This window comes from Spinacia oleracea, chromosome 4 (genome assembly GCF_020520425.1).
Source record: "Spinacia oleracea cultivar Varoflay chromosome 4, BTI_SOV_V1, whole genome shotgun sequence".
Lineage (NCBI taxonomy): Eukaryota > Viridiplantae > Streptophyta > Magnoliopsida > Caryophyllales > Amaranthaceae > Spinacia > Spinacia oleracea.
Window position 1 is genome coordinate 86,910,066 of NC_079490.1, and position 116,977 is coordinate 87,027,042.

The following is a 116,977-nucleotide window of genomic DNA, read 5'->3' on the forward strand; positions in this document are numbered from 1 at the left end:
GAATACAAGTACAAAATCCAAAATCCCGAATCTTCGGAGTGGCACTTAGAGTCAAAGTCTAGGTCTCATTCATTGTATGCATATCATATCATGTGTCGGGAAGTCCAAGTTCTAAAATCTTCTGGTATGTTCTAACTAGGAGTCCAAAGATCTTGTGGGTTCGCCGAAGAGGAGAAAGGTTGAAAAGAAATCCATCAGCCCTAGCTTCCCTCATAGCCGGCATCGAACGAGCAGCCAGTTCATCTCCTACAAATAAAACTCCCAGTTCCATTCAAGAAACCATCCAAATGTCTGCCTTTGAACTACTTGCTCAACTCCTAACGGCTTTCGCCAGCCTCAGTGCCAATGTGGAGAGCATAAGCAACTGATTGGGTGTCGTGGAACAGGGCGCGCCCTCTGATGACTTAACCAAGAAGATCGAGAGTCTTGTCAGTAAGGTTACCAATCAAGAGAACTACTTTGACACCTCAATGGAGGACAACCTCAAGGGGAGGGCGAATCTGCTAGATAAATTCTCCGCTAATGACATTCCAAAGTTCAAATCGACTGACAATCCCAAGTACCATCTCAAGAATTTCAGAGCTACAATGGCCATCAAGGGGGTCAAACTCGAGCTATACCCAGTAGTATTCCCTATGTCTCTGGAACCTGTCTGCCAGAAGTGGTACTATTCACTCAAGGAACATCAAACAAATACATGGGAGGCAGTCGCTCGAGCATTCATGGAGCAATATCAACCCAACATTCAACTTCAAACCACTCTAAGGGAACTTGAAGTTCTCAGGCAAGGGCCTCAGGAAGGCTTCACTACTTACCTCAACCGGTGGAGAGAAATGGCATCCCAAATGGTGACCCGGCCCTCCGAGGGAGAATTAGTCAAGATTTTCATTGCCGGTCTTCTCCCAAAGTACAATGCTCACATGAAGTACCTAGGCCTGGAAATCTTCAAGAGAACCTACGACATCGGGGTCGACATAGAGGATGACCTGATGAAAGCACCCGCAACCCCAGCTCCACAAACTAACAAGTGGAAGGGAAGAGACCTGAGGCAACACACAAAGTTCATGAGGTTAACGCCCTAGAGGCTCCTCAAGGTCTAAAGTCAAACAACTTCAAAAGCAATGCTAATCAGCGCAACTATCAAGGCAGACCACAAAGAGTCTTCACAAACCTCGGGATGTCTTACAGTGAGGCATTTGATCGGCTGGTCGAAAAACAAGTCATAGCACCAATCGGTCCAACACCCGATCCCCCAGTTGACAAAAGATCTAAAAGTTGGGATCCGGCAGCTCATTGCAAATACCATCAAGGGAAGGGTCATGACATCGAGGACTACTACAAGCTCAAACACACTATCCAGAACATGGTCGACAACAAGACTTTACCTTTACCACCCGGGGCTAAGCAAACCCCCTCTATACAAGCCATCTCCTATGACTGCGAAGATGAAGAAGAGGAGTTTCCATGCAATCTGATCTCCACAATGTGCAAGCCAGGATACGAGCTGATGGTTCCAAGCTTTTGCCATCTACTTCCTAGTGCTTAAAACTGGGTGATCCCCGAACCTACGGTAACCACCGACATTCAAGAGAACATCTGTCCACTCGCCACCGTGAAGGCTTTAGGGTTCTCCGAGTACGATCTCATGATGAGTGTCCAACAAACTGTAAAACTCCAGGGTGTCACATACAAAGTCTTGGGAGTCCTTGAGCTGTTTTTCTCCTTTGACACCTATTACGATAATGCTGAGTTCCTGGTAATCGATGTGCCTACTAACTTCGACCTACTATTCGGAGAGCCTTGGTTCGAGGAAATACTAGATGGCCCTGCCTACCTTACCCTCAAAGGTTCAAGCTTCCGAGACGCTCTCATCAAACAGAAGCCGGCTGTACGTCAGGAAAAGGATGAGTGCATTCAAGAATACTACCACAGATGGGCAATCTCCGCTCGTACAATTCAGCCTGAGCTTCCAGAGGGCCAAATGGTGAGAATGTTCCTCTTAGGGCTCAACACTACATGCAAGGGTAGCTTCGCCGTATTTCCTTACAGCACATGGAATCAAGTCTGGGACCAAGTCCTGAAAGTCTGTGCATGCAGCCCCGTCTTCGATGATTATGACGATTATGGCGTATATGTCTAGGAATACCATGAGAACTATCTTTACGATTAGTGTCTTTGTCCAGGTCCAGAGTCTGTCTTTCAATTTCCGAGTCTAGCAATGAGTCTAAGTGTCTAGAACTAGAGTCTTGCATCAATCAAGAGCCTCTAAAGGCTGAGCTTCAAGTCAAAACAGTCGATGTAATGATTGCAGATTTCAATAACACTTCAATTTCTACTTACTCTTCGAGTCCTAATTCAAAACACAATCCTAATCCAAACAACTTTGCTTTACAAGAAACTGACTTTGAATTTCTAAAAGCTATCAAAAATCATGAAAACAGGACGCCCATAATTGAGGAAACAGAAAAAATCAACCTTTCTAACAACGGTGGCTCAAAACTAGTTCAGATTGGTTTAACTCTTTCTCAAGCAGAGCGGGACGATCTTATCAAGCTACTTTCAGAGTATGTAGACGTCTTCGCATGGTCCTATCATGATATGCCAGGGGTTGACCCAAGCATCGGTCAGCATACAATTCCCCTTATTCCAGGTTCAAAACCCATCAAGCAGAAACTCCGTCGCATGAAATTGGATGTTTCCCTCAAAATTCAAGAAGAGGTCTCCAAGCAGTTAGAGGCCGGGTTTATTAGAGAAGCAAAGTATCCAGAATGGATCGCAAATGTTGTCCCAGTTCCAAAGAAAGATGGCAAAGTACGAATGTGTGTGGACTACAGAGATCTTAACAAGGCCAACCCTAAAGACGGTTTTCCATTGCCTCACATCGACATCTTGGTCGACAACACCGCGAATCACGCCTTACTCTCTTTTATGGACGGGTATGCAGGCTACAATCAGATTCCCATGGCAGAGGAAGACATGGAGAAGACAACCTTCATCACTCAGTGGGGTACAAATTTCTATACAGTTATGCCGTTCGGACTAAAGAACGCAGGAGCAACTTATCAAAGAACAGCCACAGCCATCATGAGCGATATGATTCACAGGGAAATTGAGGTATATGTCGACGACATGATTGTCAAATCCAAAGAACGGCATGAGCATACCTCGGTACTCCGAAAGTTTTTCAACAGGCTCAGACAATACAACATGAGGCTCAATCCTCAAAAGTGCGCATTCGGGGTGACGTCAGGCAAGTTACTCGGATATGTCATCAGCTCTCGAGGCATAGGGGCTGATCCTTCAAAAATCAAAGCAATTCTCGAGATGCAACCACCAACGAATGAAAAGGAAATTCGGGGTTTTCTCGGCAGACTACAATACATCAACAGGTTCATTTCAAGACTCACAATGATATGTGAACCAGTGTTTCGAAAGCTCCGAAAAAGCGAGCCCAAGGTGTGGGATGACGACTGTCAGCATGCATTCGAAAAAATCAAGAGCTACCTTTCCAACCCACCAGTACTAAAGCCAGCCATGCCAGGGATTCCCCTCAGGCTCTACCTCACAAGAACTGATTCAGCAGTGGGGGCTATGCTTGCTCAGGAAATTGAAGGCAAGGAGAACGCCGTATACTACATAAGCAAAAAGATGATCGAGTAGGAGACCAAATACACTCAGCTCGAGAAACTCAGCATCGCCTTGGTTTGGGCCACAAAGAAACTATGGCACTACATGCTCTCCCATACAATACATGTGATCAGCAAAGCGGATCCTCTCAAGTATCTATTCGAAAAACCAGCACTCAACGGGCGGTCGTCCAGATGGTTGGTCATGCTAGCAGAATTCGACCTCAAATACATTCCACAGAAGTCTATCAAGGGTTCAGGAGTCTCAGATTTCCTAGCCGACTGTCCTGTCGAGGCAGAAGAGGAAGATTACGACTTACCCGACGAGCAAATCTTAATGACCAGTGATGACAGTTGGTCAATGCATTTTGACGGTGCTTCCAACCAGAACGGATGTGGTGTTGGAGTAATCTTAGTAGCTCCAGTCGGCACAAACATTCCGATATCAGCAAAACTACAATTCAACGTCACAAACAATGCGGCAGAATATGAAGCATGCATCATGGGCCTGGAAGCCGCCTTAGCATTGGGCGTCCAGAAACTTCGAGTGTACGGGGATTCCTCCCTAATCATCAATCAAATTTCCGGCAAATGGAAAGTAAGAAGCGAGAGCTCAGCTCCATACCAGTCCTATCTCGAACAGATGTCTGAACAAATAGAAGAGCTTCGCTACACCTACCTCCCGAGAGAGGAAAATCAATTCGCCGATGCACTGGCAAAACTAGCTTCAATGATCAAAATTCCAAGCAGCATGGCTGAAATGCCACTTACAATTGAAACACGTCAAGAAGCAGCATATGTCCATGCTATTGACAGCGTCGAGCAAGACGAAGATGAACCTTGGTTTACAGACATTCAAAGGTATCTACAAAATTCAAAGGGCTCTACGATTACAATCACCCAATTTCGTCATAGAAGGCGGCGTTCTATACAAAAGGTCCCTTGCCGGTCCTAACCTCTGATGTATTGACAAGCACGAAGCTCAAATAGTCATGGACAACATACATGCTGGAGTCTGTGGCACCCACATGAATGGGAAGATGCTAGCCCTCAAGATCATTAAGGCACGATACTATTGGACTACCCTCGAACGGGACTGCTACTTCTTTGTCAAGAAATGTCCAACATGTCAGAAGTGTGCGAATCTGAAGCACATTCCTCCATCACTACTATACTCTCAATCATCACCGTGGCCGTTCTCAGCCTGGGGTATCGACGTCATCGGCAAAGTCACTCCAACAGGCACCGGGGGTCATGAGTTCATACTGGTCGCCATCGACAATTTTTCACAAATGGGTCGAGGCCAGATCATTCAAAGTATTGGGTTCCAAGCAAGTGGCCCAGATCATACAAGAAAACATCATATGCAGATACGGTGTTCCTCACGAGTTCATCAGTGACCAAGGAACCCATTTTCAAGGAGAGTGTGAAGATCTATTCACCGAGTACAAGATTCAACATCATCGCTCTTCACCTTATCGCCCTCAGACCAATGGGGCAGTCGAAGCAGCCAACAAGAATGTCAAGGCCATCATCATGAAAATGACTACCAATTACAAGGACTGGCCCCAAAAGCTGCATTTCGCATTGTGGGGATATCGAACTTCAATTCGCACTTCAACTGGTGCAACTCCGTTCTCATTAGTCTATGGAATGGAAGCAGTACAACCTATCGAGCTAGAGATACCTTCTCTAAGGATAGTCCTCGAAAGCACAATCCCAGAAGATGCATGGGTACAAGCCAGATATGACGAGCTAGTTATGCTCGATGAGCGGCGGCTTCAAGCCGCTCACCATGTACAAGTCTATCAGCGCCGAGTGGCCAGACATTTCAACAAAAGGGTCAGAACCCGAAACATCAAGGAAGGCGAGCTCGTCCTGAAAGCCCTTCGCAAAAGCACCATGGACCCAAGGGGAAAATTCAAACCCAACTGGGCAGGCCCATACATTGTCAAGAAAATCCTCTCCGGGGGAGTAGTCGAACTAACAGACATCGACGGAACAGAATTCAGATCTCTGACCAACCTCGATCAACTCAAGAAGTTCTATGTCTAAGTTCCATGTTCAAATTCAAGAATCCAAATTCAGGTCCTGTAAGGTAGTCAGAACTACGTCCGGCCTGATTCCCTAACGGGACACGTAGGCAACCTCATTTCGAGGCCCGACCACTTTAATACAAAAAAAAAATTCAAAATTTCCTCAATTAAGGGCATCCTAAAAATCAAATCAAATCAAATCAAAATTCAAAATTCAAATTGTTGTTGTTTTTATTCCAAATGTGCCAATTCAAAGCAAAGCATGTTCAAGCGGAATTTAACACAATAACTCTTTATTTGGCCCTAAGGCCTTCAAAGCTAATTCAAATACAAAGTCAGGATCGAGTGAAGCAAAGTTCAAAAGCCTTTTCACTTCCTAAACAAATCTTCTAAACACATCATTCCAAACACATTCCAAACACAATTCATTCCAAACACGTTTAGCCTACAAAGATCTAGGGTCGGGCGACTATGCTCTCGAGTCTTGGCACCTTGAGTACTATCCCCTGGCTCCTCCCGCAATCAATCATCAATCTTCCCTTTGCCCAAGCGGCGAGAGAAGGAACTTGCAAGCCTTCCAAGACGGAAGTACGACGAACCTCCTTTGGATTCTGAACGGTCAAGCACCGGATGGGCCACACTCCCGTCACCTTCCTCATAGTCAGTTGATCCAGGACGTCTAGCTCTAGAACCTCGGACTGTAGCTGGTCCGGAGAAAGAAATGTCCCTCTGGCTTAGGCCTCTCATCCATACAATGTACCCCGCAGACAGAGTAACTGACTCAGGTGGGAACTGGATACTCAAGAATGGTTTGGCAACCCAATACCGCCTCCGAACTTCGAGTCGACTCGCATTCAGCACAACAGGTTTCGGGTTCTCTTCAGTACAGTCCGGGATCTCCTGTTTCAAACCATATTATCTCATCACTCGAGCAGGCGAGTAGAAGACTAGCATTGTGAGGCTTGGCACCCTCAAAACACTAGAACCAGGGGCATGTCTCATAGCAGCAACTCCCCACCAAGGAACTACCCACTTTATGCAAGATTCCATCCCAGAGAGTGCACACCGCCACTCATCCAATGAAAGCCGACCATACAATGTGGGTCGCACAGTGAATCCCTTTCTATTATAGCTCGCCATGGTCTACGGTGGTGCCACCAACATGAGCCTATCCATAAGCCAAACCTTGGGGAGTATACAAGAAGCGCATTTCAAAATTCAACATTCAAAATTCAAATACAAGTACAAATTCAACATACAAGAGAGCTCCAGACCCTTACTTGGAGTAACACCGGACTTCCCGATGGCAAGGAAGAGGGGTCCGACTTCAGCATATCAAGGCCCATCAATGTCTCGCCAATCACAAGCTGCATTGGGTCCCGACCATTAGCAAACTGCTCAACAATTTCTATTAGGGAGGCATCACCATTCCCAAACCCCTGTTTCGAAAAGAGAAAGCGAGCGAATATACAAAAACTTAAAGCTCTCAGGCGGAATACTTTGGGAACATCAAGCCCAGCAAAGTAGGTGACAAAGAGGGACAAATCCACCCCTCTGCCATATACAACAGCACTCAAAAGTGGGGGCTTCAAGCCCAAATACCTTTCAAAACTCAAGAAAAAGTGTTCTTCAACACTAGGCATGCATGGCTCCAGCATTAAGCGCCACCCTAATATAGCGCTAAATTCCTCAGGGAGGGGACATACCTCATTATTTCCAAAACGGAAGACATGATGATTTGGATCCCAAGCCTCCAGAGCAGCAAGAATGAAGTGCAAATCCAATTTTACAAACCGGAAAGAGACGAGCACCCCAAGATGCATTCCATCAAGCTCCCTTTTCTCCAATTCTAGCGAACCAAGCCACGAGTTCAAGGCACTCTCAAAGGACACAACCATATTTCCTTTTCTTTTCGAGAGGAAGCAGTATGCAATGATAGCAGGGAAGGATTGATACAAAAAAGAATTCAACAACCTCCCTATTAATACAAGAGTCGGCTTGCACGACAGCCAACAGGCGTCAGGCGCCAAGCCTGCGCCAGGCGCAGGGGCCTGCATCTAAGGACGAGGCCACTGTCCTCTCTTATGGCTCCGAGTACACACTCTTTAGTGCTTCGGACAGCAGAGTACAACCTCCATTATTCAAGTTTCCAAAGCCGCAAACCGCGCAACTTCAAGCAGTCCGGATCAACGCTTCGGGCATTCTAGTCCTAGGTCGGCGTCCTAAGTCGAGTCTGCATATGCATAGCAAGAGTTGAATATAATTTGACTTGCGCTTTTCCTAACCAAAAAACCTCAGTCAAAGTGGGGGCTTATAGTGGGTATATAGACCCGAAAAAATGGGCAAATTTTTTTCAAATTTTTTTGCAAATTTATCATGCATGCATATAGCTACAAAATTTCAAGGCACACACAACGCATATAATTTCAAGCATTCAAACATACAAAGCCAATCTTCAAAAAACTTCAAACCAATTCAAGTTCAAAGCCAATTCAACCATACAAAATTCAAGTGTCAAGCCATACAAATACAATACAATCCAGCCTATACAAAATCAACCCATGCAAGCTGGAACTCGCTACCATGCAGGGTCAGTCTGAATCATCACCAGCAGAGACATCAGTCACGGGTGCCTTGTCCCTGTTACGCCTCCTAAGGCGCTCCAGCTCCCGATCAAGCTCCATCCCAGGGGTACTAGGATCCTCCTCCGAGATACGAAGTGTGCCAGTAGAGGGATGAACTCCCTGCTGAGGAGAGGAATACTGATAAGGCGACGACATCGGCATATACGGGTACGACCCAAACATCTGAGTCTGACGCATCCTCGATCTCCATCTCCGCATAGCTAGCCCATGAACCTGCACCCCAAGGCTGAGGACCACTTCCTCCTAAGTAGTAACCGGAAGGAGGAACAAAGGGCCGTGAACCGCTAGCACCTCCAAATGAATGCCTGGTGGGATCAACATGTACAAAAGGGGAAGCTCCCCGCTCAGCATCAGAATGCCTCTGATGAGCACCAGCACCAGACCCCTGTCCCAGCTCCAAGCTCGGTCCCTCCTGTCCCAAGGACGTCTCCGCCTGAGGCTCTCTGTCAACGGAATCTCTACGGTCTCGACGGCGCTCCTATACAAATACAATTTCAGGAATCAATTTCCCGGTTTGAATTTCCAGTATACAAGTTTCAAGATCAAGTGAGATACCTCTCTGTTCCGGCCAGAAAGTTTCCAGGTCAGCTTGGCACACTGTCTCTTCCAAGAATCAAGCAAGAGCATCCAGCGACGCACTCTCACCCGAGGCGCCTGCATACAAAATTCAAGATCAATTTTCCCGTACAAAGTTACAAACAGTTTCAAAAATGCAACAGTACTTACAGGGGCATAATGCTCAGGTACAGCATCATATGATTTCCGGTGTGGAGGAGAAGCCCAAGGAATGGTCTCCACCACCTCTTCCCCGTCCGAATTCTCATAGCGGAGGATCCTATCAGCGTGAGGAATGTCCTCAGGATCAACCTCCTCCTCCTACATACAATCATACAATCATATAATCATACAATCATACAATCATCCAATCAATACAAGAATACAAGGTTCAAAGCTCACCGGCAGTACGAAGCGTACTGGTGGAGCCAGCCTCCTCAGGAAGTCGTCATAGCTCCCCTTCCTGTGTACAAACTCCCTCCAAGAGCGGCAAACAGCCTCGCCCCTAGCCTCCGCATAGAGCCGGGCAAGATCTTCATCCAGGGCCAGCATGGACTCCGGTGGATCCTTGGGGACAAGCCTATCCCCCGAATGGTGTTGAAGAGACACTCGCTCCCCCAGATCCACATATGGCGGTACACCCCTGGAAGCAAAACCCGCCGCCCAGACAGGAAATGGGCACGAGCAGCCGAGATAGGTACAACCGCGTTGGCAAAAGGACGCCATACCACTTGCAAAGCAAACAACTCAGGCAACAGTACAAATACAAATACAAGAGAGCAAAACAGTACAAAAGATTACATCTTCGGCGGATAGAACTTTCCAAGCTCTGCGAGAAGCCGCCAAAGACGCACCCACGCGCACCGCTCCTATCCAAGAGGCAGCATACGGGTAAGCCGTATCTCTAGTATGCTCCGGCGCCAAAGTCGGAAAATGCTCATAGATCCAAATCTTTCAAGGAACAAGCAAAGCATCAGTCAAGTTCAAAATACAAGCATACAAGTACAAAGTACAAAGTACAAGGAGTCTCAAATACCTCCAGCACGCTCCATAGAGCAGCCATGCTCGGGTCATTCCCCAGTGCAGTCCGGGAGGCCCGCTTCATCTCGTACAAAAGGTGGCTGTATGCCAAGCCACCCCAGTTATAGCTCGAAACAGCTCGCAAGTCCCGCAAAGCGGACAAGAATTTGATGTGCACCCGACTATTCCTACTCGGGGCCATCACTCTGCTCACCAAGGCTAGGAGGAAGAGCCTAACCCTCTGCTCCGCGGACACACCCCCACCACAGATAGCCTCCACAATCACCTTCACGGAAGCTTGAGCATCATCATCAGACAAGTCAACAACAGGGCCGAGCAAGTCCCTGGCAGCGGCCGAGCGCCACGTCAGCTTAAAATCAAAGGTCATATTCCTCTCAGAAAAAGGAAGACCTGTAATCATAGCAAACTCAAAAGGGGTAATAGTGATCTCCCCCCATGCCATGTGGAAAGTGTTGGTAGTATCCCACCACCGCTCTAACAAAGCCCACAAATGATTTTTAATCCCCGTTCTCTTCGAAGAACCTCCCATGGTACGCCAGAAAACGGCCAGGCCCATCTGCGACCAAATCTCCATAGCTTCCAAATCAGCACGAAGAGCTTTAAAGGCCCTCTGAACCTCCACCAAGGACCAGTAGGTACGGAATGGCTTTCCATCGGCCTACAGGTGAACGAGTTAGCTCAAAACCTATACAATTACAAGATACAAATTCAAAGCACAGTACAAGACTCACCATGCCAGCGCGAGACCGCTGAGACAAGTGCCAATCCGGCCGAAACACCAGATCGGAAGGGATCCAACCAGTACCAGGGAAAGCAGGCGCATCTCGGGGAACCATACCCCCACCTGGCGCATTTATTGCAGCCGCTTCATCATCCGAAGCGTCTTCCTCAGCGGCTCGAACCACGGATGATTCAGCGAGCTTCCTCCGAGTGTGACGAGGCATACTAAATCAAGTAGCATACAAAGTGTCAAAATTCTAAATTGGAGGCTATCCTATACTGGCCTATACAAAGCGGAAAATTCAAGACAAATCCCCAGTGGACCTCTAGTTCAAGATACAAGTTCTACACCAACGCCTAGGCTACCCACGCCGAAGCAGGTATTCAAGTTCTACAACAACGCCTAGGCTACCCACGCCGAAACAGGTATACAAGTTCTACATCAACGCCTAGGCTATCCATGCCGAAGCCGGTACAAAAACATACTTTTAAGAAATTTCAAAGGATTCAAATCTACAAGTTCCAACAGTTCAAGTTCAAGTGGCTATCAAACAGTCATCTACAAGATTCAACAAGCTTAAGCATACAAACATCATTTCAATGTACTGGAAAATCAAAACTACATGCAATCCTAGAGTTATTTCGTAAGCAAAAACGTGAAATACTTACATGGACAAGGCAAGAACAAGATCAAGGGAAGAGCCTAATCGACCTTCGAGAGAGAAAAGAGCAAAGAATTCAAGAGAGTGTGCCTCAAAATGGCACGGCAAGGGGAGCTTTTATAGCTCAGCCCCGCGCCAAGCGCCTCACCAGCGCCCAGCGCTGCCCTGCTGCATGCGCGAATCTGCAGCGTGCGCGGTCTCCCGTGCTGATTGCACGTCCTTTGCTGCTACGGTCTTCCGCACCAAGCATCAAAAGTCGCATCGAACCATCCATCGAAAATACGGGTATACACCTGAATCTCCAAGTACAAACAGATGCATATTTCAAGAATACAAAGTCACAAAAAAACAACGACTCAGGCGCCCAACTCCCAACGGACCCAAGCTCCGGGAAAGTCAGTCGAAATTTCAAATTTTAAGGGCCAGTAAAAAGCTTTTATCCACAGCGAAGCACATCCCCAACGGATTAACTCCGGGTATTCAAAAATTCAAGATTCAAAAATTCAAGATTTAAAATTTTCGATGCCAAGCTCCGTCATGAACTGAAGACGGAAAAATACAAGTACAAACCGGAGTCATCACCAACCGCACCGAGGTAGACTCTATCCTTTTTTCTAACGCCTGTTTTATGCAAGTACCGGCGTACAAAGAGTGGTCTCAATTGCAGAACATCTTGATCATTCTCTGTCCCTTTCGAAATACTTTGACTTGCGCTTTCCTAACCGAACGCTCAGTCAAAGTGGGGGCTTCTGTAGACACCTAATTTGTGTCTCCCCTTTGGGATGATGACAATACCATTATCCTTGTTAGGTGATTGGAGTAACTCCAGGCGGAAATCCCAATTGCTAAGAACATTTCCAAATTCAAGATCCAAAATCCAACCCCCGAGACCGTTCCCCTTTCGGTTCTCGGTACAAAATACAACTTTCCAAAATAAATTTCAAAATCCAAGTACAATCTCATCTAGTAGACCATCCCATTGGTTTGACTAGGCCTTTTCCACTCAAAATCATATAAGGCAAGTCAAATTCGGGCGCCGACCCACAAAATCGAGCATGCCGAGCCCCGTCCCGTAAAACCGGAATTCAAAAACCCGAGAAAGGCTTGTTTTTAGACGCTAAACGATGCCTTAACCTCCAAGCAAATACAAAACGCCAAACCTAGTACTATTCGTACAACAGGTACAACACTACAAGACGAAACAAGGACGATTCCCCGTCCTTGCTTTAGCGGCATTCAAGCCACGTCACCAGCGCCCTGCGCTGACGTGTGCTGGTGCCTTGCACCAATTCCTTCTATAAATACCCCTCATTTCCTGCATAATAAGGAGGAGAACAACAATACAACGTCGTAATTTCGACATTACGCCTCAAAATACAACTCAAAAGCTCCTCAAAAACACATACAAAATTCCTAAATTCAAAAAAGCAATTGGGAGCTCTTGCCTAAATCTAACTAGGTAAATCCGAATCCCATTCTAATCAACTATGTTGCTTTGATTTCTAAATGATTAGCAAGTTGGTGTTTTTAATCATTCAAAAACACCACTTGTAACAATCACACATGTTTTCCAAAAATACAAACTTTTCCAAAATACAAAATACAATTTTCAAAGATTCAAGGATGTCCAAGTTGTTTACAATCACCTCTTGGACTAGAATCACCACCAAACATGGGGTAATCAAAGATAACACCGTTTAACATTTAAAGGTTTAGTCTTTTGAGATTCAAAACTCCATTTTCAATATACAAGTTCAAGTTTTCAATTTTCAAGATCTTACCATGTTTAGTAGGGTTATTCATAGTTATTTCCCTAAACTAAGATCATTTCAAGTTCAAGTTTCAATCATTTCAAGTTCAAAACTTCAATATTCAAGCTTTCAAGTTCAAGTTTAACATACAAAATCTAGGACATTTGGGTTGAGCAACCTCTCCCAAGTTGAGATTTTTGGCTTTGAATTCGTGTCGGGCGCACTTGTTTTTAAGGAGTCGCTTGGCGTTCGAATCTCATGTGCCCAAGTACAAATTTCAATTATGCACCTTTCAACATTGCAATTTCAATATCGCACCTTTCAATACCGCAATTTCAATATCGCACTTTCAATATTGCACTTTCAATACCGCAATTTCAATATCGCACTTTCAATTCCGCATCTTTACTTGCCTAGTCCATCTCTAGGCAATGTGGACCTACTCCCTAGTCCTTTTCTAGGGGGTCTTGTATTTACTAATTCCGCACTTTATTTAGTATTGTGATGTTGCTTTATTTGCTTTATCGCTTTCATCACCAACATGCTAAATACAACAAAATACAAAGGTTACATCACGCTTAACAAAGATATTTTTGGATAAACCGGCCTTAGGTTCCTTAAATCAATCTTTAAAGCAAAGTGACCACCATACAATTAGAGATTCAATTTGCTCTTAATGCAAACCCACATAGTCTAATCTAGGGTTTATTTTAGAAAACAATGTTGTGCCAACGTACTTGAATATTTCTAAAGCTCGCCGAATAAGCATTTTGTTCCCGTGCCCGGATCTCACCCATCCGTTTCAAGGATTCAAGGCCTTATCCAACATAGAGTCACTAGCGGTCTTTCCAAACGAGACTTTAAAAAATGTTTGGTGGCGACTCCTTCGAGGTACAAAAATTCTACGATTTTCTAAAGAACCGCCCCTCTTGTAGAACGGGAAACAAGTTTTGACACAAAAAAACCCCCTACACAAAGGTACTTAGGTATTTTGACGAACGAGAGCCGTGAAGTTCTATTACTTGAAAGTGATGAACCTGCGACCTACAAACAAGCTATGACGAGCCCTAGCTCCAAGCAATTGCAAGAAGCCATGCAATCTGAATTAGACTCCATGTCTGAAAACCATGTTTGGGATTTGGTCGATTTGCCAGGTGGCTACCAAGCCATAGGAAGCAAATGGGTTTTCAAACTGAAAAAGGACAAGGATGGGAAACTAGAAGTTTTCAAAGCTAGATTGGTTGCAAAAGGTTACAGGCAAAACCACGGTGTGGATTACGATGAAACCTTTTCACCAGTTGCAATGCTAAAGTCTATTCGGATAATGTTAGCAATCGTTGCATATTACGATTACGAAATATGGCAGATGGATGTCAAAACTGCTTTCTTAAACGGCGTTTTAACAGAAACTGTGTTTATGACACAACCTGGGGGTTTTGAGGATCCAAATAATGCTAAAAAGGTATGCAAGCTTAAGATATCCATCTACGGATTGAAGCAAGCATCAAGGAGCTGGAATATACGTTTTGATGAAGCAGTCAGTGACTTTGGATTCATCAAGAACGCAAACGAATCTTGTGTATACAAGAAGGTCAGTGGGAGCAAAATTGCTTTTCTAGTATTATATGTCGACGACATATTACTTATCGGAAATGACATTCCTATGTTGAACTCTGTCAAGATTTGGCTTGGGAAATATTTTTCGATGAAGGATCTAGGAGAAGCACAGTACATACTGGACATCAAGATTTACAGAGATAGATCTAAAAAGATGATTGGACTTAGTCAAAGCACTTATATCAATAAGGTGCTTGAAAGGTTCAATATGGCAGACTCCAAGCAAGGCTACCTACCCATGTCTCATGGAATGACTCTACGCAAGACTCAGTGCCCAAAAACACTGGATGAGCGTAGACGAATGAGTGGGATTCCATATGCATCATTGATTGGTTCAATAATGTATGCTATGATATGTACACGCTCGGATGTTGCGTACGCACTCAGTGCTACGAGCAGATACCAGTCAGACCCAGGATAGGCACATTGGACTGCTGCCAAGAATATTCTGAAGTACCTGAAAAGGCACAAAGATGATTTCCTGATCTATGGTGGAGATGATGAATTAATTGTTAAAGTCTATACGGACGCAAGTTTCCAAACCGACAAGGATGATTTCAGATCACAGTCTGGGTTTGTCTTCTGCCTCAACGTAGGTGCAGTAAGCTGGAAAAGTGCTAAGCAAAGCACCATTGCGGATTCTACAATTGAAGCGGAGTACATTGCTGCACATGAAGCAGCAAAGGAAGCTATTTGGCTAAGGAAGTTCATAGGTGAACTTGGTGTAGTCCCCTCCATTAAAGGACCAATAGCTCTATATTGTGATAATAACAGAGTTATTGCACAGGCAAAGGAGCCTAGACACCACCAGAGAGTCAAGCATGTACTTCGTAGATTTCACCTTCTACGAGAGTTCGTTGAAAGAAAAGAAGTCGAGATAAGAAAGATTGGAACTGACGACAACATCTCAGATCCATTAACTAAACCTCTGCCGCAAGCGAAGCACAACTCGCACACTGCAGCTATGGGAATCAAGCATGTTGGAGAATGGCTTTGATGTCCTTATTTAATGTTTTAAAGTTTTAGAGTTTAATACTTTGTAAAACTTTATTGGTAAACCATTCATATAAATGAATAGAATTCATTTTTCCATTTAATTTGTGGTTTATTAAATGATGAGTCCCTTCAATTTGACGATATATTCAAGATAGACTGTCAGGACCAGTCCTGTGACTAAAAAATGTCTATCAAGTGAACTTGAATGTCAAAAGTTGAAAATGGTCCCTGGTCGGAGTTTTCTATAAAGATGGACGCATAGAAAACGTTAGACGACTAGAATGCAAGATGACTAGTAGTTCTGTTTCTTGAACTATGTGGACATGGCAATGTCATAATCATTTGCATAGATACTTACTTTGGGAAGACTAGTATCGGACAGACCTATGAAACTTTACTGTAAGAGATGAAAATCTGTCATAAGTAAATTTCATTAAAATTATTAGACACTAAATCCTCAATACCTGAGTGATTTGAGATTTCTTGTTTGAGAACTGGTTGCTTTGACGTTGACCAACCGTCGCACCGTAAAAGGAGGCTATAAAGGCAACGCTCAGGTAATCACCTATCAAACGAAGTCTAATCTCAAGATCACAAGATTGGGATTGTCCTCCCATAAATCGGGATGAGATGCTTAAAAGTTGTACAAGGCCACCCGGAGAGCTAGAAACTGTGAAATGCATGGCCGTGCTCAGATGAATCATAGGCTATGATTATCTGTTTATTTGATCAGTTGAACTCTGAAACCGAGAAACGCCTCTGGACATAATAAGGATGACAACTCTTACCTTATGTTCAAGAGCAAGCATCGAGCGACAAAGGAATTAGGAAATGCACACTTGTCCCTAAGGACAAGTGGGAGACTGAAGGAAATAATGCCCTTGGTCCAAGTATGCATTCAATGTTAAGTCTAATAAATGCGGTTCAGTATTAATTAACAAGTTAATAATTCAGTGAGATCAAGTGAGCTGAATGCCTAGCTAGAGGCCGCTTCAATTCAAGTGGAATTAATGATATTAATCCACAGCTTACTCTTGACTGAACCCGTAGGGTCACACAAATAGTACGTAAACGGATCAAGTATTTAATGGCATTAAATACTCTATCTATGGATATTCGGAATCGACGGATCTTGGTTTCAGTGGGAGCTAAGATCGTCACAAGCAAGAAAGGAATACTCCGGAAACGATGATATTGCCGGAAACGGAAATATGGATCGTATCGGAAATATAAATATTATCCAAGTCGTAGATGTTGCCGGAAACGGAAACATGGTACGTATCGGAAAATATTATCGGAAATGGAAATATTGCCGGAATCGGAAATATTGCCGGAAACGGAAATATTGTCAGAATCGGAAATATTATCGGAATCGGAAAATAATTCCGGAAACGGAAATATTAAATATTTGTTCGAAACGGAAATTAATTCCGGAATCGGAAATATTAAATATTGTTCGTATCGGAAATGAATTCCGGATTCGGGAATTTAATCGGAAGCGTATCGTACGAATTAGCATCGGACGAGGCCCGCTAGACGAAGGCCCATCACGAAGCCAGGCCATCGCCCAGCGAGCCAACACGCACCATCGCACTCCAAGCCTCGACCAGGCCCAGCGCAAGGCCAGGCCCAGCCAAGGCCTGGGGCGCGCGCGCGAGAGCACAGCAGCAGTGGGCCGAGCGCTGTGCGCCTAGCGTGGGCCGCAAGGCTTGCGCGGGTGTACGGTGCTCGTGCAATGCTTGTGCGAGAATCCTAAAGCAATCGGGATTCGAAATATGATTAAATCCTAAAACTATTAGATAATGATTATTTAATAGAGTCCTAGCAGGATTCTAATTAAACTAATTAATATCCAAATAGGGTTATAATTCCTTTTCCATACCTCTATAAATAAGTGCCTAGGGTCATAATTTATAGACACAATTGAAGTATTCAAAGGGTAAGTTTTTGAAAGAAAAATCAGTCATACACTTGCAAACACAATAGCCGAAATTCCTAGTAACCTTAAGGGCGATTCTAGTTGGTCTAACTTGAGGCGGATCTGGACGGACTGTGGACTATCTACGGAGGGACGACATTTGGAGTCCTAAAGACTTGTTCTTGTTCGGTTCCGGCGCAGCTAGGGAGGGCACGCTACAAAGTGTATGCTCCTAAATTATGCTAAATGATTATGTGTAAATAATATGTTTCCTGGCATTAAGGTTTTCCGCATGATTTATGTTTTGTCATATGTATCATAACCTAACAGAAAATGCCTGGGGTCGTTTTATCTCCGGATTCTTTTTGGATTCGTATCTTAAAATCTATCTTTCCACACACCCTTTTCCTATAAATACAGCCTCAAAACCGACGTGAAAATAACACACAATTCCATAACCTGAGTATTGACTTTAGCCTTAAGCCTAAGCCTCACGCTACTAAATTGATCCAGCGTTCTGTCGCAATCGACCCAAAAGTCGAACATAACGCATCCTGCCCCTTGTAGCTTGATGAATTAAGCCTAAATACTGGAACATTGCTTAGAAACCCGAGATTCGTTAAATAAAAGGAGAAATAGCAAAGCCAAGTGGTTAGTTTTCTGAGAACCACAACGCACCTCTCAAGGGTGTGTTTTAATGTGTCCCTCATATGATTTAATCGCTTTCATCACCCTTTTATAAAATTGTCAAACTATTAAATTGGTTGATCTATCACGCCTAATAAGATAATACCTTGGACAATTGAATTATCATGCTAGGTTCCTTAAATCAATCTAAATAAGATAATCACGATCGATTTAGTATTATGTGTTGCATATTGCTAAAATCAATTCAGAATAGTTTAATAGTTTAACGCATGTCCCTTCAATTATTTATGCTGAGCTAGTAAGGATAACCTGCCTCTGGAGTATTATCGATGAGCACTCCTCTTGGTAGCTACAGTCCCCCGAACTCTCAATCTCTGCCCTGCGGGTGTACGTTTAGCGATCCCCACACCAGGGATCACAAGGGAACCTATGGCCGTCGTGGTCGAACATAATTGCACTCCCTTTATGTCACGATAACCGGGTTTTGTCAGTTTTTCTCATTGTCGTTAAAAACTGAATGGCGACTCCTATATTACTAGTCGGTTGGGTGTAAACTCACAGGAAATCCAATTACACTTGAATTGACAACGTCACGCCCACGGGGGACGAGGTCACGCATTAGCCTCGTGCTTTTTCGACCCCCTCACAGTGGCGACTCCACTGGGGATGTTAATGAAATACTCGTGCTCGTAGGTAATCAAAATAGCCGAAGGGTGAAGCGATCCTACCTCGCGTTTATTTCCCTATCAAGTTGGGACGACCTGAAAATCAGCATATTAATGTGAACGGACAGAACCGCATAACGAATCTTGGCTCCCTTGGCATGTTTCATCTCGGGAGTTGGGAATAAGGATACTCATCGCCACCCGGGGGGTGCATACGCTTCGAATGTTGTCCACTCGGCACTTTCGCTAGTAGTACACCTATCCCAAACCCAATCGCTCGCCCACTAGGTCCCTCTCATTGGTGCAAGCCCCCTTGGCTTACATCGTGATTGGCCTCTTGGGACGAAATTCGCTCGTGAATGCACTACCTCGACCGGGGCATGTGTTGGATCGACGATAGAAGAGGTACCAAGCCGGCGCAAATATTACCCATAGAAACCTATCATAAACTACGTGACATATTGTTTTGCTTCATGTTGTAATGTTAGTTACGTGTAGCGAATTATGTGATTGTGTGTGACAAATAATGCTAGAAAACCAACGACCCTAAAAAAAACTGCCCAAACATTCATGAACACCAATTGGCCAAAGAGTTATACCAAAATACGTGTTCCACAGCCCCGGGCGATCGCCACAAAATAAGCGACGCCCAGGACAACCTGTAACAGATCCCACAACGCTGCACAACGCGTAAAGGACGTTACTAGGCGAGCACGCAAAATTAAGTCATATATACGAAAAAGAGGATACGCGAACAGAATACGAGTACCAGTCAGGGACGCATTTTCAGCGCCCCTGGCTGGGCGCCAATCATTTTCCACGCCCAGCCTGGGCGCCGAAGTTGCTGCCTGGCCTTTTGGTCAGGCACAGCAGCCTCGGTACCCGCGCATAAAGTATACGTATCAATAAAAAAAATTCGTAACAAATTTGCTACGAGGACGTATGAAAAAAGGCACTCGATTCTAAGAACAACTTGTAAAATAAACAACTCCTTGTGTCGTCGTTAGGCCTCCTATGACGACAATGTTCGGCACCAAAACCGAGCATGCTAATTAAAATAACTTTGAATGTCACACGGGCAAACGTTTCAAAAATCCAAAGAATGACCAAAAGAAGAGCCAAAAGTGTACCAACAAAAGCGAGAATAGAAAACCAATAGAAAGACTAAGAAGTCTAGACTAAGTAATGCTTAACTTTGGGCCTAAACTTTAGCTTGTCTTATGCATAGGGCTGGTTCTGCCACTTGGCGTCGATCTGAAAATCAAAGGTTAGTGCGTCTCGAAGCTACATCACCAACATAAGGTCTAGTAACTCCAAGCTCCATCCGTCATTCCCCCTTTCAAGGATCTCCGCTTCTCCAACCTCGATTCGCATCCTCAAACACGTCCATGGAAGAATTACGAGACCAAATGGTCCAAATGACTCAACTTATGAATCAATTGAAAATGGAAAACGAATCCTTAGCAGCTTCGCAAGCCAAAAATGACCTCGATAACGAGAAGAAGATCGAAAAAATGGTTCTGCAGCAAACCATGGGGAGCAAGTATTTCTCCCTCGATCCTAAACCTTTTCCCGGCAAACTACTGGAAAAGTTCAGTTCATCTGACTTACGAAAGTTGAAAGCCACGGACAATCCCCGTGATCATCTCTTGAGCTTTGTGAATGCCATGAACTTGAAAGGTGTGGACAAGTCCATGTATTTGCCTGCCTTTCCTTTGTCCTTGGAACCTGTGCCACTCAAATGGTACTACCACCAGGACCCTAAGCTCTTCCTCACTTGGGAGGACTTTGTCAATGTCTTCGTCAAGCAATACTCGTCAAACATGGATTTTCAAGTCACCATGCGCGAGTTGGAAGTCCTCTTCCAAAAGAAAAATGAAGGTTTCACGACCTATTTTGCTAGATGGGGAGACTAAGCGGCCCAACTAATCAATAGGCCTCCTGAAACTGAATTGGTCCAAAAATTCATTGACAACCTAGACCCAGCTTATAAACAACACCTTAGGTACTTGGGCCTTGATACCTTCAAAAGGGTTTATGATGTAGGAATAAAGATCGAGGATGACCTCGCAAAAACAGTACAAAGCAAGCCTACATACAAAAGTAACACCTACCACAGGGGCCACACGCCTCAAGCCCAAGAGGTCCACGCCATAGAAGAAACCCCAACCCGAAAGACCCCTGGAAGGTGGACCCGAGATCGAAAGTTTGCCCCACTCGGGTCGACTCTGGTACAAGCCTTCCAAAGACTAACCAATCAAGGAAAGCTAAGACCCATAGGCCCCACACCCGACCCTTCATTCAAAAATAAATATTGGGTCGAGGGCACCTATTGCAAATTCCATCAGGAAATGGGCACGATACTGAAAACTGCTGGAATCTAAAAAACACGATCCAGGATATGATAGAGGATGAACTAATATCTCTCCCTAACGTTGGCGAACCCAACAACAACAAGACCCCACTCGGTTCTTGTCACATCTCTCTCGATCAACCAGAAAATAAGAACTTTGACCCTACGGTGTATATTACGCCTCAAGGTGCACCACTCGCCATGGTCCCTATGGATCAAATCGAGAGAGAAGTGTGCGGTGTGTGGGATGATGATGCTGAAGATGTCTACCTGTCTCAAGTATCGGGCCAGGACCTCTTTACTGAAACTTGACCCGGGCATGCTCCCATTGACACCACCCCTCAAGAGTCCGAGGTTGACAATCTCACTCGGTCCGGAAAGGTATACCAACAGGATATTCGCCCACCTCCCGGGGACGACATCCCAGTCAGACAGACTTCTGAAAACATACGGCACACCACCGTCGCAGATGTCATCGAAAATCCTCTCTTGAAGCAACTAAAAAGAACTAAAGACGAGATTACCATCTGGGATCTCATGTGCACTTCAAAGGAACATCGTGAAAAACTTATTCCCTCACTTGACCTCATCTCAGTCCCTACGGATACCACACCTGACTCGTTGGTTAACCACGTCACAAGAGATGTTGAGGAAAAAGCAATAGTTTTTACTGACAAAGACTTACCTAAAGAAGGAGGCTCCCACAATAAGGCCCTCTATCTAGTGGTTGGATGCAAAGGACAAAACATCCCCCTAGCACTCGTAGATAACGGTTCAGCGGTAAATGTTTGCCCATTGCGAACCGCCCACTGCTTGGGGCTAGGAAGCGATGACTTCCAAACCTCCACGCAAGGGGTACGAGCTTATGATAACTCTCGAAAGCCTGTGTTGGGAAAAATCAACCTCACGATACAAACCGGGCCCGTGGAACGTACCACGGAGTTTCAAATAATCGACATCAAGCCCACTTTCAACCTCCTCTTAGGACGCCCTTGGCTCCACGACTTAGGAGGTGTGGCTTCTACCTTGCACCAAATGGTTAAACTTAACCATAACGGGGTAATTCTGGAAATACGCGCCCCTCCTCTCGACGTCAGTTGTACTATGGTTGGAACGGCCGAAACTGCAGAAGACCTTTACGGTTTTCAAGTGGATGAAGCCATCCAAGTCATTGAGGACTATAATTTAGCATTTCTAGATCCGCGTGCATCCCGGGTCATCCCTAAAATATTGCTAGCTCAAGGCTATTTCCCGGGAACTCCATTGGGCATAAGGAAGAAGAACTACATGTTCCGTCCCCTACCCAACAAATCTACTCCCTTTGGCCTATGCTATGAGGCGACGGAGGAAGATATTGCTGACCACTTGTCTAGGCTACGCCTTAAGCCAGCCAAGACAAAAAAACCACCCTTCTTCCCCCATATCAAAGAACCCTTAACGGTATGTTTGTCCGGGAAGGAGAAGAACACCCATGCTGTGACTTCCCTGAACCCTTCGTTCAGGATGGCCTGCTAAAACCCGGATTTGAAATTTTCCATGATTGTCATACTTTGGATGAGGCACCCCACCTCACCAAGACTGAAACAGCTGAAATATTGGACAACCAAGCTCTATGGACATTGTTTAACGAATCAAGGCCTATGGAGAACGAGACTGTGATAACTACCCTAGCTCTACAAGATGAAGGTTTCGATCCAACTCGGTTAATCGCTCCTACATCAACACTAGAAGAGGCCGAGAACGGATGGGTGAAGACATGTCAGTGGGTCAACGGAAAGGGAATAGAGTTCAAGATTAGTACAGGCGAAGGACCAAGGTTCTACGAGACTAAACCCAAGGCTAGAGCCGTAGAGAGCACTTTAGCAAAACGCCTAGTAGTTCTTTAGATGATAGAAAGAATAAAGCTCTAGATATGGTCCTAAGAACCCTTAGAATATTGATTAATTTATTTCAGTGTGTTTTCCTTACTTTCCAAATTAATAAAGGCGTAAAATTTCTCCTAAAATATTGTTCTAACACTAAATAAGCACTAATCATACTTGCAAACATAATCAAAAAATGTAAGGAAGCGGCCCACTTTAAACCCAATAGCAAGGCCCACTCGGTCTTGAATCGTGACATCGAAACCAATTCCCGAAAATCCACAAAATAAACCACACCATATTTCCAAGACATAAAGGTCAAACCCGTGCAACCCAAAGAAACCAAAAAAAATCAAACAATGCAAATGTTGCTCAACAAAAAAATTCATAAAACATGAACTCATCATCCCCATCATTAACAACACGCACCTCAACCCACCCAAAAAGCCTACGCAAAGATCTTCATATCTTCTGCACCCTAACTCCATTTTCAAAGCCGTTTCGAGTTACGAATAGAAAAAATTAATCCCGATGAAAATGCGTCTAACGCTAACAGTCCAAAAAGCTTCCGAAATAGTGTCAAAATTGATTTCTGGCGAATAAAAAGTAAAATGAAACAAAGAAAAAGAAATAAATGCAAGAACATGTGAAGGAAAAGAAGCAACGCGCCAAGAAATCTCCCCAGGAATCATTTTCAACGCCCAAAGCTGGGCGCCGAAATCTTCAACGCCCCAGCCTGGGCGCTGATTCTCTCTGCTTGCCAAATTTTGCCCAGAAGTGCTCGTCATTTTATCCGCACATACACGGAAAAATAACGAACACTTGGGGGGGTACAGCACGTATTCAGATATACGTACCACCAAAAAATACATGTACTCAAAATGATAATACATGTACATGTACCCAAAAAATACATGTACATATATGTGCTTTTTGGCTTACGGCAAAGCAGCTGATTAAAATAATAATAAACTTCACTTATTCTACCGTTTCAAATAATATGTTTCCATCTCAGAACATACTTATCGAATTCGGCATCCTAGAATTTATTCTAGCTAGAACTACGCGCGACCTGATTCTAAGTTAAAGTTACTTAACAAGGATACGTAGGCAATCATATTTATGGATTCGGTCCAATCAAATGAAAATATAATGTGCATAAGTGTTGGAAATGAGCAAATAAAAAAAAGGAGAAGCAAAAGGAAAACAAGAAAAATAAAATTACGCCTTTATTAATATTTAAAAATAAATAAGAAGGAAAACAAAAAGTGCTAAGGAATGAAAAACAAACACAACTGAAATAAATAAAGGGCACCTACACCCTAACAAGAACTACACTACTCGAGTTCTTCCGGATCATCAAATAAAGTTTTGTAGAGGGCAATGTTCGCAGAGTCCACATCCACAGGCTTCTGCGCTGCCCCTATATCAATCTCCATAAGAACAGGCTCCTTGACACTAACTTCCAAGGATTCCAAGGCCTCAGAAACATTTTCAGATTGAACAGCTATAGCCCGCTCAGCCTCAAGGGCACAAACAATGGTAGGGGAAGGATTATCAACATCAATTGGATTAGCCACTGGTTCTACTAGGGGCTGAACTTTCCTAACCCATACATTATTCCGGCGACGATCTCCGCGAGAGCTTGCATTTCTTTTGTGAACGGCAGGCCCCTTCGTGTTAGGCACCTTTTTAGGCCTAGAACTGGAACGGGGAGGAACTTCCTTTCGCTTTCGATCAGGACGAGCTTTTACAGTCTTAATACCATGGTCGCGAGGATTAGTAATATCACGACTCTCATACTTAGCCCTACCTCGAGGTATCAAAAGCTCAGCCGGCTCTTCATTTCGAGCCTTAGTTCTCACAGCCTTATCATCGGAACTTATCCACAACTTGTAGTTTTCGGAAAGACCCACAAAGCCATCTCTAGCCACGGTCCAACGCGGGAGGCCACCATAATACTTAGCCCACGCTTGAACCCGTGCTTCGGAAAAGACCGCTACTTTAGGTGGTACCGTATCGGAAAACGGGATAGTCTGCCTTAAGCCGTACTGTCGCATGACTCGGTAAGGAAAGATGTAAACGGGCCGAGATAGCCCCAACAAAGAAACATAAACTAATGCCTCGGAACCCCCCGTCATATTAGTCAAACCCCACCACGGTACCACCCACTTAATAGAGCATATGCCATGAGTAAAATAGGATGCCCACTCGGCCTCGTCCTGGCCTTGGTGCAAATACTTTTGGTTACCCAAGGCTATAGGGCGATAATGTTTAGGATCCGCAGGAGCTTCTAAAAGCCTAAGTCGTTCCATGAGCCAAATCTGCAAAAAACGGGTACGATCAGAAAAATAATAATAAACGAAAGTCCTGCCTGGGGCGCACTTTCAACGCCCAGGACCAGGCACCAGAAATTCCGACGCCCAGCTCTGGGCGCTGAAAATCAGCTCCACGCAGGGGGCTGTCGAGGCAAACGAAAAACGAAAAGAACAAGAAAAAATAGGCGTATTACTTTGCGCGAATAAACGATCGATTACCTGCAGCAATAGGGGGCTCCCCTTAATCCTTTTTCAACTCATCCGCATTCAGTAAGGTCTCGGCAACAACCAACGGCATAATAGAATAACAACTTTCCATCTGGCTGATCAAGGGGATCAACCTTATGTCACCGAACTCGCCATTGTTATTCGACAGTAAATAGTGGTTCAACAGGCAGAATACAAGTGCTCGAATATTCAATTTCTGTTCGGTCATATTTTTACTAGGTCTAAAGTGATGTTTTACAAGCTTTTCCAAATTAACCTTATCACCCACAACGATGTCAGCGAGCATGTTAGCATCTAGTCCTAGGAAAGCCCTTATGGTTGTTTTACCCTCTTCAACAGTGCCAGGGGTAGCAGGATTCACTAGAGGAAAAAAACTTGATAAGTTGCTCTTAAAAGTGGCTTATAAGTTGCCCTTCGTAAGTGCCACCAATGGGGGGGGGGGGTCACTTTTGTAAAATTGTCAAAAGAACTTATAATCTTATAAGGTGCCCTTGTTTGCAACAAGGGCACCTTATGTGAAACTTATAAGTTGCCCTTGTTGCAACAAGGGCACTTATAAGCTGCACATAAGTTGCCCTTGTTGCAAACAAGGGCACCTTATAAGCTGCACATAAGTTGCTCTTGTTGCAAACAAGGGCAACTTTTGAGTTTTTTTTAAAAAAAAATAAAAATAAAAATCTGCAATATAATTCATAATATTCTGCAATATAATTTCTAATTTTGCAATATAATTTCTGTTTCATCAAACATCAGCTTGACATTCTCAAAAATGAAATAAATTTCAAATTTACAATAATATTACCGAATTAATTCAAATGTAATTAATTAAATCGATAAATAACAAAATAATGTAAGAGTCACGAATAACTACAAGTCTGCTCTATTATTTTTATTACACTGAGGGTAGTTCACAATCGTTGAAGTAAATAGCCCACTTGTCTCGACCTTCATCCAACTCCTTTTTGGTCAAGGGCCCCTCCCTTGGAGTTTTGAAAACCTTTAAAAGAACACCATAAATGCAAACCAAAAAATTAAATTAAGTTTCATATGCGAAAACAAAAATTATATTGGTCGCGAAAACAATTATATTGGCAAAAAATGACATTTTTGAACCCAACTACCAACAAACGAACCTCTTTCCTTATTCTAACCCTTTTTCGTGATTTATATGATTAGTCAGATGATTATAAGACTCATTTCAAGTTCGTTATGCGTGCCTATTGGTCATTTGGGTCGATATAGGTCATTTATGGCCAAAAATGGCATTTTCGATCCCAACTACGAACAAACGAACTTATATCCACATTCTAAACTTTTTTCATGATTTAGATGATTAGTTATATGATTATAAGACTCGTTTCAAGTTCGTTATGCACGCCTAAGGTTCATTTGGGTCGATATAAGTCATTTATGGTCAAAAATGGCATTTTCGATCCCAACTACCAACAAACAAACCTATATCCACATTCTAAACCTTTTTAAGGATTCATATTATTAGTTATATGTTTATGAAACTCATTTCAAGTTCGTTATGCACGCCTAAGGGTCATTTGGGTCGATATAGGTCATTTATGGTCAAAAATGGCATTTTCGATCCCAACTACCAACAAATGAACCTATTTCCATATTCTAAACGTTTTTCATGATTCATATGATTAGTTATATGATTATAAGACTCATTTCAAATTCGTTATGCACGTCTATGGTTCATTTGGGTCGATATAGGTCATTTATGATCAAAAATGGCATTTTCGATCCCAATTACCAACAAACAAACCTATATCCATATTCTAAATGTTTTTCATGATTCTTATGATTAATTATATTATTATAAGACTCATTTCAACTTCGTTATGCACGTCTAAGGGTCATTTGGCTCGATATAGGTCATTTATGGCCAAAAATGGCATTTTCGATCCCAACTACCAACAAACGAACTTATATTCAAATTATAAACCTTTTTAATTATTGATATGATTAGTTATATGTTTATGAAACTCATTTCAAGTTCGTTATGAACGCTTAAGGGTCATTTGGGTCGATATGGGTCATTTATGGCCAAAAATAGCATTTTCGATCCCAACTACCAACAAACGAACTTATATCCACATTCTAAACCTTTTTCATGATTTATATGATTAGTTATATGATTATAAGACTCATTTCAAGTTCGTTATGCACATCTATGGGTCATTTGGGTCGATATAGGTCATTTATGGTCAAAATGGCAATTTCGTTCCCAATTACCAACAAACAAACCTATATCCATATTCTAAATGTTTTTCATGATTCTTATGATTAATTATATTATTATAAGACTCATTTCAACTTCGTTATGCACGCCTAAGGGTCATTTGGGTCGATATAGGTCCTTTATGGCCAAAAAAGGCATTTTCGATCCCAACTACCAACAAACGAACCTATTTCCATATTCTAAACGTTTTTCATGATTCATATGATTAGTTATATAATTATAAGATTTATTTCATGTTCTTTATGAATGTCTATGGGTCATTTGGGTCGATATAGGTCATTTTTTGCCAAAAATGGCATTTTCGATCCCAACAACCAACAAACGAACCTATTTCCATATTATAAACCTTTTTAATGATTCATATGATTAGTTATATGTTTATGAAACTCATTTCAAGTTCGTTATGCACGCCTAAGGGTCATTTGGGTCGATATAGGTCATTTATGGCCAAAAATGGATTTTCGATCCCAACTACCAACAAACGAACCTATTTCCATATTCTAAACGTTTTTCATGATTCATATGATTAGTTATATGTTTATAAGACTCATTTCAAGTTCATTATGCACGCTTATGGTTCATTTGGGTCGATATAGGTCATTTATGGTCAAAAATGGCATTTTCGATCCCAATTACCAACAAACAAACCTATATCCATATTCTAAATGTTTTTCATGATTCTTATGATTCATTATATTATTATAAGACTCATTACAACTTCGTTATGCACGCCTAAGGGTCATTTGGGTCGATATAGGTCATTTATGGCCAAAAATGGCATTTTCGATCCCAACTAACAACAAACGAACTTATATTCAAATTATAAACCTTTTTAATTATTAACATGATTAGTTATATGTTTATGAAACTCATTTCAAGTTCGTTATGCACGCCTAATGGTCATTTGGGTCGATATAGGTCATTTATGGCCAAAAATGGCATTTTTGATCCCAACTACCAACAAACGAACTTATATTCAAATTATAAACTTTTTTCATGATTCATATGATTAGTTATATGTTTATAAGACTCATTTCAAGTTCGTTATGCACGCCTAAGGGTCATTTAGGTCGATATAGGTCATTTATGGCCAAAAATGGCATTTTCGATCCCAACTACCAACAAATGAACCTAAGGATACTTTCTAAATCTTTTTTCTGTCTCATATGCTTAATTAGAGGTTACTAAGATTCATTTAAAGTTCTTTATGAACACATAAGGCTCATTTGGGACGATATAGGTCATATTTGGCCCAAAATGGCATTTCGACCGTTCATGCCAATTATAGGCGAATAGTTTTTAACTAATTTCTAGCCTAATAATACATCACAAATATACTATTTTATGTACCTTTTCGATATCTTGAATTTCCTTGCAACTTTTGAATGTGTCATGCTGGAATTTCATCACGTAATAGCCACACTCGACCCCACCCTTTTGTTGGGCGCACTAGATTAAAGAGAACATAAATTAGATAAGGTAATGTATTTGTTTTGGCCGTACAATAAGTAGTGAACAAGTTATTATTTACCTTAACTGATCTTATAACTTTCTTACTCGAGTTTCAGCCTTAAATGATAAACTTTGCAAAATCTCCCTGTCCTGAATATCAAGAATGCAATTTCCTAAATAGAAGTTCAACCACATAGAAATAATAACTCTTAGAAGTTACTTTAAATGTAGGTAAAATCTTACTTGCTTTGTAATAAAATCTGCAAGTGGCTTGGCATAAATCCTTGAATTGGGAAAGCCCTGCATTGTAGTTAAAGAGGTTAAGCTTAAAAAATAATAAAAAAATGAAAAGCTAGTAAAAGAAAATTACAAGGAACTTTACCAAGAAATGCATACCTGTTTGTAGTGGGCTTAAGTGCTCGCTGTTGTATATCAAAATTCAAAGCTTCAAGGCCCCTTGTTGTCTTAAGCAAAGATTTCGCTAGTTTTCTTCTTTCAACCGAAATTAAGCGGCTACAACAAAAAAATTACACATTGACAACAGTAGTTTTAGCTGATTTTCTTCTTTTGCTGTGTTTTACTTGTAAATTACGTAGTATTTAGAATATTTCTAGTATTTCTCCTACACACTTATATGACTTCAGAATCTTACTTCATCTGTGTAGGCAGGAGAGTTACTAAGTTTTCACCCAAGGAAGCATATTACAAAGATCACGTACCCTCGAAGTCCATCCTTAGACCTCACTACTAGATTATCAAATTTGTATATTTGATAGTTTTCAACCAAATGTTTTCAAAAAATAGCAACTTACCACCAATGCTCTTCGCAGCATCCTTGAGGCTTCCTGCAAAATGCTGACAAAGAACTTCCAATGTAATTGTTTTTTCTGCCTTGGCTCTCTTTTCTCCCCCAATTTTTCAGAAGTTGAGAAACTCCCATCACCAATTGCAGAATAATCTAGACTGATCCAGCCTGAATTGCCCTTCATGGGTGTTGCAGATGCTGTCTCAGGTGTTTCCCAGCCAAAACCTCCACTGGTTGATCTTCTTGAGGAACTGGGAGACCGCTAGTTCTCTCTCTGTCCTGGAAAGCAGTCCCACACGACTATTCCTGAGAAGAACCTGACACAGTAACATCTCATTCATCTGTAATGGATCATCTGGAATCACATTCACTTTGTTAGGCTATGTTCTCTTCTACAGTTCTACTCGAACAATAATACTCAGTTTTCACTAACAAACAATATTACAACTGACAATTGGTTGGTAGTAAAGGATCAGTAAAACCCATTTAGAATCAGTAAAGGATCAGTTTTAATCAGTAACAGTCGTTTATTAACCAGTGAGAAATTATCTAATCTGTTATGTAAAAATAAAGTATAAAGAGATGATCACAGTTAAAGGCAATCAAGAGGGGGGAAAGTGGCAAGTTCTAGACTACATATCACAGTTTAAAAGAAGAAGGCAACAGAAGGGGGGAATTAGATCATTAAATACCATCATGGCTTGTCCTGCTGTAGCAATGACGATGTCAGCTTGACGAATAATGATTTCAGGATCAGTTGTACGAGAGTGGACAATACTAACTGTTGCATCTTCTTTCAAGAGGAGGAGTGATACTGGCAATCCAACAATATTACTACGACCTACAACAACTGCCATTTTGCCTTTTACACTAATACCACTTCGAGACAGAAGCTCAAGACATCCCTGTCAAAAAGAAATCTCCATAAGGGTAGCAAAATACAAGTTCGGCATTTAAAAGAAGCAATTAGGATTTGAATCAATCACATAGCTTTGAGAATCCTTCCTGTTCCCCACGATGACTACAGCAAGTCCAGGGACCTGTACACATTGAACATGCATGAAATAATGACTCTCTATAATAGAGGAATGATCAAATGGTAAAATAACAAATACTCTTGGTGTGGGGAAGAAACGGATGGAGGAAGCTGGTATATGAGTATATAAGAAATGAACAACAAGGGAATTATTTTCAAGTTGGTGCAAGATGGACAAATACATAGCCTTATTTTCACATAGATGGGGTTCTGTTGCATAGAGTCTATCTAATATGGTCATCCACAAAGACCCTCTCTCCCCCATTCGCTTATAGCTTTGAGCTTTCACTTCAGCTGTTGTTCACTCCAACAACTGAAGCATAGTTTTATTACACACTTTAAACTTCAAATCATTTCAACTACAACAAACTTCAAAGTAGACAATTAGACAATATGGAAAGCTCAGGCTCTGCCTATCTTTCCTTGCTGCTTGTACTAGTACTCTAGAGGCCATATAAGAAACTGAAAGCTTCTTGATGGTAATGACAATGAAATGAAGACCCAAAATCAAGCACTGATGTTATGACACCACCTCCACAGCTTCACCAGAAACTTTTCAAGTCTCTAATGTTATGACACTAAATCTAACATTTAACTAGTGATCAACAACTATATTCGGTAGAGAGTAACATTTCTTTAAATGCTTCTTGCAGGGCAACAATGATGTGTATAAAGCCACCACATTGTCTATATTTTTACATAATCTCTGGTTCAATGAACCGCACGAAATTCCTCACGAAATTCCTACTAACACAAGTGTTTAACTAACATTTTCCGATTCCGGAGTGGATGTGCTATGTTCTTGACATGAATCTCGAAGTAATTTCCTCTAGAGAATTAAACATAATAACAAGCAAAACAATTTTTATGAAAGGCAACTGACCTAATGAGGGTTGACATCAGTTGATTAACCAATTGAGAGACCTCTAAAATACCAAACAAAATTGTCTTTGCCACAATCAAAAAAGAAAATGTAGTATAATTCCACCAGAAATTAACTTTGACTAAATATATTCTAATCTCACTGTCTGAAATAGAACCATTGCCCAATAACATCATGATCAGAACATCATGAAATCACGAACACAACCAAGTCAAACACCTTCAATAAGTACGGCTACCAAAATTCAAACACTTATCCTAAAGCATGACATTCTGCCATCAAAGCAAGCAATCAACCAAGTCCATATAACTCAAACACACAACTCTCTTCAAACAAGTTGCAAAATTCTAACCCCCATTGTCCAAATATCAAAAATATCATGCAAATTTCATCATTCACAATTCAATTGCATAACCTAACTAATAACTTCCACCTCAAAGGAGGCAAATCAAGACATTAAACTCAAACACATTATTCAATTATTAAAACAAGAAGAAAATTCTAATCCCAATTGCTGAAAAATCACAAAAAAAGAAAATGATCTCAATTGAATTCGGAAAACTTACGTAGTAGTCTCCTGGCTGCCGCCTTGTGTACCAGTACTAACAAAAAATCCTGCAGGTTTCCGGGCCAAAGTCTGCTCCTTTCACAATTTCCCCGTCGAATCAAAAAATACGGCAGCTGAGAAATATTTCCTGAAACCCCCCCACCAATGAGGTAAGTACCTTCGCCATTCGACACCAAGGGTGTAATTGGTTATGTCGGCAAACTCCTCACTTCTGGCTGAGGCTGCACAGTTCAAACAATTAAATGAGCAATTTAATAACTCGAAGATGTTACATTTGAAGTAAATAAATTGAATTGAAATAAGAAGAAGGAGAAAACCTTGTTCCATGACCAGTAATGAATGAGGCCGGAAGAGGAGGACGTGCGAGCTGGTGGAGGGTGTGCGAGCCGGTGGAGAAGGAGGAGGGAGATTAGAGGTCGCCGGTACAAGAAGGAGGAGGGATATTGGGGGTCGCCGGTACGAGAAGGAGCAGAGAGATGACAATGGTGTGCGGTTGTGCGCGAGCTGAACACGGAGCTGAGAAATGAGAGTTTGTGTTTAATTAGATTAAAGGTTGCGCTTGTGAAACTCCAGGGAAATTTTTTGTTTTTTTAATTTTATTTTTTAAATTTTTTTGTCAAAGGTTGCCCTTATTAAACAACGGCCACCTATAAGGAGCTACTTATGAGGATTTTTCCTCTAGTGAGTAGCATTGGTAGGATAACCAAGGATCGCGGCAAATTCATCTGGCAAAGGGCATACTTCATTGCCCCGAAAGACAAAAACATGGTGATCAGAATCCCAAAAGTCTAGGGCCGCATACAGGAAATTATAATCAATATTAATTTGTTGTAAGCCTAAGAATGCCTCTAAATGGTATCCTTTCAACAAAGCCTTTTCTGTGGGATTAATGGCTCTTAGCCAGCGCCTAACAACTCGTTGGAGGGAGAAAGGAGGAATCGACATGGCAAGATCAGGGAAGAATAAAAGCTAAGAAATTGCAAAAGAGAGGAAGATTGAGAGTGGTGAAAAAGAAAGACGTACTTGACCCCTATATATACACGAAAGCATCAAGTGACATCCTGATCCCATTCGGAAACGCGTTAAGAAATTCGGGAACTACCAAAATAGAATTTCCAGCACCCAAGGCTGGGCGCCAAAATTTTAAACGCCTGGCCAGGGGCGCCGGAAATGTAGCCCAAGGCCCGGATCCTTCAAAACACGGAGCAGGAAAGGACTTAAAACCGTGTTAGTAGACACGAGGCCCTGTTGTAATCAAGATCAAGCCCAAAGCACCTTTAGAGCCCGAATAGTGAGAACAAATGTTAAAACTTGACTCATCTCAAGGAAAAAATATGTGTACATTTTTCAAGGCAATATAGAAAAAATAAAAATCAAGGTCATTCTTCGAAACACAAAAACAAAAATTAAGTCGTTGGTTTCTCAAATTAAAAAGCGTTTATTTGTCAAAAGATCAATCCGGGCCAAAGTAAGCTCATGTATTAATTATTGAAAAATGAAGCAAACTTTGTCGCCCGGAAAATGAAGTCGCACTCCACGACTTCATCAAAGTAGCATACCACTACAAAGATCGCTCGCACTTACGAGCACGATCCAAAACACGATCAAGGACATTACAAAATATGTATCCCCAAAGAACCTCTTTGACAAGAACTGACCGTCAAGCATGAGTGCTTGGGGGCTCGAAAGAAAATATATATTTCAAAAGAGAGTATGCAAAGTTAAAAGCAATATTCCCAGACTACGCTGTACGAAGTCCCGTGTTTGGACAATCTCAAAAGATAAAACCGGATTACGACCTCAAGACAAAGGTCACTGTTGATACTTATACATAGTCCCTTAATCAAGGACCCAGGTAGTGGCAAAATTGAGCCGTAAAGACTAGCTCAAAACCATGAAAGATGATGACCACGAGACAATGGTCCGTCTAAGCACGTTGTCAACCCACATTCAGGTTGCAACTAAATCCGAGCATCCCTCGATAGAACTCGCTCTTACAAGAAAAAAGAAATTCTCAAAAGAAATCACAAGAACAAATGAAATAGGGACTTGCCCACCTCAATCGGGCAAGATCGCGGCACGCACCACGCGAGTCCCAAATCTAAAAGACGAATTCAGGTTCGCTCACCTCCAGCGGGCGGGGCGTCCACCCTTAGCGGACAGGGCTCGCCCACCTTCAGCGGGCGGGGTCTGCGTCACTAACCGCGCAGGTCCTCAGTTTTCGAAAATGAAAAGAAAATAAATTCTTCAAAAAACAAAAACAGGCTCGCCATCTTCAGCCGGCGGGGTCTACGTCACAAACCGCGTAGGTCCTTATTTTCAAAACATCAAAACAGATTCGTCCACTTCTATCGGACAGGGCGTCCACCCTCAGCGGACAGGCTCGCCCACCTTCAGCGGGCGGGGTCTGCGCCACTAACCGCGCAGGTCCTTAGTCGCTGCCGCGATAACTTTTCCCGGTTTATCCTTTTCCAAAAATCAAAGGATGGTTTCCCTTTTCCAAAAATCAAAGGATGGTTTCCCTTTTCCAAAAATCAAAGGATTGGTTTTCCGCTTTTCCAAAAAAGAGTGATGTGCTGGATTTTCCTTCGTTTTACGTCCTATAAAAACAAGGGGGTTTTCTCGTTTAGCTAACCCTGAAAATGAGAATCTTTAAAACGTTACCTTGTGATTGGGCTTGGCCAGGCCTAGTTACACTTTATAGCTTTGATTTCGAAAACATCTTTAGACACTTCCAATGACAAAGTGAGGGAGTTTCTATACTATCAGTTAACAAATTCCAATGACACGTGAGGAATGTGTTAACACTTCAAGTGATGACCCTTAAGTCAAATGTTATCACTCGGGGGCTCGTGAGACCCTCGCAAAACAGGTCAAATACAACATGGCTTGTACGACGCACTCCATCTAGTACTTTGACCATCGTCTCATCTCGAGACTCAGTCAAAGTGGGGGCTAACTGTAGACACCTACTTTTGTCCCCATTCCCGAAAGGGAAGGTTCGATGATGAGAACATAAATCTCCACTTGGCAACGCATCTCCTATAAAATAACGAATCTCAATCACCCTTTCATTTCAGCCAAAGCTGCTATTTATAGAAACCTGCTAAGAATGGTAACTGCCGTAAAAGGTAGTTGTTAAAAGTGGCAAAATCATAAAAGATAGAAACATGTCAGAATTAGGTGTTGCACTCCAACATAAATCCTAAAATAGATAGAATTTGCATTCCTGGTATAATTCGAAAATAAGAGTTACGTATTAATTAAATTCCTAACGAACCCAGAGTTCGTAACGGGCCCAGACGCATTCCGTCATAAGTTAATACGCACTAAAAGACTTGGATAAATCTCAAAAGCTCCGTGTTCTAAGAGTCCAAATCTGACAAAGAACTAAGCCCAGATCCCATTTTCAACGCCTGGATCTGGGCGCCGAAATCTTCGGCGCCCAGCCCTGGGCGCTGAAAATGCCTGGGGTCGTTTTATCTCCGGATTCTTTTTGGATTCGTATCTTAAAATCTATCTTTCCACACACCCTTTTCCTAAAAATACAGCCTCAAAACCAACGTGAAAATAACACACAATTCCATAACCTGAGTATTGACTCTAGCCTTAAGCCTAAGCCTCACGCTGCTAAATTGATCCAGCGTTCTGTCGCAATCGACCCAAAAGTCGAACAGAACGCACCTGCCCCTTGTAGGTTGATGAATTAAGCCTAAATACTGGAACATTGCTTAGAAACCCGAGATTCGTTAAATAAAAGGAGACATAGCAAAGCCAAGTGGTTAGTTTTCTGAGAACCACAACGCACCTCTCAAGGGTGTGTTGTAATGTGTTGCTCATATGATTAATGTGTTGCTCATATGATTTAATCGCTTTTATCACCCTTTTATAAAATTGTCAAACTATTAAATTGGTTGATCTATCACGCCTAATAAGATAATACCTTGGACAATTGAATTATCATGCTAGGTACCTTAAATCAATCTAAATAAGATAATCACGATCGATTTAGTATTATGTGTTGCATATTGCTAAAATCAATTCAGAATAGTTTAATAATTTAATAGTTTAACGCATGTCCCTTCAATTATTTATGCTGAGCTAGTAAGGATAACCTTCCTCTGGAGTATTATCGATGAGCACTCCTCTCGGTAGCTACAGTCCCCCGAACTCTCAATCTCTGCCATGCGGGTGTACGTTGAGCGATCCCCACACCAGGGATCACAAGGGAACCTATGGTCGTCGTGGTCGAACATAATTGCACTCCCTTTATGTCACGATAACCGGGTTTTGTCAGTTTTTCTCATTGTCGTTAAAAACTGAATGGCGACTCCTATATTACTAGTCGGTTGGGTGTAAACTCACATGAAATCCAATTACACTTGATCTGACAACGTCACGCCCACGAGGGACGAGGTCACGTATTAGCCTCGTGCTTTTTCGACCCCCTCACACTTCCTAAAATAACTTGTTTCTTGTCATTCGAATACATAAATAATTTCCATAAATAAAAGACGCATCTACGTCTTCTTAAACATTGCCAACAAGAACTTAGTAAGACAATCAAACCTCTTTCGTAAACAGCACAGGATAGCACTTACTATCCTTATCATCCCTTAACATCTCTTCATGCAAGAATGTCCTTCTCCTTTTTGGACTTTGAGCATCTATACTTCATCCTGAATCGAGCAACCGATATCTCTTACAAGTAATCTGCAAGCACTACAGCCAACAGCCCAAGTGAAAGCTTTCGAATCCAATACAATGAAAAATAGACTGTTTGATTTCAGACTATACTAAACCATGTGACCGCACTGTCAAATGACTTCCTTGAATATTCTCAAATGTGTTTTTGAATAAGGACCCTACCTCTTCCTTTCTGTTTTCAAAATCTCCTGTTTTCGAAAACTAGTTGGATATGTCTTCTATCCTAGTCTGTATGTTCATTACCTTGTTAAACAATCGCGTCTGGATGCACCTTCCCACGTCTAGTTCAAAAGAGGCAAAAAACGTTGCTCTGCTTTATACTGGGGGCTAGCTTAGCCAACACGTCAGGTCTCTTCCTTAACAACTGATTGGACATACAAGACTTCCTCATTGCAAGTAATTTGGCACCGAATCTGCATACGTAAAATCGCTAAAGCAGCAAAAAAGACGTTGTTGACCTTAAACCTAAACTGTGCATGCTGTCATTTTATGTCTGTTTCTTCAAGTACAGGTTGGACCCTCACTCTGGCTAAAAAGAGTCACTTGAGCCTTGGTCCGGGAAAACTTCAACTTATTGACCAACTTGACCATGGCTCTGTCGCCTAACACGACACCTCAAAAAATAACGACGAGTAGAAATTACTACTCGTTCTTTGAACATACCTTGCATTAAACGAGTATGCTTCAAACTGTTTATGCACTATTAGTAACCAGATGATTTATGTGCATCCTGAACATCACGAACATGCAAAACATATGCCAAGCGTCATAGCACGAAGCCAATCCCGGAGCTATGCTTAAGGGCTTGGAGAAAACACCTCAAAACTGCTCCGATTGCCGATTTATCACAAATTCTCGATGCTAACGCTACACATATGTCATAGGGAGCGAATCCTTGTGTTCATTCACATAAAATGAACCTTAATTTGCTAATCCCTTATCTTAAATCTAAGCAAGGTTAACTACTTAGAACATAAAAGTTGCTCCAGACTAATAGGGCAATAAACATCGCGAGTTCATGAGAACTTTGGTCATCCAGCTGCATCGAACATGTAAGATAATCACTTTGCACATATCCGTTCGTACAGTTCAACCGTTGCTGCAGAAGACTCTGAAAAACCATAAGAAAATCTCTACCACAAAAGATGAAAGCAAAGGTAAGCACTCGGGCTGAAACCTCTGAATTCCTATACAAAAGCAGGGTACACGCGGTAAATCCTTTCCGCAAACCCCAAGTACCCATGAGGCATAGCCCTCGTGACGCCGCATATTACATACACTCTTCGCATCTACAACATAAACAAAAGACAAAAACAAACAGTTAAAATCTCGCATGAAACGAGACGATACAAAGTAAGCAGACAGCAATAAATAAGGCTGAAAAAGAACAATATACAGATTAGCATTTCTAAAAGTAGAGAGGCATCATACCTCAACCCAACGATTAGCACATACTATGTCTAAAGTATTCAAATTCATAACTAGTTTGTCTTACTTGGCGGAGTCAAAACAATTATGTTCCCTGAGTACGAACATGCTACTAAGTTCAAATTAGTAGCAAAACAAGTACATGCAAGGTGATCAAAATAACTCCAAAGCAAACAATTCATGCATAGACCATGTAAACCGCAAGCACCAAGCCAAGAACACCTACATTGTGTCATTACATCAATTCATAGGCACACTTAGGGGCTAATTTTGAGCAAGCTCAAAAGTACCCAAAATCAACAAACTTGTGAAAATCAACATGCAAGATACTTATACATGTTATAAACACCGCATGCGAGCAAACAATTGCAAGAAATTGGGGCAAAATCAAGAAACCCCAAATCAATTTGAGCATAAACTTCTACACGAATTTTACTCGAAATTACACCAAAGACTCAAGCAAGATCCGAATGACTTACATACTTGGAAACGAATTTAGTAAAGACATCGGTGAAATCCGAGAAAATGGCAGCAAGAGTTAAGAGAAAGTGAGAAATCATGAAGAACAACCACGAAATAGCTGACGAGATCGAGAAGCCTATATTTCAGCTTTTAGTAACTGCCATTTATAGTAGCTGCCATACTTAAATAGCTACCAAAAATAGTAATCGTACAAGAAGAATATTCAAAGTGATTACATTGCACTACAATTAATCATTGAGGAAAGATAAAGGTTGTACTCCAACCGATATCCTTAAAAAGAGATAAAACCATGAATGAGACATAAGATTCGGAATGAAACCGGAAAATTCAGGAAAAGTGGAAAAGCAAAAAAACCAGAGCTAGATATTTCTAGCGCTAGGCATACATGCGGCATTAATATTCCAGCACACCAAAGCCAGCGCCAGGAAGTTCTGGAGCTACAGTTTGGTTCTCACCTAATCACGGCAAAGATAAAGTTTTTAATGGCTCAACACGAATAATGTCTGGCGTCCATCTAGCTAGCGTCGGGAAATAATAAGCGCTCTTGATCAAAGCGCTATAATATTCTGGCACTGCTGGTTGTTTCATGAAAAGCTCAATCTCTTCAAACGTCACTCTTATTCGGCCGGTTACCCCTCAATCCTCGTGTAAATGGCTACTGCTGCTGCCCGTATATAAAGAATGCACGCGCTGGAAAATTCAAGCGCAACCAATGCACGCACCATAAAATTCTGGCGCATAATTATTCTCATTTAGAAAATTGTCAGGCCACCTCGCCCTTCATATACTGCAAATAACCGTCAGCTTTACTCTATTTTCTTCCCGCGGAAAAGTAGCGGTATTTCAAAATTTTATATTCAGTGGCCCAATGACAGGCAACTGTGTCAGGAATCGCCGTAACTCATCCAGGTACGGTTATTTTATTCAAAAGAAAAAAATTCGTATTCTGAAAAATATGATATTCGCCAAAGTTTTAAAGTTTATTCATTCCTTGCTAAAAAATGTCAAAGTTTTAAGGTTTATTCATTCTTTGCTAAAAAGTGTCAAAGTTTAAAGGTTTATTCATTCCTTGATAAAAAAATGTCAAAGTTATAAGGTTTATTCATTCCTTGCTAAAAAATTTCAAAGTTTTAAGGTTTATTCATTCCTTGCTAAAAAATGTCAAAGTCCTAAGGTTTATTCATTCCTTGCTAAAAAAATGTCCTAGTTTTAAGGTTTATTCATTCCTTGCTAATAAATGTCAAAGTTTTAAGGTTTATTCATTCATTGCTAAAAAATGTCAAAGTTTTGTGTTACGTATCCTGATTCCCGTTTTAAGGTTTATTCATTCCTTGCTAAAAAATGTCAAAGTTTTGTGTTCCATATTCCGGTTCCCGTTTAAGGTTTATTCATTCCTTGCTAAAAGATGTCATTATTCATATTCCGTCCTCAAAAAATCAAAGTTAAGTGTCCGTTTTCGAAAAGCTCTATTCTGTCAATTGAACGTCTTCAATGACTTTGTGAGAAGACAGTTCAAGTCAGTAAATTCCCAATGACTCGTGAGGGATCTATTGACATTTCCAGTTATGACCCTTCAGTCAAATGTTATCACTCGGGGGCTCGTGAGACCCTCGTTCGGATTTGGTCTCAACCAGGCTAAGTTCCAGACGCACTTCGTCTACCAATACTTTGATCATCGTCTTGCTCAGACTCAACAAAGTAGGGGCTAACTGTAGACGCCTACATTTGTCCCTAGGCCCGACACGGTGTGTTCAATGATGAAACTATAACCCGCTCGCCAACAATGCACTCTAATTAGCTAAAGAACGACCCTCGACTAACTAAAGAGACCATCCGGAGCAGAACCTGTTAAATATAGTAAACTTCCATAAATAGAAATCTTCCTGAAATAGAATGGACACATATTTAGTCGCATTCGCATTTCGATGCGGCTTAATATATGGTTGCATAGGTAGAAAGATAGAATATGATGGTCCGCATTACAACACACCTGTACGCGCCACAAATGTTCTAGTGCTTTCCTTCAGGATCTAAAATAACATAGTTCAAAGATTAACACTTCTTAAACTCATAATTATTAGGCACAATACATGTAAATGTTAACCCAAGTTACTTAAAATGCTCACGAGTGCCTAGAATACACTCGTCAGCCCATTTAACAAATGATACGTCCTTACGAAGTCAAACTCTATCTTATAAATTATGATTTGGATCATGCACATCATATTATTGTATAAGACATGGAATAAGATTTCCATAGACTTATCATAAGCCCAAATCCGATTTAAAACGAATAAGTTATAAGGCTTTTACTTGGGCTTCGCTGAAACGGACCGACCTCCACTCTTTGGGCTATAACTAGAGGTTTACGAAGCCTATTGATGCGAAATTAGCGGAATTATAAAGTTGGATTCCGTAGCTTTCCAACAAGATATAATTTGCAAGAATCCGGCTTCTTATGAAGAACTTATGAGCTGTTAAAGATTGAGTTATCTGGAAATCCGCAGATCTGCATGCGCTGGAATTTTCTAGCGCTGGCATTTCGTGCGCTAGAAAATTCCAGCGCTCACAATTCAAGCGCTGCTTTTTTCCAACGCTACAGATTGATTCTGACAAAAACTCAAACTCTTCAAAACCTATCTTATGAAGCGCTATAATATTCTAGCGCTACAGTTTTGAGCGTTGGAAATTTTCACCGCTTACAAATTGAGCGCTACTTTTTTCTGGCGCTCGAGCTTTTCAAATATCTATCTTATTTTGACTGCCTATACTATAAATACAGCCCTTTTGCACCCCGTTTTCAATCATCAATTCAGTCTCACTCCTCTGATATTCTGAATTACTCTTGCCTCTCTAGTATACTAAGTTTATGTTGAAGTCTCGCCCCGTATTCGTAATAGTTCTGTCGTATTAACTCTTGTTAAGCAGAACTCTGTCCGTACAAGCATTCGTACCTTCCCAATTACTACCAAAGTTCTAGCCAATTCATAAGCCAAAACCAAGGATCTAAAAGTCAGTATAAAGGTTGTTCTAAAAGCTAAAAGGAGGCTCTGCTAAGGCGAGTGGTAAGTGTTCCTGAGAACCGCAGTAAAGCCTACGCTTTGCTGTAATCTGAATCTATATTTTATTGTTTTCCTCGCCATATAAATCTGCTAACTTTAATCTGTTATATTGCTCACGCCTAAATCAGATAATACTTTGACAAATCGGTTTATTGTTAAGCACCTTAAATCAATCTAAATCAGAGTTTTGACATCTGTTTAGCAATATCTGTGCATTAAAATCAATCAAGAGTAGTAATGTAGCATAACGCATGTCCCATCGTCGTCACAATTGAACTAGTAAGGACCACGCCGCGTGGGCTAATGCTGGACACTCCCCGTATTAATAAACGTCCCCCGAATTCTCAATCTCTGCTCTGCTGGATGTACGTTGAGGGATCTCCACACCAGGGATCACAAGGGAACCTATGGCCGTTGTGAATCACATATGTTTGCACTCCAGCCATATCACGACAACCGGGTTTTGTCAGTTTTCTAAAACTGAATGTCGACTCCTAAAGACTAGTAAAAAGAGGCTAACGTCCACATTTAGTCCCTGTTTACTTAATATGCTTGCCACATCCAGAGCGAAAAAGTCGTGCGGGTCGCATACTCTTCCTAAGAGGCGCCCCATCGTGTTTTTCGACCCCCTCACACAGAGTTGAAGGGTTTCACTGTCAGGAGAAAAAAGGGGGAAATTACGGACACGTTGCACTAAATCATCATTTTGAATTGTGTTTGGATACTATCCATAAATAATGTTGGTAGTATCTATAATAACTTAAGGCATGTAGCTACTAACAATGTTTATGCATACTACCCCTGCAGATGTTAGTAATTTCATAAAGACATAAGGATGGTAACGACCATCAAAGTGTTTGGATACTATTCATACATGATGTTGATAACGTCCATAAGAACATGAGGACATTCCGTAAAATCCTCTGTTCCTTCCTTCTCCCATGGCAGCGGCAAACCTGCAACTTTTGCCAAACAAATTCCAGCCATAACAACCATTCAATCGACGGAAATACCAGATTTAACACTAAACATTATTATTCTTCAACAGATTTAACACTCCCGACGAATTTCCAAACTTCCGTCGTGACTCTATTTTTTCCGTCGGCCACCAAAGTCTGTCGTTTCTCGTTTCTACAGCCATGGCAATCAATAATCGTTGCAAATTCTATGGAACAAGCACTGAAATTTATTTCTCTTTACTTCACAGCACCTCCCTCTTCTTCATCCCATTGATTTCCATATATAACAACTCCAAAACCAAAAATCCAGAATTTCGTAGTAAGGAACAAGGAAGAAACCATTATAATGATTAAAGAACTCCGGCGACACCCATGAACGATGAACGATGGACAATGAAGAAAGAAGAATGACGGGGTCGATCTGCCGGCCATCGAAAATCCGGCGAGAATTAGTGATAGCATTGGATTAGCTTAAGCAAGAGGAGAGAGAAATAAGGTTAATTGTTAATTAACTTTCCTAATTATTTTATTTATTAATTTCAGATAATACAAATAATTTATTTTGGAAAATTCAGAAATTACAAAAAGTATTTTCATAAAATAAATTGTGTATTCAAAATTAATGATAAAATAATTGAATTCATTAAAATATATTATTTTTATTAAATTTAAAGATAAAAGAAAAGAATTTTGTGTGGCCCATATTAATTCTAAGCAATGGTCATTTTTATGATGACCATAGTAGAATGATCATTCCTTTTTGTTTTACAAGTTATTTGTTTTATAATTCATATTTTTTGTTCATGGTTTCTCAAATTATTTTCCAATATTGCGTGTTTAGATTTCTTCTTCCCCTTTTAATAGATACTAGTGATAGGTACGTTCGTTGCACGTGGATGTTTTTAAAAAGCGTAACCATATTAGTTTGCATTCTAGGAACTAATTTATATATATAAAAAAATGATCAAACCTTCTCGGTTGGTCATTCTATTACATTTCGAGCCAATGAAGGCATCATGATCGAACTGGGAGCTTTTAAAGACCTTAAGACGTACGTTCGCCACTCGAGAGTTTTATTCTTAGCTTCTAGAAATTATGAGTCTCCAAAACTTAGCTCATTTGCACCTAATCCATGTCCATATATTCTTTATATTGAACAAAGGAAAAAAAATCAAGGTATAAAACTACTGAAACGCAGGATGCGTCTGGAAGATAAAGCATGTTCAAGATTCAAAAAAGATTATGGTGATAATTTCAAGAGGAAGATAAAGAGAATGAAATGCTTGGTACTCCTCTCCCAATATGACCACATACAAGATAGTCTTTCCCTCCTTTCCCTATACGACCAAATATTCCTAAAATCTAAATGTATTATAGCAATTGTGCAAATACTGAAACACATAAATCGGATAACAAAAACACTGTGTATATTAATTTTTCGAAGATAAAACAATCTCCACATTCAAAACTCAACCCCACAAGCAGCACAAAATGTCACATATTCAGGTCAAATACAAAAAGGACATGAAATTCTAATTCATGGGTTATACCTTCAAGTTAGACTCGACAAGGCTAATAACTCTAGTAGTCTAATGAGCTTCCATGTAATACCTCGTATTTTTATAATATTTATAAGTATATTTTATTATATTTATAAAGCATTTTACGATTTATTATCATTTAAATAATATTTAAATGTATTTTATTTAATGTATTTTAATTAATTAGAATATTTATTATTTAATTAATTACAAAACGAATTTAATTCTTGAGTCGGGAAATTAAGGGTTCGTTCAACATCATTTCCATTTTCCAGTTTTCTGTTTTATAAAAACTGTAAACTGATTTAAGTTTTATTTTTCTAATTTTTCAAAACTAATAAAAAACCAAAACGTTAACCTCGAAATTTTACACCTAATGCTCCACTAAATCGAATTAAAGAAGGGGGGAAAAGTAAAAACCTTCCTTTTCCTCTTTTACCTCATCCAAAAAAAACCTCCTTTTCCTCTTCTACCTCATCCGTCAGTTCATGGTCACTACTACTACTTGAACATCAACCTACAAACCTCCATTTCCCCGTTATTTGTGCTCAAATTGTTTGACAGAGAAACAATATTTGCAATTAAAAGTGGGAAAGATAAACAATTGCAATAGGAAAGAAATTGAAAGACCTCTTATATTATTTCCCTTAATCAATAACTTTATCCGTACTAGTTACACTACTCAATTAGGAGTATATTGAGGTGTGCTCCTGTACCATGTCGGCGACAGCGACGACGACATTGAGAGCCGACTGAAATTTTGTAATCAGATATTCCCATTAAATTAAAATCATTCGAAGGTCCACCATTGCAAAACCAAGAAGCATGACAAAGTATAAAAAATGGTGGGTATCAAGTTTTCATTTTCGAGAAGTGGAAAATTGCATAACTTGTAGATCTGTAAACAAAATAAAGTCAGTGGCTATATTTATTGATCGATGGAGTGAGAGAAGAATTGGGCAGGAATGGAGGTTGACGACGACGCTCGACCAAAATGGTGGAGATGGGGATTAGAGAAGAAGGGGTTGAAGACGAAGAGAGGTAAAAATGAAGATTCATGGAGAGATAGTGTCAGACTTTATGAACATTTAGGCGTGTTTTGCAAAACCAAAACCATAAAACGACAAAAAGTGGTTTACTATTTTCCGTTTCAGTTTTGACAAAAGTGGGCCAAAGTTGTTTTTTACAACACTTTTACCGAACGAGTTTAATTTTATTTTTTTAAGAAACAAAACGAAAACTGGGAAACCGTAATAATCCCGAACAGCCCCTAAATGAGTTGCAAACGATTTTTAAAGGCTTCGGGTTTTAAAGGAAAATTCCAATTCGTTTTATTAAACGAGCCCAATCAAAAGAATTTTATTCAACTCCTAAGCTAGCCCAATCATTTAATCCCCTAAGCCCAATTCTAATTTCCTAAGCCTATCCCATTATCAATAAGGAGCCTATAAATAGGACTCCTCATCATTAAATGACCCCCTATTTTGTCATAAAACCTTTTCTCTCTTTCTTGCCCAACACTCCTCTTTCTCTCTCCTCCTTGCTCGTCTGGCCCTCGTCCCGCACACGAGTGTCCGCTGCTGCTCGTGCCCCTTGCACTGCACAGCGCCCCTCCTCCCTTGTGCGCGTGTGTTGTTGTTGTGTGGTGTTGCCTTCCTTCGCCCAGCCGCACGCCCACACTCCCTCTCGTCTCTATTCTCTTCCCCGCAGCCCGCAGCGAGCACTCGTGCCCTGCGCTGCTGCCGTCCCTTGTTGCTTCTCGTGTGCTCGCGCACACCTTGCTCGTCCCCTTGCTCGTGTGCTCAGCGCACACCCTTGCTCGCCCCTCTCTCTCGCACGATGCGCCAGCCCGCGCGCTGCTGCTGCTCGTCGCCCCTCGATCCCGCGCGCGCACCCGCACCGAGTTGTGCGTGTGTGTGTGTTGTTCATGTTCGTAATCCAATTCTTTTCGCCCAATCACTTTAAATTCGTGGTTGTTCCGTGCTATAGGCCGGATTGGTATAATTCTCTTCTTCCTTACCTATTCTATTTAAATTCCGTATTTTAAATTATTATATTAATATTGTTTTGAGTAATTAAAATGCTGGGAACCGGTTATGAATACCGTGGTTTGAGGATTTGCGTGTTGTGATTCATTAGGTTTGTTTTAATTATTAAAGGATGAATTTTCAGATTTTTTTATTGAATAAAGCATTGATTTTTATGATAATAAACTAGTTTTATTGTGATTTTCAAGTTAGGGTTTTAACCTAGACCTAATGAGTCAATTGATTAGCATAATTAGGTGATGATTTTAATTATGATAATCAATTATATTTTCAGATTTGAATAAAGGCTTAAAGTGTTGATTTTTATTGATTTTAAAGGCGGAAAAAGTATGTTTTTGTAATAGGGATTGAGTTTGCAAATCGAGACTATTTTATTATTGAAAAACGATTGAATTCTAAAGTTTAAAGGAGGTTTTAAATTTTATAAAGTTGCTGGAAATTTAATGAACATGGAAATAATTTAAGTTTCATTATTTGATGATAGGAGGTGATTTCTAGTTGAGTGCTCGTTATTGCAAAGTGGCCCCTACGCTTAGGTATTCAAGGTACGTACAAGTCTAGGGCGACCACACCTTTTGTCAATGACATTACATGATTGTTGATGATGTGAATTATATTACGTGGATTCATATATGCTTTGGTGAACGATCATGTGGATTAATATTATTGGAATTATTGAATTGGTGGTTGAACAAGCATGTTGAGATTATTATGAGTATGGATTTCATTGTCAATCATGTTGTTCAATATTTATGCATGTATGGTTTGTTTCACATGCAATGGATGGATTATTTATTTGTATGCTATTGTACGGGATGTCTAGCATACTTTAAGCCAATTATTCGTACTTCGTTGTACTATTTATTTTACCACATGTGAAGGGTTAGCTCACATAAGCCACCGCACATGTAGAGTTCAGTTGGGAATGTTTTGTATGAAATGAATTAGGATTTGTCGTGCAAGGGCACAACCCTCATGTTAATGTGCATGATGTGGAGTCTCACTTTGGTGAGGAGGAACATGGTAGTAATTTCACAAGTGTCTTGCCTTGTTGATCACAAGTCCTAAAGAATTTAAAATAAGATTGTTTTGGTTGTTGTTAATTAATTGTATGAATGTACATTGTTGAGTCTTGAGTTCACCTTTAATAAAATATTAATAAACGTAAAGTGCAACCAGAACAAGCTTCAAAACTCTTGGAACGTATATACCTTGAGTATGAACAATGGGGGGAGTCTTGCCGGAAAGCTCGTACTCCTACTAATGATACAAGACGTTGTTTCATTTATAATATGCGCAGGAATTCCGTCGGTATGGCCCGACACTCGGTATGGCCCGAATTTATTATTTATTATTTGGTGTATGGTTGGCTCCCATCACCTCTTTCTTTTATGGAATATTTTTTTGGCCCGTTCGAAGCTTATTCTAATTAAATTGTGAGTCAAGAGTCGAGTCAAGAGTCGAGTCTTGTATTCATGATTTGTTTGTTAATTATTATATGGCTTTTGCATGTTGATCAGTACTTAGTGAGTGATGCATGTTTTAGTTTCATTTCACTCTATTCTTGTAAGTACTCAGCTTTTGCTGACTACGTGTTTTGTGTGTTTTGGTCATGGCCTTTGCCTTAATGACCCTATGATGATCAATCATTTGCACTTGCATTGATGGGGAGTAGAATAATATAGCAGGTTGGTAGATCGGAATCATGTGGCTTGGGATGATCGAGAGAGTTGCATGTTTTCGTATTTCGAACCATTTAATAATACTTTAATTATGTTTGAAATGTTTGAACTATTTATGTTTTGGGTTTTGGGCCATTATGGTTCCAAATTGTAGGAGGCCTCGATAAAGTATTAATTATGTTTTTAAAAGTTAGTTGACAATAATTTCCGCTGCGTAATTCTGGTAATAGCCTTAACCGTTATCACGGTGGCGGTAATGCTTTAGTAATTCCTTTATTTTAAGTTGGAAAATGATTTTATAAAAGCAAGGAATTATTAGGGTGTTACAAAGTGGTATTCAGGAGCTTAAGGCTACTTTGTAGTAAGTAATACTACAAAGTGGTATACTAGAGCTTAGTTTCATTCCTTCTTTGTAGTAATCAATACTACAAAGTGGTAATCGGAGACTAATGCGGAACTTTAGGATTTTTAAATATTACTTTCCTAAAGTCAAAACGTATTATTTTGAGTACTCAATATTTTAAAGGTCAAATATCAATTATTTTGGGTCGTTTGAAATGAGTTGAAAAGTTGGATTATTACTTAATATTAATTAATTTTTCCGAATTTTTTTTATTTATTCGAAATTTTCGAATTTAATTCGAATTTATTTTATTAATTTCGGAAATTCTTTTATTTAATTATTCGAATTATTTTAATTATTTATCTATTTATTTATTTATTTATTTATTTATTTATTTATTATTATTCGAATATTTTTTTTCGAATTTATATTTTAAAATTTTTCGGATTTCTTTTTATTTTCAATTATCCGAAATTTACTTATTTATTTAATTAATCAATAATTCTTATTAATTTTCGATTTTAATTTAAATAATTTCAACTAAGTTAGGAGTTATTTCTTAATTAATTTCGAAAATTAATATTATTTTCAAGTGAGAATTGGGTAGACTAAGAAGGGAATATTAGTTTAAGTATGCATTTTATGTGATTATGTGGATTATTAATTGTCATGTATATGTTCTAACCATGTTTTATCTTGCTTTATGTGATTAATTGCATCATATTTCATGTTGAGCATATATTTGTGCATTAAAAATTGTATGGCTCCACGAACTATTTATTGCATCCTTTTGGGGTTGGAATTTCTATGGAAACGCGTTAGTAAGACTTTTGAGTTGTGAATTTTCAGGAATTAAGGATGCTACCTTCTAAGTTCACCAGTCTAGGATACTTAGAGAAGATGGATAATGAGACTCCTCGCACGTATGTTCAGAAGATCGTGTTTGCTTGTGACTATTTGGCTTCGACCAAGAATATGCCCCACCTTAGGCACAAAGATATGATGGCTAGTATGGTTATACATTGTTTACCCCATAAGAACCCTTACATAGACCTCAAGAACAAGTTCAGTGACATGCATTTTGGTGTTGGTACCCCTAATTGGTACAAATATGGGACTAGTGATGGTAGGTGGAAGTATGATTCTGAGGTTCTTGCTACTATCTTAGAGGTTGCGGAAAATTGCTATGAGGATGGGAAGTATTCTGCGGGTCTTGGTATGGGCTATGGAGGAATAGAAAGTGATGGTGAGGATGGCATGATCCATGATGAGCAAGTTAGTGAGGTTGAGGAGGATATTGATGATGATGTGGTAGAGATTGAAAATCCTAACCCTATAGTTCCTGAACCCACCATTGAGATATCCAGTGGATCTGAAGATGAGCTTGAAGAGAACAATGTGGTTGATAGTGAGCCACAGCAAAATGATGAGGCTATGGATGAGGACTCGGATCCGGGAGAAGACTTGGATGATCCTAATGATCAAGACTTTACTCCAGAGCAATACAAAGAAAGAAATGATCGTCGTGATGACGTTAGTCTCTAGAGAAACGTAATCCTTAGTTTTATTTTTCGTTGATTAATAAAGTGGCAAAGCTACTATTTATGGTTTTAGTTTATTATAGTTGGAGAATAAATGCTATGGCATTAGTGGATGTAAGACTTATTCGTTGGAATTTTAATAAAAGAATAAAATTTCCTTTTCGTTGTCCTTTAAGTTCAATTCTCAATTCTAAGCCTTATGGGTATCGCAAAGGGATTACTTGTTATTTCTTCAATGAAATTTTATGTGCAAGGTGTTCTAGTAGCAACCATCTAAAATTACTTGCACCGAATCTTCCCCTAGGTTGCGCCTAAATGTGTTCTTGTTGTGAGTAGGTTCGTTGTTGAACTAATGCCTTAGTAATGTCATGTCCAACCAATATTAAAGTTTGCCTTTGTATTTATTCAGGCGAAGGGATATGGCTAACCAAGAGATTTCCGAAGTGGTTAGACAACTAGCTGAGGTAGTTCGAGACCTAGCTCAAACTAGAGCCAACCCAGTGCATGATCCGGCTGGGGAAATGTTTAAGAAAATAGCTCAAAGCAAGCCTCCACTCTATAGCGGAGAGATTGAACCAAGTGTGCTTGAAAACTGGTTGAGAGAGTTTGATAAGCTCATTGTAGCTGTGAATTGCCCCGAAAACCTTAGGGTGAACAGTGTTGTGTACTACCTGAGAGGTGAAGCTGATTTATGGTGGCAACGATGTGAGAATACCCTTAGAGTCACACCTAACTTTGGGTGGGAAGCGTTCAAAACTGCACTAAGGAACAAGTTTTACCCACCTTATCTGAAGAAGCAAAAGGCACAGGAGCTCATTGAACTCAAAATGGGAGATCTGTCTGTGACGGAATACTATTCTAAGTTTATAGAGTTGTCTAGGTTTGCACCTGAAGTGGTGGCAACGGAAGAGCTCAGGGCTCAAAGATTTGAGAATGGTTTGACCATGGACTTACAGCTGTTGTTGTCTGGAGAGACCTTTACCTCATTAGACACCATGTACGGAAAAACTGCTCACCTGTATGGGTTACAACAAAGGAAGAATGGTAGTGCTGAAAAAGAGAAAGGATGGTGGAAGCTCGAATCAAGGGAATAACCATCAGAATCAGGGGAATTTTAAGAAGCACAAAGGAAATGGGAATTTCCAGTTTAGGGCTAACAATGGTGGTAATCGCAACAACCAAGGTGGTGGAAATCAGTCTGGAAGGAATGGAGTACGGACCTACGAATGTAGGCGTTGTAACATGAATCACACTGGAAAGGATTGTGATGGAAACTTAGTGACTTGCAGATTCTGTCAGAAGTTAGGCCATAGGGAGTATGAATGCTATTCTAAGAATGGAAAGCCTAACCAAGGTAACCACCAAGGCAATAATCGGAACAATCAGAACCGAAATGGGGGAAATGGAGGTGGAAACCAAAGGAACTACCAAGGTGGTAACAATGGCAATAGCAATGGCAATCACCAGAACCATGGAAAGCCTGGAGGAAACCAACAGCAGAATGGGAACCGAAACAACAATGGGAACACCAATAGAGGTGGCTATAACAAAGGAGTTGCCCAAGGAAAGTTGAATGTGATATCTATAGGCAAGAAGCGGAGACTTCCTCTGACGTCATAGCGGGTACTTTTTCTATTAATTCCGTTTTAGTTAAAGTTCTATTTGATTCTGGTGCGACTTATTCTTTTATATCAGTAGATGCTTTGGGGAAACTAGGGTTGAAAGAGCCTGAAACAATTGAAGTACCTATAGTCATACCTACTGGTAGTATAGTGAAGTGTACCAAAATCCATAGAGATGTGCCTTTGACCATAGCCAAGACCGTGTTCTTATCTAACCTAATCGAGTTTGAGTTAGGAGAGCTAGATGTAATTCTAGGAATGGATTGGTTGGCCAAGTTCAAAGCCAAAATAGATTGTGAGAAGCAGAAGGTTCACTTGAGGTCTAGCCTAGGCAAAGTAGTGTCATATCGTCGTTTTGGTAAGCCTAAGAACATAGGAATCATCACGGAAATGGAACTCGTGAAGCTAGTCAGTAAAGGGAACCCAGCCTTCTTATGTAATGTGAGGAACCTAGAGCATGTGATCAAGGATCAACCTGAGGATATTGCCGTAGTAAATGAATTCCTTGATGTATTTCCAGAAGAGATCCCGGGGATGCCTCCCAATCGACCTATTGACTTTACCATAGATTTAGTGCCTGGAACCGCCCCTATTTCAAAAGCACCTTATCGAATGGCTCCAGAAGAAATGAATGAGTTAAAACGCCAACTAGAGGATCTATTGGAGAAAGGTTACATTAGGCCAAGTGCATCGCCTTGGGGAGCACCAGTGTTGTTTGTGAAGAAAAAGGATGGAAGTATGAGGCTCTTTATAGACTGCAGGGAGCTCAATAAGGTCACGATCAAGAACAAGTATCCATTACCTAGGATAGAAGACCTATTTGACCAACTGAAAGGAGCTGGAATCTTTTCAAAGATCGATTTGCGTTCGGGTTATCATCAATTGAGAATCGTTGATCACGACATACCAAAGACCGTATTCAGGACTAGATACGGACATTATGAGTTCACTGTTATGCCTGTTGGGTTAACCAATGCCCCTGCAATATTTATGGACTTAATGAACCGTGTATTCCATGCCTATTTGGACAAGTTTGTAGTGGTTTTCATAGATGACATCCTAGTGTATTCAAAGAGTGAAGAGGATCACGCGGAACACTTGAGATCTGTGTTGAGTACCTGGAGGGATAACCAGTTGTATGCCAAGTTCTCAAAGTGTGAGTTTTGGTTGGAAAGAGTTGCATTTTTGGGACATTTTGTATCTAAAGAAGGAGTGGCAGTTGACCCTGCTAAGATCAAAGTTGTTAGTGAATGGCCTACACCCAAGAGTGTGACTGACATTCGTAGTTTTTTGGGATTAGCTGGCTACTATAGGCGCTTTGTGCAAGACTTCTCTAGGATAGCCAATCCCATGACTACCTTGATGAAGAAGGAAGCAAAGTTTGAATGGAGTGACCAGTGTGAGGAAGCATTCCAAGCCTTAAAGACGCGATTGACAACTGCGCCAGTGTTAACCTTGCCAGATGAGAGTGGTGCATACGATGTGTATAGTGATGCCTCTAAGAATGGTTTAGGGTGTGTATTGATGCAGAACGGGAAGGTTATTGCGTATGCGTCAAGGCAATTGAAGCCATATGAATCCAATTACCCTACCCATGATTTAGAGCTGGCTGCTATAGTGTTTGCATTGAAGATATGGAGACACTATCTGTATGGTGTGAAGTGTAGGATATTTACGGACCACAAGAGTTTAAAGTACATCTTCACACAGAAGGACCTGAATATGCGCCAACGAAGGTGGTTGGAGTTAATTAAGGACTATGATTTGGATATTCAGTACCATGAAGGAAAAGCCAATGTAGTTGCGGATGCCTTGAGTAGGAAATCAAGTCATAGTGTTAATGCGTTAGTAGTTGCTAACGAGCTGTGTAAGGACATGCAGCGTTTGAACCTTGAAATAGTGAGTGGTGAAAGCCTTGAGGGAATGATGAATGCCTTAACCATCCAGCCGTCCATATTTGATGAGATTAGGGAGAATCAGGCTGGTGACGTAAAGTTGGAGCGAATCAAGGAAAAGATTTCGCAAGGTAAGGAGTTAGAATTCCGAATCCATGATGATGGAAGTTTGAGGTACAAAGGCAGGTGGTGCGTGCCTCAACAGTGTGGAGAATTGAAAGAGAGATTGATGAAAGAAGGGCATAATACGCCATATTCTGTGCACCCAGGTGGTGACAAGTTGTATAAAGACTTGAAAAAGGTCTATTGGTGGCCAAGGATGAAGAACGAAGTGGCTGAATTTGTGGCTAGATGTCTGACTTCTCAGAAGGTTAAAATAGAGCACAGGAGACCTCAAGGAAAGGTCCAACCTTTAGAGATTCCAAGCTGGAAGTGGGACTGTATTTCTATGGACTTCGTCACTTGTTTACCCAAGTCAAAGACTGGGAATGATACAATTTGGGTTGTGGTAGATAGGTTGACTAAGTCAGCGGTGTTTATACCAATGAAGGAAACCTGGAAAATGGAACAACTTGCTAAAGCTTACATTAAGAATGTTGTGAAGTTACATGGAGTTCCTAAGGATATCGTATCAGATAGGGATTCAAGGTTTCTTTCGAATTTCTGGAAAAGTGTGCAGAAGAGCTTTGGTACGACATTGAAAATGAGTAAAGCCTTCCTCCCAGCCACGGATGGACAAACTGAAAGGACTATCCAAACCCTAGAGGACATGCTTCGGGCATGCGTTATTGATTTCCAAGGAAGTTGGGAAGATATCCTAGATTTGATCGAGTTTTCCTATAACAATAGCTATCATGATAGCATTGGAATGACACCATTTGAGGCTCTGTATGGACGAAAGTGTAGAAGTCCACTTTGCTGGAACGATATTAGTGAAACCGTAGTGTTGGGACCTCAAATGATAGAAGACACAATGAACCAAATCCGAACCATCCAATCAAAGATTCAAGCGGCGCAAGATCGCCAAAAGAGTTATGCAGACTTGAAACGTAGGGATGAAGAGTTCAATATAGGTGATAAAGTGTTACTCAAAGTGTCACCAATGAAAGGTGTCATGAGATTTGGAAAGAAAGGGAAGTTAAGCCCTAAGTACATAGGCCCATATGATATCTTAGAAAGAATCGGAAAGGTAGCCTATAGACTAGCCTTGCCTATGGACTTGCATAGAGTGCATAATGTGTTCCGCATATCTCAATTAAGGAAATATATCCCGAATAAATTGCATGTGTTGCAACCGAAGACCATAGAATTAGACCAAAGTCTAACCTTTGAGGAAAGACCTGTCAAAATCCTTGATAGCAAAGTGCGTAGTACGCGTACTAAAGATGTGAAAATTGTCAAAGTGTTGTGGTCTAATCAAGAATCTGAGGAAGCTACTTGGGAAGCGGAGGACGAAATGAGAAAGAAATATCCCGAGGTTAGTTGAGTTACGGGGTCGTAACTCGTGTCTTTTAAGGGGGGTAGAGTGCGGTAGAATTTCGTGTTTTTTACCTTGTTTTCCCCTATTTTATGCTCAACTTAGTGCTTTCTATTGAATTTGCACTTATTATTGTCCTGTTTAATCATGTAAAGAGTACAGCAACTTAAAATTTTTGTAAATGAACGCATTGAAAGTCTCAGAAAGTCTCAAGTTTTGAGTTGAATTTTGATTTCCGAACCCAAGTTTCGGGACGAAACTTCTTTTAAGGAGGGTAGACTGTAATACCTCGTATTTGTATAATATTTATAAGTATATTTTATTATATTTATAAAGCATATTACGATTTATTATCATTTAAATAATATTTAAATGTATTTTATTTAATGTATTTTAATTAATTAGAATATTTATTATTTAATTAATTACGAAACGAATTTAATTCTTGAGTCGGGAAATTAAATGAGTTGCAAACGATTTTTAAAGGCTTCGGGTTTTAAAGGAAAAGTCCAATTCGTTTTATTAAACGAGCCCAATCAAAAGAATTTAATTCAAGTCCTAAGCTAGCCCAATCATTTAATCCCCTAAGCCCAATTCTAATTTCCTAAGCCTAGCCCGTTATCAATAAGGAGCCTATAAATAGGACTCCTCATCATTAAATGACCCCCTATTTTGTCATAAACCCTTTTCTCTCTTTCTTGCCCAACACTCCTCTTTCTCTCTCCTCCTTGCTCGTCCGGCCCTCGTCCTGCACACGAGTGCCCGCTGATGCTCGTGCCCCTTGCACGGCACAACGCCCCTCCCCCCTTGTGCGCGTGTGTTGTTGTTGTGTGGTGCTGCCTTCCCTCGCCCAGCCGCACGCCCACACTCCCTCTCGTCTCTCTTCTCTTGCCTGCAGCCCGCAGCGAGCACTCGTGCCCTGCGCTGCTGCCGTCCCTTGTTGCTGCTCGTGTGCTCGCGCACACCTTGCTCGTCCCCTTGCTCGTGTGCTCAGCGCACACCCTAGCTCGCCCCTCTCTCTCGCACGCTGCGCCAGCCCGCGCGCTGCTGCTGCTCGTCGCCCCTCGATCCCGCGCGCGCACCCGCACCGAGTTGTCCGTGTGTGTTGTTCGTGTTCGTAATCCAATTCTTTTCGCCCAATCACTTTAAATTCGTGGTTGTTCCGTGCTATAGGCCGGATTGGTATAATTCTCTTCTTCCTTACCTATTCTATTTAAATTCCGTATTTTAAATTATTATATTAATATTGTTTTGAGTAATTAAAATGCTGGGAACCGGTTATGAATACCGTGGTTTGAGGATTTGCGTGTTGTGATTCATTAGGTTTGTTTTAATTATTAAAGGATGAATTTTCAGATTTTTTTATTGAATAAAGCATTGATTTTTATGATAATAACTAGTTTTATTGGAATTTTCAAGTTAGGGTTTTAACCTAGACCTAATGAGTCAATTGATTAGCATAATTAGGTGATGATTTTAATTATGATAATCAATTATATTTTCAGATTTGAATAAAGGCTCAAAGTGTTGATTTTTATTGATTTTAAAGGCGAAAAAAGTATGTTTTTGTACTAGGGATTGAGTTTGCAAATCGAGACGATTTTATTATTGAAAAACGATTGAATTCTAAAGTTTAAAGGAGGTTTTAAATTTTATAAAGTTGCTGGAAATTTAATGAACATGGAAATAATTTAAGTTTCATTATTTGATGATAGGAGGTGATTTCTAGTTGAGTGCTCGTTATTGCAAAGTGGCCCCTACGCTTAGGTATTCAAGGTACGTACAAGTCTAGGACGACCACACCTTTTGTCAATGACATTACATGATTGTTGATGATGTGAATTATATTATGTGGATTCATATATGCTTTGGTGAACGATCATGTGGATTAATATTATTGGAATTATTGAATTGTTGGTTGAACAAGCATGTTGAGATTATTATGAGTATGGATTTCATTGTCAATCATGTTGTTCAATATTTATGCATGTATGGTTTGTTTCACATGCAATGGATGGATTATTTATTTGTATGCTATTGTACGGGATGTCTAACATACTTTGAGCCAATTATTCGTACTTCGTTGTACTATTTATTTTACCACATGTGAAGGGTTAGCTCACGTAAGCCACCGAACATGTAGGGTTCAGTTGGGAATGTTTTGTATGAAATGAATTAGGATTTGTCGTGCAAGGGCACAACCCTCATGTTAATGTGCATGATGTGGAGTCTCACTTTGGTGAGGAGGAACATGGTAGTAATTTCACAAGTGTCTTGCCTTGTTGATCACAAGTCCTAAAGAATTTAAAATAAGATTGTTTTGGTTGTTGTTTATTAATTGTATGAATGTACATTGTTGAGTCTTGAGTTCACCTTTAATAAAATATTAATAAACGTAAAGTGCAACCAGAACAAGCTTCAAAACTCTTGGAACGTATATACCTTGAGTATGAACAATGGGGGGAGTCTTGCCGGAAAGCTCGTACTCCTACTAATGATACAAGACGTTGTTTCATTTATAATATGCGCAGGAATTCCGTCGGTATGGCCCGACACTCGGTATGGCCCGAATTTATTATTATTATTTGGTGTATGGTTGGCTCCCATCACCTCTTTCCTTTATGGAATATTCTTTTGGCCCGTTCGAAGCTTATTCTAATTAAATTGTGAGTCAAGAGTCGAGTCTTGTATTCATGATTTGTTTGTTAATTATTATATGGCTTTTGCATGTTGATAAGTACTTAGTGAGTGATGCATGTTTTAGTTTCATTTCACTCTATTCTTGTAAGTACTCAGCTTTTGTTGACTACGTGCTTTGTGTGTTTTGGTCATGGCCTTTGCCTTAATGACCCTATGATGATCTATCATTTACACTTGCATTGATGGGGAGTAGAATAATATAGCAGGTTGGTAGATCGGAATCATGTGGCTTGGGATGATCGAGAGAGTTGCATGTTTTCGTATTTCGAACCATTTAATAATACTTTAATTATGTTTGAAATGTTTGAACTATTTATGTTTTGGGTTTTGGGCCATTATGGTTCCAAATTGTAGGAGGCCTCGATAAAGTATTAATTATGTTTTTAAAAGTTAGTTGACATTAATTTCCGCTGCGTAATTCTGGTAATAGCCTTAACCGTTATCACGGTGGCGGTAATGCTTTAGTAATTCCTTTATTTTAAGTTGGAAAATGATTTTATAAAAGCAAGAAATTATTAGGGTGTTACATTCCATCTGCAAATGGTTATGCAAAATATACGGTTATTATTATGACATAAATATCATAGAAGCAAAATATTACAAGAACTTATGAGAATTATGAAAAGTTTTGTTGTTTTTTGTTGGTAAATTGTAAATTTTTATTAACCAAAAGGCATAAAAACCAAACTTCGTACAACCAAAGCCCTCACAATTTCAACAGACAAGAGGAAACAAACAACTAAAGCCACCAGTGCAACAAGCAGTGGAAAACAACACAAAAATAAAAGCGTGGTTCAATAAACTATACATCTATGATATTCAACTACTCAAGCAGAAGAAGCACGCTATCTATTATTATGAACAATAAATTATCAAAAAAACCATCAAATTGGATATGGTGAAGCAAAAATATAAATCATGCATTTAATTAAAAAATATTAAACAATTGATGCTAAAAAGGGGGGGGGGATCAACTACTCAACAAAATTCCAAATCGGGAAAAATCAGGCAAAAAACATATAATCATGCCTTTTTTAAAAAAAACAAGAAAAATGCAAAAGAAAAATCACCCCTGATCCTAATCTACTAATATTACAGAGCATTGGAAAGAATGAAGAAAACAATATAAACCTGACTATGGGTGGTTAAATCGATATCCTCAATTCAGACGAATCAGACACCGACGAAAATGTAAACAACGCCTCATCATCTTCAAATCATCGTTTTCAGAGGATTCAATTGATATGCTCATTTACACCCCTGCAATCAGATAAATTTAGACCCAAAATAAAAATCCAGGTTTGAGACCAATTTCAAATATACAACCACATGCATGTAAAATTCTGCAAATACTGACCTTCGATTTAACTTACCTCAAACAATGAAATTAAACCCAAATACGAATAAAAAATTATAAGAAATGAGCAAAACAGGAAAGGACTAAGCTTAATATATAACATATTCAAAGTTGAGTAAGAAATTATAATTCTCTTGTTGAGTTTTTCTTGCTATGCCAAAATGAGAAGGGTGTTCGGCTTTTTTAAGTAAAGTAGATATTTTCTCATGAATAAGATAAACTAGGAGTTGAGATAAATTTGAAGGTTTTTTTAACGATTTTATGCTAATTAAGATTTTAGTTTATGGCTAGAATTTTAAATGAGTGTATTTGAAAAATTAGTCTAAATTTTAGGATAAATTATTAAACTTTATATATGTTCTATATCGTTTGCCATTGTGTTCTTTTTATATTGCTTCAATTTTACCTTTATTTCTTTCGTTTTAAAAACAATGAGCATTATACACTTGGATACATAGAGCGATTTCCGGCAATAATGCCGGAAGATGCTGAAATTCCCAAAATACGCTCCATTTTATTTTAATTCCTACTCTACCGTCTACGTAAGCAAACTTGGTAAAAATTTTAAAAAAATTATGGGTTCAATAACGAACCGCTAACTTAAATTGTTGTTTCATAAACCGCCATTTGATTTAGCGGTTATGTACTTATGTGTTATGGTGGAAATCTATTCTGTAGATAATTTGAGTAGAGGAAGAAGAAGAAACATGGAGATAGGAGTACGTTGTGCGACATTCTCACTTGCTTTCTCACCCAACAACAAAATTTGCCTTAACCCAAAATGGACTACAACAATAGAAATTAACAATGATGATCAGTCAATTTTGGTGGTAGAGCAGTCCCTTTTCCTCCATTGCTTTCTCTCTCCTCCCGATGTCTCATACCACCCATTGCCACCATCGATGATGCAGTTTCCTCTCCAAATAGGCAAACAAAGTTTTGATGGTTACAATCTGATTTCTTTGTTTAACTCTCTTTGCAATTTCGTGACTTTTTCCTAATGCTTGTGAATAGTGAGTTTTGGGTAGTGCATACTACAATAACACCACTAATTGATAGCCAATTCAGTTAGCGGTTTATATAATATAACCGCTATTTCAATCGGCGGTTTTCTGCAGATAATTTAAAAAAAATACATTCGTTTTTTGCTTACGTGGACGGTAGAGTGGGAATTAAAATAAAATTCGGAGTATTTTGGAAATTTCTATATCTTCTAGCATTATTGTCGGAAATTGCTCGGATACATAACTACATTATTTTTTTTATTTTTTTTATTTTATTTTTTGTTTGGGCAAACTGGGAGAGAAATATCGTTTTAAGGATAAAGCAACCTGAGTGCAAAACATAGGGAACTTCTTCACTCTCTCTAACTTCACAGTTCACACTCCCTCCAAACCCCGAACCCCCAAACCAAGTCTACCCTCTATCTCTTCTTACCCAGTTAGTTGGTAAGTTCCTTCATTATTCAATCTGGGTGTCAATTTTCGATTCATAATCTATGCAATTTGCTGAAATTAATTTATGGGTTTGTTAATATGGTTAAAGCTGTTCTTAGTACTCTCCTTAAATTCTTGTTTCACAAATTATGGTATTATAAACTGGATGTATTTCGTATTGTTCGTTTTCCTGTGAAATTTACTTGATTTTATGTATTTCCCTGCGTTTTAGTAGCTATTGCACAACTTTAGTTTACCTAATTTCTTGACTTTGTAATTCAGTTTTAGAAATGTGAGTTTGGTTTGGAAGAAAAACCAAGTGAAGGGATGTGTGGTTCATTTGTATGGAATTTGTATAGAAAATAGATGAACAAAGTTTGTCCATTTTTGAGTTGTTTTTTGTAACAAATTTTCATATATTCCGACCTCCCCTTTCGGCACCACATATTTTATCATTTATAAGTGATGTTGAGGTTAAGGTTGCAAATTGCAATTGCGACTTGCACTGTTAGGTAGGCGATAGAATGGTAATGGTCATCTTGCATTTGTTTTTGCCAGAGAATTCCCAACCCAATGTTCTACTTGTGAAGAACAAGTACTTCATTAGAGGTGTAGAAGCATTACCATGGAAATTGTAATGGGACTTTCCTTGCAAAATTATACCTAATTTCGTTACCATCATCGCCATTGTTTATAGATTACAAAAAATCCGTTGTTATTAATCTTAAGTTGTATTCTTTTTTATTTGTAACGTGCCACACTTACTATTGCCCAAGTTAAGAAAGGGGTGAGGGAGGGGTGGTTAGATGTATGCAGTGTAACACTATATTGAGACATTTTATAGTTTGTCAGTGCTCAAATGAGAGCTGATAAACTAAATAATGATGTATCCACCTCTTTTTTTTTCAAAAAAAGCTATTTTGCTGAGACCTACCTGATTGCTGATGCATACTTTCCCTAATCTAGCATCTCTTCGCCTCTCCAGCTTTTCTTAACTCAAGGATTGTGGTTAGAGGAGGTGGGGATATCACTTTAATGATTTGAGACCTATGAAATTTATAGCTGAACATAGAAATTATATCAGTTTTAACATCGGGAACAGAGGAATCAAGTTCAATCGCATAGTGGATATGAACAATTAAAACACACAATAGTAAGTAAATAGATGAAAAATAAGGAATGTTTTTTGTCTTAACTAATTATTAGCTTCTGACCTCTCAGTACACCACATGACAAGACTGTATATCCTACTCTCTTGCCTATGCATCTATTTATAGGATTTTCCGTTCTTAACTTCTCTAGTATGATTTCTCATGTTACAAAAGAAAAAGAAAATATCTATGGTTGGAATTAGGGAGAGTTAGCCTTGACTTGCCTAGACTCCTCTAACTAGATAAACCTGTGATTTTTTCTTTCCAAAATACTTTACAAAGTAAATAGTAGGAGTAATATATTTATTAACAAAATGAATCCTTAACAAATTCATAAAGGGCAAGTATTGCTACTCAATGACTGTAATGACCATATTGACCACAATGAACCACCCCTTGTTCAATCTGCGGTATATGCCTCTCTCCGTTGTCTTTTGTGTTACTATGGAACTCCATTGCTGGTTTACATGCTTACTAGTGTGGCGGTGTGGCCTATGAGCTTCCCGTGGAGCTTCCTGAACACTTCTAAATCGCAGACTTGTTTCATTATCCTAACAATTTAGATGAATTGGATTAAAAGAGGAGCGCAACAAGCTTGCTTGTAGAAAAGCTAAAATGAAAGAAAGAGTGTTGATCAATTGAAGGAGGGGTTCTAATGTGCAGAAGAGTAGCTGCTATTAGTTTATTTTGACAAAGTATTGAGATTTTAAATTGTAAAAACGTTTCTCCATCGATCCCTGAATAATTGACCATTTTCAAGAAATTAAGCTAAAAGAACCATAAGTATTTTTCATATTTAAAATTTTACACCCCCACCATATAATAGCAGTTTCTCTTTTGAATATTTATAAGGGTATTATCAAGGACAATATGGGGAAGTTAAATCTAACCTATAAAATTCAGAAAGGTGCCAATTATTTTGGTTCAGAAGTAGTAATAAAAAAAAGTGGTTTACTATTAACATGTAGGATTTTCTGTATAGAATTTACGGATTCATCAAATACCTTGGTGGTGGGAAATAAGATCTTTAACTATACTGCCATTGTAAAATATAGTGTACTTTATACTTCGTATTAAAGTTGGCGGCTGAGCTCCTTCTTGGTTCTTATTATGCACAGGAATGGCTGCTACTCATCTTACTAGTACTTCTTCTTTAACCATCAACACATTACCCTCGTTCGAAGGTCTTCGCTCTGCTTCAGGAATTTCAAAGATCAATGTTTCTGTTGCATATCCTAGTTTCACTTCAAGGTCATTCCGTGGTTTGGTTGTTCGTGCTGCCTCAATAACCACATCGAAGGTTGGTGTATGATTGTTTTTTTAGTTAATGGTCTTCTCTTCACCTAATGGACTTTAGTATGATTCGTTGATTCATTTGTCACCTTATCTCTGGGCAGTACACATCAGTTAAGCCACTGGGAGATAGAGTTTTGATAAAAACAAAGATTGTAGAGGAGAAGACCACTAGTGGAATATTTCTTCCAACAGCAGCCCAAAAAAAACCTCAATCAGGTGAAGTTGTTGCCATTGGTTCAGGAAAGAAAGTTGGTGACAAAAAACTGCCTGTTGCTGTCAAGGTTGATGCTTCTGTGCTTTAGCATGTAGATCCAGATATAGCTTGTTAACTGTGAAATGTCATTAACCAAAAAGAATTCTTTATTTATCCCTGCAGACTGGCGCCGAAGTGGTTTATTCCAAGTACACAGGTACTGAAATAGAAGTGGATGGATCAAGTCATCTGATAGTGAAGGAAGATGATATAATTGGTATCCTAGAAACTGATGATGTTAAAGACCTCAAACCTTTGAACGACCGCCTATTAATAAAGGTTTGCAACCTAACAAATAACCTTTATATAAAATTATGATATTAAGTGCTATTTAGCAGTAACCTATTCTCATATCCGAAATATGAACATGGCGTAGATATTCCAATCTTAGTAGTATATTCTTGTAATGGGATCTTTTTCCAGAACTCGTCTTCCTTTTCTTTATTCATTCCTTTTACCACGGAAGGGGATTAGTTAAAAGTTGAAGACCTAATGAAGTAAAGAACTCTAATGACTCCAGCTGAACTTAGCTTTGATAGAAACCTTAGCTTCCTTTCTTTATCCCTCCATACTATGGGTTCTCGATGATGCTAGAATGCTAGATAGCTATTACACTACATCACACACGTCAGCGGCAACAAGGAATTGCGTGGTATGATAGATACAAAATTGATTTCATGTATCACTCGTACACTAAGAACTATCTTCATGAGTTCATGGCCTTTTTTATTTAAGAAATCCCCTCGATTAGAATTCTTCAAAAGCATGTCAAAGCTTTGGGAAGGTCCCAATGTCTTCTATTCAGTGGGGCAGCATTGACAAAATTGATCACCTTTACCTACATCTCCCTTTCCTATCTTCTTTATTCTGGTTTGTCTGCCATGTTTTTTAGACTGTATAAAGATGGAACATTCAGCCTTATCAGAAAATCCTCAACATGATTCCTGTAATTTCTTGCAAAAAAGCACAACATTACTTAATTCATAGTGTATTACACGGACAGGTTGCAGAGGTTGAGAATAAGACTTCCGGAGGATTGTTGCTGGCAGAGTCCTCAAAGGAGAAGCCTTCATTTGGCACGGTAAATACCCCTCTAGAATTATGACAAATGATTACCACAAGATAAAAACAATTGACAATTTGACATATTCTTATCGATAATTATATACTAGTGTTGTCATATTGCGACATTATGCAGTGATTTTGATGATAAACGAAGCTTCTATCAACTCATCCTCCTTGATTGACTTGACAGGTAGTTGCAACAGGTCCTGGTGTATTGGATGAAGAGGGAAATAGGATTCCACTACCTGTTTGTTCAGGAAACACAGTTTTGTATTCCAAGTATGCCGGAAATGATTTTAAGGGTGTTGATGGTTCTGACTACATGGTGTTGAGAGTATCGGATGTGATGGCTGTGCTTTCTTAGATAGCCTACAACTTTTATTTGCCAGTTGTAGATTTAGATTTGTAGCCCATTCTGTTTTACCATTAGAATTCTGGGCTCTAATGGTTTTGTAATTGACACTGCTAGTAAAACAATTCATAAGAAATAAACATGGCTTAAGTACTCTTTGTAGGTTACGGTAAAGTTGAATTTTTTGTGTTATAAAAACAGTTTATTCGATGAAGCTTGGTGAGTAGCAGGTTTATGATCAAAATATTGTATTCTCTTCTTGCAAAGTAATGGTCAATTGATTAGCACATTTGTGAGGCAAATGTCCCAAGCCTTGACAATAGATGCATTCATGCATCTATTTTCTTCATTGCCTAAACATAGGACTGGTTGCAGTCCTACGATTGTTGTCTTTCTTCAGTGCAAGTTTCAATCTCTTTCACCCCTTTCTCATAACCTGTTGCTTAAGTAACAACATCGTCAAGAGTAAACATGGTTAAGAGATTTCCACTTTGTCAGCTATCGACAACGACAGTCCTTTAATGAATCTCTCAATATTTTCCTCGATTCCTCCTCGTGTAGTTCACTGAGAATGCGTAGTTTCTCAGACTTCATTAGGTATTCAGCAACACATTTTTAAGGTTAACTTTGTTTTAAGTGGTTTAGTTTTAGGAACTGTTGTTGAGTATAATCTCTAGGCAAAAAACGGTTCATCTGCCTTTTTATAGGGTAATTTATAACTTGCAGTAGTTGTAAGCATTCTACACAAACTTGAGACTAAACAAGGTGGAAGCCCTTTTGATACAAGGACAAAGCACCACACATTAAATCTGTGTCTTGGCTAAGGTGTCCTCATTAAAGTAGCACACTTGTTTTAAAGCAAAAGGAAAAAAACATAAAAACCTGTGATACTGAAAAGAAAGATGCGAGAACTGCATCTGAATAAGGGGTAAAAATACACAATTTAATGTCAGCAAATCAAATTGAGAATAAACAAGATAATTGGGAATAAATAATGTACTAAACATATCTAATTAGTTCCACATATTTAAATAGATCTAACCAATCTCTCCTGAAACTCTATGTTCACAATGCAAGTTTATATAAACTCATCAATAGAGAAACTGTTATCATCAGAATGCATGACCCTCCACTAGCAGCAGCCGATACAGATCTGCCGTAAAAAAAACAAATCCATAAATCTCAGTTACTAATAAACCTAAAGACTTGTTATTCTTAATTAATCAATGATATATACATGTAGTCTATGTGAGGAAAGTCGTTGGAGTAGTAAAAGATGGGTTTACCTAGTGACGAGTGACACTGTTTTGAGTCCAAAGTTCAAGTCAAAGAGAGGGTCATAATGTGGATCTCCCTTGTTCATAGGGAGTTGGTCTACAGTTTTAAACCAATTTCTAGCCAACGTTCCGGTGAATTCATGGTCTCCAAACAAAACATCAGCAACTCCTTGACCTTCTGTCCCCGGCAACCATGCTGCCACAAGGGCATGAATTGTATTCATGTATGGCTCAATAACAAGAGGCCTGCCAGATATGATTATGACAACACACTGCACAGCCCCACATACATTGTTAATTACAGTTGGGCCGGGATCTGCCAACGTGAGATTCTGACTGTCTCCAGCAGTCTCTGCATAAGGAGGCTCTCCGACAACAACAATAGCATAATCAAAGTTGTTGGACTTGACAAAGTCACCAGTAGGATTTCCCTGGTAAACCAGCTCAGTGCTTGGATCAACAGCAGATTTTATGGCACTAAGGATGGTGGTTCCTGATCATTTCAAGACCAACCTTTCATTAATTCTCTAGAATAATAATAGTAATAAAATGAAACACCAAAAAGCCTAATGTACCATGACCCCTAATTACTTACAAATGTCTTTTTCAATTAATGATGAAATCAATATAACAAGGTAGATACCTCTTGTGGACTTGTTGTCAGTGAATCCTTGCCAATTAATTGTCCATCCTCCACATTGATAACCCAGATTATCAGCATACTCACCAGCAACTAGTACCTTTGATGCTCGTTTGGGAAGAGGAAGCACTGGAGCTTCTCCGGGTTTACCATTTTTCAGTAGAACAAGGGATTTTCTCACTGCTTCTCTTGCCAAATCTCTGTGGGGCTGCACATGTATGGATTTTGTCATTATAAACTATAAAATGAAATATATTTATCATGTATATACTCGGTTGAAATGGAAATGAATTTTGCATATTTGTTTACTTATACAATCAAAAAGAAAGAGGGGGAAAAATACTCTTTCACCAAACCCCATTTCCACAGTTGCAGATGGGATGAGGGGAAAGAAAGAAAGCAGAGTAGACAGATTTGTCCATGAAGTGCAATGTTTGACTGACCTCACTTCCCAGCTCATTCGCTAGACTGGGATCACCAAAAGGGTTCTCAAAAAGACCCATTGTGAATTTGACAAGCAAGATTCTCGCTACAGCATCATCAATACGCTCCATAGGGATTTCATTGTTTTTGACAAGGTGGGTTAGATCATCTATGAACTCATTAAACTCGTAAGGGACCATGACCTGTAAGTCACCAACAATCATAAATATACTTGAAATGACATTAGCTGGGGCTCATCCAATATTTAAAAGATTGCTAATAACTTTGTGAAAATGCATAATACAGAGACGCCAACCATGTCTATGCCAGCTTGAATTCCAGCCAAGACTGAGTATGAATAGTTGGCACCAGGCGGTGTAGTAATCCGGTCAATTCCTTGCCAGTCTGAGATAACAAAACCCTAAATGACAAACAAAAAACCAAATCCTGCAATTACTATCAAAGGCATTTATGACACAAGTTCATGCGCATATGATCACGTACCAATCAATCATGACATAGACTTCACCATACCAGCATACTAGTTTTGTTGGTTGGCAAAGAAAATGAGCATATATTTTTTTGCTTTCATATTGGGCTTGTTTAAATAGCTCATTTAAGCCCATGCTTATACTATTGAATTATGAATAAAGAAAAGCTTAAGAGATTGTATGTATGATTAAAATCGTTCTAGGACCTTAGTCGCAGGTATTTGGGAACATTGTAGTATTATACAATATAAAAATAATCTTCAAGTCTTCATCCGAATCATCCCTGCCAAACATCATTTTCTGAATCAAGACTGATATATTTCCAAAAGTCTAAAACCCAAACCCAGCTTATGCTTAGTGAAAACAGAAATGGCTGGGAAGATTGAAATTTATTGAGTGCAAAATTCATGAATATACCTTTTTTTTGAGGGAAAAATTCATGAATATACCGTACATTGTTTCTCCCTTACTGTAGACATATCCAATAAAATACTCAAATTGCCCTTGATCCACGAGATTTATTACTTAATTCAATTTTAAGCCAACAAAAAAGGTCACTGTTATGACTCTATTAGTAAGATGGGTAACAATTTGAGATAGAAAACTATTTTAGAAAAATAAATATTTTTTAAACAACATTCTGTTCGATATGAAGGGTAAATCTTCAGTACGTTGAAGTTCTTTTCACTAAAGAAAGGCATGCTCAACCTATTGATGGCCTATGACTCTATGAGTAAGATACTCCAAAAAAAAGTTTAAAAGATCTCAAAGGCTCAACTCGTAGTACAGACATTGGGAAGTTCAGGTCTTCCGTGGCCTAAGTATCTATTCGGAGAAAATTTGGGTTTTTGATTTCAGCAATGGCATTCGCGTTCCACGGAAAACATTACTATTGCAAAAGTATACAAATTGGGCAATCAAATCTTAGGTTTTTCATTATGTTGATTTTTATAGCATATGGTGATCAAGCACAGAATAAAGGAAAGAGACTCCAATTGCATAGTTACTCAACTTTCAAAAATGGGGTACAAACAAATTATATTTGAGAAAAAATTATAATCTAGCTCTTCTTAATTGTAATTGTAATGCACACTGGAGCATCTTCTTTAACAAAAATGTGTGAAGAATAGATTGTGAGACTAAAGCTTGGGTGATGATAAAGGTCGCAAGTTGCGACAACATTTAGTTGTCACAATCTTACGTGTCGCAGTTTAATTGATACATATAGGCGCCACATAGGCTATGTGTCATCAGGATATTTTTACTATCAATTCAATATTTTTACTATGAAAATATGTAAATAGATTAATCGATATAAAAAAGGAAACAAATTAGAATATTAAAATTTTCTTACCTTTTTTGAAACATGTATAATAGATTATATAAGTTAAATATTTTAGTTTCCAATTTAAATCATGACACATAAGCATGCCATGTCATCATTGTGACACGGCTTAAAGGTCGCGTGTTGCGACCTTTATCATTTTCGCTAAAGCTTATCACCATGATTGGATTTTCAAGCATGATTACCTTGAATTTTAGGGTATTTTTCAGAAATCCAGTGACTAAATCACGATTTGCATGCATCTTTACTCCATTCCAGCTGGAGTACGAAACCATGACTGTTGATACACCTTTGATAATAGAGTCAGAGTATGCAGGCATATGAATGCTAAGCAATCCATGCATGTCAGTCAAAGTGTTGTTCTCATTGGTTCCTCCAGTTGTCCCTCCGTCTGCAACAAAATGCTTTGCACAAGCAGCAACTTTGTCCCTGCATATGTAATCAACGTCATGAAAATGTAATCCATGGAAGCAAAAATACAAAAATACAAAAATATAGACAAGGAGAAAGAGGGAAGAAAATAAAGACCAAGGGCAAACTGCATTGTTGTTCTGTATTATTTTTGTCTTCTCTCATTGTACTTATAGGAGGACTGCTGCACCTCCCTCTATGCAGTGTGCAGTTAGGTCTTTCACTTTTTATGATTTTTTCTTTATTAAAAAATTTTAGGACCAAGAAGAAAATATGCAAAGCTGCCATTTCATGAAGTTAATTAAAGCACAATTTGGTAAAATTATAGGTGAAACAATTTCTAACAATGCAGGAGCACTTTTATCCTAACACTCAGTAAGGTGGTATCAAAACACTCAGTAAGGCCCTATTTGGTACTAAAATATCTGGAATTTCTTGTAGTTAAAGAGTACGAGTGATGACTGTTGACACTATACGCGAACAATGACTAATGAGTGAAAAGGTCTTAGCTGACTCATCGAAAACTATAAGCCAAATGGTTGTATACTTGTTTCCTACAGCTAGCTCACCCGGCAATTTGACCAGATAAACTGGTTTATTGACTGCATTCAACATGCTCTTGCTTCACTATCATGTCAACCAAGGCCTAAGTTCCATAATGCATAAAAGTTTATTACAAGTATTTATTTTTTATCCTGTAATGCATAAAACGTTTCATATATGTTTCATTCACATCATTCCTCGTCTTGTAGTTTCTTAAATCTAATCAAGAGATGCAACTTAGTTGCTCAGGCTTCATATCTATTACGTAATGCAGAAGAAGCAAATCATGTTAACTTTATTTATCAAATTTTCTATGTTTGACACCTAAAATAGCATCAACAGAAGAACACTCCCCTTTTGTATCCATTCACCAATGCACGTCTTTTTCAGTAGAAAGTTACCATAATTTAAGGGTTCAGACAAATTCATACTTTCCACCAACGTAAGGAATGCCCTTGTGTGATACAGGAGGTTCTCCTTGTAAACCATAGATGATATCTGTCATTTCCTGGACAATCGTGTGATCTTCACTGTAACTTTCATAACAGCGACCCCATCTTGGATCTCTACAAACCTAAGAGAATGTGAAAGAGAAATCGATCAAATGCGGAAACATAAAATTCTACAGGCTACAACGTTGCTCAAACCCATTACGTATAAATAAAAGTATTACCGCTATACAAGGAGCAAATGTGTACGGAATCCCGGTGGCTCTAACTTCAAGAGCTGTTGCAGCACCAATCCTCTTCACAAGGTCAGGGTCCCTATACACCTCATATTTTAGTAATCCACCGGAATTGGAAAAAATATATACTCCGTATATAAAAAAAAGATAGATGAGAGCCGTGGCCTCTTCTGCAAAAGTAAGAGACTTTTTATGGGTTTTTTTTTTTTTTGACATCCTCCTACATGGAACAGAACAGTCGAAGAGACTCAAGTGCCGCTCCAAAATATCATTTCCTCTTTACTATGGTTATCTACTGCAATAAATCAACGTTATGCAGAACAAACAGGACTTGTAGTTATTACTAATTATACTTTGTGAATCGTAGTAGGTGCATCAGGTCCCACAAATTCTTATTTACAAGTGGTGTACAATAAATATTGTACACCAAATTAAAAGTTAACTCCAAATGTTTAAAAGTTATCCTTATATATGTAAAAGTTATCTATGTAAAAATTATTTCTTCAAAATCAGTAATAATGTAATTAATTACTTAACCTTCTAAAATGTTTATCCATCAACTTCTTTTTAATAATATAAAAGTTACAAAAAACTAGGTAAAAGTTACAAAACAAACTGCGGTAAAAGTTATCTTAGTGTATAACAAATTTATTTTACCCCTTGTGCAAGCAAGAACTTTTGATCAAGTCCACTGTTACAGAGAAATATTTCATTTATATAGATAAATAGTTAAACATTACGAAAGTACTTATTTAATGGTTATGAGAGTATTAGTAGATTAAGTTCATAAAGGCAGATTCAATAGGAAGGGAGTAGTATCAGATTGGAATCCGATTCAATATTTCTTACAAGAAGACTGAAGGTAGAAATGCACTTGCCTGGTTGCGCCAAGACCAACATTATGTGGAAATATTGTTGCATTATACACATTATTGTGTCCATGCACAGCATCGATTCCATAAATCATAGGTATTCCAAGCCGATTAGTCAAGGCGGATTTCTGAAATCCATCAACCATATTCATCCAATCTTGAGCAGTAGCTTGTGGCAAAGGTGTACTGCCACCACCACTCAACACACTCCCTGCAGCATTCCACATTGTTATCAGTTTTTCATAGGACAATACTCATCATTCTATTGAGTGTATTTCTAGCATTTCCAGCAACAATGAAGTCCTAAACAAATCGTAGGTAAACATGCAGTGGTGCAGATGACCAAGGAAAGAAAAAGCAGCAATGCAGTTCAAATAAGTATACATTAGTGATACGTCTATAACGAGCTGACACTATCCACGGCCAAAATAGTGCTCAGTGTTTTTGGTATAAAGAGAACAAGAGATCCAATACTCCAATGATTCGAGCATTATCAGTGAAGCACACCCTCACAGCATATAAGCAAATTATACCAACATCATAGCCTAGCAAGAGGTGTTTAACTGATATGTTAACGAATGATACATCTATAACAGGCTTACACTATCAGCTACCAAAATAGTGCTCAGTGTTTTTGTTATAAAGGGAGCAGGAGGTCCAATGATTTGAGCAAAAGGTAATCAGTTAAGCGCACGCTCACAGCATATAAGCAAATACCAACATCATATTATTAACTTATCAAGTGGTGTTTATACTTCACGAAATGATACGTCTATAGCGGGATGACACTATCAGCAATCTTTAATAGTTCTCATTGTTTTTTTTTTTTGAAAGGAGTTCTCATTGTTTTTGGTATAGAGGGAACAAGAGGTGCAATATTTCTACCGAAAGGAATACAGTTAAAAGCACCCCCACAGCATATAACTACATAAGCACATTATACCAAGACCTTACAGGTTACAGCCCATAAAGTGGTGGTTAACTGATATGTTCATGAACACAATTCCCTTGATTTGATCATGGAGCAGCATATTTGGAAAGAAAACTGCTTTTATCAGCTGAATGTGTATTTAAGCATAGTTGTATCAAACTTTATGGAAAATAAGCTCAATCTCAAAATATTAACCAGCCTCCAAATATATGCTTGACTCTTCAAACAATGAGACAATGACACTAAATTGTTCTGTCCATGAACTGTATTAGTTTATATTGATGTATGGCTTCTATAAGTTTAAGCCTTGAGAAAATTTTAAAATGTAATGCAATAAGTTGAAGCATTTATTTACCAATAGTGAAAGTCTTCATTACTTCAGGAGTGGCAATTGTTCGATCTATCTGAGTCATCTGACCAATCTTCTCTTCCAAAGTCATTCTGCCCAAAAGGTCTTTTGCTCGAGCTGAAGGTGATTGTTTTGGATCCTTGTACAACACATACTCCGTATCTGCCAATGCCCTCCAACAGCATAGTAACACAATATTAACAACTAGACAAATTGCCAGCCTCCACATGTTGAATCTCCGATGCTCCAGGTAACACTTCAATACAAATTGCCATACATAGGATCAGTTTGATGCCATATAAACAACAAATTAGTTGGTAGAAAAACTGCTAAAAATGGCGTCCATTTCCCGTCTTTGGTAGAATAAAACATACTAAAAACCAAAGGAATTTAGTATAAGTGCATAACACAACCATAAAAAAGAATCAAAACTTTCCTACCAATTTGAACCTCGTATTCGATACAAAGTAGATGGAGTTGGAGGGAAGAAAAGTAACGATTACCCCTTTTATTATTCAGAAAGCATCAAATAGTTTTTATAGCCAGGAACAAGAAAGACCCTACCATTCAATTATCAAATGTTCTTTTCTTTCTATACCCATTAATCCAACATCATTCAAAAGCCACTTTACATACTAATCCTTCTCATTAATCCAAACACACCTTTTCTTTCCTTCAAATACAAAGTATCCCTTTTCTAATCTGAAGATGTTAGATTGACATTTGATACCCACTGCCAAAAATAAAATTAAAGGTTAAACTTTTTTGAAAAAATTTATTAAAAAAATAAAGGAATATTAAAGAACAACTAAGCAAATCAATCTGGAGAATCTAAAAAAATACAATACATACCCAAATTAGCAGAAAAATCAATCAAGTAAAAAACTTAGATTATTCTAGATTAAGCAACTAGCAAAATACAAGCTCAAATCAGAAACTAAAAAATACCCATAAAAATACAAACTTGAAGCAATCAAACAAGTACCTTTTTGGTAATTTATGAACAAATATATCAAAAGAAAATCGAACCCAAAAGCTTTAAAATGTAATGAGTAAAAGAATTTAAACTTGGACCCAATAAAATCTAGTACGGAGTAAATTACCTGTAAAGGAAAAGTGGGGCGCAGAGATTTGGATGAAGTGCCCGAGAAATGATAAAAAACGTGAAGGTGGTAAAGTGAGTGGGTCCACTTTCCGAGTTTCCGGCGCGCAGGAAGTAGCAGAGGCACCGGAGAAGAGGACTAGTGTCTAGTGGAGACTGGAGAGTGGCCAATGAAGGGAGTGTGTACGAGAGATGCTTTTAATTATTAGTGCCTTTTTGTGTGTTGTGTTTTTACTTCCAAGTATTTGATGTGGCGGTGAATTTTCATTTTTTATAATATGTTTCGACCCTCGATTTATATAAAAAAAAAATTAGTGTTCGCTATCTGCCATACCCCTACTACTTTGAACATCATATACTAGTATTCTATGCACGCAATGCGTTCAAATATTTTTAAAAATTTGATTTGATATTCACGTAAGTATGTTTTAAAGTTTTATAAATTTTTTAACAATTTTTATTTTTATAAGTGTGTTATCGATATCTTATGTGGACACATAAATGCTAAGTTATTAAATTAAAGTTTGATCATAATGAACTAAAATAATACTTCAGTGACTTTCTTCTCTAATTTGGTAATTAAAACACAATCCTATATACACGCTACACATTCTTAAAAGTATGTACATTTTCTAAAGCATATAAGAAAATATATTTAAAACTAAAGAAAAAAATATACATATTTATATGTAATAAAATCTGTTGTGGGATCTTTTACGGTGATGACGTGTCACGCGTTCCTCGGAGGTATCAAGTATGAGCTGGCACGATCCTCTAGCAACCTGCAAAACAAGAATATTCCCGTAGGAATATTCCCTCCGATGCCTAAGTAAGTATAAGCTAGAGCGCAAAGGCTATGGATACACAGAGGGTAAGTGGTCCCTGTGTACCCTGGCCATATATTGGTTCAATCCACCTCAGCATCGCCACATCATCCCCCAATTTCAATTTGAAATTTCAGCTTCACTTTGAATTTGAAATTCAAATGGCTGAGGATTTTTTTTTCCCTTTATTTTCTGTCGATGATACCAAAGTTAGAAGGAATTTTTTTTTTTTTTCATTTCATCTCATCTCTGTCAATGGTAGGTGATGAAAGGCGATACACCATTTTAATTAAGGTCACTCGAAAAATCGATGTTAATATCGCTGTAGATTGCAAAACAATTTCCGTCATGTTTTTGGATTTTTTTGTTCGAATTAAGAGCTGTTATGGGCACGAAATCAATATTGTCGAATTGATTAATGTTTAATTTGCGAAAAAAAAAATCTGCATTTCAGATTTGATAAGATCCAATCGGAGAAGATGACTGCGGAGTTTCCAAAGTAAATATTCTGTTTTAAAAAGCGCCCAAAAAAAAATTGAAAAATAGTGGTTGTCAAGGCTCGAACCCCGTACCGCAGCGTGGATGAATGAAAGAGTTATTGATAATGCTAGTAACCATTGTGACAGTGAGGCAAAGCCATTGGCAATTGTCATACAAATTTTTAGTTAAGCACTCCTTGTAGTTCTAAACGTCAGGCTCCGTTTGGTAGGGCGTAAAACGTTTTCATGGAAAACGATTTTCCCCTTTTCAATCATTTACGTTGTTTGGTTGGGTAAGGGATGTAAAACAATTTTACATGACTCCCTCAAATGTGGAAAACCCTTTTCCATTTGAAAAGGAGGGAAACCACTTTTCCTTCTTTCCTCCCTACCCCCCTCTCCTTTCTTCCCCTCAATCTACACCATCTTCTCCCATTTTCCTTTAAGTTACCAAACAAAGTAAAACTAGTTTGGAATTGTGTTTTCCCTTGAAAATTGTTTTCCATGGAAAATCATTTTACATTGAAAACGTTTTACGCCCTACCAAACGGAGCCTTAATGAGTAATTAATTTTACATTGTATATCAATATTGACTCCCCATCATTGTGTTGTACGTTTTTATATAATGTATGATGGTACCTCCCCTATTATGTTATACATTTGTATATCTTATAAAAATGATGCCCAAATTTATTTTGTATTTTATTATTTTATTTTTTTGAACCGAAGTTATAATTTAAATCAATCATTTCATTAATAAACTATAATTGCAAGTTATAAGAATATTCAATAATTAAAATTTCTTGTTAAACAAATAGTACATCAAAATAACAACTTATAATATATATCCTTTAGTCCACAGTCGTACGTTGTTATATCCTAATTGCGTACACAAATGTTACATCATAGTACCGTACACAAATTCAAAAGTGTCATACCAAAGTCCTAAACCCCTCCGAAACAGTATTAAGTACCGTTTTTACTACTTAAATTAGACACTAATAAGTAACGATAAACAAAATGTTACATATTAGTCTATTGCCGAAAACCTATTCCTCAGCGAACAACCTACGCAACGACTCCCCGTAATCGTCGTCGTCCCAAATACGTTTCCATTCCTTGCAAACAGCTCGAATTATTTTCCCTTGACGGGCCGAAAAATTCGGGAAAATATGAAGAGCTAAAATGAGTTCGTTATATAACACATCATGCGCCTACAACATTGAACATTTTAGTTAGGAATTGTTGTTTAACTAAAACTAACATTACGCAACCTAAATTAAACGGTTTTTTCATGAAATGCCCCTGAGGTTTTAAAAAACGCACCAAATACCCTCGCCTGTTTCGATTCACATAATATACCCCTATTTATCCGTACTGTTCATGACATGCCCCTGTTAGCTAACGCCGTTAGTCTGCCGTTAGTGGTGTTTTACTTATTTGCCCTTAATTTTGGTTTAGCGCCATTGACTTCCTTCACTTTCACAGAAAGACCAAAAAAAAAAAAAAAACGTTCACATTTTTCTCTTTCTCTCTCCTCTCCCCTGTTCTTCTTCAAGCTCTAATCCTACTCAAACCCTAGAAATTCTGGGTAGATCTTCAATATTTTTGTGAATTTTGCTGCGCACCTTAAAGGCGAGTTCGTGGGTTGTGATTTTGCTTCAATCGCGACAAAAAAGGGAGAAACTTGAGGCGATTTCCAGTTGAGTTAGTGTTGAAGAGGAAACGGGAATTTAAAGTTGGTTAGTCTACTTCCAGGTAATAATCTCTTCTCCTCTGTTTAATTTTGCTGGTAAACTTGTTTTTTTTTCACGAAATCGATTAGGGTTAGGGTTTGTGAAATTGTCAGTTTTTTTTTTAAAATTGCGCAACTTTCTTGTTGGTTATTGGTCAATTGTGGTTGTTGGAATGAAAATTGATGTTAGTTTCATTATTTTTTCCCTTTAGGATGAGTGCTATTTGGTTGTTACTACGTTATGGGTCACATAGTTTTGATATTAGAGTGGGAGACATGGAAAAATATCGTTTGTTGAAGTTGTTTCTTGATATCTTTGAGGAATCAGTTAAGCAAGATGTTTTTTTGCCTAGTACCTTTAGCTTGTATGTTGAGGGTCCTTGTGGTAAGGTTGAATTGAATGATGATAAGACTTTAAGGCTTCTGTGGGGATGGAATTGGGGTAAAGACACTGCTGAAATTTGGGTTGAGGGAACAGATAAACCAGGATTGGTGTTTAGGAATGCTGTTGCAACAATTGAGAATCATAGAAAGGAAAAAGAGAGACAACTTAAGGAGAGACAAGAGGAACTGTTGAGGGCTCAAAGAGAGGAGGAAGAGGCAATGAGGAAACAACAGGAAAGGGAGGACATTTTGAGGGAAATACAGGAACAAATGGAGTACACTGTGGCTATGGAGGTCCCTGTTGTTGATTGTGAGGACATGAAGGTTGAGTATGTGAGAGTCATTAGCAAAGATGATGCTGATGAGGTGTTTCCAGGTTGCTCTCAACCAAAACAAACACAAGAATCCCCAAAGAAACAACCCACCCCACCCAAACACACAAATCATGTTGCTTCTAAGTCAAAAGGCAAGGATAAGCCTGCTTCTAAGAAACTAACCCCCAAAAGGAGGGCATCAGCTAAACAACCCACCCCACAGAAACAACCCACCCCACCTAAACAACCCACCAAACAACCTACACCACCACCCCCACCACCCCCACCACAGAAAGAACCCACCCAACCAAAACAACAACAACACACACCACCACCAGAACATCCCACCTCTCCACCACAACAACAACAACACACACCACCACCAGAACATCCCACCTCTCCACCACAACATCACACCCCTCCACCACCACCACAAAATCCCACTCCACCACAGAACAACCAAACTGATGAGCCTAACAATCAAGCACCACCTGATCAAGCTCAGCCAGTGAAAAAGAAGGGGGGCAGAGCTAGACCTAAGGGGTTTAGGGTTAACAAAGTCACTGCTAAGAAGGCTGGAACTTGGGTTTCCAAGGGAAAGGGAAAAGGGAGAAAGGGTACAGGAAGGTCTAAGACACCAGGGGTTTTTGCTGATGTTGGTGAGATATGTTCAGAAGAGGAGAGTGAGGATTCTGATTATGAGGAATCAGATTCTGAACAAGAGGATGTTCTGAATGATTGGATTGATTCTGATGTTGATGATGAGGTGATTCCTGATGATATTCCTGATTTGGGGTTTGAGGATTGTCTAAATGGTTCCTCAAAGATGGATAAGGCCTATAAAAATGGCAAAATATGGACTGATCAACCATATGGGTCCATTAAGTTAGAACCCTGGTTGATCTTTCATGATAAGGCCACATTTCTTGAAGTGTTGAGAAGTTACTGCATACAGGAGGGGTTTGGGCTTAGTGTTGAGAGGGCTGATAATAGGAGGTACACAGCAGTGTGTGCAGTGGAGTCATGTGACTGGAGGATACATGCCAGTAGGTTGTTTGACAATGTTAGCTGGGCCATTAAGGTGATCAGTGGGTCCCACAGAACTTGTGGGAGGCTTGAGGAGAATCCAGTAGTGACCTCTGAGTGGTTGTGTAAGCATATGTTGGGGGAAATAGAGGCAAATCCAGAGATTCCAGTGGAGACATTGAGGAGGTATGCACAGGAGAAGTTTCAGTTGAGGGTGAAAAAGAGGCTATTGTACAAGGTCAGGAGTATGGCAAAGGGAAAGCTGCATGGTGGTTGGGCTGAAGCATATGAGCTGTTGCCTAGATATGCTGAGATGATTAAGCAAACAAACCCAGGGAGTCATGCACTTATAACATGGGGGGCCAGTAGTGGGGATGTGAACCCAAAATTCAGAGCTTGCTTCTTCTCATTTGCTGCACAAGTCAGGGGGTTTCTAAGGGGTTGTAGGCCCATAATTGGAATAGATGGGGCTCATTTAAGTGGTTTCTACAAGGGCATTCTACTGACAGCAGTTGGCATAGATGGGAATAATGAAATTTTTGTTCTTGCCTATGGGATAGTAGACACTGAGAGTTGTGACAGTTGGACCTACTTCATGAGATGTTTGAGGCAAATGTTTGAGCAGGAGGGTTGCAACAGAGATGATTGGACCTTCATCAGTGATAGGATGAAGGTATGTGTACTGATCTGATATTTACTCTTTTCTGATCTTTACTTTTTCTTATGTTTATGTTTCTATATTAATGAACCTGTTTTTGTTGTTTGCTGATGTGTAGGGTGTTGAGTTGGCAGTTAGAGAAACTTTTCCTAGAGCAACTAGGAGAGTTTGCTGCCAACACCTATACATGAATTGTAAGAACAATGGCTTCAGTGGATCTGCATTCCACAAGCTATTTTGGATAGCTGCTAATGCATACAATGAGTATGTGTTTGGTAAGGCCATGGAAAAGATCAGTGAGTACAATGCAAATGCCACTGCATACTTGAACAGCTGCATTGAGCAGTGGTCTAGGCATAAGTTTGACTCTACTGTTTGTTGTGATCACAACACAACAAACTTTGTGGAGTCATTCAATGCATGCACAAAGCCCTTCAGAGACATGCCTGTCTTCTCATTATTGGAAGGTATAACTCTTCTAATCATATTCATGCATAATATTACCCCTGAACTTGTTGTTTGTTGTTTAATCATATTCATGCATAATATACCCCTGAACTTGTTGTTTGTTGGTTAATGTCTGGTGTACAGCAATCAGAAGTTGGTGTATGCAGAGGGTGGGGGCTAGATTTGACAAGGCAGTTGACATGGAGGAAGGTCAGCTCACTGCATATGCATTGAAAGAGTTAGAGGAGAGGACAGCTGAGTCCAGGTTATATTATGCCACAGCATGTGGAGGGGGTGAATTTGAGGTTAGGGATGGACATGTCAACTTCCCAATTAGGCTTGCAACAAGAAGTTGTGCCTGTGGGAAGTGGCAGATCTGTGGAATCCCCTGCAAGCATGCACTGAGGGTCATATATGACCAAAGGATGAACCCCCATGATTTCATATCCCCATGGTTCAAGGCTGCTGCATACAAGCTAACCTATGCAGAACATATTCATCCTGTGGCAGATCCATCTCAGTGGCCTGACTTTGGCCTTCCTTCCATTCAGCCTCCAACCATCAAAAGACCATCTGGCAGACCTGCTAAGAAGAGAAAGAGAGGGGCAAATGAACCAAAGAAAGGGAAGAGGAACACAAATGTGAAATGTGGAAAGTGTAGAGAGTTTGGTCACAACTCAAGAACATGCAAGAGTGGAGGAACAAGTGCCACTGGACCAAGTACTTCAAAGAGTGGTGCAGCAGGAGCAAGTACATCAAATGGGGGACCAAACACAAGGAAGAGGTCAAAGGCAGCTGCATAGTCACCTCAGTTGGCTATATTTTGTGAATTGTAGTGCACAAAGCTAAACTAACTTAGTCAAATCAGTTTAGTCAGAATCAGTTTAGTTAGAATCAGTTTTTGGAAACAGTTGTGCAGAGATCATTTTTTGGAAACAGTGAAATGCTTAGAACACCTCTTTTTGTGCAGTTCAGTGGTGTTTGTCCACTTAAAGTTCAGTTTATGTAAAGCTTATTTGCTTGAACAAGTATTTATGGAACAAAGTCTCTTTATTTCATGAAATTTGTTACAACTTTACTTCATTGCTATCCAAATCAGAAATGCAAACATTAATACACCAATTTTTATTGCAAAATTGATTTGCTGTTTCTGTTGTTTGATCTTCTTCTTCAATAGCTTCAACTCTTCATGCATTCCCCTGCTCTGTTCTTGCATTCCCCAGCTTTGTTCTTGCATTCCCCTGTTTTCATCATCTCTGTTTCCCTTGCTCTGAACTTCATCACTTGTGTGCTCAAGAAAACCTTTGCACCATTTGAAATTATCACAAGGATCACACTTGTAGTAAAGCTTTTGCGGATTTTTTTCCGTTTCCGAGCTCCTAATTGCAAATCTTCTCCCGCAATAGCAATTTTTATTAGGAACTCTAATGTATGCTAAATTTGGGATGGAAGAAGATTCGATTTTTGAATGAGAGCTCATGGCTAATTTGGAGAGGGGAAAGTATGCAAGTGAGGTGAACACTAGTAGCATTTATATGCAGCAAGAACATAACGGCTATATTTTGCTTCCTAGGTTTAAAAACTAGCCGTTAAATTCAAATTCCTGCAATTTGGGTATCTAGTGCAACTTAATTTTAAAATAGGTGTATATTATGCATTAAGTTTATAAAAAGGGGTATACTGTGAATTATAAACACGACTTAACGGAGGACTAACGGAAGGTCATTTAAGGGGTATTTGGTGCAAACTTGGAAAAAAATAGGGGTATATTATGTGAATCGAAACAGGCGAGGGTATTTGGTGCGTTTTTTAAAACCTCAGGGGCATTTCATGAAAAAACCGTAAATTAAAATCAAAATAAAGACCAAAACATAATTTTCAAAATTTCGGAATAATAACACTAACAAACATAATTAAAACTTCTCACCTAAATTATGTACCAAAACCAAAAATAAGAATAGAATGTAACTAATATTTTCACCTTAAATTTTGTACGAAATTTTATTTTCAAGTCAAAATTAACAATATAATTTAACTAAAATTAACACTCATTAAGCCTAAATGACCCTAAATAGAATTGAAGTAAAATTAACAAAAATAACCCTAATTTTAGTGGTAAATTTGTTACGAAAAAAACTTGCCAAAATTACCAAAAAATGACTATTACTAAAAAAAATCGAAATCATGATCTTACAACCTCCCATTTGAGTAACTAAAAAAAAGAAAATGTTTAATTACCTTGATCTCCTCCATTGTTGAGTGGTTTTTGGTGGAAACTTGAGGGTTTTGGAGAGTGTTGGGTGGAAGAAAGGTGAAGTAGGATTTTTCAAGTGAACTTGAAGATCCTATTTATAATGTGTTTCCATGTAAGTGTTTTAGGGCAATGTAAACTATAATGTGAGGCTTGAATTGTTATTGTAATACGAGAAACTTTTGAACTTCCGGATTTTATTTTCACATTGCCAAATGAGTTAAGTTGTATTGAGATGTTAGAGCATTCCCCAGCTGTGAACAATTAATTGTTGCTATTTACAGTTTTGTTGTATATGAATTTGAACAAATTTACTTTCGTTGAAAAACGAAAAAGTAAATCAGCTTTATTGATATATGTGAGACGCGTGGTGCATGTAACAAATTAGAGGAAGCCAGCGCAATAATGCAATAAAAGTGGGTTCCTTTTTATGTATTTTCTGAAAAAATTTGTAAACAATTTTGGTAAATTTTTTCACAATTGTGTAAAATTCATTTGGTTTATTTACTAGTAAAAGAAAAAATCAGATAAGTTGGTATATATATTGTTTTATTTCGCATGTTAGTTTTATAACGACATTAACAATATTAGATAGATATAACAATGTAAATTATCGTAAAAAACTCATATTTTAAAGAGTGGTAATGAAAAATTTATTGATGTAAATAAGTATATAATTTATAATATATAACCATAAATTAACAATTTTAGTTATCAGATCTTTTTGCATGTTATGTCAACGAGCCGAGCTCAACCGAGTATTTCGGTGCTCGACCTAGGATTAGGCTTGATGAGAAATTTCCGAGCTCGAGCTCGAGCGGAGCTTAAATGAGCTTTCATTTTTCCGTTGTTTTAGCTTAGGTCACGAGTAGCTTGTTTAAGTTCAAGCTCGAGCCTAGCCGAGGTATTACCAAACGTGCCTTAATAAACGAGCGTTTAACAAACAAGCCTTAAATTACCAATATCGAATTTAAATGATCATATGAATAAATTAAATATTATTTAAAAATATTATAAAACATAAAAACATATCCAAATTAAAAGGTAGCACAGTATCCTATTTATATTTTGTTAGCTGAGAAGATTAATAGGACTAAGTTACATTTGCTGTGAGGCTTAAATTATCACTGCATGGCTCGTGTATTAGGGCAACTCGAGCAGTGTAAAACCCTTCGTAATGTAAATATTCAGTTTTAAAAGGCGCCCAAAAAAAAAATTGAAAAATAGAGGTTCTCAAGGCTCGAACCCCGTACCTCAGCGTGGATGAATGAAAGAGCTATTGATAATGCTAGTAACCATTGTGACAGTGAGGCAAAGCCATTGGTAATTGTCATGCAAATTTCTAGTTAAGCACTCCTTGTAGTTCTAAACGTTAATGAGTAATTAATTTTACGTTGTAGATCAATTTTGACTCCCCATCATTGTGTTGTACGTTTTTATATAATGTATGATGATACCTCCCCTATTATGTTATACATTTGTATATCTTATAAAAATGATGCCCAAATTTATTTTGTATTTTATTATTTTATTTTTTTGAACCGAATTTATAATTTAAATCAATACATTCCATTATTCGGTAATTAACAATAAAACCAGAATAAAAACCTGTAACCAAAAAAACAATAAAGAAATATATTGCGTCCAAAGAAACCACTACTTTATTATCTATTGTTACACTCTCCAAGTATTTAGAGAAAAAAATAATACAAAGAATGTCAAAATAACGCACATCCTAAAACTTAGTTTTTCATTTGATTTTGATTCATAAAAGCGTAGCATGATATCCTCATTCCTTGCCTCCAAATATGCAACTTTTTCCAACAGCATTTTATTTTCTAGAATTATCTTTTCAACTTGGAATTTCAAGCGCACAGTTTCTTGCTTGAGATTACAATTCTCATCTTGTAGCTCATCTAGAATGTTACCGTTTACCTCACTTTCCCAAAAGAAAAAACCACAAGTATCATCCTGTAAAAAAACCGATCATCATTCTGAAAACCAAAATGTTGGGAAAAAGTGATTTAAATCTACCTAATGAATCGATTATATTACCTTCCATACCGGGCAAGAGTAAAATTGTTGGCCCTTGTTTTTTGTGTGTTTGCATGTTTGTAGCTTGGCCTTGTAACCATGGTAACATTGAACTTGCTGTGCCTTACAAGAACTGCCTCGCGAAGAATTTGCCGAATTGGGTGTTCCTTGCTCAATAGCCATATATATTCTTACTAAATGTTAATTTTTGTTTTGTTTTTTTTTGGGCACGTAATGTAAGTAGATATCCCACAGAAACGGTCATTATATAGAAGTCCAGATTGTTACCGTTGCAATTTAACTTGAATAAAAAAATAATAATCTAATAACAATACAACGAAAACCTAACCTAGTTAAATAATAAAAAATTAAAAAATCTAATCGTAGGAGATAGGATAACTAAAATGAATACAACAAATTAATAAAACTATAGGAAAGTTATTTGGACACATACTTGAAAATTGTTTGCAAACAAAGTCGACGACAATTATTAAATATTCCCATACACAAATTCTTCAATGACGGGTCCAAATCCGTAATCACCATTTGGTCCTTGATCTGCTTTTAATGTCCTGTCAATGTCCTGTTGGTCCCATACTCGTACGCGGCAGGCGTCGGGTGCGATGTTCAGATCAGCTCTGGACGATGCTAGCCTATCGATATATATGATCTGTTATTTTTAAGGGAAATAATTCTTGTTAGGTACATGTATACCTATGGTTTTCATAAACAAACGAGTGTTTGTTATTAATTTTGTTATAACTTACAAGCAGTAGAAGTGTGCATCCACCATAGCCCTGAATTGAATTTTTGAATTTTTCCCCGTATTTGACAAGCCAATCCAACACATATGCTGCCCAATTATACTCTGTTGCCTCTGAAGCTTTGTCTAAGACGGTGATATGTATCGGGCTTATCCAACCACATTTTTGTGTAGGACAAAGGAGAGTTCCTAAAGCATATAGTAAGAAATGTTTTTTGAAACTAATCTTGTCTATATGACAGTCGATTATTTTTGAATAAACCTCAGATTCTGTAACCGCACCATAAGATGTGTTTTGTTTATACTGCCTCTTTGTGTGAATATCTACAAGTTTTGAAGAATTATTTGGTAGCAAAAGGTGCTTCCCCGAATTTAAACCTAAAACCCAACTAATTGTTTCCTCGTCTATTTTAACGTAGTAATTGTCCCGTATCTTCAGCTCTAAGTTGTCCGGGTCAAACCTAGACATGATCCAATACCCAAATGTTGCGTCAATATGATTGACCCTTATATACAATAGTTCCTCGAAACCCATTTCCACCACCCATTTTTTTTGTGGTTCTGTTAATTTTGCAAGCATTTGTGCAAATTGACTTATACCACAACCCATTCCAGGAATCTGAACAAAAAAAAAACAATACAGTACATGAATTTAGTGATTTATTTAAAACTATAAACATTTAATTAAAAAAAATCCATACATTTCCAATTATACAATCCCTATTTCTAAAACATCGATCATATTTAAATAATATTACATATGTAACTCATAAAATGTCACTAACCGTTGTCGAACATTGACCATAGTCGTTATGTTCCCCTTCATTAGCCTCCGTATGCTGTTGTGCATTGATATTTGGCTATACAACAAAAATGAATTTAAGTTACTATAATAAGACAAACTTTAAAAATCTAAATACCTTAATCGGCATAAACATACCTTTTTAATTGGACTTAGATTTGTAACATTTTTCTTTTTTTTCCCAGTTGGATGAGTTGCCGCATAGTTAGTGTGTTGGATAATGATGTTAACCAATCTTTTCTTCAGACCCAAATCCACCATTGCCTGAAAGTCTTCTGAATTTGAAAGCAACCTCCCTTCGCTGTGAAATTTTTTTATGTCGGCGACATACCAGATCTTGTAGTCATAGTATCCCATAGATCTAATTATATTATGCAGATAGTTGAAGTTTAATATGGTCGTTGCTATCATATACAATTTTGACGACCCTTTTTTATATTGGCGGCGTGGATGGAAAACAATTTTCCCCTCACGCCAAATTACAAGCCATATTTTGGCGGTCTGTGTTATTGGTTCTCTGCGATAAAACGATTCAATTACAAATTATTCAACAAATTAAAAAACACAAACAAACCCAGATAAAGGTAATCGATTAACATACCTTAATAGCGACAGTCCTCTTTGATTATTCATTATCTGCCAAAAAAAAATTGAACTCAGATCTGGTTGTTTTGATTAATTTGAAGAAAGGAGATTTTGGTTTCCGGTAAACTAAGTGTGGTTGCTGGTGATATTTACAAAGTATTCCCCACAATTCCCGTAAATGTCGAAATAGTATATGCAAAAGCAAAAGCAAAAGCAATACGACGAATATAAAAAAAAATTATATTCCAATACGAATAAAACAAAGACGTCATTGATTTTAATATAAAAACTTTTTCAAGCCGTACAACGTAATATTTAAGAAAGTGCATACGATAAACGTTGCATGTAACCACTTCTACAACAAAATTCCCTAGTCTTCTTGTGTTAAATCAACGAACACTATCTTTTTCTGTTTCCCTTCCTTGAGAAAAAATTCGTCCTCTTCTAAAGGTTCTCGCTTTAGTAGTCGATCATCCGCTTTTGCTACCGCAATTAGTCGATCTCCCTTCTGGTTTGGTTTAATTTTTTCAAAAGACCAATTCTCAACTAAGTAATAGTCACGTTCTTCCATAAATACTTCACTTACATTAGGAGCGCATCGTAGATCGCTTACTATCTTGGAAGTTTCAGAAGGTCCTAAACGCTTGATAATGAACCGCATAAATCTCCTCCAATCAATTTTGAATTGCTCCTGTTGAAGTTCCACCGCCAAGTACTTACACCAACGGGGTGTAGATGGTACGTCTACAACAAACATGTCCGAAATCCATGTTATATTAGGCTATTATAAGTGTAATTCGCTAATAATATTAAAACGCAGTTTTAGTAGGAGTTAGCTTACCTTTTCCACATACTCGAATTTTTGATATTTCCTTCATTCTTGACGAACTTGTGACGCCATGAGTTAGCTTACCTCTTCGATTCACCGGTGCCATTCCCACAATAGTTCTTGATGTACTTAAATGTTCAACAAATTGTATTTGTGGTTTGTTTGTAGTTGTTGAATTGCTATTTCATTTTGTATGTCTTATGTATATATATGCACCAATGCACCATATATTGATTTGGAGCACATGTGTTTTCTGGCGGGAAAAGTAGAACTAATTAGGAGTAATTAAGTGTGTTGTTTATCACGTCGTTATGAATTTTTCAGACCAAAGTAATAGTTTTGTTGTTAATTACGTAGATAACCGTAGACAAACATGGTTGTGTGAACAGTAGTTTCGTTATATATTGAATAGCGTCGTTTTCCCGCCAGACATTTGCATTGGTAGTCCCAAAAGCTGAAAAGTGGTTGCATTGTAAAATGTGCTATATAGCACTAGCTTCGATACTTTGCAGAAGTGAAGTTTAATGGGTTAAAGATTTAAGTTGTATAATATTATCTATGACTATAATGGGTTAAAGATTTAATTTGTATAATATCAGATTTTTTTTTTATATTTAACTAAAGTGAAATGAATGTCTAAAGTCTTCGTAATATGATTGTGCGATACAATTTGTTCTTCTTTGATCGGACCTAATGGCCAACTAAACCTAATCACCCCGTATTGAAACAAACCGTCAAGTGATTCGATTTAAGTGAGTGAAGTATTTATTGTTTTGTTCAATTGGTTGACCTTTGATCAGAACGAATGTTCATCTAAACCTAATCACCCTGTGTGGAACGACACCATCTAATGAGATTTGATTCGAGTATTCAAGACCGAATTAACACTTGTAACTCTTGTTTGTTCCTAATCCGTCGGTACAATTGGTTCTTCTTTGATCGGACCAAATGGCTAACTAAACCTAATCACCCCATATTGAAACAAACCGTGTAGTGATTCGATTTAAGTGAGTGACGTGTTTATTGTTTTGTTCAATTGGTTGACCTTTGATCGGAACGAATGTTCACCTAAACCTAATTGTATGTGTTGAACGACACCATCTAATGAGATTTGATTCGAGTATTCAAGACCAGATTAACACTTGTAACTCTTGTTTGTTCCTAATCCGTCGGTACAATTGGTTCTTCTTTGATCGGACCAAATGGCCAACTAAACCTAATCACCCCATATTGAAACAAACCGTCTAGTGATTCGATTTAAGTGAGTGACGTGTTTATTGTTTTGTTCAATTGGTTGACCTTTGATCGGAACGAATGTTCACCTAAACCTAATCAACCTGTGTGGAACGACACCATCTAATGAGATTTGATTCGAGTCTTCAAGACCAGATTAACACTTGTAACTCTTGGTTGTTCCTAATCCGTCGATACAATTGGTTCTTCTTTGATCGGACCAAATGGCCAACTAAACCTAATCACCCCGTATTGAAACAAACCGTCTAGTGATTCGATTTAAGTGAGTGAAGTGTTTATTGTTTTGTTCAATTGGTTGAGCTTTGATCGGAACGAATGTTCACCTAAACCTAATCACCCTGTGTTGAACGACACCATCTAATGAGATGTGATTCGAGTGAGTGTATACGATCGAATTCAAGACCAGATTAACACTTGTAACTCTTAGTTGTTCCTAATCTGTCGATACAATTTGTTCTTCTTTGATCGGACCTAATGGCCAACTAAACCTAATCACCCCGTATTGAAACAAACCGTCTAGTGATTCGATTTAAGTGAGTCAAGTGTTTATTGTTTTACCTATTTAACCCTTAGTGAACGACAATGGACTTTTAGTTAGAAATTTACACATAATTTATAATCGGGCCTAATACTCACCTAAAATATGTCTTGGCAAGTGAAATTAAACGTATACATACAATTTAAAATTAACGGTGTCCTTCGCTATATGTATTTATAATACAATAAAAAACATTAACACCGAAAAAAATTAAATAAATTTGAATTAAAGTTAAATAAAAAAAGGGAAAGATAATAGTGTAATTAATGTCAACAAAACTACTTTTTGCTTTTCTTTTGTGTATAGGAAGAATCAAACGCGTGCCATTCATTGCAAAAAGTGTCTCCGTTTTGAAGATCTGCCAAAAAAGAAGAAGCACTCAATCTTCTCATCTCTGTTCACACTCCAAAACCCACCCCAACAAGGTGAACATCCGATATTCGTTCGCCGGAAACATAGGAAAATTCGTCAAGAGTTTCTTTGAGCCAATTGAAATGTAAGTTCTTAATTTGTTTCAACCATTATATAATTGTGTAACCGAAGTATTAAATTCGCCAAAAAGTGAATCCGAGAAGCGTTGTTTGAGTGTTGCATGTAGCTATTCCACATTAAAAACCCGGAATTTATTGATTTGTTTGTGTTGCTCTGTTGTTAATGTTTGAATTGTGTGTAATAAAACCCCCAGGGCGGCAGATCCGGCGCATACGCAGTACGATTGCATTCTTAAACTAGCGGCGTTCTACAAGGATGACTCCGACGACGATGACTCTAACTTCGGCCAGCCGCACAAGTCCCAATCCACCCAACCTTCTCAACTCTCAGAGGTACAGTATCACTTAACTTGTACTTTTAGATTTATGGTAACTAATTTGTTAGTAGCGCTTCTCTAATTAGTGTTCCTATAAAAACCTTTGTTAGCTCGAACAAGAAACTGTTGATCCAATTGGACAGTTCGTGGGCAATGAAACTGAGGTATTGTTTGTAAAACCAGTGAGCCTTGAGTATGAATTACATGTTTATCTTTTTTGAATTTTTTTATTCACTATATGGATTGATTTTAATTTGTAGGATTCTAATTTCATTGATAAGAACACCCAGAAAAGTAGTGGAATTAACAAGTCCGGTGATGATTTCACTAGCAATGAACCAATTTGTATGCAGCCCTTGTTGGGGGTAAGATTGTGTTGAACTGGTGACTAAAAATTATTTATTGGTTAACTTTTGTTTTTCGTTGTATAGTTATACCTTCTTTACCAAAAAAAAACCTCTTGTTTTTTCTGTTATAGGAGTCAAACACAATTAATAGTGTCACTGATGTTCGCGGTGAATTTGAAAACCCCGCATTTGCGGTGAACAATAGTCAACCATTAAATTTCAATTTTGATGATAATTTAACTTTCGAAGATTTCTCACAGGTAATGACTGCATCCCTATATTGATTTGGTTTGATTTATCCATACGAAATATTTAAATCACTTATTAAGAAATAATCACAACACCGCTTGACAACACATTTTATGTTTTGTAGGACAACATATGGAACGACATTAACTATTCCAATCCTGACAACCAATGTGACATACCTTATGAGGCTCCCACGGGCACGAACACAGGGGTAGTCAACTTTTCATATATTCGTTGCCATTGTTTGTGGGTACAAAGATGATTATCTTTAACCAAACTTTTTGTTGTAGGATATCGAGGGTCAACAAACTAATAATACAATTGAAAGTGATCCAATATTACCCAATGCGGGTAATGCTGCTTCTGGAGTAAACAATGATCTGCCGGTTGAAGAGGGTAAGGTTCAAAACAAGCATGGTCGTCCACGAACGGTTAAAACAGCAACAGTTCAAAAAAAAAAAGGGTGGTAAATGGGTAAAGGGCGGACCGGGTAGACCACCAAAGGAACAGGGGCCAAGAACTAAGGTATTGGTCGTACAACATTATCTGTACTTTTCCACTCTAGTGTTCCTAACTCATTTAAACTATTTTGATTGACATTGTGTTGTAATTTTTAAAATATTTCAGCACACTGCCCTACGGACGTACCCTGGCCTTGTTTGTGACATCCTAACCGAGTTGTGTCCTATAAGGAAGGATTGGGTCATAGCTGCTGGTTTTGGGTCTATTTTGAACCTAAAAATAAGTAAGGTAGATAGATATTTCATTACCTGGTTAGAGAGTAGGTGGGATTGGAAAAGACGAGTGCTTCGCATACGCGATGATTATGAGATAGTGATTGATGAGAGAATGGTTTCTTGGATCACTAGAATTCCTGTAGGGGTTTATAGAATCCTCTTTTTAAATAAGACCGATAAGGAACTTGGAAAATTGTTTAAGGAGTACGTCAGGGAAAAGGATGGAGGAATAGACTATGTCTGGTTGTATAACAAGTGTTTATGGGAGGTTCAGGATGAGATGGTTTTTCTTCGGGATTTCATACTACTGTCATTTGGTTGCTTGTTTTGCATGACCAAATACAACTTCATATCCATCAAATTATTGGCACTATTGAAATCAACATACTTTACAACACCCCGAGACTGGAATTGGTGTGGGTTTCTTTACGAGTGGATTGCGGGTCATGAGAAGGAGAAGGGAAGACCATCTTCGATTATTTTAATGGTTAGTGAGGATAGACGTTGTGCGCATCGTCCGTGTTTTTTTTTTTTTTTTTTGTAATTAGTTATTCCTCCCCGCGAATGATAACCACTCCATCTTTTGGCAGATTGCTTACCTGGACAGGTTAAAGTATGGTGTTACTCCGTTGGCTTGGAAAACTGATACACCTAGATTAGGGGCATGGCTACAAGATGATGTCACAAATGCTATTGCACAAGATTTGGGACCGGATGGCGAATATGGCCATGCAGAGGTAAAAACCAATATCTAACTTTTTTGTTGTATTGAACAATATATGTTATTCAGTAGTGATCATTTATACGCCTATTTAGGTTGTACTGAATGTTGAGTATGGGAAACCATACCCCATTGGCAAGCCGTTAGAGCGGACCCCATGGGATGCCCTTGCTGAACGAACACTTCTTAGTAAGAGGACTGGTACACCAATGTTACCCTCTAAAGCGTCAACCAAAGCGGATAGTCGATCAAGGAACGTGGATTATAGATGCCGGGGCAAGAGGAAGAGGAAGGTAGGAGTCTTTATTATATTATTGTTTGTTGTAACTGGTTTTTGTTACAACCTACTTCACCGTGATAATTATCACTAAACTACACAGGCCACACTTGAAGGCTCCGTACAACAAAATGCTTATGATACAAGGCGTGGTCGAAGTTATAGAGCTGCCAATAAAAACATTGATGACCTTGATGGTCCTCATCAGGACGAGGAATACGCTACAGGGCCTGAAAACAGAAACCTGAATGAGGATGATGGTGTTGAGGAACCTCAAAACAACACGGGTGATGACATTGACAGTGTTGGAGTTGTTGATGGTTACACAACTGGCAGCGATGATGGACTTTCCATGCCAGATGCTTTACAGCATAAAACTGTCATTGAACCAAGAACGTTAAAGATTTCAACTATGATTTTGACCGTGAACAAGTTTCCAAACCAAATGGTGTTTAAAGCTGGTGATATCACGATTGATCGGATCACGCTTCAAACGTCCTTTAAGTCCAAAGGCGAAGTACATGATAATGTATGGGGGTTGCGTTTTGTAATTAGTTAATAGGTCTCTGGATTAGTTTTCTCATACTAACATTTTCTTATTGGTTAGGTGATGTCTGCATGGTGCGCGTGTTTGAATGCTGATACGACCTCCGGAGTTGGCATAAGGTCTTACGTGCTTATGCCAGTTCTCATGGTAAGCTTATTATGCAAATACATAGTAGTAGACACCCATTAACCTTATATACGAAGTAATGCTATGGATGTTTAAAACGTAGGGTGAATTGTTAGACCTTGAAGAATCAAGTGAGAACTACACAGAAGCTTTGTTAATGAAATCAAAGCAACTACTTGAGGACATCAACTACTACCAGATTGATTTGGGTGCAATACAAAAGGTAAGTAGTCTTATTTTCGCACAGAAATGGTGGTTTACGGCTATTAACTCTATGTTGTGCAATCAGCTTTATGTCCCGATTAAACGCCGAGGACGTTGGGTGGTTGTTAAAGTGGACCGTGTTGCTCATAAGGAGGATCTTAACTCAAATATGTTGAAAATGACTATTTTTGCACCAAGGCAAAAGGTTATGGGTTTAAATGCTAGGGATAAATTCGTATACAAACTGGTACGTACTGCTATTTTCGGGAAACATACTTCCGCCTTAATCTCGTATTAATTCGATAAAACCCAATTGTAACAGGAACGTATGTTTTTGGGTTTTCAATCGCACTTGGGATTAAAAAAATGATGAATTGACCTTAAATACTGCCTCTTTTGATCTATGGTCAAATGGACCAAAAGAGAAATGTCGCCAGGACGGGGGTGTACTTTGTATGATCTACCTCTTGTCATCCGTTGAGAACGTGGCAGAGTGGTTGGAGGTAAGACTATTTAATTTACATGTGGATATAAGTTGTTTTAATTTTTTTTTGTTAATCACTACACTAACCGTGTGTTCATTAATTATGACTAGGGCTACGTAGAGGAGGTGAGGGACGTCCGGAATTACATGCTCGGACGGCTAGTTACAAACCCACACAATGAAATCAAAGTGGACGAGCTAATAAGGAAATTGACTGACGGGAAGGATGCTTGATGATTAATAATTTATAATCGGACAATGATGGTTATTGATTTGGTTGTATGGTAGGATTTCATAAACAAAAAATTTAGTAACGTATTACTCGCAGCATAACTGCGTGATTACATGTTAAACATTTTCTAATGTTCATTGGTCTTATTGGCACAATTTCTTAGTATCTTTTAACTACAAACACCGACAATCCCCTCTTCAGTGATGTTGAACATACATGCATCTACCTCTAATGATGGTGAAAATGTAATGTTTATAAATCTGTCAATTTGTTGGGTACACGAATTAAATCTTTTGGACAACATTAGACGAGTGCGTACATTGCGTGTCCATGAGGCGCCCAAAGCCGGACGGACCTTTCTCCCGGACGATATAATGAAATTTTGCGTTGTATCGTGATCAGATGGAAATACGTCAATCACATTGTTAGCCACAACAACGGCAACATGATTGGATGCGGCAATTGTACGTAACCCATAACCAATAGCTTGTATAAGATCCTTTCTTTCGGTTGAGCCAACAACATTGTTTTCAAAATGACCAGTGAACATACTACCTATTGAATCAATAACAACAACGCGGATTGGCGTTGATGAATTTTGAGACAATTTAATAAGTTTTACAGTCCATTCTAGCACATCCGTTATTTCATGAGGAGTGTCAACTTGCTTTGTAGTTATGTAATCCAAAGGATTTCCATTTAATGTTTCAAGGTCCCCTAAAACATATGGAACTAATCTACTTAAACGACGTATGGGAAAGGGACCAAGTGAATGGATATATATAGCCGAGGAACAAATACCACCCCTTGAAGGCGGCAATTGACAAGAGAGACTAATTTGAAGGCAAAATTGAGTCTTACCTGATGCATTTTCGCCACACACCTCAGTCACTTCACCGATTGTTATTCCCCCACTCAACATCGAATCGATTTCACTGCATCTCGTTGTGATTTTGTTTACACTTGTAGCCATTCTTTGTGATGTAGTAATCTCTTATAATTACTTTTTCTTTGAAATGGAGGGATTGAACACACCCTTATATTCACCTAGTTCTAACATGTCATTGATGGATCATGTTGTTTCCAATAAATAATATTCATATATTACAAAAAATAAGGGGCTGACTTTTGCATGACATGGGAATGCATTTTTTGACTACAATGACCAAACACATCATGTTTACATTTGGTAAGACTAGTATAATGAAGTCGTTGTTTTTATAATTGTTTCCCAGTGTAATAGATTCGTTGTATGTACATTATTAATTAATATAAAGTATACAATAAATAGTATTGTTGCCCACAAATATCACTGGCTTAGCCTCACTGTCACAATGGTTACTCTTTCCTCCTCATTGAGCATATTGTCTACCCGTTGGTTGTGGGTTCGACGCCTAATACAACTCATTTTGTATTTTTTTTTTACACTGACAAAGTAATTGAGGTTACATCAATTACATATATAGACATAACGTAAAGTACATAGCAAAAAGGGAGGATTGGATTAAAAAATTCAATTCTTAAAATACCGTTTAAACGAAAATATATCTTTGAAGAAATCAAATTAAATTACATTTACACAAAACATTCACAATCTGGTGCGCCAATCGTTAATATCAAATTCAAATGACTGTGAATAATCCTGAGACAAATGTAATTGGGACGGGTGTGCTTGAGAACTTTGAGAAGGATGTACATTAGAACTTTGTGGGACGTTCTCCGCATATGTACCCCCAACGTGATTCGCGTGTTGTTGCCTAGCACGGTAACTTGGAAGATTTCCAAATGCGTTGCAAATAAGTTCCTACATTGCACAAACAACATTTAAGTAGAAAAGTAAAGTTATATTTCCTAATGAGGACTTGCATATACGATACGAATCACCAAACAAATAAAATATAAATTTTACCTCATTAGCAATAACTTCCTCTTCAGTAACCACTTTTTTGTTCTTAGAATTCCCACCGGCCTTTCCACCAAAAGGAGCATTCCTTTTTGTCTTTGCCCTACCAGTATGCCGTTTGTCAACCGGTGTTTTGATCCTGTTCTCGTCCACGACCGGTTCTACATCCCTTAATCTGGCTCTCTCACCAAATTCTCGTGGACGTAGCCTTCGACGACCAAATACATTTCTCGCATCTGGGTCCCACCAACATATAAGGTCGTCCCCTTTTTCCCCAGTCTTTCGTATTCCGACTACATCCTCCATTTTTAGCCGCACAACATCCATAGCCTCCTTGTACAACCGAAGTGCATCATCATTACGCATAGCTAATTCAGACAAGTAATTATGCCGTTGTGAAAGCTCTTTGGCTTTGCCCAATCTGATAGATTCAAGAGGGTCGAAGTAAGATACTCGAATGCTCTCGTACGACCTAACACACTTCATCCACCGTTGTAGTATGTACTTTTCTGGAACAAATTGAAAATCCTCTACATCCATTGCACGCATTATATATCTACAAAGTATTCCCGTAAATTCAAACAAGTTACAAGAGCAATGTAAATCACCATTTTCCTTATCCACCCTAACATCATAACTTTTAAACCTTTTCCGCCAAAACGGTGAGGTTAGTTTTTCATCAGCTCTATACAACACCACTGATCCATGACATGAGGTTTTCGTGACATTTGTGTGTGTCAATCCTCTACGCTCTTTAACAACCTCAGCAAACTTCTCACTAGTGTACGTCTTAACCAATACATACTCAACTAAAACACTCTTATCAACATCAATCTTAGCAGGCTTATCAATGTTATCAAAATTATCCTGTTTCTCTTCCTCAGCTTTTATCCTCATACAATATTCATAATTATGAATGAACAAAACTAAACCACAATCTAAGTTCACGTGAGTTTTAAAAAATCTATTCATACCCTCACTCCTTTGTGTAGAAGACATAGCTGCCCAAAACTTTCCTCTATTATATGCCGGAGCCCACTGACGCCTGTTATCATACGCGTCCTTCATCCACCCAGGACCCCTTAAACCGTACTCATCCATCACATGACACCAAGCTTCATCGAACTCATCTGGATCAATCAGATCATGTATTGCAGTTCTGATCAGGGTGTCTATTTTCTTCCAATCACTGAGACTACCTAGGTTCTTACTAGCATTCTGGAGCATGTGCCACAAACATAGTCTGTGACGGACGCCCGGGAAGACTAGCTCAATTGCTCTACAAATTGCTTTGTCTTGGTCGTTTAAGATGCCTAGTGGTGCCTTCCCCATACACTTCAGGAATTCTTCAAATACCCAAACAAATGAGGGAGTATTTTCATGGGAAATTAAGGCCGCAGCAAATATAATTGATTTGCCATGATGGTTTACACCAATGAATGGAGCAAATGGAATCCGATACCTAAAACAATATAAATGTATTGGATATTACTTTTTCAAACAAATGGACCAAAGTACAATTACAAAGAATTTAAATCAATAAAAACTTAATTAAAACACGTACCGGTTGCATGCGAAAGTAGTATCAAAAGTAATAACATCCCCAAAATATTTGCATGTACCCCTACTACGTGCATCCGACCAAAATGCATTCGTAAAAACACCATCATCATCTACTTGTATTGAGCTATAAAACTCGGGATGCAAATCACGTTGTGCCTTAAAGTAAGCATCGAGTCCTGCGGCATCTGCAGCACTAAATCTTGATGAACGACGTTCGACGTTGATTGCGTTCCTCAAGTCTCTATTATTAAATGTAATATTTTCATAACCTCCCTTTTCAATTAGATGCGTACCAAAGTTCTTACTTATGCTAACACCACCCATGTCATTGATCATCGCCCTCTTAAATGTAGTACCGTCTATACATCTATAATTAACCATCAGTCTACTACAGTCAGGATTTAAAGGATGAATGTGTTGCAAGTCACAAGTCAATATAGTAAATAGCCCATCTCTACTTACACCGTAAATATTCATCTTACAACCGGTCACATTAGACCCAACACCTTTTTTCACCCCTCCCTTCTTGCATTTTAATCTAATAAGTTCCATCATATGCGGCTTTGCCTCATACTTTCCCACACCAGACTTAGATACTCCCTTTTCTTTGTACTCTTTTTTCAGCTTATTACTTTTGATAAACATCTCAAATCCTTCTTTGAAGGCATACAACTGACAAAATTCGAAAAACTCATGGCCCGTTGTAAAACACATCCCTACACTAGGGGGGTTAACGATAACTTCTTGTCCATCAGTTATTAATCTATATTGTGAGCTTTCAGGAACATTTTCATTCAGATCAGGGACACTTTCGTTTAGGTCTACCCAAGCCATACAGAACTCCCACGTATATCACTGTTGTACAAAATACGAAAAACGTTTAGGGTTTTATAAAATGCTGCCAAACGTTTAGGGTTTTATAAAATACAACAAACAAACAAATTATATACAACGATTTTAGAATAACCACTTAGTTTAGTGTTTAACCATATAGGATAACATACAACTTAATAACATTCTTAATACTACGTAATTATAGAATGTATGAAATAAACAAAAAAAACACCTTGTTTTCTCCGTCGTGCAGATCTACTTTCTCACCAAAAACGAATTTATCAAATTAACATGAAACTACAATTTTTCATTAACTCATCAATATCTGCCAAACAATCAAGATTCATCAATATCATGAAACTCCAATTTTTCATTAATTCAAACAAATTTAACTACCCAAAAATAAAACATTCATATAGCATTGTTATTTTCAGGAATTAATTAACTACATTTGACAAAAACAATTTAACGAAAAACTTACATTAATTTCGAAGCGAGATTTCGAAGCTGAATTTCGAAGCTTAATAATGTTGTAGCAGCTCTAAATGTTTTGCTAAAAACTTTCCTGTGCGTTTTTGTTTGTGGCAAACTAGATAAAATGGGAGATGATACAACCCCTTCAGCTTTGCCTTTATTTTTTTTGCTGAACCGTTTTCCAGAAAATATTACCGTTGAAGGTTGAATGAGCTTTTTTTTTTGAAAGTTGAAGATTGAATTTTTATTTCTTTTTTTTTTTTAATTATTTTGCTGCTTGGGCGGGATTTGTTTTGGGGAGGAAAGGGGAGGTAATGTTCCCGCTTGAAAACCCTAAAGGGCGGTTTATGCCAAATATTTTCCCCCTAAAACCAAATGCATTTCCCCCTAAAACTCAATTAATCCATGCTTATTTGGACCACTAAGATGGCAGTGTACCTGGGCCCCAGTTACCCCCAGTGTAACTGTATCATCTCCCAAGCTAGAGAGAAGTAATTTGTAGAAAGAAGGCAGAGCAAAGATAGTTTTAGGTAGGTGGGAATGAATTGAATGCCCCTTTTACCTTAATTGGGATCTGAACTATTTATAGGGCTAGGGTTCCTTGGGAATTGATCCCATAGCCCTAGTTGTAGGATGTGTTGCCTTCTGGGGATTGGAACACGTGTCCAGGAGTGATAGTGTGGAGTAAAGCCTGATGGACCCTTTGGACTTGGGCCTGGCCATGGATCAATTGGGCTTTTATAGAGGGAACGTCCTTGTATTGTTTAAGTAATGAGGTTTGGGCCATCATTTAATCCTTGGACTCATATGCCATATGTAGATGGGCTATCCTCAGATTACCCTTGTCTTTGGGCCCCTTATTGAAGTACGCCAAGCCCACATCATTTGCCCCTCATGAGGAGTGAAAACTGACGTTAGTTTTTACTGCTCTTGGGTTATCCTGTGCCGTAGTGACGCGTGGCAATGTTAATCATTTCTTACCCCTCTATAAATAAGTGGCCATTTCAAGTGAATTTCCCCCTCATTTCTAGAAATCTTTTGAGAGCAACAAAGGGAATGCGATTTCCGGCGTCATTCAACCACCAGGGAGCGTTTTCCACCGTTGCCTTCAATCCTTTGTTCTTGGAGTTCTTCATCTTTGGGAATTCAATTTCTTTGGAAGTTCCCTCTTTAATCCAACCGGTAACTTTTCTTTTGTGGAAACTTGTTTGTTGATTTTGTTCATTTTATTTTCCTTCCCTGTCTATGGTACGTCGGCCCGGTCAAATTTCGAGGACGGCGACCTGTCGTTTTGACGTCTTCACTTCAAAAGTAATGCCCCCGCCCTGGGCCAATTCTTCAGCATGTGCAGGACGTCATGGTGCGAATAGGTGAAGATCCATGCTTTGAGGGGGAATCTTCCTCTCTTATGGAGGAGGACGCCCCCGTATACGAACGTGCAGAGGGTGCGACAGCGGGCCTGTCCAAGAGTGAAGAAGGTCACCTTCACCCCTGTGAGATCTTCCCTCTTCAGACGTGGCTGCATTACCTGACTGTGCAAGGGGCTGACTATGGCGCGTCTCTAAACTTGGGCCCTGAATACAAGTTTTGCATGCCAGGAGGCATGGACTGCACCAGTTTTGGCTTGGTGGAAGGGGTCACTAAAACAAGATATTTTTATTCTTGATCAAAGATAATATTTTTATGTTATTTTTTATATAAAATTGGAGTAATGTAAAAAATTATTGAGTAGTTACATATTCAAACTCATAATTAATTCAAATACATTAGTTAACAATTTTCTATTGTTTAAAAGTATAGTTGTATAGCAATAAGACTGGCAATTTGGGATACATTTCATATTGGAAATCGGCAAGCAACTTCTTAAAAAAAAGACCACATAGCACGTGGCTTGCAAGCGAAGAACTTCAATAGTATGACTTTTTTTTCCTTATTTCTTTGCGATACAAACATAATTTATATGTGAGATTAATAATAATTTACATATATATCAGGTTTATTTCTATCGAGTGGGAGATTTAGTCGACTGTACATGACACACAAAGATGCGACTAGAATTAACTTGGTGCAATGGTATGGTGTTTTCGTAATTCTATAATTTTTATCAACTACTACTATTCAACTGATTTGTAAATTATGTGACATGTTTATTTATAGGTATGCGAATGATAACTTCACTCAAAGGAACTTAAAGTCCATTTGTAAAAGTGGATTGTCAATGCATCATATACACTTTTGACATCAAATGCTCATCGTAACACCATCCAAAAGTTTGGTGCCATAAGGACGGTAAGAATACTTCATTGTAATATGCATTTTTTCACAAATTCAATCCTTCTCTCTCACTTAAAGCATACACAATGCTTCAAAATTTTAGATTTTTTATTTCATTAATAGATATTTACGTAGTTTTATTTGGTAACAAACACTTATTTAGAATAAAGTGTCATTTATATTTTTAATTTCTTTATTTAATTTCTTTATTTATTTATTTATGTGATATAGGTGATCATGTACCGGGTGTTTTGAATATCCTCATGCTCAAAGACTACAACTCTACACGGTGTTTGGAATATCCTCATGCTCGAAGGATGTTGGTTAAGTTGTAAAGTTAATCTAAGTTGGTCATTTCATTTTCTTCAAGCGTATATAATTAGTGTGTATTACTTATGAATTTGGTTTGTTCAACTTTAAGTATGTAATTATTACAACTATGTTTTTAATATATCTTCGTTTTAAAATATTAACAATCTAATATATATATATATATAAAGGGGAGTTTTTTCAAGAGATTTCGGAGCGCCACGTATAATTTCCACGTCATCCCATTTAATTAACTACTTCGTTATCGATAAATAATATTAGAATCCTGTTCGCATAGTCCTGTCGTATTTTAAAAACTGATGTTAATATTTCCTCGGATATATAACTGATGATAAAATTTTCGTCGATGTTATCTTATTAATATGATAAAGATAGGAGATGAACATCATACTTCTACCTCCTCCCTGTTTTGTATATATATATATATATCACTTTTATTCTTTAAATTACCGATGACTTTCAAATATCGATGAAACTGAGAAGAAGCCATATGAAGTCGCCATTGATCAAAAGAACAAGACGAGTGGAATTTAGATGTTTTGAGCTACCACGGTGAATTTGCGGGAAATTACTTTGAAATAATTGTCTCAGCTGATTTTTTCTTTAAGTATGAGAGTGACTTGCAGTCTGTGGTCCAATCTCTTTTACTTTCTATGGATGTAAAGGAGCTTCAGCTTGTTAAATCTGGTCTATGCTATGGAAGTTGTATTCGTTATGCTTTCGTGACGCTTCTCAGATCGTCGGGCTACGATGCTGCAGTATGTGCTTCAAAATGGCAAGGTTGTAACAAGGTGCCTAGAGGTATAATCACTTCCTGAAAATCTCATTCAATAACATTTTTTTGCATATTCTAAATTCTCGGTTAAATTGACATTTACGGCAGTTTAATAGTAGTATTTTTTGGGTTTATCCCGATTGTGAACTTATTGATTGTCCAACTTCGTTCGTGATAACTGATAAGTGTCAACTACAAGCATGTGGAATGATGTTGAGAGAAAGTACACGTGTGTCATAAATGTTAAATGTTTGATGATGTTAGCTGTTGTAATTTGTGGTTAATGTTTGCTGAAATTCGTTTGATTCATGCCGAATGTTGGGAAAACAGAAATAGAATGTGCTGGCTTGAAGTTGGAAGTATGTATGCAATTTTACTTAACGAGGTGTGAGTTAAGATCACTGTAATGGTTGTCGTTGTCTCCTTTCAAGTTTCAGCTTTCTGGTTTGTTTGTAATCATTCATTAGGTTGTCGTTGTTTGCTACTGGACAATATGGAGAACTATCTTGCTCTTTCTTCTGTGTGTTGATAGCTTTTATGAATGATGTACCATATTCTCATTTTTCATAGTTGCATTGCCCGTTGCTCACGGATGCAAGTGATGTGTATTCCTATCAATAATTGATGCATTTGGATGGGATGCGCAAAAAGACTAGGTACAAGAGTTCTGTAAAGATTATGGCCAGGAGCTCAATCAGGTCCATGAGCTCAAGATGTTAGCATTTTGAAGTTCCAAAATAGAGGGTTACCTCATTCTAATATATATATATATATATATATATATATATATATATATATATATATATATATATATATATATATATATATATATATATATATATATATATATATATATAGAGAGAGAGAGAGAGAGAGAGAGAGAGAGAGAGAGAGAGAGAGAGAGAGAGAGGAAGGCTCATGTGAGAACACCCCCTCTATGTGAGAACACAATCTTATGTGAGAACAAATCTTAGCCTTTGGATATTTTCTAATCTAACAATTCAAAATCAAGGGATTATTAATGGCATTTTTGTAAATTTGTTGAATAATTAGCCAGCAATTTTTTCTCCTTTTTCACGCTTACTGTTTCTCTCTCTAAAACATCAAAACTTCATTTCTCTCTCTTCATTGGGCAACCATTAAAGCTTCAATCAAGCTCAAATTTCTCTTCAGTTTTGTTCTAATAACTGCAATTTCACTCCAGATTCTCAAATATATTCATCGAATTTCAGATTTCGTGAGCTTAAAGGTATGATTTCAATTTTGTTTGATTTTTATTTTCAAGATTTTGTGATTTTAGACCGATTTTGTTGAACTTGATCGCATTTTGGAAGGAATATTTGCACTTTAGTTCAATTTCGTTCTTCATTTTGTGCTTTTTTATTCGAATTTGAATTTTGCGAAATCGTAATATATGAGATTAGAACATGCTTGCGAATTCATATTGCGTAACATTCGAAATCATGTTATTCTTTGGTTTGATTTTGTATATTTTATGATCATTGTTGTGCTTTTCTTGCATTTTATTTTCAGATTGATCATTATTCTAATTGTTTGAGCTATGAATTAGAAGTTCTTCATATATAGTCCGCTATCATCAATCACCATATCTAGGAAGTGTTCTTATTACTATGTCTACAGTTTAGTGTTCTGAATAATTGTTCATTATGTTCAGAATAATTGTTTTAAATCTTCTGAATAATTGATGTGTTTGTTCTGAACTACAATGCAAATTACAAGGATTATTTTTGAACAATTTCTTCCGATGTTTTAAATAATTGCTTTTCCTGTTCTGAACTTTTATTTATATGTTCTATGTTATATTATACATGTTATGAACTTCATTTTCTCATTCTTTTGTTGATTATGTTATGCGGAGGATGTGGGGAGCTTTGTTACCATGATATGCAAAATTTCCTGGACAAAGTGAAGTGAACATGTAAGTTATAACTATTAACATGTCTACAATTTCTGTGTTATTTCTTTATTGTTCTAAATAAATGTTAATCGTGTTCTAACAAATATACATCATGTTCTAAATAATATACAACATGTTCTAAGAAACTCTGCATTGCGTTCTAAACAATATGCATAATGTTCTAAACAATATACATCATGTTCTAAAACAATGTACAAAATCGTCTAATTTGTTTAGTACTTTGACTTTTTCTTGTTTAGTCTTCTTGACACTAAATCGTTTTTGTTATTTTCAGGACTTTGTCATCGAATTGATTTCTTCAAACAATACTCGATTTCCGTATTTTTCGTGCAGCTAGAGTTGATGATCGATTTTATTTGTTACATCATTTTCTTTAAGTTTTGAAGAATTATCTAACATTTCACTCTTTGATACATCATTTTTTTATATCTTGTGTTTAGTGTTACATTTTAGTTTATCATTCTGTATGGATAGTGTTACGGTTCGAATTTTTATATAAATATAAATGTTTTATCCTAAATGTATTGTGGTTTTGTTGACCATGTTCTAAAATTAAACATCTTTTGGTATACATATTGTTGATCATTTCTAAATTTTTACATCTTTTTCTTTACATAGAAAAATAGAATAGAAATTATTACCGATCTTTTTAACATGGTTTAGCTAGTAGGTTTGTGAAGTATTTGACTTCTTTTTAATAGATTCAATAGCGGATCACATCACAAGTCTATTCATCAAACTTTCAAACAAGGTTAAAACTTCAAGCAAATAAATCTATTATAAGTTAATCAAAACCATCCGAGATCGAAATTGTCAGTTTACAAATTCTAGAAATTAAACACAAAGTATTTACATGAAATTCAACATTTGATGCTACAAGGACTATGATAACTTCAAATTTGATTCTCTATTTCCCATTTCGTTGGCTTTGAAATCATAACATGATTTTCATCATTTCCCTTGTGCGCTAATATCATGCCACAATACTCAACCTTGGATCTCTTCATTTGCTCAAACTGCAATGAATTAAAATTGGAATATTAGAAAAATTAAAATAGCATATATTACAAAGTACATGTTCTGAATTCACAAAGTGTAAATGATATGAATTCCCAAACTAAATGTTCTGAATTCCTAAGCTAAATGTTCTGAATTCCCAAACTAAATGTTCTGAATTTCTAAGACAAATGTTCTAAAGTCCCAAACTAAATGTTCTGAATTGACGCAGACACACATGAAAGAGTATACACACATGCAAGTAATTGACACAATACACATAACTACACCCAACACATAATTGAAGACATCACAATCTCATATGGGTAAGTGGATAAATATCGTGATTTAAAATGGTTTAATTAGCACAAATTATGTTAAAAAACATGTAAGGCTTAGCACAAATTAGGTTAGAAGAAGCATGGAAGGCTTTAACACAAATTAGGTTAGAATAAGCATACAAGGCTTCATTTTCCTTTGTTCTACAAGAACTTTGTCAGCTTCTGTCACCTTTTTGGGTTCCTTCTCCTTTTTAGCACATACACTCTTTCTTGTACATTTTGTATCTTCTACTTGTTCCTTGGGTGGAACTTTAGTTTGTTCAAGAATAGAAGAACCAGAAGCAACATCAACTTTTAATTTTTCAAAGGTCCATCACCCCTGAAACATACTGAAAACTCATTCAGTTGTGTTTTGAATGTTTTAAAGTATAATATATTAGAAATAACATATTTTCTGACTTTACTTATTATGTTTTCTGAATTTTTGTAGCATATGTTATGAAAAATTTCTGAATTTACTTATTGATTGTTTTGGACTATTTAGCATATGTTTTGAAATTTACTTAGCATATGTTCTCTATATTTGTTCTTCATATTCTAAAAGTCAAACAATAATGTTCAAAGCATGTAGTGTACTGTGCATTTTTAGCAACATAACAAGTTATCTGGAAAAAAGTTACTCACAAATCTAAGGGTCATTAGTAAACAAACTAATAACAATAACTAAACATCACAGAGTAATGGATTGGGCAACGGCACACACAAGCAGTCAATTAATAAAGTAGAATTTGAGTTATCAAGCAAGTATACAAAAGCAGAAGCACACCATAAGCAGCGACAAGACATGTATTCCATCAATTAAAAATTTGTGCGAAACCTTAAAAGCCATACAAGTATATAAGAACAAGATCCACACGGTTAGTAAATATGGTGACATATGAACAATAGGATTTTTTTTACTTTACTTAGCCTATGTTCTGAATTTGCTTAGAAAATATTCTGAATTTATTTGCAAATGTTCCGAATTATATGTTCTTTAAGTTTTAGTACATGTTATAATGTTATGAATTTATTTGCAAATGCTCTGTATTTATTTAGAATATGTTCTTTAAGTTTTAGAACATGTTGTTATAATGTTCAGAACATAAAAGTTCATCAAGAAACCAACATAACCAAGAAACACCAAAAAAGTTGTACAAAATCTAAGTAGAATAATAATTAGACACAAGAAGCCAACGGTAGTTGGTTTGATAACACATGACTACGCACAAGGTTCAAATATGGTAAAAGTAAATAAGATATAATTCCTTCCATTATCTTTCATTTTCCAATACTTGAATCATCACTATCCCTAAACTTTGATGTTCTAAAAGGTAACTTTCATGTTCTGAACATTAAACAATTTTGTTCTAAATAGCGAACCTTCATGTTCTAAATGTTGAACCTTCATGTTCTAAAGAATTGAGAGTATAAAATATTACCAAACGTTTACAGGGACGTCCTTCACAAGTGCTTGTTTGACAATAGGATTACTTGTGCGTTGTGGCTCTGATGTTTGGGCGTCATCTCATTTCCGACATTCGAATTTTCTCTGTTCAAACATTCCGAACATATAACTATAAGTTTTAGAAAATCTAGAATTAATTCATAAAATCAGTAAATCTGAAAATATAGAAAAAAAATTCACAAATTAATTAAAAATATCATAAATTAATCACCTAAACATTCAGAGATTCAAAAACTAATCACAAAAGAATTTAGAAACATGACCATTTAGTTCAAAAACTAATCACAAAAATTCAGAACAAACTGATTCTTAATTTGAAAAATAATCACAAATTTTCAGAAAATGAAATAGAACATTCATTCAATTAAATACTTACGATTCTTTTCGATCTTCTGAATTTGAGCTGTGTTTTTCTTCTGTTTTTTTTTTCACAATTTCATCTTCTCTTTTCATATTTTTCCTTACAACAAAAAAACAACACAAATTAACTTAAATTAAGATCTTAAAACTAGAAAATTAGTGCGAATTGTATATTGTTAATTGTTTACCTTCTTCGATTGTAGGTTTTTTCGATTTATTTTTTTGGATTTTCTGCTTCCTTCATCTCCAATCTTAAACAAATACAGAAAGTTAGGTTAAAGTAGGCCAAATTTGTAGAAGAAAAGACGAAATATAAAAAGAATTCGGCAAGAACTAATAACTAAATCGAGTGATTTGAAGCTTCATCGTCGTTTTTTGAAGCTTTAATGGCAGTTTTTTTGAGGAGCGAGAAAATTCTGAGGGAGAAAGGAAGCAGGTTGAATTTCAGAAAGACAGTGAACAGTATTTTTAGAGAGAGAAACAACTGTCTTTTATTATTTGGTAGGTGGGAGGTTATTTGCATTATTGTCATTAATTGTTTTTAATCCTAGCTCTTGAATTTCATCTAATCCTACGGATTAGATTCATTCTCATATATACTAGTATACTCACATAGAGACCTATTTTCACCGGATCCCTTCCCTATATATATATATATATATATATATATATATATATATATATATATATATATATATATATATATATATATATATATATATATATATATATATATATATATATATATATATATATATATATATATATATATATATATATTTATAAAGGTAAGGAGAATAGTACGGAGCCCCTCCGCACGAGGAGTTCTCCTAAGTAATCACTATCTAAAATGGAAATTAACTGAGGACTATTACAAGCTTCAATACATATAGTGTTTCTAACTAGATGACCCACATTTGCTATCCAATCTGCTGCTCGATTAGCTTCTCTGTAGACATGCTTGATATTCCAAGTGTCAAAACTTTTGATTATTTCCAGAATATCCTGAATGACGAAATGGAGTTTCCACGGGGTTTTCCACGTTCCTTTGACTACATTGATGACCATCATATTGTCTCCTTCAATGTGAAGGTGCTTGATGTTGAGTTTTTTTGCTTCTTGAAGGCCTTTGTGAAGGGCACAAGCTTCTGCCATAAAAGCTTGTGTGATTCCTAGGTTGTAGGTATAAATACTGATCGGGGCGCCATTGCTGTCGCGAATAATGAACCCAGCTGCTGCTGATGTTGTTTTGCATGAGCCATCAAAATTAAGTTTGAAAGTACCCTGAGGACGGGGGTACCAACGAACTAACACAGGAGGATTTTGAGTAACATTTGTGTGAGTGTGTGAAGTGAGAGGGGTACCCTTAAGTTGATGCTGGTCGATATTAATTCGGAATTGCCATTCTTTGAAAGTTGAACTGGCTTTTAAAAATACTCGAAAAGCGCTAAAAACAGTGTTGTTAAAAATACAGTCGTTTCTCTCTTTCCAAAGAGCCCAAATGGTGAAAAGAAACTTGCAAAGGGTTATTTGATAGCTTTTTAGATAGCGAATAGTATCAAAGAAATCATGGAAAGGGTTATGGAAATCTAACCATTTTTTGGTGTGGTCGAGCGTCCAGACCTGTTTCACAATAGGACACTGAATGAAGAGATGGTTAATGATTTCAACATAAGTGTCACAAAGCGGACATACGTTGAAAGGCAGAATATTTCTATTGAAGAGAGTATCTCTAGTAGGTATACTTTTGTGACAAATCTGCCATAGGAAAATTTGAATTTTTGGTGGGATATCTAGTTTCCAAATCCAACGATATTCCCATTGAGGACGGTTATTTGGGATATCATGAGCTATCTAGGTCGATGTTTTAACCGAGAAGTCCCCCGACGTTGTGGGGCCCCATGAAGGAATAATGTCCTTGGTCCAAGTATTCATTAAATGATAAGTCTAATAAATGCGGTTCAGTATTAATTAACAAGTTAATAATTCAGTGAGATCAAGTGAGCTGAATGCCTAGCTAGAGGTCGCTTCAGTTCAAGTGGAATTAATTATATTAATCCACAGCTTACTCTTGACTGAACCCGTAGGGTCACACAAATAGTACGTAAACGGTTCAAGTATTTAATGGCATTAAATACTCCATCTATGGATATTCGGAATCGACGGATCTTGGTTCCAGTGGGAGCTAAGATCGTCAAAGGCAAACAATGAATACTCCGGAAACGATGATATTGCCGGAAACGGAAATATGGATCGTATCGGAAATATAAATATTATCCAAGTCGTAGATGTTGCCGGAAACGGAAAACATGGTACGTATCGGAAAATATTATCGAAAATGGAAATATTGCCGGAATCGGAAATATTGCCGGAAACGGAAATATTGTCAGAATCGAAAATATTATCGGAATCGGAAAATAATTCCGGAAACGGAAATATTAAATATTTCTTCGAAACGGAAATTAATTCCGGAATCAAAAAAATTAAATATTGTTCGTATCGGAAATGAATTCCGGATTCGGGAATTTAATCGGAAAGCGTATCGTACGAATTAGCATCGGACGAGGCTTGCTAGACGAAGGCACAGCACAAGGCCAGGCCAACTCCCAGCAAGCCACACGCCAAGTGCTCGACTAGGCCCAGCGCAAGGCCAGGCCCAGCCAAGCATTGGCGGGCGCGCACGAAGTTGATGGGCTGCGAGGCCGCATGCGCTGTGCGCTCGGCATGGGCCGCAAGGCCTGCATGCGGGCGTGCATGCGTGTGCGTGTGCTCGTGTTCGTAACGAATCCTAATCCTATCGGAATTCGTGCATTGATTAAATCCTAATCCTAAAAGATATAAATTTATTATTTAGAGTTCTAATAGGATTCTAATTAATAAATCAATATCCTAGTAGGATTATAATTCCTTTCCATAAACTCTATAAATAAGGGCCTAGGGTCACATATTTGAGTGATGATTTTGAAGTATTCAAATGTAAGATTTTTAAGCAAAAATCAGCCAAACACTTGCAACCCAAATAACCGAAAATCCTAGTAACCTTAAGGGCGATTCTAGTTGGTCAAGCTTAAGGCGGATCCGGACGTGCTGTGGACTATCTACGGAGGGACGACACTTGGAGTCCTAAAGACTTGTTCTTGTTCGGTTCGGGCGCAGCTAGGGAGGGCACGCTACAAAGTGTATGCATCTGAATTATGCTAAATGATTATGTGTAAATAATATGTTTCCTGGCCTTATGGTTTTTCCGCATGATTTATGTTTATTCATATGTATCATAACCTAACAGTGGTATCAGGAGCCTCTTATTATTTTCATAATCTAAATTGCATGAACATGGTTAAATTTTACAAATTTGCAAAGAATTAAAGGGGTGATTAATTTTCGTAATTAATTGCAAATTGCGTTTATTTAATTATATGTACGCTGTTTTTCGGCAGTTTCTTCGTTACTCATCCAAATCGAGTGATTTTTGTGTCAATTCCGCATGTAAAAGGCATTCTAAAATTTTTACAAAAATACTACATTTTGCCCGAACACAGAATTCCCAAATTCGAAGCCTAACTATGACTTTTCAGAGGTTTTAGTTTTTCGAACGCAAAAGTTTGTAAATTTAAGATGTTAAATTGAATATTTGCGATTCTTGTTGATAAATCTTGAGTTTTTGATTGACCTACAGTATATGTTTAATAATTATGAATGCCTAGATTTGTTAATTATACAACCTAATTTGTAATTATGATTAATTTGTTGAAATTCGAATAATTTAGAATTGATTTGATTTTCATAATTAATTAATGATTTAATTAGGTATCCATGATTAAAAACCACCATAAAAATTGTTAATTTATGATAAATTTTAATTTTTTATGACCTAGATTTGAATCCATGTTAATCGAAAATTAATTGATTAATAAATTTTCGATTTTTCGCCTTAAAATTATGAAATTAATATGTTTTATTAATTTGTCATTAATTTTGAATTAAAAATTTTAAATTTTTATGAAAAACGCCCATAAATGTTGCACGCACAAAGCAATGGAAGCTACGTGTTACCCTTAAGGGGTGTTGTATAGTGCGGGCACGCGACGACGAGCAAGGGAGCTCGTCGCCCGTGCGGTACGAATGCAGCGAACAACATAGCGTAGCGTGCGCGCAAAGCAAAGGAGTTGGTCGTGTGTGGTATGCGATGGGCGTGGGCGAGGGGCAAGGCAAGCGAGCAGTCGCGTGTGGGCAGAAAGCGAGCTGCGCCACAGCGCGCACTGCTTCGCGCCAACAAGCGAAGGCTCGCGCCAGCGAGCGCTGGCTCACGTGCAGCAAGCGGTGCCTTGCGAGGGTGAGCAGCAGCAGACGCGACACAACACAGAGGCTGCGCGCATCGTGGCTTGCGATGGCTGCGTGTGCGTGTGGCCTATGGCTGTGCATTGCGTGGTGATGTGCGTACCTTGTGTTACGATTAAATCGTTTTAAATTTTAATTTGAGATTTTTCAGTTCGAGTAATTTTAATTAATTTTAAAATTAATAATTTAAATTATTTTCTTGGATTTTAATTTTGAATATTATAATTATTATAAATTTTAATTTATTCTAATTATTTTACTAAAATTAAAAACCTTGAATTAATTTGAATTCGACTGAAAATAAATTAAATAAGGGGATTCAATTATAAATTTATATGAGCTTTAAATTTTAATTAAATTTGTATGTTTCCGGTTAGACTAGAAATACATTTTTATGTTTAAAATTAGTAAAGCATATGAATTTATTGGTTCAAGTGGGAGAAATTTTAGTCATAAACTCTTGATTAGTTCTACAGATCCTTTAAGGTTAAACAACTTCATTAGAATTAATAAGGACTGAATAATTGGTAGATTATTGGTGCCCTTGATTAATTGCTGCAAATATTTATGTGATGCATAACGTGTTTTACTAACCAGCTATGTGGTCCATTCATGATAATGAATGGGTGAATGGTATATATTGTATATGTACTGTTTTGCAGGTTATGAAGTGACTAGTATGGCCCAAATAGGATAGAAAATATGGTCTGCGTACCATTAATTTGAATGTAATTGGTCTAAAGCACCAAATTTGTTTTTCAATTCAAATATGGTCTGCGAACCATCAAATAGTTGTAATTAGTTTAATTATAGCTTATCCTATTTGAAGAAAATGGCGCCTCCCACGGAGATTTTCAAGACGGGCTTTGAAGTTGAAGCTTCAAGATGAAGTCGGGCCATACTAGATCACATTTATCTTATGCATGCTTTAAGTTATTTATTGCTTTTAAATATGTCTTAAATATGCATGAGATTGTGGCTTGACTATGTTGCATGATTAAGGATTTTAATTCACTTAAAATCTAACCAACATAGTAAGAGTCTTAAGTTCCAAACTTAAAAATTGAGTTAAAAGGTGCCATGCCAAAATAACACTTACTTGGATATCCTTTTTTCATCGATCTTAGTAATAGTTTTCCGCCATAGCGAGGTGTTACTTACCGATACTAAAGGGGTAAGGTACACAAATAATTGTGAGTACATGTTAGTTTTGGTGAAACTCAACGATATAAGTAAGGAGTCCTTTTATGTCGTGGCAAAATCGATAGGTTTACCTAATAAGTTCTTAGACGTACCTATCAACCAAGAGTAGTTTCTAGACTATTAGCAAAAGACTTTTGCTTACCTAAAATGTTTTAGAATTGAGTCAAAATACATAATGTGCTTAATTCTTCAATGGTTTTAGGGTCTTGGAATCATTTTATTCACACCTGCCGAAACAATAAATTCGAATAAAATGCCAATAACTTGTTTAAATTGCATGATTGCTTTAATTTTCAAGTTATTACTCATGATAAATGTTTAGACTTTGCCTGCTTCAATGTATGTTTTAATTATTGTTTATAATTAAATATCTTGCACTGAAGTAAATCCTTTAGAAGGTAATAGTAACTTTCCTCGATTGGTAGTGAATCCAAGAACAATTCACGGAAATGAGAGAAAATGAGCAATTTAAATGTACGTTTCTTATAACGACTTTTATGGTTGTTTTCGAGTATCAAAGTCGAATGACAAACCGATTGGTGCTTGTGAATTAAGAATACAATGTAGTTGTGAGATCATAAAGCATTGAGTTTAAACGCTCAGCCTTACCAATGGTTAACAACCTAATATCTTTGTCCATTTAATTCTCGAATGAGTCTAGTCCCTAGACATTCGAATAGATCGATGCTTAGAGAACTTTAGAAGCTTCTGGTAAGATCATCTAGTTGAAACAAAATATTCAACATAAATTAAATGATAAGAACCTTGTTGGAGTTACATTGGACATGTCTAACAAATTATAAAAGTCAACACTAAAGAATTCAATTCTTAAGACTATAAGAAAGGGTACAAGAAATAGGAAAACAAGGAACAATGAAAGGAATTTACGATTCCATTTCTACCTATAAGTTTATGTTTAAAGAGAAGTGACCTAGCAATCAAACTTCCTTGGTATCATATACCGCTTGAGGTTCTTACTTCAGTAATAACTCAAACAATGGAAGCTAGGCTACACTAATGGCCTACAAGTGGGAAATGAAGCATGGCAATGCTACATTAGTTGTAGGGTCATCTAGTTTGTTTTAAGTCCTTTCAAAGGCTGGAACTTAATGGCTATTTTGTTCCATAATCAGCATACCTAAATTTCTGTTTTCAAACACAGAAAGACTCACATTCAGAAAAACAAAAACAATGTTTGTTTGTTTATTTGAATGAAATGGTCAATTACGGATTGAGTCAATATGCTTGATTAAAACAAACAACTCTTTAACAATAAGAACTTTACTAGGTTCAAATCAACCCCTTGATTTGAGTTCCACTAATCTTTGGCATTGTTGCTTAGACCATATCAACAAGTTAACATTCATAAGCTCTATTTTGATGGACTTTTGAAAGTTGATTGATTTCTAGATCATTCAAGACAAGCTAGTCTTACTTGTTGAAAGTAACAAAAGATATGAACTATTGTTAGAACGCCTAGACAATAGAGTTCAAAGCTAAAGAAATATTTTATGACTTTATTATATCACCTAGATTTGAAGGAATATTGGTTTATTTACTCAATGTGATATAAGTTTGAATCCGTTTGGCTAGTTCAAAGATTCAAAGGTATAAAATCCGCATGGCAAGAAATCATAAAGATCTAGGTTAGATCATGACGATGATTACTTTAAGACCAAATATGATCATAAATGATTGTGTGTTGTAATTTCACAATCTAGATCCATAAGATATGGCATATCTACGTTGGAATGATCGAAGTCAATTGGTACTTGATTCGATCAATGATGATTCATAAAGATTTTTCCTATAATTTCTAAACAAATTAAAATGCTCAACTACCACCAAACTAAACCAAATTCGTCAAAGCTATTGAAAAGTAATTTCAGAGTATCTTTTCGATAATATATATCTAAAGAGTTGCTAAACTCAGTGGGAGCTTAGTGTTTGTTATTCGACAAACTAAGGCCCAAGTCTAGATATATGTTTCATTGTGATTTATTTAAATGAGACACAAGGGTATTGTTTCTACCACGAATTTTTGAGAACATAATGTTTGTTTGCTCGAAATGATGTCCTTTTGGAGATTCGTTTCCAAAATGAAAAGTGGGAGAAAATAGACCTCGAAAGTCTTCGAGGCGAACAACAAACATAAACGGACATTCCGGAGGCTTTTCGAAGTGCTTCAGAAAATCCGAACTTATTCTTTAAGGACTTTAGAAGTGGCTTTAAAGAATAGACATCTCTTAGAAGACTTTACAAGTGCTTCAAGGAGAATAGAATATTCAAAGGACTTTCAAGTGGCTATTGATATTCTATTGTTTGATGTTCTATACCCAAGTAGGCATAGAGTTCAAGTCACTGAAGCTATGCGATTCTTCTATTAGATAGTGAAGGAACCTACAACTTGCAGTCAAACTATTATCATGTAGATTAATGAGTTTGTGACCTATAAGAAAGCTATGACGAAACCCAGATTCCCTAAAATGGTTAGAGGCCATATATAGACTCAAATGTTTTAAATGGTTAGAGGCCATAAAACATACTCAATGTTTTGATGACAAAATTGAAATTTTGTTGATTTGCAAGAATAGTTTCACACCTATTGGTTGCAAGTTTGTTTTAAAGGATAAAAACCATCAAACATGGAATTGTGTTCACACACAAAGATAGATTAGTTGCTAAAAGTTACAAGAAAATTCACGGCGTGGATTGTGTTGAAACCTCATGCATAATCGTAATCCTCAAGTCTATAAATCAAGCAATGATTGCATATTGGTACATATGGCAACTGGATGACAAAACAATTCCTCAATCAAATGTTGGAATAAACTATGTACATGGTATGTCATAGGATTTGTGGATCCAAATAAATGCTTGAAAAGGAAAGCTAGCTTATGAAATCTAAGTACAGCTTTAAGCAAACAATTGGGAATTGGAATTATATTTTAGTGAAGCTAATAAGTATTTTAGTTTCATAAAATGTACATGATTCTTATATATAAGAAGTTTAGTGGGAGTACGTAAAACTTAATTGGTCCTATGTGTATCACACACATATCTCTCTATTGTGAAATAACATTCAAATGCTAATGACTTAGATTTGAAATTATTCATCAATGATGGACCAAGGCGAAACTTAGTGCATATTGGGTATTAAGATCTATTTACAGAGATCTTATAATATTGTTTTGGATTAAGTAATGGCATTTAATTACTAAATCAAACACGAAAGACTCCATTGGAGACATTCGACCCATATGAATAAATCTAAGTAAAAGATGTTTTGAAATATGTATAAGCATTTACTAAGTTAAACATCAAATGATCTAAGTAAGATTCTTAACCTATATTATATGTCAAAGAATTTAGCTGGATTTAGTATCTACTGAAACTAGATGAGCTAAAGCTACATGAATAGAATTCAATTGGGAATTATTCTGCAAAAGAATTTATCATGTATGATATAATATGAGGATCGCCAAAAACATATCGTATGACTTTAGGCATGACGAACATATACCAATCTCTATTGATCTAAGTAAAGATCAACTAGATTGAGATCAAGAAAAACTTATGGTACTTGAAAAGGTACATAAGAGTAGTTCTTGATTCAAGGAAATAAAGATATGCTAAATATTGATGCTACACGCATAATCACTGGCAAAGGATCAAGCAAGATTCCTTTGGAGTTATCCATTGACAAGGACGAGCTAAAGGGCATCGTGTTTTGAAATGGCAACATGGATTGGAGACCATGATTTGTTGCATGGGAAATTAAAATAATAATTTCTATGTTCTAAGATATAGTTGGAAAGTCTTCCACATATCTGTGAACTGCTTGGATAAGGAAATCCAAACAAAGCATCACTAGCAACCTAAACAGTTGAAGTAAAAGAAATTATTGCCTAAGAAGCAATGAAACAGGGTTGTTTAAGTTAAAGAGTTCTTCACTGAACTTGGGTGGATCACATGTCTGCTGACTTAATGGTTCTTCATTGCAAAATGCGTAGAACCACTATCGAAGTAAGAAAGACTAGATCACATAATAAACAAACTCAAAAAGATCTTATCATCATATCTCGAAGAACATTCGATGAAAAGGATATTAAGATTGGCAAAGCATGATAACTAAACCTATGCAACAAGTGAGAAGCAACACTCACATTGTAGCACTGGAAATCAAGCATAGCTTTGAATTCCATGAACTGTTTTAAAGATGGGTTTGAGGCCCATGGTGGTAAAACATTGGGGTTGAACATTTATCATATATGAAATGTATTTTCATATTCCATTTAATCTTGGTTTAGTATTAAATGATGAGTCCCTTCAAATTTGACGATATATTCAAGATAGACTATCAGGACCAGTCTTGTGACTAAGAAATGTCTATCAAGTGAACTTGAATGTCAAAAGTTGAAAAAGGTCCCTGGTCGGA

The 116,977-nt window shown here is 37.9% G+C and overlaps 6 protein-coding genes and 2 long non-coding RNA genes across 12 annotated transcripts; 2 read left to right on the forward strand and 6 right to left on the reverse strand.

Annotated features, from left to right (window-relative positions):
• Window positions 1-26,359: 26,359 nt before the first annotated feature.
• On the reverse strand, window positions 26,360-59,660 carry LOC110784546 (uncharacterized). Of its 3 annotated transcripts, none has more exons than XR_008918347.1 (11): window positions 59,485-59,660; window positions 59,259-59,387; window positions 32,957-38,635; window positions 32,638-32,860; window positions 30,845-31,192; window positions 30,160-30,469; window positions 29,744-29,860; window positions 29,591-29,647; window positions 29,427-29,497; window positions 29,246-29,344; window positions 26,360-26,638 (listed from the first exon to the last, which is right to left on the reverse strand). It is a non-coding gene; the product is annotated as an uncharacterized lncRNA (long non-coding RNA). The 3 variants fall into 3 exon arrangements; XR_008918346.1 differs by having other exon boundaries at window positions 30,160-30,507; window positions 59,485-59,658; XR_008918348.1 differs by having other exon boundaries at window positions 30,160-30,507; window positions 59,501-59,653.
• A 1,228-nt stretch (window positions 59,661-60,888) lies between these two features.
• LOC110784547 (20 kDa chaperonin, chloroplastic-like) lies at window positions 60,889-65,114 on the forward strand. The gene is made up of 6 exons (NM_001426356.1): window positions 60,889-60,932; window positions 63,190-63,371; window positions 63,469-63,648; window positions 63,744-63,899; window positions 64,624-64,701; window positions 64,876-65,114. The coding sequence occupies exons 2-6, from the start codon at window positions 63,192-63,194 to the stop codon at window positions 65,047-65,049; spliced, it is 768 nt and encodes a 255-aa protein (NP_001413285.1). The 5' UTR covers window positions 60,889-60,932; window positions 63,190-63,191; the 3' UTR covers window positions 65,050-65,114.
• Window positions 65,115-65,925: 811 nt separating this feature from the next.
• LOC110784548 (uncharacterized) lies at window positions 65,926-74,346 on the reverse strand. Of its 2 annotated transcripts, XM_021989013.2 has the most exons (12): window positions 74,108-74,346; window positions 73,668-73,737; window positions 73,011-73,260; window positions 71,731-71,935; window positions 70,841-70,931; window positions 70,599-70,741; window positions 69,399-69,642; window positions 67,694-67,798; window positions 67,398-67,580; window positions 66,958-67,162; window positions 66,324-66,807; window positions 65,926-66,190 (listed from the first exon to the last, which is right to left on the reverse strand). In XM_021989013.2, the coding sequence occupies exons 3-12, from the start codon at window positions 73,231-73,233 to the stop codon at window positions 66,103-66,105; spliced, it is 1,971 nt and encodes a 656-aa protein (XP_021844705.1). In that variant the 5' UTR covers window positions 73,234-73,260; window positions 73,668-73,737; window positions 74,108-74,346; the 3' UTR covers window positions 65,926-66,102. The 2 variants fall into 2 exon arrangements, with proteins under 2 accessions (XP_021844705.1, XP_021844704.1); XM_021989012.2 differs by lacking the exon at window positions 73,668-73,737.
• Window positions 74,347-76,694: 2,348 nt separating this feature from the next.
• On the forward strand, window positions 76,695-81,052 carry LOC130459631 (uncharacterized). 2 transcript variants are annotated; one of them, XM_056827098.1, is made up of 4 exons: window positions 76,695-77,168; window positions 77,358-79,542; window positions 79,646-79,994; window positions 80,119-81,052. In XM_056827098.1, the coding sequence occupies exons 2-4, from the start codon at window positions 77,359-77,361 to the stop codon at window positions 80,775-80,777; spliced, it is 3,192 nt and encodes a 1,063-aa protein (XP_056683076.1). In that variant the 5' UTR covers window positions 76,695-77,168; window position 77,358; the 3' UTR covers window positions 80,778-81,052. The 2 variants fall into 2 exon arrangements, with proteins under 2 accessions (XP_056683076.1, XP_056683075.1); XM_056827097.1 differs by having other exon boundaries at window positions 76,695-79,542.
• A 12,879-nt stretch (window positions 81,053-93,931) lies between these two features.
• Window positions 93,932-94,735, reverse strand: LOC130471681 (DNA repair protein XRCC3 homolog). The gene is made up of 2 exons (XM_056841943.1): window positions 94,624-94,735; window positions 93,932-94,479 (listed from the first exon to the last, which is right to left on the reverse strand). The coding sequence occupies exons 1-2, from the start codon at window positions 94,733-94,735 to the stop codon at window positions 93,932-93,934; spliced, it is 660 nt and encodes a 219-aa protein (XP_056697921.1).
• A 505-nt stretch (window positions 94,736-95,240) lies between these two features.
• Window positions 95,241-96,654, reverse strand: LOC130459261 (protein FAR1-RELATED SEQUENCE 6-like). Its single transcript, XM_056826513.1, has 2 exons — window positions 95,672-96,654; window positions 95,241-95,566 (listed from the first exon to the last, which is right to left on the reverse strand). Exons 1-2 carry the CDS (start codon window positions 96,635-96,637, stop codon window positions 95,351-95,353), a joined length of 1,182 nt encoding a protein of 393 aa, XP_056682491.1. The 5' UTR covers window positions 96,638-96,654; the 3' UTR covers window positions 95,241-95,350.
• Window positions 96,642-98,062, reverse strand: LOC130471682 (protein FAR1-RELATED SEQUENCE 3-like). Its single transcript, XM_056841944.1, has 3 exons — window positions 97,230-98,062; window positions 96,723-97,127; window positions 96,642-96,666 (listed from the first exon to the last, which is right to left on the reverse strand). The coding sequence occupies exons 1-3, from the start codon at window positions 98,060-98,062 to the stop codon at window positions 96,642-96,644; spliced, it is 1,263 nt and encodes a 420-aa protein (XP_056697922.1).
• A 6,550-nt stretch (window positions 98,063-104,612) lies between these two features.
• Window positions 104,613-107,474, reverse strand: LOC130471518 (uncharacterized). The gene is made up of 4 exons (XR_008932079.1): window positions 107,187-107,474; window positions 107,015-107,098; window positions 106,613-106,722; window positions 104,613-104,870 (listed from the first exon to the last, which is right to left on the reverse strand). It is a non-coding gene; the product is annotated as an uncharacterized lncRNA (long non-coding RNA).
• Window positions 107,475-116,977: the final 9,503 nt, after the last annotated feature.

Bases quoted from the DNA above. Each gene is read 5' to 3' on its own strand.
- LOC110784547 (NM_001426356.1), top strand. From the start codon at position 63,192: ATGGCTGCTACTCATCTTACTAGTACTTCTTCTTTAACCATCAACACA. The intron at 63,372-63,468 runs GTTGGTGTATGA...ATCTCTGGGCAG, and splicing joins CCTCAATAACCACATCGAAG to TACACATCAGTTAAGCCACT. The intron at 64,702-64,875 runs GTAAATACCCCT...TTGACTTGACAG, and splicing joins AGAAGCCTTCATTTGGCACG to GTAGTTGCAACAGGTCCTGG.
- LOC110784548 (XM_021989012.2), bottom strand. From the start codon at position 73,233: ATGTGGAGGCTGGCAATTTGTCTAGTTGTTAATATTGTGTTACTATGC. The intron at 69,643-70,598 runs GTATGAATTTGT...TTACATATGCAG, and splicing joins ATTCCTTACGTTGGTGGAAA to GGACAAAGTTGCTGCTTGTG. The intron at 66,191-66,323 runs GTAAACCCATCT...TTTTTACGGCAG, and splicing joins ACAGTGTCACTCGTCACTAG to ATCTGTATCGGCTGCTGCTA.
- LOC130459631 (XM_056827097.1), top strand. From the start codon at position 77,329: ATGTTAGTTTCATTATTTTTTCCCTTTAGGATGAGTGCTATTTGGTTG. The intron at 79,543-79,645 runs GTATGTGTACTG...GCTGATGTGTAG, and splicing joins TCATCAGTGATAGGATGAAG to GGTGTTGAGTTGGCAGTTAG. The intron at 79,995-80,118 runs GTATAACTCTTC...TCTGGTGTACAG, and splicing joins TGTCTTCTCATTATTGGAAG to CAATCAGAAGTTGGTGTATG.
- LOC130471681 (XM_056841943.1), bottom strand. From the start codon at position 94,735: ATGGCTACAAGTGTAAACAAAATCACAACGAGATGCAGTGAAATCGAT. The intron at 94,480-94,623 runs GTAAGACTCAAT...CATATGTTTTAG, and splicing joins GTGTGGCGAAAATGCATCAG to GGGACCTTGAAACATTAAAT.
- LOC130459261 (XM_056826513.1), bottom strand. From the start codon at position 96,637: ATGAATAGATTTTTTAAAACTCACGTGAACTTAGATTGTGGTTTAGTT. The intron at 95,567-95,671 runs GTAAAATTTATA...TGTGCAATGTAG, and splicing joins AGGAAGTTATTGCTAATGAG to GAACTTATTTGCAACGCATT.
- LOC130471682 (XM_056841944.1), bottom strand. From the start codon at position 98,062: ATGGCTTGGGTAGACCTAAACGAAAGTGTCCCTGATCTGAATGAAAAT. The intron at 97,128-97,229 runs GTACGTGTTTTA...ATATTGTTTTAG, and splicing joins ACTACTTTCGCATGCAACCG to GTATCGGATTCCATTTGCTC. The intron at 96,667-96,722 runs GTATGATAACAG...AGTTTTGGGCAG, and splicing joins CCTGGGTGGATGAAGGACGC to CTATGTCTTCTACACAAAGG.